This window comes from Paramormyrops kingsleyae, chromosome 14 (genome assembly GCF_048594095.1).
Source record: "Paramormyrops kingsleyae isolate MSU_618 chromosome 14, PKINGS_0.4, whole genome shotgun sequence".
Taxonomy (NCBI): domain Eukaryota; kingdom Metazoa; phylum Chordata; class Actinopteri; order Osteoglossiformes; family Mormyridae; genus Paramormyrops; species Paramormyrops kingsleyae.
The window spans coordinates 29650188-29794366 of NC_132810.1; the positions used below are offsets into that span (position 1 = coordinate 29650188).

Here is a 144179-nt window from a genome sequence, read left to right on the forward strand (position 1 = left end):
GCTGACTGGACTCCATGTCCAAGCGTTATGTAGAATGCAAGCAGAGAAAAATAAAGCTGCATAAATACTTAAAGCTCCATTGGTCATTACCATCATTACACAAGATGATTGCCTTTTTCCTAAATACATCATGCAAAAAATATTATAGTACTGTTAAAGATTGAGGGATTACAAACTCAATGTGCATGGTGTTCAAAAAACTTTATTTGTATGCAAATATATTAGGTGTTTGTGTAAGCCAGAAGAACTCAGGCACACACCATAGGACTAGCAGAACCCTCTGTTTAGCTTCAAAAGAAGCTGATTTTCAAAGTTCTTGGAATCAATGCATGCCCTTTTCGGTGTGAATATCAGTCTGGCTGTGCTGAACAGTCTCTCACATGCAGCTGAGGCTGGTAGTGGAGTGTTAAGCCTCAATGACAGGTTGAATACTGTCAGGAAAGACTAACACTCTCGCCAGTCTTATTAGACATTTCGTCAAGCTACTTTCTTTTCAAGCTTCTTTCTTCCACTGCAATCACGATATCTTTCCCCACTGAGTTGTTGCCTGGTTTTAGTCTCTCTCTCTCTCTCTCTCTCTCTCTCTCTCTCGCTTTATCGTGTCTATCGTGTTGTGTGTCTTTTTTGTGCGTGTTTACAAATGTTTTTAAGCCTCAAAACAATCAGTCAAGTTCTCTGAATGGTGCGCATTATTGATTCAGAATAGGTAAAATGCATGGCAAAATGCCCAAATAAACGTTATTTAAATTAAACGAAAAAAGAGTAATGAGCCTAATTTGAAAATGTAAGGAATAGAAAGTACAGATATTCATGCTAAAATGTACATAGTAAAAACTAAACATTTACACAAAAATAAAGTAAAATACAGATACTCGAAAATTTACTTAAGTACAGTAATGAAGTATTTGTACTTCATTACCTACCATCTCTCATTGGAGAGCATCCTCGGGATCCCTCAGGCAGTCCAGTCCCACACTCTGGAAATGGCCAAACATCTGCTGCAGCCAGGTGTCACGTGGCCATCGCCTCGGCCTGGTCCAGCCGCTTGGGTCCTCAGCCATGAGGATCCGGTGAACAGGGTACCGCGCGGTCATGGAAAACCTGGAAAAGTTTTGGAATTTTTAAATAATTTTTCCAGGCCCTGGATAAGTTTTGGAATTCTTGGATAGAGAGGAAAAGTTATGGAAAACTTTTGGAAACTAGCCTTGTTCATTTTTTTCCGCAATGCGCTAATAGAAATGTACGAGTGGAAGTCAATAGTTAACTACCTTGGTAAACATCCGTTTCTGCGCAGATTTCGCATATTTGAGATCCCTGCTTTTTTGCTTGTTATTCCAGTTTTTATGGTTTTATTTATTTTTTTTGCACGCTTTTGAATTTTATTGATCAGTTTCTTGTTTTTGACTCCGTTTGCCTCTACCAATCATAAGGTACATAGAATTTTAATATTGGGATTAATTTTCTTAATAATTGAACGCTATTGCAAAAGTTGTCCACCGTCTGTGTTTATTTGGTAAGCAAACACGCAGTGACATTACAATGACCGGACTGGGGAAACAACCTGAAATGCGGACTAAATACAGAGGATTAATGACAACAACCACAAAACAGCTGATCACACGGGGATTCCACACGAGGTTAACGAGGGGGCATGGCACACGGAAGGAGCAGACGATCGGGGCAGGACAATTACTATCTGAAACTGCATGATCATCAAATCAAAGCTAACTTGTGGGTTTTGGAAAATTTTCTTGTGGTACTGGAAAAGTTTTGGAAAAGTCATGGAAATTTATTCTGCCAGAACTGGGGGAACCCTGTGTGAGCCATATCACCCTCAGGGAAATGTGCCATATGGCTGTATTGCCGTAACTGATGCTCCCTCATAATGCAGTTAATGTGCCTGATTCGGGACTCCTCTAGCAACCACTCATTTGACGCAAAGTCAAACCAGCGGTACCCAAGGATTCTCCGAAGAGACACAGTACCGATGGAGTCCAGTTTTCATCTCTGCTCACTGGATAGTGTCCATGTCTCACATCCATACCGCAAGACAGGGAGCACCAAGATTCTAAAGACTTGGACCTATGTCCTGTTGGAAGGATATCAGGAGCGCCACACTCCCCTTTCCAGCAACCTAACCCTAACCCCCATGCTCCGCAAATCTGTCTGCTGACTTCATAGGAAGACATGAGACATGACACCAGAGACATGAATGTCGCTGTCGAGGTAAGTAAATCTCTCGACAAGGTCAACATTCTCCCCATAGACCAGGGATGGGCAACTTTAATGATGGAGAGGGCCACACATTTTTCAAGAGGACCTCATAAGACTGTGCACTTCCACTAATTGGATAGGAGAAGGCTACCATTATAAATAACACCAAAATATGTGTATATATACTGTATGTCCGTGTGTTTATTGAACCAACATACAGCACAGTAGCTCCATATATTTCATGTTCAAATGTATTTCAAAAGGATTGAAGAAACAAAAATGATCACATCCCTGAGGTTTTTTTTAGTGCAAAGGCTCTCATAAATCAAAATCATGAAGGCACAGAACTGCAAAACAGCACCCAAATATTAAATGCAACTAAGAAATTGATCATTTGCGTATGCTACCTCACCCACAGCTTTCAGTAGGACCTGGCTCTCTCAGTGAGATACTTGTGGCTTTGCCTGCTGGTGCACAATAGATTGAATGTCAGTGTCAAACTCTGTGCATCCAATCTGCATCAGATGAAAAAGCGTGTCATCCGTGAGCCTGTTTCTTTCTTTTGACTTGATGTGCTTCATTGTTGAAAAACTGCTTTCACAAATGTATGTGCTCCCAAACATACTGATCATTGAGAGAGCAAAATCTCTGAGGAGGGGAAAATGGGACTCTGGTAGCAGTTTCCAAAGTGAAATCCTCTTCAATTGCTCTTGCGCCTTGCTTGAAAAAACGGGTCTGACTGCAGATCGCAGAGTTCAAGCTGCAATTCTGAGGGTTGCTCACTAACAGCAGCAGAGAGAGGGTCCACGAAGAGAGCTATTCATGGCTGCATCACGTGAAAATCTTGGAAACGATGCTTGAACTCTTTCTGCAATTTCTCGATGTCAGCTTTATATTTTTGAAGTAATTCCTCGTACTTAGGGAGATTTTTTTGCATCTCCTCACAAGCGGGAAAGTGTGTCAAATTTAGACAACGGGAGGAAAATCCTTCTTTGAACAGGTCTAGTTTACTCAGTTTACGCTGAACTGAGGTCATGTGTGCATACAGGTCACACATAGTTTGGTGTTTCCCCTCCAAATTTGTGTTCAAGTGATTTAGATGTGAGGTAATGTCCGTAAGGAAGGCCATATCACAAAGAAACACAGTGTCTTTGAGTTTCCTGCAGTAGGCACTAGTATTACCAGTAACGCTGTCCTCCAAAAACACAGGTATTTCGGAGCTCAGCGCAAAAAAATGCTCAAGACATTTCCCTCGACTCATCCATCAGATATCGGTGTGCTATAATATGGGGTGTAAATCCCCATACTCGGCGGCCACTTCATCCAAAAAGGCTATAAATCTCCTGTAACTGAGGGCCCTGTTCCCACCACGGATGAGATTTGTTATTTTAGTCACTAAATCCATAACATGGCTAAAGTCCAGCATCATGGCACGAGGGCCTCCTGTGGAGATAAATGAAGATTGCATTTAACTTTTAAAATTAGCTTATGTTTGTCTTTCGTGTTAAATAATATCTCAAAATTAATACAGTCGGCCCTCGTTTGTTGCGGCTAATCAGTTCCAGACTCTACCGCAATAGTGAATTTCCGCAAAGTGGGAATCTTTATTTATAAATATAATATTTTCGTAGTTAGAGCATAGAAAACCTGTTTACGACCTTCTAAATATGGTTTTTTAACATTATTAGAGCCCTCTAGACATGAAATAACACCAAGCAAAGATGCTTCTGATGTGTAGCGATGTATCATTTTCACTGTCTCAATCAACTTTTTAATGAATATACAAAAAAACGCGATAAAGTGAAGCTGTGAAAGTCAAAGCGCGAAGTGGCGAGGGACGACTGTATTACTAACCTGGTGTATGATACAGTGCAGTATAGGGCAGTTCACTCCGCTCTGTTGGAGGAGCCCTGGAAAACCGGCGTATCTCCCCTGCATCGTGGGTGCGCCATCAATAACAACCACTGACAGCTTGTCAAAGCCACCATATGCACTTGCAACAGTATTAACGGCATTGAAAATGTCCGTGCCCCTAGTAGTGTCATGCAATGACACCAATTTTAGTTACTCCTCATGCACTTCAAATGAACTGTCAATAGTTCTTGTAAAAATCAGTAGCTGGCTAACGTCCATCACATCAGTACTCATCAGTACACACATCCAGGGCCAAGGAGAAGTACTTGCAGTCATGCATAACGTGGAGTACCAAGTCCAATGATGCAGCTCATGGCATTGGAACCAGGATCCAGCGACCCGCAGCCCCTGACCTTTTGTCAAGGAACATGGAGTCACTCTCACCCCAGTCTCCAGAACAATGGGGACTGACACAATCCTCATAGCCAGCTCTGTCAGTGCCAGTGGTCACATTGAAGTCATCCATGACCAGAGGAATGTCACGTCGTGGGCACCCATCAACCACCGAGGAAATTGCGAGTAAAATGTTTCCCTTAACAAGACATCACTCACCGCGGTCAGAGCATACACTGAGACAACACACAAGACATCCAAGGAGTGCCTTAGCCTGAGTCTCATAATACGCTTGTTGAAAGGAATGACATCAGACACCATCAGGAGGAGCCAATCCACTACAGCAACAAGTACTCCCTGAGTATGGCAGCCATCAGAGTGATCAGACCAAAATTAGGTATACCCACCTACAGAGATCTGGCCACTCTCCGGTCTGTGTACCTCAGATAGTGCCGCCACCGAAATGCGGAGTTTATAGAGCTCCCCAACAGCAGAGAAAGATGGTCATCTTGCTGGAGAGACAGGACATCCCACACGCCTACTCGGATGGGCCACCTCAAATTGGGACCCAAGTGCCACCATGCAGCAGGCAACACCTCAGCACCACCCCAGCCCCAATCCCCAACTGGCCTGACCCTATTAGCTCACTGACAATTTCGACTCATCCAGGGATGAGGCTCCCCCGCAGAGTGCAGAAGGGTATTGTGCCTGTTTATTTCGAGCTGTTGTGAGTTGTTTTACAGTGGCTGGAGTGCCAAACCCACCACCAACCCCCAAAATTTTATCATTGCAAGTTGGACGTCCACTTGCAGTTAAACGTTATACCCAGGACACGTGTGTAAGTGGTATGATTAAAATAATAAATCGAAAATAAACGTAATTACAGATAGAGCCGATGTCACTAAATTAATTGTAGCCTAATAGCTAATAATTCTTTTTTTCCTGTACGAGATGCATCGTGTATCATATTATTATGATGCTATTGCTATTTTTAATGGTTTTAATACTATTATTGCTGTTACATGACTAACACGCTAAATGTATTTATATTTTGATGCAATCTCTCTCAAAATTTGACCAGTTTCAGGTTGTCACCAATAAAATATGCCTGGAAAGTTTGAAAATGATCTGTCAAAAACATTTTGAGTTATCATGTTAGCAGTAAAGCATCTGTGCTGGAAGACTGGTCCCAAAACCATATGTATTTCCTGTGCGGGGAAAACAAGCAATTTGATTAGTTAAATAATTCAGTGAGGTATTGATTAGCAAAACAAGATGCGATAGTGGTCGAGGGAAAAAAGACATTAGTGTATTAGATAGTTGCTGCAAATATTAGGCTTATTTTAAGAGAGGCTTTGAAATGGCTAGTAACACACTTTGACAATCATAATATCACCAGCATGAAGATCACTTAAACATCATTTTCTTTCACTGCCAAAGATTTTTGGACAGTACTGTATGAAATCACAACTGCAATTGCATTACAAACCATAGTACTAGAAAAACTTGCATTGCTTTCTTTGTCTAAAATAAGTTCAATATTTATGGGTAAAGTGATAAATTGTGAAGTATACCCTGTCATATTTTCAGGTTAACCAAACACAAAAAAAACACTACCCGAAGTACACAAATACAGGTAAATATTTTGGGATTTGTAATAAAGTTGAGTGTTGTTGGCAATGCCACATATTATGGTCTGCATTCAGTAGAATAGAAGAAATTTATGTGGGAAATGATAAGATCTTCACTGTTGGCTGGAGCCAAAGTCGTTTTAAAGGGAAGACCATGTAATTCAACCTTTAATGCACACCCATTCCAGATACTTCACTGAAAAGTATGAATGAAAACAAGATAAGTGAAAGCCAGTCAGGCCCTATGCTTCCAGTACCTAGTTTGGACATATGGATAGCAATGATTTTTTTTCTTTACAACAACCAAAATCAACTGATCTATTCATATGTTTTTTTTTTTTCAAATGTGTGACTGGAGTTCCACCAGGATCAAAGAGACGCCAGGTTCGGAAGAGCTTCTGAGAAACAGCATCATGGCTGAAGAGTAGGTGAGTTGATAAGGTTGAGTAACAGGAAGCTAAAGAAAGATAGTGCTTCAGGGCACTAAGAAATAGGAGAATGGAGAAACCTCAGGGCACGTGCGTGGTTAGACAAAGGGAATGCAGACCGGCACAGAGGCTTATCTATCTGTTTGTAATTGTAACTTGAAAATTTATCCTAAAACAAGCCAGGACCAGGTGCCCTCAAATTCATGCAGTCCACTTACAAATAACAAGTGAAATTAGCATTAATCAGAAATAATTTAAAATAAACTTTGCAACAGTTTATGTTACAACTATGTAAAGTACACTTATTGTAATGTCTCTACTATTATATCAACTGAATGATACATCATTGTCTACAGTGCTTGAAGTGGGAAAAAATAAGTGCAGGAACTCTAATTTTCCGACATTTGACATTTGTGCGGTGAAAAAAAAATCAAGTCTTTAGGATGTGTTGGTTCAAAAACTATTTTAATTTAATCATTCTTCCAAGCAATAACCTATAGGCATAGGCTACTTTTTTCTAATTCACAAATGGAATACTGAAAAACCATTAAAACAACATGAACCAGACCAGTGTGATACTTGTAGGCCTAACAATAGACTAGGGCTAAAGCTGATGCGATTGGTTGGGACTCAGTGGATGCATATGATAGGGCACTGTCGTGGCTCGTGGGTAATGTAGTCTTTTATCGGTCTTGTGATATTGTCTATTCTCGGGCCACTGTCGCTGCGTCGGATCAGTTTCAGTAAGTACCGCAGAAAAAAGTGGCGGAACCCAAAAGATGAAAATACAGAAGTTCCGGAACTGCGTTCCGCTGCGTTCCGGCCCACTTCAAGCACTGATTGTCTATGTTTAAAGAGTTAATCCCTTAAACACTGATAAACCTGTCTTGGCACCAGAAACATATGGGCAAATATATTTAAAGTAAGCTTTACACTACAGTACAATGATACTAGTGGTATTTAGTTAATTGTGATGATGCAATTCTTCAGAAAACTCAGGGGTTAAGAGCTAATTTACTCAAAGGAAATTGTACTATATTTCGACACAGGTCTTGAGGCATGCCAACAACTGCCTGTAAAAGAGGTCAGTGAAGTACAGTACTGTGTCCCAAGACCCATCATTATTCTTTATAGTAGAAACAATATTAAATCGTACTGGGATATATTCTTTAATGCATAACCTTTAAATTAATGTTTAAAAATGCTGTGAAAAATGTCCATCTTGCCATTTTGTTATTGTACACTGTAGGTACATCACAAAAAGGCAAATATAGGTAAGAATATAAAATGAATTAAGTAAAATGAAGGTTTTATTAATCACTATATGTCTTCTAATATTATAATCCATTTGGCTCATAACGTATATGGTAAAATTATACTCTATTTACAGGATTTTTTTCCAGTTTTTTCCATAAACCATTCATTCACTGTATACCTTTTAAGCTATAATTTCAAAATTAAGAGAAACTTGTTGATTCCATGGTTCCCATGGGAAATTATACTGTGATGTAATTCTAATGCATCCGTACATAGTACAACTTTACATCTTTGACCCTATTAGTTCCATTATATCACTATGAAATCATGTAAAAATACAAAATAAAATATTGTAATATTATTAATATCATGTCATTTTATGGAAGCCTTTGGATTTTTTATTTTAGAGGAAGTGTTTGAATTTTTTTATTGGTGTGTATACTTTCAATTTCAGTTAACTTTATTGATTCAGATAAGTGCAATAAAAAGCTTAGAAAAGAATGTTTTACCACAAGCTGCTACAGTGTGTCCAGTATGTCAACTATTCTAACCTTCAAAACCTTGAATCATAGACTCAAACTGAATTTATTGATCCTCTTAAACAGCCTGTCTTTAATAAATACAGCATTAAAACAGCAGGGATCTGCAGTCATGTTAGCTGATCAGGGAATGCTATTCAGTGTGAGTAATCAGAGCAAGTTCAGGGTAAAGATCATCTTTCTCTCTTTGCATCCTCAGAGACATTGGCTAGGCAATCAAGGGCAACAGTAATTGCACCAGTTGCTCTTGTGAAATCATAACTCACAGGGCCTGCCACTGATGGAAATGTTAAAATCCACCCTCTTATGGCCAGCTTTTCAAGTGAACACTGATTGGGCTGTTATCAACCTGCAGCACCTTTCACATGAGGATATCCATTGCATACCCAAAGACCTGACTGCTGTGTATATTCAAGGAAAGAATAACATATTTATTATTAAAATGGTACATTGATAAAATGACCCAAACATGAACATGAAGATACATGAAAAGCGTACAATTTTAAAGTTAAGAATTTTTCATTTTAGGCAACCAAAAGGAATATTTAATAGATAGATAGATAGATAGATAGATAGATAGATAGATAGATATCAATAAATTAAAATGTTATCAATTTTGCTTTCACGCATGTCAGCACATCACACGTGCACACAAGACACAGATATTACATTAAAACCAAGCTCAAAATTAATTACAGAAGCATTTTTGTCAAATTTCTCAATAAATCTGGTATCCCCACATTTTAATCCACTGTTAGTGTATCAACAAAGGCCTGTTTCAGACATGTGATGTGTATGTTTCATTCTAACTTTAAAAACAATATGATTTTATCTAATAGCATTGTGCATTCCAAAAAATCTGGGGCAAGGAGTTGAGAGGGCAATTAGGTGACATCACAAAATGGAAAGAAACCCATTTTTAAAACACCAAAAGACAGCAGTCCAGAAATGACCAGAGCAAATTTCTCATTGTTAAATTTTAATGTGGCTTTTAAGGGTTGAGTTCTCGTATGAGAGAGATGGAGTCCCAAGGAAAATATTATTATTGATTCCATCATTTGGATGTAACCAATGCCTTAAGTAATTCTTCAGGTTTTCATTGTCAGTTTTTGAGCATCTGCTTGGACTGGGAGTATCATTAAGAACAATCTTCATTTAAAATTCTGGGCCTAAAGTACAAATTGTTCTCAATATACTCACAGGCACATCTGTTGAAAGCAAACATTAAAGATCAGTAAAAACAATGAGTTCAATACAAGCGCTGCCTGTTAAAAATTAAATGGCTTTATGAAACATTATAATTAATAGTCCTGCAATGGTCTATTTTAAAATATTGATCTATTACTGTGTGTAAAAAATATTTTTATGTACAGAGAAACACCCAGAATATAGATAACACTGGGCTATGGAATACTACATTATTACCAGGCACTCATATATCTAAAGAAAACTCACCGGCAGGTCTCTATACAGGTATATAGATATCTACAGGACCTGATGATATATTTACTTCTAACATCTGCTTAATACAGGTTTTTCTCTCTCAGGATATTTTGACAACATGTGTGTAAGCCCAAGTTTTGCTTTCTGTACATCTTAATTTTCCTGACTTCTTGCCTTGCACCTGGGTAATATGAAAAAAAAAATGCTTTTATGCCGGGAGGTACATATTTTTGGGATGGCTCAGCAAACCACACCAGTTGTCATTTTCTTTTTTTGTCAGAGATAAACATTACTATTACAGATAAATTAATAGCTTTTTTCTAGTCACAGTTCTAATTATATTTCTCAGCAGTTTGTCTTCAGAAATTGCTCCCCTGCATTTACATAAACATTTGTAAATGTCAAACACATTGCAGTTCCACAAATGATTTAGACAGGTGCTGAACAGAATTTAAAGGGAAATGAGATTAAGAAAATAATCTTAAATACAGCAATGACAAATCTGAAATCCACACTGCTCCTCTAGGGCTGTGAGAGGTCATTGATAAAATCTGCAAATCTGTGAATTCAGAATAATTAATTTCACAAATGAGACATGATGCTCCCACATAAAGTCTGTTGACGTTCTGGTACGCAAACAAACAGAGAAAAATGCTAGGGACTGTGGGAATGTTACTGCTGTGCTATGTAATTTCAATAAAAAATATAACAGCCCCTATAAAGGACTGAGTAGATTAAGTGCAATTTGATGAATTCTACATGGCATGCTTCTCAAAATAGTTGATCCATAGAATTTCATGTAACATTTATACATATTCATATGGTATATAGTTTTTACATCCATTTATCCAGTTTATACATCCATTGGAGAATACTTGTTAAACTGAGCAAGCAAAGTGAATTAAAATGTCATAATATTTTTTCTCATTTGTCTCCACATACTGTCTAAAATTAGGCCATTTCCATGAGCAACTTTTCACTCCTGTTATACATTAAAGAATAACACCTTCAGTTCTCAACTGGATTAGCAAAACCTAAAGAGCAGGATGTTTTAGGAATAGGAAGGTTTTGTTTCATTCATTTTCAGGTCAGATAAGATTTTGATTTGAAGAACAGCGGTTTTAATGCATATCAGTCAATTCAAATCAAATTTGAACTTTTCAGACACTGACTAACAAACCAGCAACAGTAACCCGAGCTAAAGTATTACATCTTTGGCACATTAAGAGAACTTCAAGAAAGCCAACCAAAGAGAAAGTATAGGTTCATGTTTCAACCCGCAATGAGTGCGAAAATACCCTCAATTTGATAAAAATATTATAATGCAACTTTTCTAGTCTTAAATTTCGTCCAAGTCCACTTGAAATGAGCACTTGTTTTCCCATTATGGCTTCTTTAATCTACTTACGTCTGAGTTGTCTCGCTTAAAGATCACTCCATGGTATTGAATGTTCATAGTCTGAGGTATGTGTTCCACTGCTGAGATGATGAAATAACACAACAGTTTACATATTTCTAAACTTGATCTGATAACTGATTTAAAAATCCATACCAACAATCAAATTTCCCTGAAAATATATACACACAAGTCACCGTTGAGGTGACTAAAATGGAGCAAATCTGGTTTCAGGAAACAGGAAGCAAGCCAAGACTAAAGAGCGTAGATCAGGCAGCAAATGGGCACTCGTCGTGACCGGGAAGGAAACCTATCCACCCCAGGGGACAATTAAGGGAGGGCATGGAAGGCAAGTGATGGGGAGAGGAGTGTGTGTGTCTCTCTTCCCTGTAGCTACATTAAAAATTCAACTAGGAGGAGGAATCCCCTTTCATTATCTTTCTTGTTTCTTGCGCCTCTAATGACAGTTGTTGTAAACATACATTGACAAACAACATTCAGTGCTTGTCCAGCTTTGGTTTTGTCAGATGGAACTATTAAAATAAAGAGAATTTCCTGCATTAAAGTTTGCATCTTCTGTTTAAAATCCTACTGTATATTTTTCCCTTCATGTAATATGGATTGTGCAATTGATTATTTTAAATCCGGAGTGAAAAACTAATTTCCAGGACTGGCATACACATTTGTGCTTCTTCAAAACATTCAGCACTGATATTAAAAAAAAGGAAAAAGTTAACCCACTAGCCAGGTTAATAGCACTGTAATTCTGTTAAATAGAATAGTACTGTAAAGCTTCTCATGTATGATTTGGCAAATCAGAAAAAATGAAATAAATTTCATAAACAAATTAAAATGCTATGTACTCAAGTATGATCTATGAATGTGGGTGTTGTAAACTTCAAAATGTTGCTGCGTAACTTAACAATTGGTGATTACCAATTTCAGGGAAGTAATGTATACAACAGCAGCAAAATTAGCTCCACGACAATATAGTTGTTCACTGTTAGAAGCAAGTACTCAGTGGTCTGCATTTCAGAACAAGGTGCATCCACTAGTCAATATTATCTACTGGGTAGCCCTTTCTCATGCCCTGCTTGTCCGATCCTCCTGTGTGCCATGCCCCCTTGTTAACCTCGTGTGGAATCCCCGCATTTACCAGCTGTTTCGTTTTATTTCCGATTAGTCCTGTGTATTTCAGTCCGCGTTCAAGTACATTTCCTAAGGTCTGTCATTGAAGTCTGATTGTCTATTCTGATGAGGTGTTGCATGTTCTCAGCTTGCTTCCATGTTCCTGCTCCTATTCCCCATTAAATCTCGCACTACCCAGTCCAACTGTCACGTCTCGGCGGGCAGGTGAGCAGGGAAGCAGACGAGAGCAGCCAGGAAGTCCGGTAAAGGGGTTTTATTACACGAACGACGAACAGGCACGGACATCCACGGACAATACAATGACGGATCTGGGGTAACGTACTCAGACGCGGACTAAATACAGAAGACAAGCTAGACATAACAGGACTCAGGTGATCACAATCAGGGCTGAACACGAGGTAACGAGGTGGGCGTGGCACACATCAGGAGCGGACGGAGCGGATCATGACACCAACGTTTTCCTCTCCTGCTTCCCCGCTCCGTGCACCCAGCCTGGTCACGACATCTTTAGCCTGTGACCTTTGCATCACACAAGTGTGATTTGTCAAGTGTGGTGAATAGTTTGTTTAGTAGTTTGTTCAGTAAAACCCAAGTTTGGTGTTCCACCCCATGGAGTTCTTAAGCCATTTTTCAATATAATACCTGTTTACTCAAAATCACATTCAGCTGATGCTTGCCTATGTATTTTTCACTTTCAACACACCTGGAGTATGCTTTGTAACTCACCTTTGACCTTTAATGATAGGTCATTCTCCTGAAGTTCTATGCTGACACAATTGTTTCAAAAGCATCTGTAGGTCATATTAGTCACTTGGTCTCCTTCTAAACAAGTCCCAAAAATCACACCTCTTTCAAAGTCGCTACACTCTTCTGCAGTAATCAGAATCATTTATACCCATGCATTGTGGTAGTATTAATAGATGTACAGAAGACATTGTTTTCAATATATTTAGTGACATTCCATTTACCCAATTGCTTTTTATCTCAGTTCAATAGCTGTATTTTACTGCAGGCCATTAGCTGTAGTCTATAAATTTTAGGATATATAAGTAGCCCTGGTGTGGCATGGTGGTGCCGTGGTTAGGACTGTTGCCTCCATGCCTGTCAAGTTTTGGATTTGAAAATAAGGGAAATTTTCCGGCACCCACCACAAGCCACCCCACCACCCCAACCAAGCTCCAGTATCCCTTACATTTTAAGACAGATGTACAAGAAATCTAAAATAACCACTTGTCATTTACATTTTATTTTCATTACAAATTTTCTTTTAATATCTCATGTTCACTCATGTGGCACTTTGGCATTCACTAATGACTTATTATATAGATTTGTTGCAGACTTTGTATCCTTGTTGAAGTCGTCACAGAAGGTGAAAGTAACGTTGTTTTTGGCACACAGCATTGCCATTTTAACCTCCGCATTTATGACCTGGTTAATGTTGTAAATGACCTGCAGACTACTGCAGGTGGCAGTTCTCGCAAGGCTACTGACAGTTCAGTTTGGAGAGGCAGAGGAATTTTTTTTTAATGATATTATAATACGGGAGATTTACGGGAAAATACTAATACGGGAGGGCGGCGGGAAAGAGGGGTAAAATACGGTAGTTTCCCGGCCAAAACGGGAGACTTGACAGCTGTGGTTGCCTCACACTTCTGGGACTCAGGTTCGAGTCTCCACCTGGGTTACATGTGTGTGGAGTTTGCATGTTCTCCCTGTGTCGTCGTAGGGTTTCCTCTGGGTACTCCGGTTTCCCTCCCGCTGCAGTCCAAAGACATGCTGAGGCTAATTGGAGTTGCTAAATTGGTGTGTGTGTGCCCTGGAATAGGCTGGACACCCATCCTGGGTTGTTCCCCACCTCATGCCCATAGATTCCAGGATAGGTTCCAGACCCCCCATGACCCAGAAGAATAAGCAGGTTTGAAAATGGATGGATGGATGGATGGATGGATGGAATTGAAATAGCCCTGTAAATAAATGTCTTCATTGTCATTCATATTTACAAACATCATTCCACTCATTTTGTGGGAATTAGACAAATACTTTGAAATCAATGATTTCCATTTAGTGAAATTTATTTTCTATATTTCAGTATGTTAAATAATTATGGCTAGGAAATTTATTACATTACTGCATAGCTTTAATTTTAGTCATAACGCATTATTATTTCTTTGATCGCCTTAATGCATGCAGTATTTTGAAACCCAAATGAGGGTTTAATTTAATATTTTATTTATTTTATGTTCATTTGTCTTTGCTCTAGGATGGTGTTTTTTTTTGTATGCCACTTGGATTGTAATTTGTATTGTAGTTGATGCTTGATTTGTGTGATTTGTAAAATAAAGGAGAGGAGAAAAAAATAATAATTCAAACTAAAATCAAAACATCCAGCTAACGTTTCACAAGGAAGCTGATACTACTTGTTTTGTTTTATTTCTAAAAATTTCCAGATGGAGACATACATAGGATAAAAATATTGTAATTTGCAGTATTTCTTTTATTTTATTAAAGGCTTGTGCCTTAAAATCTTAAGGTCTTTCTCCAAGTGCACTTTCAGTGGTTGTCAGGCTTCTGAATGTACAGCCATGTTTGCCAAATAGGTTTTAGATTTTACATGAATCATGTGGCTGGAATTAAATAGTGTGTCATTCTGCCTGTGAAAAATCTGCAAGTATATGTACATGTAGTTAATGACATTAATCGCTATGGTGTGCGATTAAAAACAATAGCTTAACATTGCTACTTTTAATACAATGACCTCTTTTGACTTATTTCCACTTGTGCATTTAGCCTTTAAAAAAGCATCAAAATTCAGCTTGTTTTTGCTTGCAAATAGTATTTTGGTTGGAAATTAATATCTGTACATCACAAGTTTAAATTAAACCATATAATTTGAGTATTTTTTCCAACTAATTGTCACATGGTGAGAGACGAAAGACTTGTAGGCAGATGTTTGGGTGAACAAAGGCAGTTTATTGAACTACCTGAGAGCAGGGAAACAAACAAGACCATGAGGGAACAAAACAAGAAGGCGAGTACGGGGAAGGACACGGACATACAGGAGGAGAGACGTTAATGACCAAACTGGGGCTGATGACACAAACAGGTACTGAAATACTAAGTCTAACAAGGGGTAACGAGCAACAGGTGTGGCTCATCAGGGATACATTAGGGAGGAAACAGGAGGGTCAGGCGGACATGATGTAACACTAATTTTGAAAATCAGAGAAAATTGATAAGTTACAGTAACACATTTGTGAGAATGACCAATGTTCTCCCATTTGTGGTAATTCTACATTAATTTAGCGATTCAATATGTAGGTATTCATGATTGTAAGGTTTAATGTTTAGTGTGATTAATTGCAATTAATCGCTGAAAACTGTGATTCATTCGTTTTTTTTCCCACAGTGCTAATAATCATGCATTTAGTACATACATATATAACTGGTCTTATTTTGTATTTCCTTGTCAACTGAGTTCTGGGCTAAAGCCCTGCAAGGAATCAAAGGTAAGACCAGTTACAAATGCATGTATTATCTATATATTGTACACACTCAAGACTTGTAGCAATATAACAATTAAATCATGTGACCGTACAAGCATTCATGTTTCTGAATGCATTCCTACATCTGGATTTTTCAAGTAGAAATAAAAAAGTAATAATTCAGCAAAGAAAAAAAAGTTATAGTTTAAAAGTTAATAAACTGATACTTTTTCAAAGTACTCGATATAAAAATTTTAAGACAATCTGTACAAATACTATTCCAATATTTTTACATTCTTGGAATGTTATATTGTATTATAGATGTAAATGGACTGCATTTGTATAGGGCTTTACTATGAGTACTCAAAGTTCTTTATAATACATGCCTCACATTCACCCATCCATACCACACATTCATACACCGGTGGCGAAGGCTGCCATGCAAGGCACCAACCTGCACACCGGGAGCAATTTGGGGTTCAGTGTCTTGCTCAAGGACACTTTAACAGGATGAGGAGGAACCAGGGCTCAAACATGCAACCCTCTGGTTGCCAAACAATAGCACGACCTCCTGCGCCACCATCTTCCCCAATATAGAACTGGTAACATTACTGTTTGCTGAGATGTAATGTATTTACACACGCAATATCATTATTATAAGCACACAAATACACACACAATGTCATTCTTATAAGCTTAAGGCCAATTTAGAGTCACAAATGTGCTTTAAGAACATGTCTTTAGATAGTAGAAAGAAACCAGGCAACCTGAAGAAAACCCACATGAAGCCCCATACCACCCTTGATGCACTTCCTTGCAGTACAACATGAGCTGAACAGATAGCTAATCAAAAGAGATTATGAAACAAGGAGCACACTTCTTTGCCCCCCCGCTTGGCTCAAATAGCTTGCTTCATTTCATAAATTCCAGCATTTGGTACTCCAAGTGAGAGACTTTTCAGCTGCTTGATTTATTTTACAAGGAATGAGAAGCCAGGCACAGTAGATGATGGCAATTTGGTTGCAATCTGTGGAAGACTTGAGGAAACAAAACGAGAAAGATGGGGAACTTGGGAAATGAGATATACTTTGCTATCAAGGTTATCCAACCACTAATTAGCCTAGCTAGGAAGATGAATAAAATGTCTTCTTTTTACATGTGTTATATGTACTTGTATTTTGTAACATATAAATAAAGGAAATTAAAATTAAATAATTGTATCCTATAAACTTACACTCCTTTCTAATTAACTCTACTATGGGTAAAGTAAAACTGTAATATGTTAAGAATCATGATGGCTTCCAAGCATGGATTTCATATAGTCCAGTAAACACTTGAGTCAGAATTTTTGAATCGCACATAAGTGTAGAAAACTTAAGCTGAGAACAAGGTGGACATTTTCCTTTATTTGTTTGCAGGGTATTACATGACCTAGTAGCATTCTTGCCTCACCCGTTAAATTAAATACTTTCCAAAGTTAAGGCCTAATTAATGTAAATGTATTTTACTGTTATTCATTTACTTGTATTTGCTATTCTCATATTAGCGAGGCCAGGCATGTGGGTGTTTTTCTCAAATCCGTGGATGTCTTTTTACCTGGAGATTTTTGTTGTCTACCACTTCTCTTTCAGATTATCTCGAAGAATCTAATTTCATTTTCTCTTCATCTATAAGCCAGTTTCCCTTGACTGACTGGCTTCAGTTGCGGTGTTCTTCGTTGTATTTTGTTGTTTGATATATCTTCTTGAATCAGAATGGGGAATAAAGGTATCTATATTAAGCACAATCCTTTTAATGAAATGTTTGTTTATGCAATATGACATGAGGGGCCATGCTGTATTTCATCAATAAAGTCACAACAAAAGCTTATTGTTAGGTAATAGGGGTAATCTAGGGTGACCAGACGTCCTCCAAAAAGAGGGCATGTCCTCTTTTTTAACATAGTTTCCTCCGTCCTCCAGGCATTCCAAAAATTCGTTAAAATGTCCACCTTTCAAAGAATCACGAAAAGAGTTGACCGTTTTTGCCTAATTACATATGATATATACCAAGAATGAGCAGCCTTCAGCCATCCTCCGTTCATCCGCGTCACATTACGTTACGTTATCAATAATTGTAACATCAAGTAGCAGCAACACTGTTTTATATTCTATTTCCGCCCGACAGCACAATGGACAGTGGTTAGTCTAAAAATGATTGTCTAAAAAAAGTGATAACTAAGAAGTTTTTGTAAAAATTAAATGTCAACAAAAATAGAAAAGTCTAAAACCGAAAACGCAAGTTTTCTGATCGTCACAAGTCGAAATATCTGTTTTTTGAAGTAGGACGAAATGAAACCAAAGCGAAATGCAGGGTGTGCGATTCCTACATGTCCGTCGCTAATAAAGGAACGCTTGATTTACAATGACATATTGAAAGCGAGAGACATTGAAAGACTGTACGAACGTACGATTCAAATGCCAAGATGACAACATTTTTTGAGCCGAAACATTCAAACTGCTGACAAAAAGGCGCGTGCAGCTGAAGCTACATTAGTGTTTTATACTGTTGCTCATCATCAGTCTTATAGGTCTATGGACTGTACTGCTGGCTTAATGCACACATTGTTTGCAGACTCTGACACTGCAAAAATATTTCGTGTGGTAGGACGAACTGTTTATGTTATCTAATGATAATATTCGAGTTTCAGTTTTTTAGGTTGCTCACTAAATTGTAACCGCTATATGTCACGTATGGTAACTGTGAAGTTGGAAAATATATTTGGTCATTTTTGTCCTCCTTTTTGACTGTCGGTGTCCTCCTTTATAGCCGAACCCATCTGGTCACCTTAGGTAATCACTTGCAATGCACTGGCAACTCCATGCTCAGGATCTACTTTGAAACAGAAATGTTGCAACTTGGGGTACAGGTAAACAACAAATGATAAGCATTGGATTCCTTCTAAGTGAAGCAACAATATATTTCATGCAACAAAACATCTGCCCCACAACATCTCAGAATAACCATAGCATCCTGCAGGCAAGAATTTATAGAAGCCGTACAGTGTTTTTTGTAGAACTGCACATCCACATCACACTTATCAACGATTAGGTGTATACTGAATCATATGACCATGTGACAGTTCTCCATTGTTTGTGTGTCCTCAGCCTGTGGCCCTTGACTCCGCAATTGTGAATTGTTAAGGTAAGGTAAACCTATTCTGTGCAGGCCTACATAAGAGAAGCATAACGTAACAATGACTTAAGTGACAAATAAACTTGTTGATTTTTAGAAAATTATATATAATGCCATATGATCGAAGAGCTCCTTCATAAAGAGGTCTTTGACTAGGGGCAACAGTGAACAGCAAAACACATTAATTCACCAATTCAAAATACAAAACAAACTGACACCTGGGGTATGTTTCCAAAAAGCATAGTTGCTAACAAAGTTGGAACTGAGTGTTTCCAACTATGTAAGTTGCTCATGGGAGCTTTTGGGACAAGTAGCCCTGGCCTGCAAAGAACTAATTAAATCAAAAATGGTCTGTCAGAAACAAAACCTTCTTGCCATGCTGGAATGTTATTATGGTCTCCATATTTACAAACTAAATCAATTTATGTATATTTATTGTATATAATTTTAAAAAGATGTCATCTTGACAGAATCTTTGGATAAACTAAATATTTGTGTTCTTTCAGAAATGAGCCTTTAACTTAATGAGTTTCTGTGTATAATGGGTGAAATTAGTACTATTTTAAGTTATAAGTAAATAGGGTAATTTTTCAAATATGAGCCTAATTTAATGACTAGAAATAGCTGAGCATGGGGGAAATTTTATCATTTCAGCAGTTTTGATTAGTTTTAATTAGTTTACTAGTTGTACTAGCATCCATTTTTGTCTACAGTTACGATCTCCCCATATGGGTTTCAAGTTGTGTTTCTTGTGTGCAATCTTGTGTTCAGCACTTTTCCCCATTGGAATGCATGCCAATTACATCCCCTACCTACAGTATAACGTTTCAACTTATAAGCCATTTTGCAGAAATGCATTCATGCTCATAGATAAAGGTACACCTGTCTATAGTTTCTTTACTATTTACAGTGCAGGCCAGATACAGATGGGTGTCTTTATAAACTAGAAGCTCTACAAATAATTATATTGTTTTTGTTTGTAGTTTGGTGTTGGCTCTGCAAGAAACTGGCATACCATACACTTTATCCCAGCTTTGAGCCCTGCTGGAAAAGCAAGATGGATGGATAGGTGGATTTTTGGTGCTACAATAAAAAAATATTATATTCTGTACAAAGATTTAAAGTTCAGAATTAGTATTTTATATTCAGCTCTAGATTTCAGAGGAAGTCAGTGTTCATGAATTTCAGTACTAGTACGAATTCTTGCAGCTGCATTCTCTAGCAGGTGGAGTCACTTCAAGGAAGCATTTCAACAGCCAGATAGCAGAGTTATACAATAATCTAATCTTGAATTAATTAATGCCATCAATTCTGCAAAAAGTAGAGGCAGCATTGCCTTGGATTAGACTATATTTAACTGTAGAAACAAAAGAAAGCCACATTTATTATATATTAAATGTTGGACTTTGTCCATTTAATCATCATAAACAAAGAGTTAGTTTAAAGTTTGAGAATATATATTTGGGAGAATTTGGCCCTCTAGGTTTTTATTATCTGAGTTCTGCAAATGAGAATTTTATATCACCCAAACTGTACCAGTTACTCATCCCATGTCTTGTGCATGGACTCAGAAGTTAGCAAATTGCGTATATTTTCCATATTAATTGTATTTAAAACCATGGGGCAGAATACAGTATGCAAGCAGAAGACCAGAGGAAGTTATGTCAGTTCCATTGGCACTGTGCCAAGACACTAAGTATTAATAAAACAAAATCTGATGTAGTGTGCCTGTTTCTTGAAAACACAGGTGGGGCTTGAACCCCAAATTACTAGAAAGGAAATTAGAAGAATTGTTTTTTTGGAAAGAGTCAATTTGAATTAGTTTCATTATATGGATTTGACAAAATTGATAATTATTTTATATATCATTGTAAATGTTATAAGTACAGAATGTATAACTTTTGAAATAATTAATTTCTTCTAATTTAGAATAATTTGCAAATAATATTGGTGAAATAATAGTATTGGTGATCAGTATGTATAGGGCCAACATTGACAGTACAGCTTAATGAAAAAAATACTTGGATCATTATGTTAAAATTTTGCCATCAAAGAAATTGAGGCATTATGGTGTTGCAGTGATTGGCACTGCTGTGTCACACCTCTGGGAGCAGGGTTTGAGCCTGCAATGGGTTGGTGCCTTATCCTGAGTTGTTCCCTGCCTTGTGCCTGTATCCTCTGGGATAGGCCCTGGACCCCCTGGACCCTAAATAGGACCAGCAGTTACAGAAAATGGATGGATGGATCAAAGAACTTGACTGTTGCTGCTATATAATAGGCTGGTTAGTTGATTAGTGTTATGATTAATCAGCAAATAAACTGTAAGGCAGCAAATTTTCCATAAGCCTTCTAAGTCTACACTGTAAAAAATGTCCGTGAAATTAACTGAGAAATTCTGTAAAATAGCGACATAAAAAAACTGTAAAAGGAAAAACAATAGAGCAGCGTATATTTGACATTAAGATTTTGTAAAATACTTAACAAAAAACAACTGTTAATTTTTCAGTAAAAATATGTTTTTTAAAAAAAATTTTTGGTAGAGTTAACAAATTACTGTAGTTTAAACGCAAACAAACTGTAATATAAAAACCAGTACAATACAGTTAAAATTACACCATAACGGTGTGAAAATAATATTTTTTTTAATCAGGTCAACTTTGTTTATACTGAAAGAAACCGTGTTACATTTTACAAATTAATATTCTGTGCTTTACAGATGAGAAACAGTAAAACTTTAAAAAACACTTGCTTTTTGCTACGTGCGTTACGAACCAACAAGAAATAGTCCACACAACTCAGGATTTCTGGTTTGTCAGACAGCTTTTGACGGTACATTTGGGGCTACCGTCAGAACTTCGCCTCATGGCAACACCTCTGGTCCGTTGATAAGAAGGTATTTTTCTACTGAGGTGATAAAAAATAATGCAGCACCGGCGGGGCTCATGTCCCAGCATGCCCCGCGTGCATTTGTAAATAGCCCTTGTATTGTTGTTGTTATTGCTAATGGTTATATTTCCTTATTGTCGCGTGTGTTTACCTGTGTCTTATGTGTACCCTGTCCGATCCTCATGTGTAATTAGCGTCCGTAAATCTCCCACCGTGTATGCGTCGCACAGTTGAGCATCTGACAACCTCGTGTTTCCTGTATATAAGTGGTTCGGTGCTCTTTGGGTGCCTGGTGTAGTTCTTTTCTGGATTACTAATAAAGAGCGTGTTACCTCGGCAAGAGAGTGTTGGCAGCTGGGGTTACCAGAACAATTCCGTAAAATATACAGCAAAACAATAATTGCTTTTACCGAATAACATGTATTTTCTACGGAAAAAAACTGGCAGCTGTGGTTACCAGAATAATTCTGTAAAATATATAACAAAACAGTAATTGCTTTTATCGAATAACATGTACATTTTACAGTTTAAACCAGCATATAACACACTGGACTTCTGTTATATTTACTGGTTTATACTGTAAAATTGACATGTTATTCGGTAAAAGCAATTACTGTTTTGTTGTATATTTTACGGAATTATTCTGGTAACCCCAGCTGCCAGTTTTTTTCCGTAAAAACTACGGGATTTTTTTTACAGTGTAGGTTTGGCCTTACTGTCATCACTATGAAGTATTGTATGTCGACAGATAGTGCTTTCTTTTAGGTCATTTTATTTCCAGACAAGATGAAATATGTTCAATTCGCATCATTTATGTTTCAACCTTTGGGAAGTCTGCTTGAAGATATGTGTGGTCATTATACGAGGGGGCATTTATTTTAAGTTGGACATTTTTATTTATAATGGGTGCCACTAAATTAAGCTTAAGGTGTTTGTTTAACTGTAGCATCAAATCAGACAATCTTTATTCTGATAATAATTTTGTGGTTGTGCTTAGAGATTTATTTTGGTGTAATAACCTACTTTAGAGAGAATATCAAGTAAGTCATCATTAAAAATAGGTTATGAGCCAGGAGTCCAGTTGGCAGTGCAAGCAGAAATGATTGACAGTAAAATCATTTACAGTGATCTGCAAAATAAAGCATGCACTGCAAAACTAAGACTCTTTTCATATTTTAATATGTTGTGTGGCTAGATTATTCTTAAAGATATGTTCCTTACACGTATTCTGTGGGGTTAAATTGCCCTCCAGAAAACTAAACTTATTCCAAAGACAAATCCAGATTTTTAATTAGGATTGAAGGGTTTTATTTGTAACATGCAAGGTATACAGTCAGACTATAACCTGCAGTGAAATTCAAGGTGGTGAACTCCACCAAAATAAAAAGAGTAAAAGCATTAAGACATAGAAAGTAAAAATATAATAAATATGTGATAATAAAAGAACAGAGAGTTACGCTGAAAACAAAAAAAGACCAAAGATGTGCAACACAGTTCAAATAAAGGGCAACAAGTATTAAATAGGGAGCAAATGTTAGATTATAGCTGTCGATTAAGTAATCTGTTTTCTTAAGGGTAGAAGCTCATCCTCAACTTACTGAGACTGCAGAAGCTTTTCAGACCAGGTTGTTATATGGGTGGGTTGTGTTCCTGCTGATTTTGGCAGTTCCTCTCCTGTGTTGTTTGAAGTAAATCTCCTGCAGGGAGGGCAGGTCAGTCTTGCAGATGTGTTCAGCTGAACATACCACCCTCTGCAGAGCTTCATGGACCAGGGCAGAGCAATTACCAAACCAGGCTGTGACTCCCATGGTGAGGATGCTCTCCAACCCTCAAGAGTAGAAGGTTCTGAGAATGACTGGTGAATACTTGAACTTCAGCAGCTGCCTAAGATGGCAGAGCCAATGCCTGGCTTTAGATGTCCCAGTATATGATTCAACCAGGTGAGGTCATCAGAGACACAGATTCCCAGATATCTAAAGGTATTCACCCTCTCAAATGGGACCCTTTCGATGATGAGAGGGCTATATGTGCAACTGTTTAAGCCTAAAGTCCACCACAATCTTCGTAGTCTTAAAGGTGCTGAGCGAGTGGCAGTTACTGTAGCCTGATAACACTGGGTCAAACAGTTCCCCTCTTCCAAGTAGGTCTTCTCATAGTTTGGAAATCAGGCCAATCACGATTATGTCACAAATTTGACTATTTCATTTGAGCTGTTTGGCTACACAGTTGTGCGTACAAAGGCTCAGAACACAGCCTTAAGGGTCACCAACATTGAGGGTTATGGGAGATGAAGTACAGGATCTCACCCTCACCACCTGGGGTCTGGGGTCTATCTATGAGAAAATCTAGGACCCACTCACATTCAGATCCAGTTTCTTGAGTTTGGAGAAGAGTTTAACTTTGGTATTGAAAGGTAAACTAAAATCTATGAACAACATGCACAACATTCACACATAGTTCCCCTGCCACTGTCAAAGTGGGCAAGAGTAGCATGCAAGATGTCAGAGATGGCATCATTAGTGAACCTATTTGGGCAAAATGGAAACTGAAGTGGGGTGGCACGGTGGTGCAGTGGTTAGCACTGTTGCTTCACATCTCTGGGACCTAGATTCAGGTCTCCGGGGTGTTCCATGTGTGTGGAGTTTGCATGTTCTCCTCATGTACTTGTAGGGATTCCTCCAGGTAATCCAGTTCCCGCCCCCCCCCCAGTCCAAAAATATGCTGTAGTTATATGCAGTTGCCAAATTGCCCGTAGGTGTGCATGTGTGACTGAATGTTGTGAATGGTGTGTGAATGGTGTGCCCTGGGATCGGTTAGTGCCTTATCATAGGTTGTACCCTGCCTTGCACCCATAGCCTCTGAGATGCTCCAGACCTCCTGAATAGGAGAAGTGATTGCAGAAGATGGATGGATGGGTAAACTGAACCGGATCAATGGTGGAACAGATATAATCTTTAACCAGCCTCTCTAAGCACTTCATGACAAGGGAGTTCAGGGCAACAGGGCAATAATCATTTGGAGAGGTGGGGTTGCATGTTTTTGTAACTGGGACAGTGGTGGATTTTTTTTTTAAAAAAAGGGGGAACAGCAGCACTGGCCTACAGTCGACACGACTACATATTTTTTGATTTTTTGATTCAGGGGCTGCTGAAAAATTTTTAGCCGTCTTCCAAACCAGCACAGTATTTATATTTTATGTATTTTTGAGTTACTAAACTTTTTGTGTGTCATCTGCTGGCCTTCATGTGTTCTCTGTGGTTTTCAGCAAACTCCCAAAAATTTCCATTTAATATTTTTATATGTATGGATATTATATATATGTTGACCCCTGCGATATTTCAAAACTCCGATGGAGAGAATCGACTGTTGCTTGAACATTTGTGTAAAAAAAAAAACCCCCAGCAAGTTGATCAGTGCAGAACCATAGAACATGTCCAGATATATTATCCGGGCCAGCTCCTTCACTGTCGCTCACTTGCTGCTGGGACATACGGACTTGTTGCTCAGTGACCATAACCGCATGGAAGAGATAGTCCAGAGACTCACTCTGGGCTTCACTGGCACACTCAACCACAATGTCACCAGCAGCATTCACAGCAAAGAGAATGAAAAAGGTGTTCATGTGTTCTGCCTGCGAGGAGTTGGCATATGTCACAGAGAGGGGTTTACCTCTGCAATCGATGATTGTACTGAGTCCTCACCACAGGCTTTGAGCATCCCCTGCATGAAAGTGAAAGTGGGACTCCACCCTCACCTTGTACCTCCTCTTCGCATCCTTCACAAGTTTCCCCACACTATAGGAAGCCGCTTTATAGTTGCTACTTACCTAAATTGAGTGTTACTTTATATTATAAGGCCTAATCTCGGTATAATCACTGTACATTTTGTTTTACTGTATTATTACATTGACAAAGTATTAAATGTTTTATCCTGTTTATAATGAAATACAGGACCAACAGCATGGTTAATTAAAACTGTATTAATAAAAATTAGTGATGTAAGACTTATATCTATAGGTTCACAGCAGCACATAATAATGCTGGTTTCTTTGACAAGCTAGCGTATCAACACTGGTGACCACCAGGGGAATGCATATTACACACCAGTATTAAACTCAGCTAAAAAAACCGAAACATATTAGTTACTCATAAGTTTTCAAGTGGCCCACGGATGAGAATGAGAAAATGCAGGTGAGGTGTTAGATGTTTTGATTTGTGAGGGGGGGTCCTGGAAGCATAATCTGCTATTTACTATTTTTGCCAGTAGATGGAGTGCTTGGTGTCACTGTATTGTAGTCAAAAACAAGAAGACTAAAATCTGAATGGTTCTTAAACACAATAAACAAGGAAAAAAGTATGTTGGTATGGACTCCTAGAGCAGATGACCTAGATCATTATAATTGTAGTTATCATGAATTATTATGAAGATCTTAATAAAGATACATTTTATACATATTTTGGTCATTTAATTACTGACCTATTATCCCAAGGTTCCTAGATTTTTCAAGAACATAATTGCCATTATTGTAACTAATTTTCTGTCTTAAGAACACTTCATACCAAAAACTTTTTTTCCTGTTATAGACCAAAATGTATATGGACAAGTTACCTAGCCTAGCACTTCCTTATCTTCCATAAAATGTAAATTTAAATTGTAATAAAAAATATTTTTGTCCCCTAGTGTAAAATGATTTATTTAATATAAGTTAGAAGTTATTTTTACTTGATTCAACTTGTAGCTTGTTGCAAATGATAAATGTTGTTGCCATTCTTTATGGAAATAGCATTTCCAATATGAAAAACTATGCAAAAAAGCTTATGAAATGTAAAACCAGTGAAAAATGAAAAAGTTCCATGAATCACTGTTCTGCAGTCTTCATTGAAATAATGAGAGATTATTTCAGCACTAAATTAAACACATTACTTACTCCTCACATAGCTCAGAATTTTGTACAGTGGCTTGGGATTAGTAAATTATTAAAATACATTTTATATATAGACTGGTTGCTATCTTATTACTGTTATTATATTATTTATTTCTTATATTTATGAGGTTATAAGTTTAAATACAATAAATGATCAAGTATCAATTGTGATTTTAAAAAGTAACAGTGAACTTTTTGTTAAATATAGTAATGGGAAAAGCAACTGGGTAAAGCAAAAGTCAAAGAGGGAGGTCCATGACACATAAGTAATTTGTCGATTAAGAAATTTGTTTTGCATTCTTCTGTTTTAGGCATAATTTTAACCTATCTGCATGACCATAATGTAATGCTCTGTGTGAGAGATGCTGTTTCCCTCTCACCAGTCAACAACAGTTTCCAGGGCTTCCTTGCCAGAAATCACACATCATCTCATCTTTGGGTTTTATAACCTTCAACTCACTGGAACAAGTCTTTTAATGTTAGGAAGTTTCTTACTGGAGAAAGCACATAAATAATATGTGTAAGCTATATGATTCAATTTGCTTGTTTTGTAATCTAATTTAAATAGGTCTGATATTTGTGAATTTAATTATAGCTACATTTGACAGTGTTTCTAGACAGTCATACAATAGTTTCAGTTATGTAAAAGTGCTATTAGAACTAAGCAATAAATACAATTTTAACAAGAGAAAACATCAACATCAGTCAGCTGTTTAATTGTTGTTACTGGCTGAAACAAAGAGGTAATTACAGAATTTAAAACTTTCATATTGTTCAATTGTTGTCTAGTAGAATGAAAAAGAAATCAGATGGATGAAATTTTAAACAAAAGGCAGAAATAGCCATGTCGCAGCATGTGTAGCTGTTTGTAACACTTTTTCTACAACATATTGAGTGTGATTCAGAGGACAAGAGGATCGATTGCTTTGAAGAACATAGCTTGTCCCTTGCTTGAGTATCAGCTGACATTTGTTTTCCAGCACACTAACTTTCTCTTTTTCCATCCATCTTGGTAATACTGCAGTAATTGTGTGACTGTGAAATATACACATACTGGCAATGTGCATCTTATTGCAAACAAGTGTGCTGACATGTTGTGGCTGGTGGTGTGTGGGGGTTGTTATCTACTTCTCTTAGATCAAGATGAAAATAACCCATAGACAGTTGGCTGTTGATAGATTTTGGTGAGGTGTTGATTTTAGGGGGAGGGTACTCTCTGTACACAAGCTTGGCAAAATATTTTGGTGGGAAGTCATTATTGGAAGAGGCAGATAGTGAACTGTGTTTTTTTGGAGATCAGCAGGAATCTTGATCTGCCTATACAAGCTACAAGCCCCTTGGTGCCCATCGAGCCATGCTGATATATTGCCAAGCAATGGGCAAATAAGCAGGACAAACAAAAACGCTGCTTTAACCCCCCACCACCCTATGAGTGCAAACCCGACCCCCACCACCAGACCAGAGACAGCCTCCTCTAGCTCTGTGCAATTAAACACTCCATCTGTCTGAGAAGCCTTCATAGTCATTCTAGTATATTCACACGCTTCTCTAATTTCAGTTCCTTAAAAAAAAAAAAAAAAACACTGAGGGCACAATGAGTCTTATTGCAGAGTAGCAGCTGAAAACAAAATTGCAAACAAGCTACAGATACATTTTTAAAGGAGTAATACAAAATAATCATATATATATATATATATATATATATATATATATATAGAGAGAGAGAGAGAGAGAGAGTATATTTATACACACACACACACACACACACACTTTGAGGATTATATAGTTGTTTTCACATATAGAGACAGATATGCAAGCACAGACGTAGCTTGCTACTTCAAAAAATAATGTTCTTTGCCTGATATCTATTCTTTAACAAAGTGTGAATTGAGGAGGGCTGGGAGCCAGATGGGGCAGACTTATCAGGTTACCTGTTATAGCAGCACATCTGCCAAGGCAGTCAATCACTGTGATGTCTATGACAGGTCGATGGAGCCTGAGCAAGAAGGGCTAATGCAAAGGGAAGAACGGCTGAGGTGGTTCTCCAATAATCACCCCACTCCTCTCTCTGGGGTTTCATCCAGTTCTAGTGTTGGACTTGAATTTGCTCAGACTCCCAATTCTGCCTGGCCCTAGACGCTCAAAACAGCTCAGTTGCAGAGGCTTGTGATGTACCACCAACACAATGCATATTTGCACTGTTTCTGCATATAGTTTTTACATATTTCATGCTGTGACGATAGATGCATATATACATCTGTTCATAAAATGCAGTTCAAGAATATTTACATTTTTGTACATTTGTTTTGGACAATGGAGAATGTGGGATTTAATTTTTAAAAATGCCTAACTTGGTAAATGTTTCTAGGTGAAACTGAATATTTTTATATGTATAGATAACCAGATCTCTTTATTTGTAGTACATAATATAGTTTCAGAAATGATAAAAACATAAAATGGGTATGCATGCCCATACGTGAAATATACTGTTTTAAATTCTGTTGCTGTTACTCTGTCTGGGCACCCACTATTCTCAATGCCAGTCAACATACATAACTTGACATTTTTAGCAGATAAGAGCTTTTTCCAGGAATACAAAAGATAGGAAGCAATGATATTTTTTCTCCACAACGTTTAAACTCAAACAGCAAAGTAGCCTAACCTGATATGAGCCCAGCAAACTATAGAGCAGGTATTTTTAATATTCGTATACTTGTAAGTGATTTGTAAGTGCATTGTGCCCAGACAGTATCTGAACTTTCCTGTCAGCTACTTTAACAGCAAATAGATAGCTTGATGAATTATTCATGGTTGGCAATTTTCTCCTCGTCACTGACTCATCAATCATAGGTGCCTTAAGACCTCCGAATTGGCCAGTTGAGTTGCATTTGCAGGCACTATTATAAGGGGAGAAATAGTTACCATTACGAATCTGACAGCTCAGGTGGTGGTAGTGCAAAAATTCCAATTGTAACTATAGGCTGTCTCCAGTTTACTTGCTGACCAATAAATGGCCTTACAATCTTGCGTTTTTTTCTTTATGTCTTTAATATGCTTGCTATTGAAAGGCATGTAAGCTGTAGCAATGAGGTGATTCTTTTTCCAAACAAAGGTGTATTTTCATAAAAAATCAATGCAAATATTTGCACTTTTTTGTCTTTTTTGGTACAGATAGAAATTCTTTGGTGAAAAGGCCCTCTTCAGAAGAGCGATTTGATACATGATTGCATGCATTTACCCATGTAATTGAAATAATGAGAGATGATTGCTTTGAGCTATTAGTCATAAGTTCCTGATCTTTTTGTTTAATCCTGGCATCAGCTGTCAGCCTGCTCACTGGAGCTTTGGGAAGATGCACTAAAGATATCATTTGCATCACCTCAGACTGTAATTTTGCTGTTGTTTTTTTTCCTTTCTTTTTCTTTTTTTTCCTTCAGCTGATACAAGCTTTATGTTCCATATAACTCTCCCTGGAGTGTAAGGCCTATTGTATTGTTTAAATAAGAAAGAAAGATGCATGAGTCTCACAGTTAAAATCCACAAAGAAAAATAAAAACCTTTTACAAGCGTTTAAAATTTCATTCTTTCATATGTACCTGTTGGACATTGTTAATGCTTTGTATTTTATATCATGAATTTTGTATTGTTGCTACAGATTACATTAGAAATCCCTGTTGCATGAACACCATCTATACCGATAAAAGTCAATAAAATACAGGTTAAAAAATAAATGGAAGTTCTCATTCAGATAACCTTATCAAATGATTTTAAAAATTTTAGCCAACATAAGACAAACATATAAATTAGGCTTAGGTCTAATAGTTAAGATTTTTTTTTATTATTTTATTTTATTTTTAGTATCTGTACCTCAAGCAATAACACCTGACCATTTAATAGTTGTTTGCACAAATAAATTGTACTTGGACAATTTTGTGTTTGAATAGTGTTAATGGTTCATGGTTTCAAGAATGATTTTCATCACTGAAGAATTTATGCAAATTTTTTCCATTATTATTATTATTATTATTATTACAGCTGGACATAGTAAAAGTGTAATACATTTTGGAGACCCTACACATATTGCTGATTCAAGGTCTTGATCTATTTTAAACATAACAGTCATCTCTTGCGTGTTCTCTGTAGCAGTTGGTCTGTAGTTCGCCGACACTGCAAGAAATCTGAAACCGGGTGGTCTCATTTGCTGTGTGTCATGCTGAAGTCTACAACTTGTCAATTTGTACTCTTCAGGTGGTAGGAAAATCATATTGTGACTCTGAAACATTGGGAATCATTACTTTGATTTTAGCTTTTAATGTCCTTTATTCTAGGGGAGAGATCCATAATGTGGTACGGTATCTGGTCTAAAAGTATTGTTATCGGGAACCTTTGCATTTTAGAGAAAAGAAAAAAATGCCCCTGTGTGCTATTGTTCAGCGATACAGGGATTTCTCAAAGCATCTGGCAGCCTCAGGCAGAATTTTAATGCTCAAAGCTCCACAGAGGAAACCTGAAAGGTATCTTGCTGTTATCATGTAACACTCTTCTAGCTGTAATTAAATAGAAGTGCTGGGCACAAAGCAATTTTGGGCAGAGTAAATGCAGGATTTTTCAAAACCAGTTACAATTTAATTGAGCCATATCAATTTATTTTCCATTTGAAAATGTCATGTCTTTTATAGGAGCTAACCAAATTTGCATCAAGTCACAAAATGTTTTAGAACGGAACAGAACATATGGAAAATAAATATATAAGTCTAAATGGCTAGTATTTATAAAGCATCAAACCATGACTTGTAAATGCATGATGCCCTTACTGCTATCACTGTAGCTATATTTGCTGAATATATTCAACTCAACCAGTGTCACTCAGTAAAAAGGATCATTAGTTCTGTCAAGTCATTATTAGTTTTAACATGTGAGATGGACTGGTTTCAAGTACAGAAATTTTTTTATCTTCCTAACATTAACCTATAATTCTGATACTCAGGCGAATAGTTGGCCTCAGGTGATTTGCTCCTCACAAAACAAGGTATTAACAATACACAATGTGTATCCATAGTTAATCGTGTCTTTTCTATGAATATATGTACAAAATTTGGCATGACATCAAGAAATTGTTCATGTCATTTACGGCAAAGCCAGTTCTTTGAGTAATTAATTTCAGCAAAATACTGCAGACTAACAATATACAGCAGCAACACTGCACACAGATGATGGAAAGTAAGCCTAAGTGACAAAGTTTTGAACTATGACCTACAAAATCCAGTTTACTCTTGGTAAAAAAAAAAATCATAATTTCATCAGTTTGTCTTTATATTGCTGGAGGAAATCATATTCCTGTAATAATGCTAGACAGGGTAAAGCAAAGCAAGATTAAAGGAGTACATGAGGCATGGATTTATTTTTTGCATATATAACATAATTCTCTATCAAACACCAACACATAACCATCCTTTAATTATTAGCATTTATAAGCCTGATTAATGACTAACCTGAAAGCCAGAGGACCACTCATTTTTAATTTGAATTGTTCTGCATGCATCTGTTATTACTGTTCAGTGGCTATGGAATGATGGTCACTACAGGCTCAGATCTGAACACATCATTGAAAACTGTGCTGAAAAAGAAGTCCAGGAAGTCCAGTGTCCTCCAAGCAGGAGCGAGGACAAGGAATTGGGGGCTCTGCATCATCAGAAATAAGGAACCTGAAAAAGGACACAAATGCACTCTGAGAAAGGGCAACAGCGCTATTACAGTGACATGAGAAAAGTAGATACTATATGCAGTTTATAACAAATTGCTTAAATAAAAAATGGCAGATAATGTAATTGATGAATATGGAAATAGAGTTACCAGCAAGGGCCCTGCCATTTCACATTAAGGTACTTATATTGAATTTCAGTAAATAAAATGAGTTACTGACAATAGAATCATCTTTAATAACAGAAATCTAAATTTAATTAAGACAATTATGAAAAAAATGCTTAGAACTTGCCTCAGTCTAACTTTAATAGTGATAGTCACTGTAACAAAGGAATATGTAACCCTATGACATGGACAAGAAGAGGAAATGTGACAGCTGGGCAAGTGCAATTTAAACCAGTTTCATTTTCTTATCATTTCAGTGTACTATGCTCATTTACTTAGCAATATTAAGAAGTACCACAAGAGGGCTAGGACTCAAACTATTAAAGTGCATGTTACTAGTGTATGACTGTAATGCTATGAGTCACTAGTGAGATTTAAACACAGACTCTCCTGTTTACTACATAACAAGAGAAGGAGGAAGTGACTAAGTGAATATAACCAACCAAAGTAACCTGCATAGACCTTTAATACAATTATTATGGAGCTGGTGATAATTTACAGTGCAGTCATATGGCTCTACCACTCAATCTTAATATGGAATTAATATGTGTCATTCCCATTCTTAATTAATATTCTTTGAACAGATTGATTAGATATGACCACAGCATTCTTAATGAACACGCCTGGATGAATTGCACTAAAATATTAATTGTCTGATGCATGTGATTTAAAATGCATCCCAAACGTCTAATTCTTAATATAAAGCATGATCTTTGTCACAGATTGGCCTGATTCCACATTGCTGGCTACCTCCAAATGGTAATCATTTACACCTAAAGGCTATCTATCTATCTATCTATCTATCTTAGCTCACTCTGGCCACTTTGCTCAGTCTTGAGTTTAACGCTGTCTTCAGTGATTGTCATTTGTTTGTTTGTTTGTTTGTTTAATCTGCTAATAAATTGACTTAGCAGGGCAGGAAGAAGACCTGGTACTCTGTATGCAGTTTGAGGTCTATTTGCCCCAATACCTGTTCCCTGCTATATGATTTTTATGTTATGTGCTATATGAGATTTTTTTTTTATATTCTGTCCCATGGCTGTAACATAGTTTTCTATCTCAATATACTGCTGTAATAATTTTACCATTGTAACTATATTAATAAACCTTTATGCAGCTAGACTTTACAATGAAACAGGTAAGATTCTGTTTTTTAATCTTTGTGTATTTACGATTGATACCTTAGGATTTTGAACACTTCTTTTGTTTTGCATCTTGTACAACCAAGCAGTCAATGAACCTGAAGCCTAGAGGGCACACACAATACAAGCAATTTAGAGAGAGCAATCTTCTCAAACCATATGTTTCTAGACTGAGGGAAGGTAAAAGGCAAACACTCAGAGACAGAGTGGAAATCAAACTTATGACCTGAGAAGAATGAGGCCACGGTGCTAAGTACATAACATTTGGAATGTTCTGAATGCTGCTTATCGAGGGGATAGAAATCCAAAAGAGAAATTACTGATGGTGTTAGTCTCAATGTTTGTCCAAAATTGACTTTTAAAAAGAATTGCAATTTCCTTACTTGAAAAATTTTCAGTGCCCTGATATCAGTATCACTTCCCATCAAATCTACATGCAGAATATGACCAGGACATCGATGAATGCTGTAATTTCAGGAAAATGTAGTTTGATCTTAGACACTAAAGATTTATTTGTTTTTTATTCAAAATATTGTTTTCATGACATGCAAAATAAAGTACATTAGTTGTGATTAATGACAAGTATATTTGCATATCCTATAGAAAAAAATAAAAGATCACTAAATTCTGTTTTAGACATTTAAACATCTTTTTTTTGTTCATGTTTACATCTTATGAAGGTCAGACATTCTCAAGCACTTTCCATTTAGTGTATTTGGTTGATACTTTAAACTGTAATATGCAATAAAATAAATAATAATAATAATAATCACTCTTTCATTATATATATAAACAATTGTCTGGTTGGATTCAATGTGTCCAGTATTATTATAAATAAATGAATAAATAGATACATTTAATATAAATTAAAATGTATTAATTTAAACATAAAGGCAACTCCCTTTCAAGTTATAATTGTAATTTATGATTGTTTGGCTACCACAACCTTATTTACTTTTGACTAAAAATCTCTTTAGTTTGCATCTGTTTTGGACCATAGCCATGTCACCAAGACCTTAAGTTTCAAAATTATGAGATGTAGCAGATAAAACTGGACTCCATGTAATTTAATGCAAGATCAGCCTTGTCACAGTCACAAGTGCAAGGCATGGACTGAGAGGTGCAATAATCCCAGTGACAGCTCTGGCCCCCAAGCAACTCTCCAACTCTAGCTAGAAAAAATTGATGTTGTTGTGAAACTGTTATCTGCCTCACAAGTATTTAAAGTCATTATCACACACTATTTACAAAACATTCATAAAGAAGAGCTTGACATTTGACCAGCTATTTTGCTGATTGTGTTCAATGGAGATGTCACTATTTTAAAAGGCGCTTCGGAATGTGTGCAAACTTTGCCAAGGTTTCAGTTATCATGTAGCACTTACCAAAGTGTGAGTAGCACAAGGAATAAAGGGAGATGAGTCACTTTCAAATCCTTACTTGCTGTCATTGTGTGAAAAGGGCACATTTCTATTAAGTTTTAGCTTTTAGAAATTAAAAATGTTATATACCTATAATACTGCAAGAATTTGGGAAACACTCAGACTCTTTTTCCTTTTTGACCCTCATGATAAATAACTAAATCCTTACAGATATTGTTAGGGTTGCATTTGATATATAAATATCTCCCACAAAATTGCAGATCTGATTATCTTTCGGATAAGGAATTCATATTCAGTTGGTTCAAATTTGTTTCACTCTTCAGGGGAGCGTTTCTCGAACAACGACGGAAGTTAGCATTAACGATGCATCGTACTATGGTAGTTCAAACTAACCAACATCCGACCAACGACTGTTTCTCGAAACCGTCGTACCACAGTTGTTCGAACCACGTTAGTTAGTTAGGACTTATGTAGTTGGAACTACAGTGGTTCCAGCGCTGATTGGTCAGACTCACGGCAAGTCATGCGCAACAAATAACAACGCACTTTCACAGCCGGTCGCGTACAAACACTCGCGAACTGTGTAAAATATATAATAATCACACACACACACACATATATATTTATTTGTGACATCAATTTCTGTCAGTCACACAACGGCAATAAAATCAAAATTAGCAATCGCGGAAAAATAATGCGACGCTCCTTGGAGTGATAAACAGAATAACTTTTATTCCGACGTTGTCGCTTACAGAATATTGTTATACTGGCTGACTGGAATACACAGGTGTGTGTAATAAAAGCTGTGTGCCTGTAATCACAAGGTCGCCGGTTCAAGCCCAGCCTCAGCACGTCTGCGGGTCCTTGAGCAAGACCCTCAACCCCCAGCTCCCTGGGCACCGCTACAGGTGGCTGCCCTTCGCGGACAACTTGCTCTACAAAAAGAGCAAGTTGAGGGAGGCGTAAAAACAATTTCCCCAAGGGGATCAATAAAGTATCAATTATTATTATAACCAAACATTACAGACGACATTTCCCGAGTACAAAGGCATGGATTCGTATCTGACCACTGTAGTGTCATTCTACTGTTCCATTATGGAAAGGGCCGGTGTGTTGGCATGTTTTTTTTGGGATAACCATTGGATCAGTTGCTCAAACCCAGTTGTGCGACCTCTTCAGTCGATCGGTCCTCTACGTTTTGCTCTAAGCATGGAGTTGCAGTGAAAAGCTGCATGCTCTTTCTGGATAAAATTAGCCACCCCTGTGCTAATGAATACTTTGCAGTCTGAGATTTGTCCCTATCGGTCTTTGACAGTTGACGTCACACTCGCTATAGTCGCAGTGTATTGTGGGTCGAATCGTCATTTTGGAGGTATATAACTCAAGAGCAAGCGTTTGCGTCCGCCTTTATCCTTCGAAAGATGGGATACTCGTGCTGTGTGAAAGGCTGTCATACTAAATCACATTTTGAATACCTTCAAAATGGTGAATGGAGGCGTGTCAGACAGTGCAGACACGTGACTGACAAAGACCGATTGCTCACTACAGACAGTTACCGTACTTATGACCAGAGACCCACACAACAATTACGTTTCAAACTACATTTTCAGACACCTTCACATTATATGTGATCGTAGAGCTAAATTATTTCTTATTAGGTATTAAAGATTATTAAATTTCTTACTTACACGGTGACTATACCCTTATTAAACTGCATTTTCCACCATCGCTGATGAATTTACATATAACTACGCTTCTAACTACAGCTCGCGAGCTGTAGTTCGAGCTACACAACTTAACGACAGTGTTTGCGAACGTTCGTTCGAACTATGGTTTCGAGAAACACCTGCGTCGTTTAACGATGCATCGTACCACGTAAGTCCGCAGTATCGTTACCTATGTAGTTTGAACTATGGTTTCGAGAAACACCTGCGTCGTACTTACATAGTTTGAACCACGCAAGTTGCTAACGTAGGTAGCAACGATGGTTTTGAGAAACGCACCACAGAATAGTCAATAAAATAATTTAGAGCTAGAGGAATATATGCATATTCATGTTACTGCCAATTTGTGCACCTGAAAAGAAAACACATCATGCCTGGACAACCCGATCTCACGAATTTTCGTGCAGCCATCACGACTTAAAATCTATTTAAACGTGCTGTGATCACGTTTTCGGCTTTTTTTACGTGCTGGGGTAACGTTTCCTCTCCCTATGTGTTTTAATGGGCAGTGCCTAACACCGCCACTATGAGCGCTAACTGGTGAAGTTAAGGTAAGTAAAATCCAAGCGCTGTTTTGCAAGGTCGCGTCACACGTTATGGAAAGCGTTATCATATCACAAAAAACACAATATGATTCTGGGCATGCATGACTTTCCCGTCACTTAGTCACCAGTTAGCGCTCATAGTGGCGGTGTTAGGCACTGCCCATTAAAACACATAGGGAGAGGAAACGTTACCCCAGCACGTAAAAAAAGCCGAAAACGTGATCACAGCACGTTTAAATAGATTTTAAGTCGTGATGGCTGCACGAAAATTCGTGAGATCGGGTTGGCCTGGAATAAGGGATAAGCAATGGGCATCCTTAATATTTAACAAAGCATACAGCATGAACTCAAAATTTAGTACAGAACCAGGTTAGGATGATGCCTCTCAACACTGTTACTGAGTGCCTGAGGCATGGAAGCAGAGCTAACCTGCATGCTGATCTATTTTAGTCAGTGCTGCATTCTTTGGCATTAGGTAGTGCAAAGGGTGACAGGTAGGGAGAAGAAATATTTGGGTTAACTTTGGTCTCAACTAACAGCAAGCTCTCATACTTTTTAACTGTCAGGAACTGTATTATGGCATTTCCAATATCATTCTAACATCATTAAGCACATCTGGGAAGGGCTGTTGCCAATTCTTCTGCTTAGGGCTGTTATTCCAGGTCTGTTGGAGAGACCTGGAGTAGGATATTCTTTCATTGTTAATAGGTCCAGGCAAGGAAATATGGGGACAGAGAGGGCAGCAATTCTGCCTACTGCTTGGGGTATGTAGCTAACATTGCAGATGGAGATGTAATGTGGGCCCTCATGTGGATGGACAACCTAAGAATGTCTAATCTGAGGATTGTGAAAGGGACAGAAAAAATGATTCATCTGTAATCCCACCCGATTCCCTGTACATTTGCCCTGCCAGAGACACTTGAGTCCTGTGTTTGTCTGTTCAATTTTGGAATCATATGATGTTGTAAAAGAGCTTAGTATAAGGTCAGTTTAATGTTGGTCCAGTAGACAATAAGGCAGAGGTTAATGACTGTTCAACAGTAGAGGTTGTGACCTTGGTGGAGCTGTTTGTGTAGACAGAGGAAGATCACTTCCAGTACCAAAACATTATAGACTACTGTGCCCTAGCCTGCATGGAAGGTGATATCTGAGAAAAAAGTCTACAGGCTGCCCTAATAAAGAAGCAGACTCCTGGAGATGTTGTGTTAATAAGTGAAGCTTAATGTGGCTAATCAAAGACTACTTTAGAAGGCCTAGGATTAAGACCTCATTGAAAGGTTTATAAAGGGCAGACTCATCATTGATCATGGGCTTAGACAATGCTAGTCTGCTGACTATTGAATGTGAAACAATGTATTGTAGCTGGGACTATAATCCCCCCACACCTCAGTATCATGTACAACCATGCCCAAGAGAGAGGGTTAATTTAATTTAAATTAAAATTTTATTTATTCTCTAGAAGAACCGGGACATCACTTATCAAAGTTACACAAAAAATGATGCTTGAAATGTGCTCATGCAACTTTTTATGCAAAATCCTAGATTTAGCATACAAAACTTAAGGGGAAAAACTCAGGAGCAGGTGTACGCAACATTTTGGGGAAAAGGCGACACCCCTTGGAAAGCAGGGAACTGCAAGTAAACCATCTAATTCAGGGTAGACACCTGCACTCCAGCGGGACAAGATTTGATGGGTGAATGCGGGTGCGGGCGATAAGGTCCTCATGTATGTGCGGGTTGCGGGAGAATAGAATTAATCGCGGGACTCTCGCAAAATGTAATTATCTTAAAATTAATTTATTAAAAACAAATTCTCATTTATCTACTGCACAAAAGCAACAAGAACGACTAAATTAAAATAATAACAATTTACAGGCTAATTGTCTACAGAAACTACAATTGCCGCGCTCTGAGTGCCGGGGGATGTAACCAGACACCCCAAGAAGGAATCAGCCTGGTGCTTGGACGGGATGGCATGTTCTGAAAAGCTCCTCGTTCGTGTCCATGTTCATCATTCCATTTAATTAAACTAAAATAAAACGAAACATATTTGTTTATTTTCCGTTTCTTTTTTATATATACTGAAAAGGGAAGCAAGTGAAACAAATAACAGAGTAGCGGGAAGAAGCGGTAAAAATAAAACTACTTATATGTTTACCTGCGGGATTTTGTGGGCGGGAGCGGGACAAAACTTGAATACTGCGGGCGGGAGCGGGAAAAAATAATATATATTTTTTGCGGGAGTGGGCGGTAGCGGGACAGAATCTTGCGGGAGTGGGCAGGAGCGGGACTGAAAAATCCGTCCCGCGCAGGTTTAATTCAGGGGTCCCCTACCACCGGGCCGTAGAGCATTTTGTGCTGGGCCAAAGGTGAATGGATAACAAAGGCTGTTTTATTTTGGAAAACACTTCCATCTGTGGCTCATAGGGTGGTGATAAGGCAACGCACTTAGTGATTACAGTGAAATCCTGTTATAGTGGACTCCGCTTATAACGGAATATCATCTATAACGGACGAGGTCCACTGCAGATAAATCATCGGATATAGTGGACTCGCATATAACGGAATGTCACTTGTAACGGACAAACAATTAATTTGGTTCCCAGGGCTGCTTTTAGCTGTAGTTTTGTTCAGCTATAACGGACATGCAGGCTCCGCCTACAAGGCACGTGGCGTGCAGGTGATATCCAGCGCAGATACGTAGTCGGGATTACTAATAGTCACGCATCTGGTCAGGTAAAGTTGGATTGCTACATGTACAATTTAATAATCTATACCACAAGTGTGTCTGCTGGGGTGTGGCATGAGTAAATGGTGTCCTGCAGTTGTGTTCTGGGTTGATGTGAATCTAAAATCTAAAAATGTTAAGTGGGATTCAATATTTTTCCATTTATTTGTGTAAACCAAAGACTACCTATTAGCCATGGAGAATTAAATTTGCTATTTCAAATACTACACCCTGTCACGTCTTCCCATGAATTGAAAATATATGTAATTGTCATTAGTTGCACTAGTGTGAATTAGGTATCAACCATTCACATGCATAGATTCACATTTATACATAGCCAACAGTCATGAAATGCAATATGGCATAAAGGTGTTTCTGGTAGCAACTATCTAAACTGAAGGATTAGAAGGGAACGAGTTTTCATGGACCACCAAGATCATTTTTAATTATTTATTTACTCTTTACACTATGTGTAATGTCTTTGCACTTTGTTTTGCATGAAATGTATTGCTCTACATATTCTGCTGCTCTATGCACAATAATTTCCCCTGGGAACAGTAAAGTTTATCTTATTTTGTTAAAGATGATGACTGGCTTGTGTGCATATTAGATTTTCAATATTTTACGTTTATGTACTGACATGGCTGGACTGGCCATCAAGAGTACTGGGAGATTTCCTAGTGGCCTGGCCTGCCAATCAAAGTAGACCTTTAAATAATCAGATAGTGAATCACATGTAGCGGGATCACATGTAACTTATTTTGAAATTTACCCAAAAACAAGAAAAAGTAAAACAAAATTGGATTGGCTGGTAGGTAGATAATATTAACTCTGTATAACTCAGGACAGCTATGAACTCAGCAGAAAACTCTGGTGCGTATGCTTGTGCCTCATCCATGAATTCTCTATAACGGGAACCTTGGTGGGTGTTATCCCTTACTTCTCAGCATGAGAAATGCAAGGTGTGGCGTGTGAGCATGTGAACTGGTTGAAATGCGTGAAAGCCCTGAAAGCCCGGAACTAGATGTTTTAGTGCAAAATGCACAGACATGGTCCTGCTCTGTGCCTCTCAGTTCATGGTATAATCTGCCTTTCATGATCCCATAGCACTATGCCACCTACGTATTGATATTGCATCGCAGCATGTATTGATAAATAACATACCAGGTATAGTTCAGCTAAATAGCTAATTTGCACAAATGAAAGGCATGTAGAGGAAGCTCCTATGGCAAGTCGTTTTAGCATTTAATCGCTAGACTGGATATGTATTGCAGATATCCGTAATTCAATTCTTCCTAGTCAAAAAGAGCATTTCAGATATCCCATCCACAATTGTCATTTCAGATATCCACATCATTATTCTTCCTAGGAGAAATTACGTCACTTTTGCCATTCATGTCTATTGGGCTTAGAATTTCAGATATCCACAATAACATTTCAGATATCTTGAATTAACATTCTGGATATCCGAAATTGAATCCTTACTAGGAAAAACTCCTATTTCAGATATATACAATGCAATTGTTACTAGTCATAATATTAATTATGAAGAGGCTTTGGAAGAGGCACCCTAGAACATCTCCTCAGCAGCTGCCCAAAGGCCCTGGCCGATGGTCGGTATCGCTGGCGTCATGACCAGGTGCTTAGAGTAGTTGCCGAAAGGATTGCCTCAGCAATCAGCTCCAGCAATCACCATCACGCTCGGAAGAAAGTAATCTCTTTTATTAAGGCTGGAGAGAAACTCCAGGTGCGGCCACAGTTAACAACTGGCCTCCTCAACACAGCCTCCGATTGGCAGCTACAGGCTGACCTGGGTAAACAACTGAAGTTCCCCCAGCACATTGCAAAAACATCCCTCCAGCCAGACATGATCATCACATCTGAGGCTTCAAAACATCTGATCGTGCTGGAACTCACAGTGCCCTGGGAAGAGCGGATTGAGGAGGCCAATGAGAGGAAACGCGCTAAGTACCAGGAACTAGAGCAGGAGTGCAGGGGAAGGGGCTGGAGGACATTCTTTGAGCCCATAGAAGTGGGATGCAGGGGCTTTGCAGGTCGTTCATTCTGCAAAGTCCTCGGCCGGCTGGGGGGTGACTGGGGCAGCCAAGAAGAGGGCTATCCAGGCTGTGAGCGAAGCTGCAGAGAAAGCCACAAGGTGGCTGTGGCTCAAGAGGGCTGATCTGTGGGTAGCTACTGGTACACAAGTCGGGGCCTGATCACCCCAGGCTGGGTCGCCTGGGCGAGGGTGTCTGATGTTGCGAGACCCGAAACACCTGTTGACCCCAGGATACATCACTGATGATGCGTATCAGGGCATCCAGGAGATGTTTCTTGCATAGTTGTACCCTGGCTGAGCCAGTGACTCCTAGGAAGAGACTAGATGACAACCAAGAACAGGTTGGTGACTACTGGAGAGACAGTTGACGGCTCGGAAAGACGGCTCCCGGGGCAGGGTGGGTTAGCACCCCAGCCTGCAGCTTTCGTGAGAAAGCACCCTAACAAGCTACGGAAAACCCTAAAGAGAGATACCCCCAGGAGATCCCAAAAGGGGGGGAGGATGAGATCTCCAATCGGACGGACCCTACGTTATCGATCAACGCAACGGAAAGGACTATGAGTAAGACATGCATCTGCGGCAAGCTGTGCAAGAACCAGCGTGGCCTAAAGATCCATCAGGTCAAAATGAAATGTTTGGAACAGGAGAGTGAGGTGCAACGCACAGGTCTTGAACCTGGTGAGACGCAGGAGGAGCCCGGCCAGGAGGCACCCCACAGAGCCCAGTCCCTCCACGCACCGGAGTCTACCAATCCAAACAGAGTAGCTACACAGCAGCCGATTAAGTGGCCCCCAGCCAGCAGACGGAGTGAGTGGCAGAAGTTCGATGAGGATGTGGCTAACATACAAGCCGGTAGCCAAAAGAGATGCTGACAGCAGGCTCCAAGCAATGACCACCATCATTGTCAGATATGCCTCAGAAAGGTTTGGCCTGACCAAGAAGGGTAACAGCAAGACCCCCTCCTACACTAGGAACCGCAGGGCTATGAAGATTCATCAACTGCATCAGGAGCTTCGAAGCCTCAAGAGGAATTTCAAGAGGGCTGATGTGGAGGAGAAGCAAGCTTTAAAGGAACTGCACGACATCTTGTGGAAGAAGCTGATGACCCTCCGCAGAGCAGAGTGGCACAGGAGACGGGGAAGAGAGAGAGCCAGGAAATGTGCAGCTTTTATCACTAATCCCTTTCGCTTTTCCAAACAACTGCTCGGGGACAAGCGCAGTGGCCGGCTGGAGTGCTCAGTAGAGGAGGTGAATCACTTCCTTCAGGTCAACATGAGTGACCCACTGAGGGAACAAGACTTGGGACTTAATGAAGCTCTCATCTACCCTGCCCCACCGTCAGCAGAGTTTAAGTTAACAGAGCCGAGCTTGAAGGAGGTGAGTGAGGTCATCAAGGCAGCCTCTCCAGGCCCCAGTGGCGTACCATACCTTGTTTACAAGTGCTGCCCAGAGCTACTTCGTCACCTGTGGAAGATCTTAAAGGTGATATGGCGAAGAGGGAGAGTTGCTGACCAATGGAGGTGCGCAGAGGGAGTCTGGATTCCAAAAGAGGAGGACTCGAGAAACATCGACCAGTTTCGGAGCATCTCGCTATTGAGCGTGGAGGGGAAGGTGTTTTTCAGCATCATTTCCCGGAGACTGACTGAGTTTCTCCTCAGAAACAACTACATCGATCCATCAGTTCAGAAGGGGGGGATCCCAGGAATTCCTGGCTGCCTAGAGCACACTGGCATAGTCACACTGCTCATCAGAGAAGCCCATGAAAACAGAGGTGACCTATCTGTAGTGTGGTTAGACCTAACCAATGCCTACGGGGCTATCCCACACAAACTGGTTGAGTTTGCCCTACACTACCACCGTGTCCTCAGTAAGATCAAGGACCTGATCCTGGATTATTATAGCAAGTTCAGGCTCAGGGTAACTTCCGGGTCAGTTACTTCAGACTGGCATCGCCTTGAGAAAGGAATAATAACAGGCTGTACCATCTCAGTTACGCTCTTCGCGCTCGCGATGAACATGGTGGTTAAGGCCGCTGAGGTGGAGTGTAGAGGGCCACTAACTAGGTCAGGTATTCGACTGCCCCCGACAAGAGCTTATATGGATGATCTTACCATCACGACAACATCAGTCCCAGGGTGCAGGTGGATCTTATGAGGACTTGAGAGGCTCATCTTATGGGCAAGGATGAGTTTCAAACCTTCCAAGTCAAGGTCCATGGTGCTGAAGAAGGGGAAGGTGACGGACAAGTTCCGGTTTTCAATCTCAGGAACCACAATTCCATCCATAACGGAACAACCAGTTAAGAGCTTGGGGAAGCTCTTTGACTCCAGTCTAAAAGACTCTGGTGCCATCCAGAAGGCAAATGAGGAGCTGGGAGCTTGGCTCACCAAGGTGGATAAGTCCGGCCTGCCTGGCAGGTTTAAAGCCTGGATCTATCAGCATTCCATCCTGCCACGAATCTTGTGGCCCCTGCTTGTCTACACAGTCCCAATAACAACTGTGGAATCCCTCGAAAGGAAGATCAGTGGCTTTCTTCGTAAGTGGCTGGGTCTTCCCCGCAGCCTTATCAGCGCTGCCTTGTATGGGACAAGCAACACCTTGCAGCTACCCTTCAGTGGTTTCACAGAAGAGTTCAAGGTGGCGCATGCAAGAGAAGCCCTACAGTACAGGGATTCCAAGGACTGTAAGGTGGCATTAGCAGGCATCGAGGTAAGGACGGGAAGGAAATGGAAGGCTGAGAAGGCAGTGGAGGTGGCAGAGTCACGCCTAAGGCAGAAGTCACTGGTGGGGGTCTTGGCAACAGGGAGAGCAGGCTTGGGGTATTTCCCAAAAGCCAAGGTCAGCAGGGCACAGGGAAAGGAGAGACACAAGCTACTCCAGGAAGAGGTCCGTGCAGGTGAGGAGGAGGAGCGAGTAAGTAGGGCCGTAGGGCTCAGGCAGCAGGGAGATCCCAACAAGGACAAGGTGGGAGAGTACCTTGCAGCACAAGGTCACCTGGGCAAACATCATGCAGGCAGACTTCCACCGCGTCCGATTCCTTGTGCAGGCAGTATACCACACCTTGCCAAGTCCAGCAAACCTCCACGTGTGGGGGAAGAGTGAGACACCTTCCTGTCCTCTGTGCTTTGGAAGAGGCACCCTAGAACATCTCCTCAGCAGCTGCCCAAAGGCCCTGGCCTGGGGGAAGGGGCTGGAGGACATTCTTTGAGCCCATAGAAGTGGGATGCAGGGGCTTTGCAGGTCGTTCATTCTGCAAAGTCCTCGGCCGGCTGGGGGTGACTGGGGCAGCCAAGAAGAGGGGTATCCAGGCTGTGAGCGAAGCTGCAGAGAAAGCCACAAGGTGGCTGTGGCTCAAGAGGGCTGATCCGTGGGTAGCTACTGGTACGCAAGTCGGGGCCTGATCACCCCCGGCTGGGTCGCCTGGGCGAGGGTGTTTGATGTTGCGAGACCCGAAACACCTGTTGACCCCAGGATACATCACTGATGATGCGTACCAGGGCATCCAGGAGATGTTTCTTGCATAGTCAGATATCCGAAAGGATACCACCATTTTAGATATTCATAATGTCATTTCGAATATCCGAAATACATTGTGACTAGCAAAAATGTCTTTACGGATATCCACAATTCATATTATGACTAGTAAAAATGCAATTTCAGATATCTACAATTAGAATTATGACTAGGAACAATGCAATTGCAGATATCTACAATTGTATTGTGGTTATCTGTTGAAGAGTAGATAAGACGCCGTTTTAACATAAAAACGATCCATTTACTATGTACAATTACATTTTAGATATACAGAATATCATTTCTCCTAGTCAAAATTATATTCTTACTAGGCAGAATGGCAATTGCAGATATCCACAATGACATTCTCCCTATCCACAATTGCCATTTCAGATATCCACAATGTCATTCTTCCTAGGAGAAATTACATCACTTTTGCCATTCATGTTTATTGGGCTTTCAATTTCAGATATCCACAATTACATTTCAGATATCCAGAATTAACATTCTGGATATCCGAAATTGAATTCTTGATAGGAAAAATGACGCGTCTTCCGCCAGTATGTTTCCCTGTCGTCATTTCAGATATCTAGAATAGCGGTGCGACGTACATCCGGTAAAAATATATAAAAATATAAGCCAGCTAAATTATTGATGCCATCCATACTGTTGCTATGACAGTTCTCTATAAATTCCTTATTACAAATAAATTAATAACTTAATAGAAAGCTAATAACTTGCACGGTAAAATATAAAACGTTCTTTGTTTCGTCTGCCTCACGTTGCTGAATATACAGTTTTTGCTGTTAATGCTGCAGAACAGAACATGATACGTTTAGCTCATCTGCACTGTTCAGCACAAATACAGACTCCAGTGCAATTAAATCAGTATTAGCCGGGTTTACTAGTTTTGCTCTAGTTTCATTTTTGATTAGGTCACCCAGAGGGTCTGCTGACACAGACAGCTAGCGCAGGTGGCATGTTGAGGGGCTGTCAGCTGTTCGCAGTCAGTACATGGGACGGTCATTCATTCACAAAATGCATAATTTTGACCAGAGCATGTAAGTGGAGCTCATCGCTCACGGACCGCCAGCTCCCCCCACTCACAGCCACTTCGCTCATTATCGCCCGCCCCCTCTCGGGTCAATTTTAATCCCGCTCCAAGGAAATCGCTCACCGCTGTCTCCAAGAACGAAAGTTTTAGCCTTAACTTTAGCCTGGCATCAAAATAAATGAGCAGTCAAATCCACATTCAAGTAGAAATGGTTTATTTCTGGGTCAGTCATGCTTCAGACACAGGGTGTGAGCTGGTCTGGTACAGCTCCGGTATACTAAAGTGGAGCGAGGTGACGCTAATTGTGGATAGTCAATGGACCCATTTAATGTTAAAACGGTGTCCTATCTACTCGTCAACAGATATCCACAATACAATTGTAGATATCTGCAATTGCATTGTTCCTAGGCGTAATTCTAATTGTAGATATCTAAAATTGCATTTTTACTAGTCATAATATGAATTGTGGATATCTGTAACGACATTTTTACTATTCACAATGTATTTTTGGATATTCAAAATTACATTATATATATCTGGAATGTTTTTTTTTTCCTTTCGGATATCTGAAATTAAAATTATGACTAGTAACAATTGAATTGTAGATATCTGTAATGGGAGTTTTTCCTAGTAAGAATTCAATTTCGGATATCCAGAATGTTAATTATAGATATCTGAAATGTAATTGTGGATATCTGAAATTGAAAGCCCAATAGACATGAATGGCAAAAAGTGACGTAATTTCTTCTAGGAAGAATGACGTTGTGGATATCTGAAATGACAATTGTGAATAGGAAGAATGTCATTGTGGATATCTGAAAGCTCTTTTTGACTAGGAAGAATTGAATTACGGATATCTGCAATACATATCCAGTCTAGCGATTAAATGTCAAAACTGCCACTTATACTTTGTTAAGATTTAAAGATATCTTAAATAGAATTGTGACTAGGAGAAATAAAGTTTTAGATATCTTGAAATACATTTTCTACTAGTAAGAATGCAATTGTGGATATCTGTAATTGCCATTCTGACTAGTAAGAATATAATTTTGACTAGGAGAAATGATAATCTGTATATCTAAAACGTAATTACGGATAGGAGTGTGACTTGATTAAATGTTAAAACGGGTTGCCATAAGCTCCCTTGAAGAGGATGCATAAAAATGTTCTAAAATTACTGACTTTTTTATTCCTAATTTTTCAATTATATGGCATATTGTCTTCTTCCCCATTGACATAACTTGCAAGAGATAATATACAGATATAAATATCATGCACTACTTATTTTTATTAATTATAATAGCTAGAGATGCACCGATACCGATATTCGGATTGGTATCGGGGCTGATCCAAACCTATTTGACAGATCAGGTATCGGCCATGCGTGACCCATCCACGTCCTATACTGACTTTCCATCTGTATTTACTAGCTTAAAAAAATTTATATATAAAAGTATAACAAAGTAAAAAGAGCTCTTGTATCGGAATCTGTATCGGTATCGACAGTTGTGTATCAGAATCGGATCGGAACTGAAAAAACGTGGATCGCCCATCTCTAATAATAGCCCAGTTGCTGTTACATCGACAAAAATGAACAAAGACCCTTGGCCAATTTTTTATCAATTTTAGCAGCTGTAGAAGTCCTGTTATAGACTCTGTGACGCACCTGTCAAACAAATGATCTTCTTTGTGATGGCAGGGCATGACGAATGAGAGACAATTCACATAGTGGCTCTCAACAAACACAACACAAAGGGAGTACCAGAAAACAAATAGACTATGAGGGGTCAAAAACAAAAGAATCACCAACAACTAACCACAAACAAAACTAACAATAACAGTACAATTATGAAGACATGGGGGGACCAAGCAAGGAGCAAAACACTAATAACACAGGAACAAAACACACAGTAAGCACAAGGCAGCAGCCACAATTCCATCAGCAAAACCAGGAGCAGAAACACAGTGCTCTAAGCAATGGCAAACATACTGAGTGACTGAGGAACAAGAACAAAGGCAGGAATTTAAATAGACAGCTAACAAGGGTATGATGAGGGACAGGTGTAAGTCAATACTAATTACACAAATACTAGCAATTAGGGCAACAAGGAACAGGTGAGGGTAATTAATAGGAACTAAGGAGTTTAATGCTAGGAATATGAGTGAAACAAAACATTATTACAAAATTAAGTAGACACAGGCCAGAATGACCAGAACAAATACAAAACAAAAATCTATACTACAAGACATTGACAAAATAACCAAAGGGAAAAAATGGTAAATATCCAGTTTTGAGGCTGGTCTCCTGCCAGCTAAATGGGGGAAACAAGAGAAAACAGGACAAGGCAGGGATAGATCCCAACCACCACAAAAAAATGTTTCTCTGCTAACATTAATGGTTGAAGCCCCACAAAGATGATTTGCAGTGGATTTTCTCATTCAAAGTCCGTAAACAAAAACCTCTTACAAATAAAAGTTATCCAAAGAACACATGTTCATTTCATAGAATAGGAAAAATGAATTTCACACCTGTGCACCAACCATGTCTTCTGTGCACCAATGAGATGTGGATAAAAGCAACAATTGAAAGGGTTCAAACACCTCTAGCAGGCATGATTGCATGTTAATTTATGTTATACCGCGGCACTGTCACATTCTTTAATCTGACGGGTATTGATTAATTTTCTATAATCACACACCAGTAAGGTGAATTACAGTAGTAAATCACAACCTTTAAGTCTAACTAACACTACTGTTACGGAACCATGCAAGAGTTACCGTTTTTAGGAGGGTATGTTCAAAAACTCAGAGTGAGGGTTCCAAAGCATTGGTTATTTGTTCAGCCGTGAAATAGACCAAGCAAACCGATATAACAAAATAAATTAAAACCCAAACAAATTTTTATCAATAAGGGAAAATCAAAATTGGGAAGAAAGCAAAAATTAACAAATCCAGCAAACATGCAAAATATATCTAAAACCCGCAAGGCTAATATATAAAGCAGAGGACAATGATCAGCAGTTTCTAAGGTCTCAAGGTCTGACCCTGCTCTGACACCCCCCCCCCCCAAACAGGACAGACAAATATATAAACTGGCTTGGACTACAGCTAAGTGACCCAATTAAATTCCCCCACAATAATTTTGCTGAACAAAAGTATCGCAGTATAATGAAAATATTAATATTAAAAGCCTTCCTTACACAGTCTCCCCACAAAAGTGTCACACAATTGAATTCCCTCTTGATAAATTTCACTGGTTCCTCATGATACATTTTGCCAACTGTCTACCCTGCTAGGTTCTTCGCCTCCTCAGCCATGTATTTCAAAATGTGCAATGCATGACCCTTACATATCTGTCGGTTTATACACAATTTTCAGTTTAAATTTCAGCTGTGTAACACATATTACAGGATTGTCCCATAAAAATTAAACGCTGTGGCCCATTTTAAACCCACGTTGTTTTATACATCCATTCCACCCCCTTGACAAAATACATCATCCCCCATTGGATCCCCAGCCTCCCAGTCTAGCCCTATATGCTGATCTGAGCCTAGCATTAGAGAGACCAACCACTTAAACTTAGGTTATACCTGTACATATACAGCTATATACTGGGCCCACTATTTGTTTTCTGTCGACAGGGTGCTGTTATACTGACCGGGGACATCTCACCAACCTTCAGCTCCTACATTTCTTCCATAATGGATGCCATGACAAAACTGGCCAGGCACTACATCACATTTTCTTACACTATGAGGGAACAGACAAACGTAAAACCTATATTTATAGCAAAGTCCAGTTCTCCTAATATAATCAAGGCAATCGACTACACTCACAATGTTATAAGAGCACCTCATATCAAAGTTTATTCAGATGTACACCATTTGGTGTACCATACATCATTTGGGGCAGTGAAATTAATGCTAATGAAGCTGCTTTCACCAATAGAAAGCCGTCATTTTACTGTTACACAAGTCATCTGTAATGTCAACAAGACATTATCAAATATAGTAGCTTGATGGCCTGGGTCAGCTCATGATCCATTGATTTTGAATATCATGTACCACATCAGTATATCCCAAACACTCTGGAAGAACACTGCATAATAGGACATTGCCTATTACAGATGCCATACGCATGTTGAAGTTTGAAGGTGAAGCACACTATTTGCCCCTAACAGTCACAGCACTTTGGTCCTATACGAGCAAATTGTTTCTTTCTTTATATCTTAAAATCCTATATTTATATTTATATCTTAATATATATTTATTTTGGGTATAGTGCATTCTATAGAGCTCACGGGATGTACTGCAGCAGCGATGTGTTATCATTCAACATCTATTTTTAGATTAAACTTCGTTGTCATTGCACAAAGTACAAGTTCCCAGACAACACAAGTTGCAATTTGGCATGTAATCCGAAAGTGCAAAATAGTGCAAAAGTTCTAGAAACAGCTGATAAATAAATCATTAAAAATGTACATCTATACATTTTCTTGTTTGCTGTAAATGTGCTTAGCCTCCAAATATTTTGTTATGCCTCTACCTCTCACTGTTCAAAATTCCTTGTTTTGGTTTGTTATTTACAGCCATTATCATTGGACCTTGCAACCAGAACAGATTGATTTGCATATTATATGAGTGAGCAGTTTGTTTGCTTTGACCATTTATGGTTATTTGTGGGCGGCAACTGGGCAGAATCTCAGGCTTGTGCACATACATTTACAGGATACATCAGATTTATCAAGGGGAATTACAAATGTATGTGTGTACAACCAATTAGATAAATACGCTTTTTTGTGCCAGGCAGTGTTCTGTTTTTGTTCATACAAATTTTTATCAGGTTTCATAGATGAGGTCCCTGGAACAGGCGGTTGGCGACCAGTAACATCACAGATGTTAGTCTTTTTCATTGTGGGGCAGGTAGTTAGTCAGCAAGTTCACTATGTCCCCACATTAATTTCAAAGACAAAGTGATCTATCGCAATGATGGTGCAAATACTTTCCACTTTTGAGATTTCTTATGTATCACTAATACCTCGTCCCCAGGTTGGTTACTGTGGTGCACACAGCAGCTACAAAAGGCACAAGAGGAAAAGCTAAAGAATATCAGCTGAAGGACATCATACAAACAGGCCTTCCAGCCTTCCAGCAGGTGAAACAGGCCCTCCTGAAAATCATGCATGGCTTTCATTTCTGCTGGCTTTAACCTGTCCTTCTGTCTCTATAAAGGTGTCATCCAATTTTTGTGTAAGAGGAGAGAGTAGAAACCTTGTCTCAAAATTTTTCATCTGACATAGTAACTCAAACAACCAAAAACTACAGTTATTTTAAACTAGTGTGGTCGAATTGGGGAATTGCTTAAAAATGCATCTGCAACAGCAAAATTACTCACAACATGTTTCTCATAAATCGGCAGACAGTCAGATAGGTGTGACCTAACTGAGTTGTACATTTAGCGGTGGCACATGGCCAGCTCCAGCAGAGCAGAGGAATCTTGCGACAGCCAGTTGATGACTGTTTGGTGAGTGGGAGTGACTGGAAGTGCAGGTCAGAGTGATTGTTAGGTTGTGTATGTACTTCTGGTATCCAAAGAACCTGAGGAGAATGTGCTCCCTCTACCATCAAGCAATAGTCATTCTAAATTGTCCTTGGGGCAATTTGTGGGACCATATCCAAATAATCTTTTCTGCTGATCTTTTATTCTTTTTACTCTGTATTTTCCCCCATCAATACCCATGGACACTTTCAACTGTTTAGTAAGGCATTACATATTACTTGGATTACTTAAATAGCTTTCTGCATTATTAATAATATTGAATGAAAAAAATAAAATAATGCAAGAAGAAATTAATATTTGAAAGGTTTCATTCATTAAAAAAGCTTTCATCCTTTTTTCTTGGATATTTATTTTCTTCCATTAATGGGCAGCACAGTGTAGCCAGAATAGCATAAACAGTAACAAAAGCTTAAGTTTATATTTTCCAAGAGTTTGTAGTAGGCTATTTTGTCATGTATAGATGACCATTTGTAGATTCAGAATATTATATTAAAGAAAACCAATTCCTTTATATTATGAAATGTTATTGGTATAGTTTCAGCACTATATCTAGAAAAATGTTGAAAAATAAGATAATACTTTCTACATCACATTTCAAACAAAAAAAATTAAACAAATAGGTACTCATTTATTTCAATTACATTTCATTTCAACATATTTCAGGAACCTTTACCATTTGTGTTAAATATTACATAAGATCTTAAGGTTAAATATAACATCATATGACATTCTCCTTTTAATTTCCTCTCCCAAAGAAATATAAACAGGATTTCAGGTTCCTCCTGAGGCACTGCCAAAATACAGGCAACAACAATAAACATCTGTCTACAAATGACACAATTCCCTTTGAGGGCAAAGGTGGAGTCAAAGCCACAGTGTTTGATGAAATAGATATTGGTGTAATTCTTCTGAACAACAGACAATATGGGTTACTTTCAACACAGGCATCACTATTTGTTTATGGCTAATGCTCAAATATAAGCATATTGTTCTAGCTGTGCTGTGCCTGTCCCAAATTTTCAATAGTGCATGCACCAAAAATCCATTGTTGCAATTTCACAGACCTGTATGACATAATGTAGTAGAAGTTTTCGTGCAAGAACACCATTGAAGGGATGACATTATCCAGATTAAACATATACAGTAACTGACACATAATTGTCAATAAAAAAGAAGCAACTTTGAACAAATTTTCAGACAGCCAACATGTTGAGGTGTCTTCTGGGTTCATTTTTTAGATACATCATTCCATCTTCGGTTATTTCGGTCAGAGTCGGTGGGAGGCCTAGAGCCTGTCCCCACCAGCATAGGGCACAAGGCTGGGGTTCCCCATCACAGAGATGTACACACAGTTGCAGTCTGTTGAGGAAATATTATTGTATGCCATAAATGTTATTAGATGTATTATTTTTACAACTATCCTGACAAGCCTGTCCTTATGTAAATTTTAAAGAAGTACCAAGCAAAATAATTATTGCTTGATTTGACTCGACGGTACAATTTGTAAAGAAATAATAATTCATAAAAACAACTGAATGTCCCTCCAGTAGGTGAGTAGTATGAAAGAAAAGAATGAAAGGAAAAAACACTTCTGATGTTAGCAAAGCAGAAGACGTGTCTGCAAATATGGACTATACGCCTGTAATTCAAATGCTCTTTCATTTAGTTCAACTGTAGGGACCAAGCCACAAAAAGACAATACTGTCCATTAATCCAGCAACAATAGTGTGCCTTCCCTCTGGCAGCATAATACTATTAGCACCTTGGCTATAATTATAGTTATTGAAATGTCACATGATCTCAAGATCAAATGTATTTTTAAATCACTGTCATGTATATAAATGTAAAAGAGTGAGTCACTAAGTCCCAGAAAAGTCAACATGTTGACTCAGTGTGTCCCTAATTTTCACCTGAGTTTGACAGGAGAGTATGCTCTGAAAACCTGATCCTAAAATTTGTTACAGTCATTGTTGCATCAGCTATGAAGAAGTTGAAAATGTTTTTTTTCCCCCGGCCACATGAAGACAATGTAAACAAGTGACTGATGACTTGTAATATTGAATGTAAAGAGGCATTGTTCGTCGCCAAGTCATTCTTCGTGTAAAGATTTGGTGTCAGGCCCCAGGCTAGGTACCTAATGCTAGTCTCACCTTTCTTCATAAACATCAAAGCAAACTTGTTCACAAAGATCTCAATAAAGCACATTGAGACTCCCTCCACATTCTTAGAGCAGTTCATTCAACAGACACTAAGTCTTGTAGCACTAGAAGAGGCAGACATATAGACCCCGAAGAATTTTAGCTTGGCAACAGGACTGGTTCCAAAATATTTCCTTAATACACATTAAAAAGAAAAACTAAAAAAAAACATAGCTGGCATTTCTGGCTATGTAATTGTCAGTGGCAGTTTATATTTTAATAGGTGGGTAGACTGGGTTTCACATAGATGTCATGCTTCTTTTAATTTATTCACAAGATCATGACCTTATACTGTACATGCAATTTTGAATGATATATTCCAATATTCAGATACCATTTAAATACTCCAGTAAATCTGACCTCAGAAATACTGTCTCAAAATATAGCAATCTACCTAAATAAAATGAAAATCACTAAAATTACTAACACTTTAAAGAGTTAGTATATTGTACTTAATAGCAATTTTAATGGCTGGTAATGGGGACAGTGTATATCCGAAATTCCCAATAAAGCGCTGGCAGCAGTAGGTAGTCATCATGAAAGAGACTGAGAATCGTTAGCATTCCAAGTCAATGTATGTACGGAATGGTGTGTGTTCGTTTATAATGAAATATCTATAGTAAATAATTGGCGTCCCATCCAGGCTGCATCCTAGCTTTGTGCCATGTGCTGTCTGGAACAGGCTCGTAGCCCCAGGACCCTGATAAGAATAAAAGGTTGCAAGAGGGACTGAGTGGATATTAATCATAAAATACATTATACAACATAGAGCTAATAATATTTTTTAACAAACATACTATTATAGTATTATTATCAATAAATAAAAACAAAGAATTAGACTTGCCAGGCTTAGAATAATATCAAAAGAAAAGCTGCGATTTTGCATCTTGTTTCGCAGGATAAAGGCTTTTACACCTCCAACTATCATTGCATATCCGATTTCTCCAAGTGCCCCCTACCCCATTTGTAATGTCAAAGAGCACTAGCTTCTTAGGTTACTTTCCCCTGTACCATTCTTCAGACTTGTGAGAACCACACACACACACACACATATATAATAAAAATGTAATTATATAATAAAAACCGCAAGGAATTGGACATATTGCTCTGCTTGTTTTTGTTAAACATGTTTAGAAAAAGAATGGTGCATTTACTGCTGTGTCAGCCTGTCAGACAAATGTTGTTTGCATTATTTTTAAAATCACAGCCTTGAATACATGCAGGCAGCCAAGAAGTAACCTTCAGAATTGTTCATCAGTGATTAAGTTTATAAGGATAAGGCAAATATTTAGAACCTCATACTATTATAAATGTTAAGGATTTATAAATTAAATTGGGTATAATTCATGTTTGGAAAATCATGTAACACACACACACATACATATGCATATGACATGAATAGAATGAAAATGATTGGAACGTATTTCTATCCTTCCAACAAATTACAAATTGGAGAGTTAATCACAAACAGAGTCTCCCCAACAACTATGGCCAAATAGATATTGATATTGTGACTGCAATGAGCTTAGCTACTTTATGAATTTATTTGCCCAACAATCTATATTCAGCTGCTTAAGGAGCTCAACATGTATCCCATTTGGCATAGAGAACAATGCTTTTTTCCAGACAAATATATATTAAATGTGTAATTACATACAATTCAATTTAATTCAGTTTTACTTTGTATAGCATATTTTCACAACATTACATTGTTTCTTGCTCATTATCCCTGCCCAAAGCCCCCAGTGAGCAAGCCAGAGGCAACAGTGGCAAGGAAAAACTGACTAGAAGGAAGAAACCTTGGGAGGAACCAGACTCAAAGGGGGAGCCAATCCTCCAGGGACCAACAGAGAAGGTCAAATGAACAAGATGGCAAAATCCTAGTTTATACTGTCCAAATTTTAAGATTTGAGTCTCAATTTAGACAACAATGGTTGGAGTGACTCTTCTTGTGATTAACTCTCCAATTTATCGTCTGTTGGAAGGACATAAATACATTTATGTCTAATAAAATTTTTCAAATATGGAACAGTTAAAGTGGGAAAAGTTTTGTTTCTGGCTTTGTTTTTTTATTTGGCTGATATCATGAGCTGTTATTCTATTAGACTTATTAATAAAGTAATTTAATTGAAGTTCATGTAAGGTGGAAGTCCAAAAATAGCTTTCTATGACATAATTTGAAGTAAATTTATGAATTGTGTGCAAAGAGGGCATAATAATCTGAGCACATCAGAATATATCTGCAGTCATATTTCATTCATAATGTATTTGTTTGAAAAGTACATGGATACATTTAGCAAACTTCTATTATGTAGAATTTCAAAGTGCTGTGAACGTTAACACCTGTTGCAATGAATCTCAGCTTTCAGTTGTCTTTCCATCATAATTTTATTGCTGCAACATTTCAAAATGTATGAATGATTGTATAAATTCAGTTTTACAGCATAGCTGTTAACATGGGTGGCATGGTGACTCAGTGGGCATCGCTGCCACCTCACACCTCCTTGGTTGGAGATTCTAATCTTATCTTTGCTCTGTGTGTGTGTGCGTGTGTGTGTTGGTGGAGTTTGCATGTGTTGTACATGCAGTTCGACTTACTGGCATCTCTAATTGCCCATAATGTAAGATTCTGTGTGTTTGTACCCTATAAAGGACTTGCATCTTTCAAACAGCTATTTCAAAAAATGTCTAATAAGTTTAAGCATGCTGAGATGTACAAACATAGACCATAGCTAAATGAGGCAGAAAATTAAGAGATTATAATGAAGAGGCTACAGGTGAATCATTCTGGTTTAACTACAGTACTCATGACCCTGTATTGGTTAAGTGGATGGATGGATGGATGGTGTAAATTATTGACATAATCATTAAAGATACAGAGTATCCTGTGGCAGTAGATATTACACTATTTAAAAGCCCGAACAACTTCTTCTAATCCAAAATTATTGAATGTTATTCTCCAAATAATAACATATATCTTCCATAGAAATATATTATAACTAGCATATATCTTTTATTCTAAAATACATTAATTAAAACTACCTTTACCCTTTTGATAGCTGTCTTGCATTTGAATGATCCATTAAAGCATAATTACTGCGCTTTTATTACTACAACCCTGTACAAATTATAGCGTAATACCCAACCCAGTGGGCCTTTTGACTGAAAAAAATTGCAAAGTATGTCTGAGTAACTTTAGGTTTGGCATATTTGGCTTGTAAGTGTACTGTGTATCTGTACAGGTATGATAATACATAGCAAAATCATACTCAATGTGTATTATAAAAAATATTTAACATAGCTTAACAAAATATGGGGCAGCGCAATGGCGCTGTGGTGGCCTGCCTGACTTCCTGAGTTTACTAGGGTAAAGGATTTTTCAGAGGATGTTTGGGAGCAGTATGACATTCTCATGGGTAACTTGTCTGGTTGGATATGTTCACTTTAACAAATATTAGACAGCTAATCATTATCAGCAAAAGAACTACATCTACTAAAATAATGGAGATGAAAAAATATAAAAAATAGTAAATAAATACTTTGAAGTGTAATGTGCAGATGTCGAGAAATATTAACTGTGCAATTGTGCAAATTGAAGATGTGCAAAAGAGCTTAATGTTCAAACATTACAGTATGAGGTAGAATGTTGAGAAATATTAACTGCATTTGTGCAAATGAAGGAGATGTGCAAAGAGCTTAATTTACAAAAATTACAGTATGAGGTAGGTGATAATGTCCATTAATCATACTCCTGTTGGCTGTTGAGGAGTCTGATGGCAGTGGGGAAGAAGGAGTTGTGGAGTCGATGATCAGCCATTATCAGTACTGGAGGTTGAGGGATTTTGTCAGCTCATTATAAGAGGTCTCAAACTACTGACCTACGACATGTTTATAATTATTTATTAAATCTGGCCTGCAGATCAATCTTTTGTTTTCCACAGAATAATAAAAGGATCACTCTGGTAATCTTTGGCGGCAAGCTCAGCAAGTTGCATCACTGGCAACCCTCCACACTTGGCAACTGGCAATGAGGTTAGACAGTAATAGGTATTTGCAATATTAGGCAAAAATCTATCGTTTACCAGTATGTGTCAGAATTACCACGGCGATGCATCACTAACAATATGATCACCACCGAAATGGGACTGTGACACATTCCTGGTTTTTAACAAACAACTCATTTTTAAATGTAAGAAATGCTAAACATACACGCAAACCTTGTCTGCTATTTATTATAACACCTGTTTTTCTACCCCCTCTTTTCTATTACCTAATAAATTGAATATTAACATCCCTTGTTATAAACAACAGACATTATTTTTACTTGTGCACAGCCAGTGGTTCTTCACCATTTTAAGAGAAGGCTAACCTTTTCCGCTCCATGATGCAATGGGCCCCATTTGTCCATCACAATGCTGCTGCTACTTATTCTTCAGAGAGTGCTTCAACAGGAATTGAATTTATATTTCAATGCATTAATATATTAAGTTTTCCCTTCCCTTCAGAACTTGTAGATATATTTCAATTATACACAGCATTGCAAGGCTTGCATTTTTCTAAACGTAATTTCTTCCAGTACAAAGTTCATCCATCCATCTATTTTTTGTAACTGCTAGTTCTATTCAAGGTCCCAGATGCTATAGGCACAAGGCAAAGTACAAAGTTCACAATCTAGGTAATTTTATTTCAATGGATGAAGGTATTCCAGGTACAAAAAGAGCTGGCGACAAACATTGTATTTTGCTATAGATAGTGAGAAAATTATAGACTTTCCTGGGACTTGTGTACTAACAAATGGTTTTAAGGTATCTTGGGTAACACTTTACTTAAGGCCATCTTTTTAGTAATTTATAAACACATTCATAACAAATAATAATTCATTCATAAAGCATTATAAACATGGCTATAAATATTTATCAAAAGGAATAACACATTATAGCCATATGTATTATGCATTATGAATGCTTTATGCTCAATAATAATGCACTATAGGTACCTTTATAATGAATTATAATGGTTGGTATAAGCCAGGACTATTCAACTCACGGTCCTCAACGGCAGAGCCCTGCTGATTTTCCAGCCTTCCTTCACATGTGAGCCAGGTTTGAAGCCTCTGACCAATCAGAATCAGTAATTATTAAACTAACTACCTGGGAGAACTGAAGACAAGGCCTGGATTTGGAATCGAGGGCCTTAATTGAATACCCCTGGTATATGCATTAAGGATGCTTTGTACTGCATAAAGGTATATATAGTGCATTATAGATGAGAGCCTCAACAGGCAGTAATAATGCATAATAAACATGGCTATAATGTGTTGTGCTTTTTTATATTTATTGCCGTGTTTGTAATGCATTATGAAGGTGATTATAAATTATTAAAAATATGGCCTTAAGTAAAGTGTTACCAGATCTTGAAAGTAGTACTATGCTGTTTTATGGCCATTTCATATTGTACGTCATCAGACAGATGTAAGGCAGCCAATTACTAACTGCTTTTGGGGGCTGTTCCTCTGACTCTGACCATTCCTAAAACCATATCATGCTCTGATAAGTACCTCCCAGTCAGCATTCACCAATTTCTTCTAGCTTATTTCAACAAACAAACTCTAAAACTTATCATATAACATTGATTGGGCTTGTCATTGACTTGTTGCATATTGTTTGTGTACTGACTATACATGTTTCATTTACATTTTATTTATTTAACAGACACTTTCGTCCAAATTGCAAGTAAGGATTAGAGAGCAGGGTTAGCCAGCACCCCTGGAGCAACTGGGCATTATGGGGCTTACCCAAGGACCCAATGGTGACTTCACTCTGCCAGCTAGAGGATTTGAATTGGGGACTTATGAATCACAGACATAGAGTTCATGTTTGGTCTTGGACTCACAGGGGTTGCAACGCATACTATAATCTGAATTGCTGACTTCATATACATAGCCAGCAGCACAAATTGAACCCTCAACTCTGGAAGTGTGAAGTTCCAACACTAACCACTGAGACATGATTTATCATATTAATTTAATTTAGCAGGGATTTTTTTCTTTGTACTGTAGCAGTGCATGAAATACATACGGTATAATTATGCATACAATTTAAGCTAGCTTCATCTTCCAGATCCTGTGTATAGGTATTCCCCTATTTACTAGCATAATGTGTTCCTGGAAGTAATTTTTGTAAGGTGAAACCTTGTAACCTGGAGTTGAAACTGCCATTCATTTCAATGTGAAAAAAAAAATTACTAGATAAAGTGAGAGGAAATGAAAATATTGCATATGGAAATCACCAAGTACAACTTCAAATGAAGGTGGGGAGACTGTGAACCGGAGCGGATGTCGCTGCCGTTGCCAAATTAGCTACTGGGCTGAGATTCTCGTGTGCTCAGCACAAAACATCAGCCTCATATTTCCAATTGGCATTACTTTCTTAGTGCATTTATTTTTTATTAAAATTCTTGTTTGAATAAGCCATTACAATTTGTAGAGTACATAACTCCAGGTAGAATCTCATTTCTTAGCTCTCATTTATTAGCCCCACTTGAGGTTTATTTCATTATATTATCTTCTATCTTGCACCAAATACCTATATTCTTTCTGATCTTTCACGCCATACAGCCAGTATATCCCCTTGGTTGTTCTATTCCTAAGCCCAGAATATTTCATGCCTGGTTCATAGAGACTCAATACCTTTATTTTTTGTTTTTGCTTGTATATGCACAGGGCTGTGTGCGGTTGGGGGCAGCATGTGGCTCAGCAGGCTAAGCCTCTGTGCCTGAGAATGGAAAAGCACTGACTGGAGCACCACCCTCGACTGAATAGCCACATATCGATGGGCCGTTGAACAAGGCCCTTAACCCCCAGCTTCAGGGGCATGGCACACTGACTGACCCTGCACTGCGACCCGCCAGATCGCGCTCACCTCTATATGCATTTCTGTGTCTCATGGAGAGAAAGATAGGTTAGACAAAAAGATCATTTCCCCACAAGGATTAATAAAGTATTACTATTCTACTGTAATATTTTAAAGACGCTTTCAAAATATAACATAAACCTTCACTACTGTTTATTCTGTTCAAAGGTAGTGGGACTTCCTTCTTAATATCATAGAGGGGCGTAAAACACAGGGAGGAATAAAAGAATGTGGAATTGCCCTCAAGCTAATTTTGTCCTGGTGCATTTCTCACCCGAAGAAGGGGGATGTGTCTGTGAAGAGGGGCAGTAACATTAAGTGATTCCTCCACTGACAGTGCACAGCTTGCACGTCTCACCCCTCCACCAAAACAAACATTACTGATAGGAGACTGATTCAGTATTCTAACCTTTACTATGCTCAGCCCCAGCTTTTGTTTGCTACATATCTCACCACAGAAAGAACACAACAATGAAAAACACATCCCCTACAGTTGAAAATGTCTGATCATTGCTCCCCACCTATCCGAGTCCATTTGATTTCAGGAGGTGTGTTTTACCTCTGGTGCTGCTAACTTTGAATATTGTTAAAGTTCAAATATCAGCCAGCAATATCCATACATCTTTAATATGGCAGTAGCATCACAGTGGCACACATGAACGCAGATGCATAATGTGCAAGGATATAATCCTTTTTAATGTCCTTAAAAAGATGGTTTCACACTGCTACCTCTCTCAGATAGTGACTAAGCCCCTCATACTTTTCATATACCCTAGTCAGCTCATGGTGGGGGGCTTATCAGATGAGTGGTCACTACATAGGAGAATGGGAAGAGGGCTGGTTCAGACTTACCCACTCCCATAGCACCATCAATGTTTGGTACCTGCTTATCTGTTTTAGGGTTGAGGGTTCAGCACCTATCCCACAAGGCACGCTAACGCACCATTCACTCACAGATGCAATTTAGTAACTCCAGCTAACCTCAACATGTTTTTGGACTAGACAGGAAATAAAGGCAATATGTAATGCATAATAATAATAATAATAATAATAATAATAATAATAATAATAAAGAGAAATATATTGAACATCAATCATGATTTTCAATGAAAATAAAGAATCGCCTTTCAAATTACACAACGTAAACACAAAATACTGCCAATGAACTAAGAAATAATTCAGTTAAACAGAAAGAAATAAAATAAAAAATAAAACCGTAAAACATGGCTAAAATCATAGCTATCTTTAAATATTCTTTCTGTCCCCTTGGTTTTATTTTTGCTGCCTGTGGTTTCTTTTAGAGTTTTTCCTTAATGCTTAATCACTAGCAATGATCTCTGAAACCATTAACACTTACAGCCAATCTATTTACCAAGTGTGTCACACTGAATGCCTGTTCTCTGCTTTACACTAAGTTTGTAATTTTCCAACACTCTTTCTGGAAAAATATTAAAACAACTCACTGCTTTACACTCAGTTTGTAATTAAATAACACACTTCTAGAAAAATTGCAATCTTTGGTCTCGACTATTTTGCCAGTTGCCTTTCCACATCGGCACATATGAAAACACTTTTAAATAACAAGCTCACTTACAAATCAGAGCTTGAGCACTATAAATAGCCCACAGGTAAACGTTTGGTTTGGACAACAATGAGGCCAATATTAAACAGAGTAAGAGAGATGAGAACTGGAGAAAGACAAGAAGGAGGAAGAGGAGGACAAGGAGGTGGAGAAGTAAGATAGGCAGGAGGAGGAGAAGGAAGAGGTGAAGGAAGACAGGGCGAAAGACAGGACAGGGAAGGGAAGTCAGGATCACAATATGATGAAATGAGCTCGACTGTGGTTGACAATGTTGTGCATGGTGCTACACTATATTGAATGATCCCTGTCTTTTCATACTGAGCTACATTGTCTTGTCTTGTCCCATTCAGAGTGCCATGGAGCTAGAAGCAGATGCAAATGCATCATGAGCTAATGTATGTGGACGGGATTCAACTTTTCAGAAACAAGGGGCCACCGCAGATATATCATCGGACAACATGCCATTCTCAGCGTCCCGGGACAATGTGGTGGCAATGCGTGCATGTGGCTATTAATCAAAACAGCGTGCTTCACCATCCTGCAATCCTAGGTCCATACAACACTGCACACAATATCACATTTCTGGACACCCTTCACAACAAACTAATTCCTAATGACCAGTGGCCAGAGCAGGTCAAGTACGTTATCATCTGGGACAATTTTAGTTTCTACCTGACTCCTGTGGTCCACAATTGGTTCACCAGTCACTCACTTTTCATTGCACACAATCTCCTTCATATTCTCCATTCTTGAAACCTAGTGAAGAATTCTTCTCTGCATTGTGTTAGAAGGTATATGATCGCCAGCCCCACTGATGCATACCCCTTCTATAGGCAATGAACAAGGCTTGTGGAGACACTGATCAGGAGTCATGTTGGGCCTGGAAACAGCACTCCAGGTGATACTTTCCACATTGCTTAGCTCAAGATAATATTGCATGTGATGCAGATAAAGTCTTATGGCCAGACTCACAAAGGCACAATTTAGCCTAGTTTACTTCTGTTCTTATTTTTGTTTTGTTTTCTTCTACTGTACTTCTGTTGTTTGAGGATTGTTATAGTTTTTCCCAATTAGATATAGTTCCTCAGAATATGAAACCAGTGTCACACAACTATATACACAAACCCCATAATCTAATACCATATCCTCAAAATTATTTATACACAAGGAAGCCTTCTAATAGCCGAATAACTCCACACACAACCTTCAAAACCACACAACTGAGTAAGAATTGCATACTAACTCAAACCCAAATGGAGCACTGACTAAGACACTGTGCTGCAATACACAAAACACCATCATAATAATTAAACAATTTCTTGGGATATTAAAGAATTAAGCTACCTGTAATAAAGAAACACCTGATTATTTTAAATCAAAAATCATAATTTACTGTAATCATCTAGAGAAATTATAAATATTCGGGCTGAAAAATAATGCAAGTGTTGATACCAATTTTACATTTGATTACAACATATATGCTTTACAGTATTATATACAGTACTAGTGCCGAAAAACCTAAATACATACTGTAATATGTAACACAAAACTGAACACGCTATACATTATTCTGCCCATCATGTGGATTTAGCCACATGTTCTTATCAACATCATACAGGATATGCTCTATGGCCAAACAATGGGGAAAGTAGTGCCTAGTGACGGATATATCCTTGTGATACCTTCTCAGCTGCATCCATCGCCTCAAGAAGACTCACTCATTAGTGTGACTTCCAAACAGTGCCAACTGGAAAAAACAATTCCTCTGTGGGACTGAGGAATGAGGAATATGATGGAAGGAATATCATTTATACGTGCATGTGGTTTATGAACCGTTCTTGTGTTTGTGTTGAGTGTGGTTGTATGTTGTCTTTCTGGTTGTGGGAATATGCGATCATGAAGTGCACTGAGGAAATCCCATAGGAGTGCTGTGTTGGATGGCCCTATTGTAATATGGCGATAAACAACTCCTTGTAGACTTATAGTAGCAATGTCTTTGGGCCAAACTGAATCCAGCTTCATTTTTAAGAGGATATATTCAACCATATCAGCAAGTGCATCAAGCTCAAGCATACTCCAAATGGATAGAAGGTTTCAGCAAAATAGTAACCCAAAAAACAATGAATACTGTAAGCACACTGGGATATTCTGACCTGAACACATTGATATCACCTTTCTTTCACATGATCATGGTTCCTCTGAAAGAGGACTTTATACAATTGCCTCATGCCCGTCCTGTGCCTTCTCAACAACCGGTCAGTGAATATGGAAACCATGCACCCTGATGTTACAGAAGATACCATGGCACTCTATGACCATTGTTTGAATTTGTCTTAGTCTTGTTGAGTTTTTTGCTTATTTTGTTTTTTGACTATTTACCTCTCTTGTTCTTCACTGAATAGATGGTTTCTTCCACCATTGGATGGTATTCTATCAGTTCTACAAAACATGTTCCTTTACATAAGAACATAAGAAATTTACAAATGAGAGGAGGCCATTCGGCCCATCAAACTTGTTTGGGGAGAAGAGAATAGCTCAGAGTTGTTAAAATCTTATCTAGCCCTGATTTAAAGGAACCCAGGGTTTTAGCTTGTGCTACACTAGTAGGAAGACTATTCCATACTCTAACTACACACTGTGTAAAGAAGTGCTTCCTCAAATTAGTTTTAAAATGTTCTCCCGCTAATTTCCACTTATGGCCACAAGTTCTAGTATTTAAACTAATATTGAAGTAGCCATTTGGCTGAACAGCATCCAGACCTGTTAGAATCTTATATACCTGGATCATATCCCCCTTTAGTCTCCTTTGCTTGAGGCTAAACAGATTCAACTCAGCTAACCTCTCCTCATAAGACATTCCTCTAAGATCAGGAATCATTCTCGTAGCCCTATGTTGCACCTTTTCCAAGGCCGCAATGTCCTTCTTAAGGTATGGTGAGCAAACCTGCACACAATATTCTAGGTGGGGTCTTACAAAGGAATTATATAATTGTAGCATCACTTCCCTTGACTTAAACTCCACACACCTAGAGATGAAACCCAACATTCTATTGGCCTTTTTATTGCTTCCCCACACTGGTGGGAGTGGGACATGGAAGCATCAACATACACACTGAGATCTTTGATATACAATATAAGAAATATTGTGTAACTGCACAGTAATTGCACAAAGACTTACCTATTCTCATATATCATATCATTTGGGGCAGTGTGTGGCTCAGTGGGCTAATCCTGTGTGCTTGTAATCACAAGGGCACCGGTTCAAACCCAGCTTCAGCATATCTGTGGGTCCTTGAGCAAGGCCCTTAACCCCCAGCTCCCTAGGCACCCCAACAGGTGGCTGCCCTTTGCAGACAGCTTGTTCTACAAAGAGCAAGGTGATGGAGGCATAAAACAAATTTCCCCATGAGGGACAATAAAGGTTAAATTATTATTATATCTAAATATCCTAATGACCCCAGCAACAGTACAGTGGTTTAAATTTGGATGCACTCACTGACCAGCTTCTTTATTTGCTCATGCCAAGGTTGATAACATTAGAAACTAAATAGCTCTTATTTCACTGGAAATAACTTGCCTTCCTCATTCTCTGTCTCCCTCTGCCCCTTCCCTCTTTCTGCTCTTTCGTGTTCCATTGTTCTATTTTTCCTTGAGTTGTTTGGAGACTTTTACATGCATTTGGAAGCTGGGACCTCTGTGCATAATTTGGCTTAATTGTGCTCAAACAGGTGCTGGAAGTTTTTGGGGGTAAGCTAACTGAGTTCAGATTAGTGACCAAATGATGTCATGAAATAAAAGTGAGTTCATGGTGAGAAGTGGGCTGAAGCACTTAGAGATACAGTATGTGTGCATACTGTGTCTTGGCGAAGCGAGTACATCAGGATTGCAAACTGCGTTTAAGCCATGAGAATGTGTTTATAATTGTGATGAAACTATCTATGATTCTGTAAAGTTCGCTTAAGCTACTTGATGCATGCATTCAGTCTCAACAAGGAAAACCATTTTTAGAAAGAAAAAAACTTTATCCCTTTATTTGTATTGATAGTGTGTTCAGAATAAACATCCATAATTTGGATGCCTGCATTTATGTGTGTTTGCTACATGTATGACAGCACTTTTCTGCAAACTGCTATGCCCTGCACACAGATAAAGCCAAGAGTGCTTTTCATTTGTACTTGTCAGTGCATAATTAGTGCTTCATGTGCAAGGTTTGTGTATATTGTATTGATACAAAAACATTTTTTTTTTTTAAATGTGAAGCTAGAACTGCTATCGTTTTTCAAGATTAGTGTTCAAGTATAATAATTTGTTGGTTTGATGTAAGCCAAAATCCCCAATTTTGGTCCTGGAGGGCCAGAATCCAATACAGTTTGCAGATTTCTCTGTTCAGGCACACCTACTAAACCTGGTAATTAGCTGATTAAGATGAGTTTCAGCAAAGAAATCTGCAAACTGAGTTGGGATTCTGGCCCTCCAGGAACAGATTTGGAGAAACCTGCTATAAGGTTTTGTGGTGAGTGTGTAGCATTTTGCAATATAGCCTATAGTTTCAAGTGCCTAAGCAATCAGAAAACTGTGAAATATTCAGTACTTTACCACAGGCACTGCAAAAGTTTGGAAAACCTTAAGTACATTTACCACAATAAGGGTAAAACAAAAGATCAGACCTGCATGTGGTTAACTATACAATTTCTTTTAACTGTGCCTAACTACTGTTAGATTACAATTTCAGGATTTTCTTTGTGATAGATATATTCTGTGTCTAATCAGTGGAAAAGCCATGGGATTCAATAAGTTTCTACCTTTTCTGGTTTCAGTTAATGTTTTCTGAATTGTCGTTGTGTTTTCTGATTTGCCTGCTGCCCACTACTATGTCACAATGTCACATATGGGTTGTGTCACACCCCGATCGTGCCGATCCTCCTGTGCCATGCCCCCCTCGTTAACCTCATGTCGATTCCCAGTGTTTAACAGCTGTTTCCAATTGTCTGTATTAGTTTGGTGTATTTAAGTCCACGTCAGAGTTTGTTTCCCTAGTTCTGTCATTGGATTGTCGTTTAGTGTCATGCCGTGTTTCCCTTGTTATGCCCCTTCGTTCTCCCATTAAAGCCTTTTATTTGACCCCAATCCTGATCTCCTTCGCCTGCTTCCCTGGTCTGTGTCAGTCAACTGCTGACAGGTTGAAAGCAGAGGACACATTTCGTTGTTGTGCAATGTGTGTTGTGGTGTGTCAACAGTGACAACTAATCACTTTGATTCCATTTTATTGTTTTTTCTGATTTTCTGTTATGTGTTTTGGAGCCTGTATCGCAAAGCAGGATTTCCTGCTTAACCGGATCACTTGTCAGATTTAAAGTATCCCAGTTGAAATTACCTTCATTCATTCATATTTAACACAGATTACCTTTAGTCCCACATGTTATCTGCTAAATAAGATATCCGTGATACAGGCTCCTGAATTGCCATTGATTTTTTATTTCTGTTGAATTTTATGAATTGGCGTTATGTTTTTTGATTTGTTAATTTGTTTTGTACTTCAGGGTTTGCCATAGGATTTAATTAGTTATTCTTTCTGATGCCTCAGGACCTTTATTTTCATTGTTAAAACCAATACATTTTTTGCAAATATAGTGCTTAGTTTTTAGATTGCTTTATTCCTGCCTGGTGGTGAAATGGACCAGCATCTGCTTAAAAAGCCAAGTCTCCCCATGGTATATGTTTCCAGTTCCTGAAAGATTTAACCTAATAGAATTTCCATAATTTTAAAAAATCCATTATTTCGTACGATTCTTTTTTCAACCCATAGATATACTATACTAACAAATTTGTGTAATCTGAATATTTAACTAGGTTAAGCATGCCAGCATAGACATCCTTTTAACCAAATTCCAAAGAATATTGTAACACCTAATATTCTAATATTCCATTAATTATGGCAAATCAGAAGAGTAAGGGCATATCCTTTTTAACCATTAATCACTGCTTTTTCTAGGCTCTCTCTGTTTGACAAGCTGATGACCTTTCACTGCGGCCTCTAGGAACCTCCAGTGCAGATGTTTGGCCAGGAGTATATGGCAGGCATTAAAATAACAACTTGAAACCAGCAGTGACCTCCCTGCCCTGATTATGGGTCAATAGGAAGTCATGCCTTCACAGCTACAATAAATTTTGTTGATGAAAAGATTCAAAAGAATAACTGTCATTGGCTGTAAGGTTATACAGTCATTATTTAGTCAAATAAAGATAACCTCAAATGTTATCTTTTTAATTACAACAAAAATCCAACCATGATAAACAAAAGATGGTTATTTTGACAAAATTTTCTTTTGTGGGGAAATGATCTTATTCAGAAATGTGATATGACGTACATGCAACATTCCAATATTTTGATGTTTCTTAGCCTAATGTGTGCATCTAGCCGAAATATGGGAGTATACATTTGAATGAAAAAAGCACTTTTTTAACTAAAGGCCAGTTCATGCATGCAGACTATGTGGTTAGACATCTGCACATATAAAGGACATCGAGCTATTCATACTTCTGTGGTCATGTCCACATAAAATGCATACATTCACACATGCACAGAATGCATAGGAAGAACAGTGGTGGGAAAAGTACACAATTTTCATAATACAGATACCACCCAAAATGTTAAGTAAAAGTAAAAGTCATCCAGTATACCCCATCCATCCAACCATTTTCTGCCAGTTATCCAAGACACTGGGGCACCAGTCTGAGCAGGGATGCCCCGACTTCCCTCTCCCCAGCTTCTCCGGGTTCTCTATCACCTCCCCTAGCCTCTCCAGGAGGATACCAAGGCATTCCCATACCAGCTGAGAAATATAATCTCTCCTTTCAATGCGGAGGAACAATAGCTCTACTTTGAGCCCTTCCTGAATGTCCAAGCTGCTCACCCTATCTCTAAGGCTGAGCCTAGACACTTTGCAAAGGAAACTCATTATTGCTGCTTGTATACATGGGGCACCATTTTGCGTTACGCAAAGAGGTTTTGCTTGTTTTGTACCAGCGCATGCATGCCTTCAAAATAGCAAATGATTTTGCGGCCGCTTCGCACTTGTAGGAGTGGTGTTTTTTTAATGAGGCATGGCCTCATTAAACAGGCACATTGTCAGTGCGTTGCTATTTTAAGGAAGTGAAATCACATCAATCAACCACGTCAAAAGTCAGTGGCGCATTGTTAAATGGAATTTAAGTGGCGTGTTTTAGAAATGTGTGGGTGAACGATGCTCGTTATTGACAGATACGTGCTTAACGTGCAGTAATGGTATTTTGTTATTTTATTAGATTCATATGCATTTTATTATTATAGTACAACCCGTCCATCAATGTAATCATGAAACAACATATGAAAAAATATACTGTACATATTAAGTAAATAATAAACCATATCATTTAAAAAAATCATTCATATTAATTTTCAGAAATAAGCACATTCTGTAATTGAAAGGACATTCGGATTACTGAAAATGCGTTTCAGATGTTTACATGAGTTAGGTAGAACATATCAATACAGCCCTCAGAAAGTCGCAGCATTCTTTGTGGCATGTTGTATGTTGTGTAACATTGCCAAGCATAATGGACATAAATGAGGACACATTAGAGGACTTTAGAAGGCATGATACTGAACTGCATGTGCCAATGACAACAAAGGAGTGTACGGCAGCATCAGCACGGGCAAGGAGGGATCAGCTGACAGAATAGTTGAATCGTCTGTAGCCTGGTGAGGAATCTAAATTGTGAGTTGTAGAAAAAGAACAGCCCTATTGCATTTTATTTTAACATTTTAAAACACCTTAAAAACTGTAGGTTGTGTTTTGTTTGAACAAATATAGTAATTTTATTCACATTTTGCAAACTGCAGACCCAAAATAAAAAAAAACACACACAAGCATGATTAAGTCCCCATTCAAAGCCCCTGTGCTCAGTCAGCAGCTAGATTCTGTTTTCCCCGTCTTCTGGCATCATTATACTGCTTTTGGCATTGACCGGGTGATCTAATGATGAAAAAAAATGAGGACACACTTGCTGCTACCTCATCCCACACCTGCTTCACCTGGAAAGGCTTAGGTGGAACAGTCATGTTCCCATAGATGATGTGCTCGCACCTTTATGCCTCTCGCACGAGTACGTCTATTTCCTCGGGTGAAAATCGATCTGGCTTGCCGGGCAAATGCACCATTGTAATAGCAATCCGCCGTAGGTCATGTGCCACTGCCTTTCAAAGGTGGGGTGATATACCATGCCGATTGGTTCATTGCATGTGCCGTGCAAAATATGCCGCTGAATAATTAAGAAAGTTAGGACAACCCTTTTGCTCCTGCACTTGCGCGAAGTCTGTTTTTCCCACCATCAAAAGAAGGAAATGGATTTGGAGTGGTGCAGTGGTTATCGCTGCTGCCTCACAGCAAGAAGGTCCCCTGGTCAGGCATAGGACCTTTCTGTGTGGAGTTTGCATGCTCTCCTCGTGTTTGCGTGGTTTTCTGCCGGGGGCTCCAGTTTCCTCCCGCAGTCCAAAAGTGTGCACGATAGGTTAATTGGTGACTCTAAGTTGGCCTCGTGAATGTGTGCACCCTGTGAGTGTGTGCACCCTGTGGTGTGTTGGTGACTGGCCAGGGTTGGTTCCTGCCTACACCGATTGTTCCCGGGAAATGCTCCAGTCCTCCCTGTAACCCCAGTTGGGATTAAGCGGTTTCGGCGATGGATGGATTTGGACATACCGATAAATGTTAGTTGCTCTTTGCACCTTATGCTTTGTGTTAGATCATCAAAATAGAGCCAATGATCCCATTATCTCAGTCAATACCTAAAGCTTATGACCACAGGTGAGGGAAGGAACGCAGATTGACCAGTAAATTGATAGCTTCAGCCTTTCAGCTCAGCTCTCTCTACACCATGACAGAATGGTACAACTTCCACATAACTTCTGATGCTGCAACGCTTTGCCTGTCAATCTCCATCTCCCTTCTTCCCTTACTTGTTCCCAAGTTAAACACCTCAAAACATCATCCCTTATGCTTGCTTCATTATATCAAATTCAATAACAGAGCACCACTTGGGCATGGCATTCCTCCCAATCTCACCCTTTCAGGTTTTTTACTGTCGTTACCCATGTGATTGTTAAAGTCCCCCAGTAGAACAATGGAGTCCCCAGAGAGGCTCCTTCTAGCACCCTATCTAAGGTCTTCAAGAAGACTGGATACTCTGAACTAGTGTTCAGTGTTTACACACAGATAACAGTCAGAGCCCCTCCCCCAACTCGAAGTCAAAAATCTTCTTGGTCACCAGGGTGAATATGCTCTTGTCAATCCAGGGAGCTATGAGTAGACCCATACCTCTCACCTAGGGCAACTCCAGAATGAAAAAGAGTGCAGCCCTTCTCCAGCAATGTACTAGACCCCCACGGTCCCCTCTATAGGTGAAGTTGTTGGGCCCACAGGGGTGCAGACCCATGTAACTCTTAGGACTCTGCCCACTGTGAGCTACCTCCCAAGGAAGGCCTGGCTCCAGGGTGGGGTCCTGGTCTCCCTAATCCGGGGAAGGTTACCTGGTCCTTAACCTACATAATTCATAGGGATTTTCTGATGTCTGGCCACTCACCTAGGATGAATTTGCCTTGGGAGACCCTACCAGGGGCAACTGTCCCCGACAACAAAGCTCCTAGGATCAAAGTGCACAAATCCTCCATCATGATAAGGTGGTGTTATGTCCGCGTGCGTGTGGGTGTGTATCCATCTTTGTCTTCAGGTCCCATTCCGCAAGTCTGCTGATCAGGTTCCACGGTTTCCACTTCTCTCAACCAAAACTGTATGAACTGGTTTTCGTCACCTTGTTCCCGTTTCCCACGTCTCCACTGATGGACTATAAAAGAAGCCCCACGTGATTGTTGTATTTGACTGCCCGTTATGATCTGCTTTAAGTTTTCGGTACACTCTCATTTGGATTTCGATCTGGATTTGGTTGTTATACTCTTGTATTTGTGTATTCGCTATTTTGACCTACTGTCTGATTAACAAATATTCTTTGGATTACAGATTTGATTTGGTTGCCATGTGTAAATACTGTGTAAATACTTTGTATATAGAATGTATGTGTTAGGGTTATTGGGAGTGATTGCTGTATGTTTTTTACGTGTACGACATTTTGGTTTTTTTTTTGTGGTTAGAAAGGGTTAGGTTAGCGATTGTCTTTTGTTTTATTTTTCTTTTTGGTTATGGGACTTTTCATTAGTACGCGTGTAGGTAGTTCACTGGGTTTTGTTTTGCCTTTGTCACTCCCAAAGTTCACCCTGGTGTTCACATATCCCACATTTCCAAAAAATATACATACATCTCTGTTAATATCATTGCCCTGGGTGTTCATTATTTCTCGACCTCCATATCCTCTACCCCCCCCACTCCCTGTTCCCTACTCTTATTGCTAGACCAGGATGTAACAGTGGTGAATTGTGCAGTAAAATACCTGTTTTTGACAGTGCTTAAGTAAAAAGTATTGTACATTCAAATTTATTGATTTTACAAACAGCAACTTATCCTTTTAAATTTATTCAAGACAGGTGAGTATAGCATTGTAAATTACAGTGCAGCACAATAAGAAATACTCAGTGAACAGAAAAAAAAGAAAAATAACTTGCTGAGCTTGCTACCGCAGATTAGCAGAATGACTTTTCTGTTCTGTAGAAATCGAACAATTGATCTATAAAATAGATTATTAAATGAATTATAAAAATTTGGCTGGCCTGTACTTTGAGACCTCTTATAAATGGTGAATGAGCCAACAAAATCCCTTGTCCGTCACTATGAAAAATTGGCTGATCATCCCAAGCAATCATCTCCATGGTTTCAGTAGTAGCTGTAGTACTGCTAACTTTAAATATTGATCAAATTTAAATATCAGCTGGCAATTTTGGGTTGTATTAAGTCACACGCCTCTATGAGACCAAAAGTAATATTGCAATATTCAGAAAGCTGAACATGTAATAAAATAAAACTTTTAACTGTTTGTTATACTGTTTGTTAAGGTAAATTATTTAATAAATGATTTGACGAGAAATATATAACACAACAGTATATAGAAATATATTAGTATATACAAATATATTACTATTAGGCTAGATTCATGTGACATGACTAGCTGGCAAACCAATTAGACTAAATGACTTGCTGATAAAAAAAAAAAAACTTAAATAAGGAGTTAAAAAACATGTCCAATGGAATAGTCAACACTGGTACAGCATAGGTATGGTATAGTCTCACATGCACATCCCTAGAAATGCAACTACACGTCGTGGCGACACAGGCCACTAGAACTGTGATTGGTCTGCTTGGTTGTATCTCACTTCTTCCTATGCATTTCTGGCTGTTCTTTGGCAGTGTAACTGCAAAGTGATACAGACACACTAGCGCATGAATACAAATGCTTACAATGGTGTAGGGCATTTGCAAAGGTCACAGTGTAAGCTCAGTGTAGAGCCTACAAGAAACCATAAATCAGGCATAAATCGCAATGCCTGTACTTGTTCTCCTGTGATAGTGGAACAGACAGAGACAACCAAAGTTTTCCATCCTCATCTTGATGTACTTCAGCTGATACTGAATGCTTTGCATGTTTCCAGGTATATCATGAAACACTCCGTTTTGAACCAATACAAGACACAATTTGTCCCGTATTTTTGTTTACATACATGCATTTCATAAATGAGCTATATTAACTAGGTCAGGGGTCCCCAGGGGAACTACCTGAATTATATAGATATATTGTATAGATGTGTGGTTTTTAGTGGCAGTGACTTGGTTTTAAATAATACACGGTAGCCGATGACGTAGCGTATACGCTTGTTTGGACTATGCAGTTGATTGCTTGTTGACTATTATTTTATCAGCAATTCTAAACATTCAGTCCATGCTATTAACCAGGGTTGCATTTCCCGAAGGATTCGTAATGTTAAGTGGTCTGATATCTTGCACCTCAATCGTTAATTAATGTTTCTCAAATCCCTTCGTAACTATTGTAGGTAGTTCATAATCTCATTCATAAATTTACTAGTGCTACAACCCACTCCTTATTTCCTGCGTCGTTCTTAATTTCTTCGTCATTCTCTTTCTACGTCGTTCTATTACAACAACGTAGCAGTGATAATGAATGTGATTATGATGATAAGAAATGATAATAAAAATAGGTCAATATCGCATTATACAACTGTAAAGCTGTAGAAAACTGTAATAATAATTTTTACATTTGCATGTGTCTGATATGACAGTAATAAATCATATATTTCACCATTGAGATTGATGTTCCTGTTGTTATTATTCATTATTTTTTCTTCCCAGTTCTATATTTTAGAGTGCTTTTGCACTATTATAGAAAGTCTGTGCTTTTCTCACACGGAGGCTGCAGGGAAGCCAACGAAAAAACTAGTCAGTCCTGCTACAATGTGACTAATGCTTTTCTTTAAAACCTGACTAAATCTGACTAAAATCGCAGAGTAAAAGGCACATATCCAATGGGAAAATGGGGTTGGGGAATGTGACTCCAAAAGTTACTAACTTACGCCGAACAAAATTAATTACATTAAAACAGTGATGCCAGTGGCCAATAATGTAAATTTAGGCATTTAAGTAGGAAATAATAACAATACACCAATAAATCATTTCATAAACGTCTCCTATGGGTCTTATATATCTCACAAGGATTGCCTAGCAACCTCTTCAACCGAACATGCCGAATTCACTAACATTTGATTGCCGAGAGTCAGGAGTAGCATGCCACAGCCACCATGTTTTGGGCATGCACACATTGTAAATACAAAAAGTCTTTGGTATCTATAGCAAGAATTAATAGTGGGACCTGTTGTGGTTAAATACTTTTGCTTTACATAAAAAAGTGTAATGACTCAATGTAAATGTTAATTTTATACAGGAATGATTGAAGGTGCGATACACTTCATCCCTCCTCTTGTTGATATGAATGTGTATCCCCCACTGTAGCCTAAGACATTGATAAAAAATAAAAATAATTGGGCTTTGTTAAAAGTTCTAAATATGATAGCTAGGCTTCCATGGGTGTTTCAAGCAACAATTCTTTATAATTTGATGTAAATACGAGGAGTTGATTGATTTATTAGGCAGGACCATGATAACACATTTGAATTAGGCTATTTGAAAAATATATAAACGGAAAGTGAATTCATTGACTGAATACATTTTATGTCATTCTGTCACTTTGGGCAGGTAATAGTTATTTTATGGAATAGAATATATGCAAACATTTAAAAAACAATAACTGTGTAGATCAATTTTCTCAGATTCTTCAGGATACGCTAAGGTATGACCTACTACTCCAATGTCAATCCTTTCAGCTGTTAAAGAAGTCTAATTCTGCTGTGAGAAAAGAAAAAAGTAATTATTTATCTAGTCATTGTGTCTGTTGTCTTCATTCATCTGTTCCCTTTGCTGTCTTTGTTCAACCATTACGATTGCTGTCTGTTCTTTAAAAGGAAATTTGGTGTAGATTGTGAGAAAATAACAGGGGTAATTAGGAAACAATTAGTGGCTTCATTGAAACATGCCATGGATTGATATGGCTACAAACTACAAATTGAAAAAATGCTGCATCACTCTTTTTGGTGAAATACTTTTTAAAACTGATGCATCGAAAATGTTGGGAACATTTAACTTTTACAATTTGTTATATATTTGCTTGAATAACAGGCTATTTTAACCACAGTCATTGTACTCAGTGGTGCATGCTGGAACACTACTTGATGTTGCTGTTTTATGGTTGTGTGTACAAACTGGCAGGAAAATGATTTAGTAAAATCAGGGGTTAAACTGATGATGAATGCTAGAGCTACATGTCTTGGTTACAGCTTTAAAGTTCTGGCCTGTGGGAGAAATTTTTCTTAAATAAATAATGATCTTCCTGGACATTTAAAATCTACTGAAAATGAAAAAAAACAAGGTTCATTTTTTAGATGATTTCATAACAACTGTTAAATGTTTCATTATGTAAATTTAAAAAATAATTGTGTTTTTGATATATTACCTGTGGCCTGTTAACACAACAAAGAGGATTTATTTTTAATAAAGATAACAGTAGGTTTGTAAGATCTGTTCAGCTGCAAGTACACAGAAGAAAGTTTTGGGATTAATGCTGATTGCAGAATAAATTAGTTACAAGGCTTATTGTCACTAAAGTATATTAGGTACATTAAATAATAGCATTATTGGGTGTGAGCGACATGTTTAGTGGAGATGTTCTTATTCTTGGTAATAACACTATATTACATTCATTTTTGTGAGGAGTGAGCAGAAACAAGTCTAAACTCCTTTCAAATTATTTCGGTAACACTTTACTTAAGGTCATGAAAATTTTTTTTTTAATGCATTATAATGGTCAGCATTAAAGATGCTTTATAACTGCAGTATAACACAATGCACAATGCATAATAAACATGGTTATAATATTTTATGCCTTTTTATAAATGTTTACAGCCATGTTTATAATGCTTTTTGACTGCGATATAATGCATTATTAATGTTTTTATAAATTACTAAAAACATGGCCTTAGGTAAAGTGTTGCCATTATTCTTTTTAATACCTGGAAAGTCTGGGCTCCCTGATAAAATGTCACCTTGGGCCTCTCTCCCAGTAATTTTATGTATAATTTTACATATTCAAATGCTCCTTTCAAATGCTGGGCCCCCTGAATCTTTCAGGGTATCCATGTGCCTCCAACATTCTGATGTTATGAAAAAATGACATAATCTGCTGAGATCAGGATGCCCCTGCCACTGTGGAATACATGTCAAAGATTTAATCAGATTTTACAACAACCATATACCCTTCTTGATTGAGATGGATCCAGTGACTTCTTGTGACTGGATCCAGGTTGACTTGTAGATGCTTCCTCTGGATGTCTGAATGTCTGATTTAGTGGTTATGAGGTATGGCACAGTTGACCTATAAGCAGGGGAGTTTCTAGCTATTGAAAAGATCAGGGGTTAAGTCATGTTTACCTGGGGCTTGACTTTTTTTTAAGGAAGATAATGGCATCAGGGCTAAAATACTCTGGGCTAGGGTGAACATACTCGGGGCTATAGCCCTGAGTAATCGGACTTAACAGTGGCCCTAAGGATGAGCAAGATAGACACCTACATACATCCACAAATCATTGATCATGATTTGGATGGAATAACAGTACATATACATTTATAATCCTAAAAGTGGGATTATTTCAAGCCATACCAAGTATAACGGGACTGATGTCATGCACTCTTAAGGTGACAGCACAGACATATTTGGACAAAAGATAATAAAGATGTTATTTCAATGTTCTTCTTTTTGCAGTTTCTTTTTTTGATGTTCAAAGACATATATGTTTTAATGGGAAAACATGAGTGAGCTAGAGAGCAGTTTGCCAGCACCAGGAGGACTTCCAACATTTATACGTCTGTTGTTACACCAAGTCAGACACAAGAAATCAGCAGATGATACTGGCCAAGAAATACATATATTCAACTACAAAAAAGTAAGTACCTGGAATAGAAGAAACCCAGCATCCCAAGGCAGGTCACTGGCTATTTGTGCAACCGCTAGTGTTCATTAACGGCTGGTGCCTCCTGGTGCTGCCGATTTGCATTCTCATGCACCTGTTCCACCCATTTAGCAGGCACTGGCGAGATATCTGCTTTATATAGGAATGCACTAATTAATAGTGGACAACCTGGGCCCCTGATGGAACTAATTTTGGGAGCTCATGTTAATTGTTAGCAGTTCATGTTGATTAAAAGATTAATTTTAAGATTTGTTTGTAACAAAGACAAGGTTGCCCATATTTGGTTTCATAATATTTTGATTATTTGCTGAATATGGATTTGTAGTTTTCTGTGTTTAATACATTTTAATAATGTTTGAGTTGTGCTGTATTTTTAAAGTATTTTCTTAAAGGCACCAAGCTTTGTTCTTGTGTTTTATTTCTTTAATAATAATCACATTAAGGTCATGTTTCTGTAATAATGCAAAAGCTCTATAATGTATAGAACTGGAAAAAAGAAACAATGAAAAATAATAAGAAAAACATTCAGAAGACGGTGCCCACACATCTAGCGGTGGCAGAACCCCAAAACTTCATATTTCAGTGTTATTCTACTGTGTTACCTATCTAAACCGGCACCATTTGGGATCTGAGAGCAGGGAGAATCTGGGGCCAGAAATGGCCAGAAAGCTATAATCTAGTGATTTGTTGAGGAAGGTCATTGACCTTAGGCCATCAGGTGGTAGTACTACCTGGCCAGCTAAATAATACTGACAACTCAACATTGATGCACCCAGCCTGATGACAGTTCTGGTGCCTTTTTGCTAAGGCAGCTAACATGACATAACTCGAAGCTCCACCCACAGATTTGATCAGTCAGTTGTTGTTGTCCACCCCTTACAGATAGGGTGACCTACTCAGCCAGCCTGAAGGCAACTTCACTGACTTTGCCCTTGCTTGTTGATGAGATAGCTTTCTAGAGAAACACAAACCACAGACTTAATAGTTTAGTAAATGAGCATACCTGACACCTTCCATGCACCTGGAGCCAACTTCCAGAAAGACCACAGCTAGAAACCCTGAGGGAGCTTGGTTGTTGCTTATACGACAGCTGCCAATCAGTGTCCTCAAGGTGACTGCACCCCCTTTGGTGCCGCAGCTGCTGATGGAATGCTGCCCCTGTCTGTCTGCTTTATGCAGAAAAGTATTTATTAATTATGTGCTAATTAATTGTGTTAATTTTTCATAGTGCTTGATGTCTGTTACATTATTTGAATTAAGTCTCTTCTTAAAGCGCCAGAGCTCTGTTCTGTTTTCTGTTACTCCATTTTGTGTTGGTACTCCTTTTCTATCTATATAGAGACGACAACTTACAGCAGACTTTTATTGACAGAGCCCCTATGGCTGATATATTTGTCCTGATTCACCCCACACACATACACTCACACAGACTGACCCCAAATACACAAATAAAATTAAAAATAAATTATTGCTTAAATTTTTCATTTTAATTTGTTTATTAAGTTATTTCAATTCGTTCACATTATTTTTAATATTTCTTAAGGTTGCATTTTCGAAATAGCTCTGCCCCCACCTCAAACCTCATGCACAGTCCTCTATTTTATGTCTCCTCACCTGTGACCCCCTTGAAATTCCTTCACACCCCACAGTTTGAATGCCTGTCATACAGTATGCATGATACCAGACAACTTTAAAAATGAATATTCAGAATATATGTAACTAAAACATAGCAATTGACTTTATACATTTTCATTTAACATATAATTTTATCTTGGTTATTAAATTATTATTCAGTTTCTTAAGAGTGCCTGTAAGAAAACCTGTTAGAGTGTAGCATAACACCCTTATGATCATAGGTTCATGGGAGAAGCTGGACTCAGATTGACAAGCGAATGTAAACAATCCTGGAGCAGCCAGAGCAAACCTGAATGACTTGGGGGGGGATTATGTATGGGGGTGGGGGGGGGGGTTGAACTCCCAACCCTGAAGCAGCGTCACTAGCCACGGAGCCATACTGCAACTCCAACAGAACATGCAGACTGACGTATTTTATAGCCAGATTCACCTTTAAGATTTTCCTTTCTTTCACTTGAGGAATTTAGCCTATTCTACTAAAACATCTTGTCCATATTCCAGTACATGCAAGTTGAAAATTTAAGTTAAACAATTTAGTCTACTTTTTAATACACATTCTTTTTTTCTCTCAAAAAATACAATGAATCCTGATCTCAGCAGATTATGTCATTTTTTCATAACATCAGAATGCATTAACAGGCGTCCATCTTTCCAGTTTCACTAACTGCTTATTGTATGCAGGGTCATTGTGAGTCTGGAGCCTGACCAATGAAGCACATGGCATCAAGCTGGAGACACCCTGGATGGGAAACCAGTTCATCACAGGGCACAGTGTCACACACTATGGGCAATTCACAAACACTTTTTTTCGGAGGAAATCAAACACAAGTATAACAAACAAACTCCATACACACTCCACAACTCTGGCCAACACTGAACTACAATACTGCCCTATTAGAAAAGTATTGAAAATGACTAATGTACAGGCAGTTTGTTTGTATGTATTTTGAAGACATATTTAACTTTGTTAACTAGTCTGTATGTATATACATATAATGCTTTGCATTTATGTTATACAACTTCCATTTTTAATATCTACTATAAAAAGAACTATTCTAGACCTGTCAATAAAATTATAGGTTGTCATTCTTATGATAATGAATGTGCTAAAATGTGAAACACTGTAATCTGTTCCAGGAGCCATTATAGTGTGTAATTTGAGCAAGTTTAATTGTATTACTTCCAGCTGAATACAATATTTCCACATAAAAAATACATTGTTAATATATTGACACTACTGAGATGACACCACAAACATTGGATCTAGGGGTAGGTAATAATGAGGAACAAACAAGGAAAAGTCAACTGCATGAGTCTTTCCTTTGTTAGTGTTACCGACCAATCAATAACATTTTCATGTGCTTTCATGTGAGGCAAGTATAGGCAGCCATCTGGACCCCCAAAAAGTAGGGGACCCATGAAGATAATATGGATAATATGATCAATTAAATTAGAGCAAAATGTCTATTATTTGCATTTCTAGAGACAATTTTCAGGATAGACGAAGTTGCCGCCATCCCAGCTGTAATGGACTATGTAATGGAGTCTACTGGTTGTTTCACTGTCAATTGAACCGGCACAAAGTAGCCAAACAGAAGATAAAAACAGCGCAAAGATCCTATGTCTTTCATACTATTCTGTTAGAGCAGTTGACAAATTGTAAACAGACATAGAGAGAACACAATTAAACAAATGTATGCAAAAATTCAAGATTAACCTTAGCCTTGGGGGTGTGAGGCATAGGCTATCTTAGGCTACACCCAAGGGCCACGGCAAGAGGGAATGGTTCAACTTTTTAAATCTAATTGATTGATCCACCAGCATGATATCACCCTCGCCCAGGGGTGCGTTTCTCGAACAACGACGGAAGTTAGCATTAACGATGCATCGTACTATGGTAGTTCAAACTAACCAACATCCGACCAACGACTGTTTCTCGAAACCGTCGTACCACAGTTGTTCGAACCACGTTAGTTAGTTAGGACTTATGTAGTTGGAACTACAGTGGTTCCAGTGCTGATTGGTCAGACTCACGGCAAGTCATGCGCAACAAATAACAACGCACTTTCACAGCCGGTCGCGTACAAACACTCGCGAACTGTGTAAAATATATAATAATCACACACACACACATATATATTTATTTGTGACATCAATTTCTGTCAGTCACACAACGCCAATAAAATGAAAATTAGCAATCGCGGAAAAATAATGCGATGCTCCTTGGAGTGATAAACAGAATAACTTTTATTCCGACGTTGTCGTTTACAGAATATTGTTATACTGGCTGACTGGAATACACAGGTGTGTGTAATAACCAAACATTACAGACGACATTTCCCGAGTACAAAGGCATGGATTCGTATCTGACCGCTGTAGTGTCATTCCACTGTTCCATTATGGAAAGGGCCGGTGTGTTGGCATGTTTTTTTTTGGGATAACCGTTGGATCAGTTGCTCAAACCCAGTTGTGCGACCTCTTCAGTCGATCGGTCCTCTACGTTTTGCTCTAAGCACGGAGTTGCAGTGAAAAGCTGCATGCTCTTTCTGGATAAAATTAGCCACCCCTGTGCTAATTAATACTTTGCAGTCTGAGATTTGTCCCTATCGGTCTTTGACAGTTGACGTCACACTCGCTATAGTCGCAGTGTACAGTATTGTGGGTCGAATCGCCATTTTGGAGGTATATAACTCAAGAGCAAGCATTTGCGTCCGCCTTTATCCTTCGAAAGATGGGATACTCGTGCTGTGTGAAAGGCTGTCATACTAAATCACATTTTGAATACCTTCAAAATGGCGAATGGGGGCGTGTCAGACAGTGCAGACACATGACTGACAAAGACCGATTGCTCACTACAGACAGTTACCGTACTTATGACCAGAGACCCACACAACAATTACGTTTCAAACTACATTTTCAGACACCTTCACATTATATGTGATCGTAGAGCTAAATTATTTCTTATTAGGTATTAAAGATTATTAAATTTCTTACTTACACAGTGACTATACCTTATTAAACTGCATTTTCCACCATCGCTGACGAATTTACATATAACTACGCTTCTAACTACAGCTCGCGAGCTGTAGTTCGAACTACACAACTTAACGACAGTGTTTGCGAACGTTCGTTCGAACTATGGTTTCGAGAAACACCTGCGTCGTTTAACGATGCATCGTACCACGTAAGTCCGCAGTATCGTTACCTATGTAGTTTGAACTATGGTTTCGAGAAACACCTGCGTCGTACTTACATCGAACCACGCAACTTGCGTCGAACCACGCAAGTTGCTAACGTAGGTAGCAACGATGGTTTCGAGAAACGCACCCCAGGTTGGCAAATGTTACCGACAGCATTCCAACCCCCACACTGATTGGTAAGTTGTACCACTGGCACCCCACGCTTTGATTAGCATATTACTGACATTCTCTTGTTTTTAATTTTCTATCATTTCTCTTTAAACTCATTTTGCTAAGACTCTTTCAGCTTAGGGGCTCAATACCTATGTCAGCCTAGGGCCCCCAGAGAAGTTAGACCATTAGTCCAGTGTTTGCTAAAATTTTTATTTTTATGCCACCATAAAGAAATTCTAGCAAAGTCTGTTGTGTGGAATTTTTGAGGCCTTGAGTACTTTATCCATTAATTTCCAGAAAACATTCATCCTATTTCGATTATGCATTACATTTATTTAGCAGAAGCTTTTATATAAAGCAACATACAGTACAGCTGAGAAAGTATTGTCTGATAGTTCCTGAGGCAGTTCAGTTAAGGGAGTCAAGTAGGGGCCTGACCGTGGAATTGCTCTGCCAGCCTGGGTGGTGTATACCCTGACACATCACTCACTATATTTTGGGCTTTTATACACTGGCTGGCCAAAAGTTGCTGTTTTTAATTTCAATAAGCAAATACTTAAGAACCAATTACTGGATCATTATTGCAGTGATTAATATGTTCCAGCTGGTACTAATTGCTTTAATTTTAACTGATGCAGTGTGTAGCTTCTGATTTCTTAAACAACCATGTCTGAAGATGCGTCACGTGGTCGCAGAAAAGATGTTACTGCATTTCACAAAGGGCAAATTATTGGCCTGCATCAAGTAAAGAAGGCAACTAGGGAGATAGCTGAAAGTATTGGAATCAAGTTCATAACTGTTCAAAACATTACTGAATGTCTTTGGGATGTGCTGGACTTACAGAGTGGTTTTGTGTGTGCAAAATATTAATACAAATCTGGATTAAAATAAATGTTGAAGCATTGCATAGGCTCATTAAAACAATGCCACAATGAATAATCAAAGCTAAAGGAGGTCCATTGATATATTAAAGTGTATGACTTTTTATTTGGCCAGGCAGTGTACATACACATAGTCATAAAAACAAAATTAATAGTCAGCAGATTGTGTAAACAAACTGGAACAAGATTGCATCCATGAATCCATGGAAGAAGCATGCCCAGAAATAACTTGGACCTTAATTCAGCCATAAAGCTTTGAGGCACCTGAATTTGAATTCAACAAAAATCATAACATTACAACAAAAAAAATTCCTCTTTTTATTACAAGGGAGAATATGGTACTGAAACAAATATGACATTTTTAATATAATTTATGAAGAAATTGTTTATTGTAATATGTCTACCTTCTAATTGCTTTACGTGCTCAGGACTGATTATTAAGACATTATTATTATTTAGACAATATTATTATTAAGATAATATTTAACCTTGTTTTGCATCTGACTAAAATAACCCCATATGAATTTTGTATAGTGCTCTGATACTTGAAAAGTGTGCCAACACCTGAAAAACAGCCTGCTCTGCCTGTTGGATTCATTGTGATTGCGCGCTAGCCATCCTTTAATTTTGCACTTCATAGCAACTATTTATTTTTAACATTCATGTTCAATCTTAATAGCATGCTTAGTTAGCAAACTGAACTTTTTTTTTTGTTTTAATCCTCTGATACTACTAGTTAAGATCAATTGTGCTATTAGGTGACATTAGCTAGTATAATGGCTCAACCTGTAAATGAATAAGTTTCAGAAAAATGAATCACAGCACTTGAAATGTATAATATGACGGCCACTGTGAGATGGGGGACGTGAATGTCCCTGGGCAGGGTGAAATCAGGTGAGGATAATCATTCACATCACCTGTACCTTATTACAAGTCACATAAAAATTGCTTATGTTTTCCCCTAAGGCACAGAACGTGCAACCAGACCCTAATGCCAGAGCATGCACCCCCATTACAGCCATTACCAAGACCTGATGCCCATTTTGTTTCCTTGTATGTTTTTTTCATTCCACTGTTTTCTTAAGCCCATCTTCAATCCTGTAGTCAAGTTCCTACTTTGTCCTCCTACCCCTGTATCACATTGTTTTGTTCACCATCCAACCCTGAAGTATCCCTGAAAAAAAAATCTTTCTTTTTTATTATTACTGGGAGAAGGTGCTATCTTAAAAACAAATTCTTTACTTCTCTATCTGCAATAAGATCTTTGGACAAATATTATTATATTTTTTATAAATAATGTCAGAATTATTCACTGTCTGGGTATAATTCTGAATGAAATCATGTCACATGTAGTCATTTATTTTAATTTATGTATTTGGATTTTCTGATAAGGATTGTTTGTGCGTGAACTGTGCTTCCTTTTCAGCATTTTAAGCATGTATGCATATCTACTCTCTTTGGACCAACCTAAAAGCTATCAAACTATTTCAAAGATCCAAAGCTTTTAACAATATTCTTAAGTGCACACCAAACTTATATTTACAATTACTTGAGACATACTCAAATAAAATTTGGAAGAAACTTTCACAATTTTCTTTTTTCATGCTCATTACATTTTATTTTTATTTATTTATTATTATTTTTTTGTTTGGCACTCAGTGACACCTCTTGCTTTAACCAATGATATATAGGGATAGCTTATACCGTGAATTAATAGCAGCATATTTGGCCTGTAAAAGAAAAGAGACATCAATGAATCAGCTAGTCATTCATGGGAGGAGTAGAATCACTGGCCTCTGAAACAAATTTAAATTTATTAGTAAAAAAGAACAACAGCTATATTGTACACTGCCATCTTCATTTGCCAAAATATTTCCATGTACACAAAACCTTAAAAATGTGCTTTCTGTGCTATTTGGCAAGGAAAGCTTTTGCAGGATCTTTGACGAAAGTGTAATATAGCTAATTAGCAATAGTTATTACAGTAAGTTAGTTAGCTCAAGGTAACAAATAATTGACTCTTGCATTAGTTCCACTGAATATTAGAGAGCATGTTCGTTTTAGTGCTATTGAATCAACCTCCTCATCTTTCTGAATTAATCTGCAAGGTTAAAGTAATAGGTAGCTGGTATCAAGTGTTACTCATCTGTAAAGTGAAACACTTTCATTTCCCTACTTTCATTCCTTAAGTATAAAATGAAACACTCTGTGTGTGTGTGTGTGTGTGTGTGTGTGTCTGTGCGAGCGGGTTTACCTATCCTTATGGGGACATAATGTCCCCATAACGTGATAAATATCCGTTTTTTTTCCCTTATGGGGACCGGTTTCCTGGTCCCCATAAGGGAAAACTCTATTTTATAAAAATCAGTGACTGCTATGAAAAAACTAAAAATGCAAAAACTCTTGTATTTTGTTAGGTTACTTATGGTTATGGTTAGGGCAGGGTAGGGGTTAAGGTTATCATAGTTAGCATTAGCATTTTTCCCCATTGAAATGAATGAGTGGTCCCCATAAGGATATGTTTACCCTACATGTGCGTGTGTGTGTGTGTGTGTGTGTGTGTCTGTGTGTGATACAGAATATCTGTGCTCAGTGCTGGTTGAGTACATCTGCATAACAAATTTGTTCTGTTTAAAGACATGAAAATTAAACTTCTGAAACTGACTTCAGCTTTTATTTTTCCATATGTATTGCTTTTATATTTTTTTAATAATTACACAGCATTCAAATGCTGACATTGTTAAATGTGAATGTAGTATAGTGTTATTTAAATTTCTTTGTCTATTCATTTTTTAAGTCCTTTAAATATTTTATAGTTAGTCTAATGGTAGCATTGAATAGAACAGGTGTAACCTGTAACAGTTGTTTCTAAAGAGACAAGAAAATATCTCTGTTTTATATTATAGTGGGCATGGTATGCATACACACATATCAAAATCTGTAAGCAGAACACACTCCGCAGATTCACACACTTTTCTGTACACAGTTTGTGGAATCAAACTATCGTGGTGTTTTTCAGACTATTTTCATTTCTGCTGTCCAAGTTGAGTCACTGGAGGGCTGAAAGGCCATGAGTATTACGGAGGCCATTTTCCCTCATTTTAAGAGGCAGCAATCACAGAGGCGCACAACTCTATAAGCGGAGGGCCGCCAGCTGCCACGGCGGGTAAGAACAGGTTGCTATGGCAGCCACAGTTGGAAGAGAGCTGCAGATTGGCAGGAAAAAGCGTGTCGACAATTGCCCTGTTGCAGTGCGCAAGAGGAGCCGCCAAGCCGCCTGCTCTCCGTAAGGCCTCATCCCCTGTGTGAGCCACCCCATGCTGTTTAATAATATCCATTTACTGGTTGTGGATTGATCCAGAGCCATGTCAAAAAACCACATCCAGGGATGCTTTCCTGTCTCTCTGTCCAAAGTTCTCACAACAAATGTAACTACTACAATAATTCCACAAAAGCTTAGTCTCTCTGAAAATAAAAATGTTGAGAAACGATGTCATTGACAAAGCCCCACTAAGCCTACATGTGGGGGGAAAAGCAGCCACAGCAGGCAATGTGAAGTTAGTTAAAAAAAAGAACTTTAAGAACCAGGAAAAACAGCATTTTATGCACGAGGAGACAAAAAAAAAAAATCAGCATCTGAAAAATAATGCTAGGGCTTAATAAATGTATCCTATGCCAGTTTATAGAATTCAATCATGAAATGAGATCTTTAAATGAAACTCATCACAATTGGTATTTCTTTGTGTTAGAGTATAGTTTAGAGGTACGTTTAGAGGTACGTTTCACATGACATAAATTAGTAAATTTCAAAAATGTGACAAATTCAAAGGATTTGTATGTGTGTCTCTTCAAGTATATGTGTGTGCATGTGTGTATGTATAGACAAGAGAATTTATGTGTCATATACTTTGACAGGACTTTACGATTTAAACCGTGAATTACCTTCCATTAGTTTAGGGTAGTATTGATTTTCAACAGCTATTAACCAATCCTTTCAAAATAGCTTTGCTTGAGTAATTCAAGAGTGACCAACTGCAACAAAACAGTACTGCTGTTGTCTTTGTAGTCGTAAATCAAAGTAAAAGGGGAAAAAAATAAAAAATAAAAAAATAATAGGGCAGAAATTTTAGAATTGATGGAAAAATTTGGGAAACCAATTGCGCGCTCTCTCTCTCTCTCTCTCTATATATATATATATATATATATGTATATAGATATAGATATATAATTATATATGTATATATATGCACACACACTCACACTCGTGTAATCATATTTTTTGGGGACCGCTCATTCATTTTTATGGGAAAAATGCTAATGCTAACTATGACAACCTTAACCCCTACCCAGCCCTAACCATAACCATAAGTAACCAAACAAAATACGAGTTTTTGTATTTTTAGTTTTTTCATTGCAGTCACAGATTTTTATAAAAGACAGTATTCCCTTAAGGTAAAAAAATGGGTATTCATCATGGTGTGGGGACATTTGGTCCCCACAAGGTAAGGTATACCTGGACCACATATATGTTTGTGTGTGTGTGTGTGTATATATATATATATATATATATGTATATATATATATATATATATATATATATATATATATATATATAAGGAATGGATTTGTGAAAACAGACACCCAATAAATGAGGCACCCAATGAACAAAAGACCTGGAAGCCAGAGCAGCAGACCTTTGTGGGCACTGTTTGATGAAGAATTGATCCTTTTAAATGCCTCAGAGGCTTGCATGTCTCCCACTAGCCTGAGACCTGCAGTCGCGCAGTGGGGGCTGCTGTTTGTTTATTTAACTCCCATGATTCCAAGTAGATAATTGGTCTGTGAAATTGGTGGCAGGGGCAAACTTGGTTCCATGCTCTGCGCTGTTGGCAGGGGGAATGGATTTCTGCAGTCCTTTATTTTCACAAATTTCAAAGACCATCACAAGCACAAAAAAGGTGTTTCTCTGTTTTCAGGTGCTAGCACCAAGGGAGGGAAGAGAGGGCGGGGCTGTTCAGCACAAGCTCATTATGGATAGTGAAGTTACAATAAAGGTTTATTGGTGTCGTGGCAGACATGACAACAGTGACAGTGTTTAATATGTTGCATTGGGTATAATGGAAACTTCATATTCCTTTCTCTGTGAATTTGATCATCTGTCTTAATGCCTTCAGTTTCAGATAACTTATTAGCTTTTGGAGCTGTACTTGTAGAATCTGTAATATAAGAATGACAGATTTTCTGTCTAATTATGTAAGTTGAGTGTTCTTTTACATATTATAATGTGTGTGTGCGTGCGTGCGTGTGTGCATGCGTGTGTGTGTGTGTATGTGTGTGTATGATGGCGTAGTACTTTCAATTTGTAATCCTCATGCTAAATCAGTTATCCATCAAATCTCTGAAGTCTAATAAAAAAAATAAAATAAATCTACAAATCTACTTTTAAAGGGGGCAGGACAGAGATCTATTCACTCCTGCCTCACTTCTTCCAGGGCTGAGGGCTCGCAACCTGCCTGCACTCTTCATGTGCACAATGCTCATGTTCTTATCGTGTGTGTGTTTTCTTTGGGCTCTGCATTTTCTTACTGCAGTTCACAGACATGCAGTTGGACTAATTGGTGTCTCTGCAGTGTGTAACTGTGCGTGTGTTCTCATCCCATCCAGGGTGTACTCTGGCCTTGTGCCCTATGCTGCCTGGCCCCACTGGGACCCCATCCAAAACAAGAGGTTTGATGTTGGATGGATGCATTCAAATAGATATATGACAAATCTGTGTCCATGTGTGTGATTCACACCGTTCACATACAGAAAGCATTGGCAGTCTGTCAAGAAGCAAGAAGAACAAAGAGTTTAGCACTCTGTTTACAAGATGCAAATTTCATAAAAAGAAGGACTGCCTTCTTTGTGCATCTGTTACTTGTAAATCGTTATATTCTTCTGCTTGGCATGTTTTAGAGATTCTACCATTTCTTTGACAGATATTAAGAGTTTTCTTTGAGCTAAAATAAATTGCATATCTCCTTATGGCTGGTGTAATTATACATATATACATGTATGTGTGTGTTTTGCATAGATAGCGAGAGAGAGATAGAAAGAGACATTGTTTAGGCTCAGCTGTTTGTCGTTCATTGCACAACAGCATTTGTGTCTGCCAGAAGGCTGAGGGTAGCTGATGTGTGCTCCTCTAATTCACAACCTTGCCAATTCAGCCGTCTTTTCACAGTGCAAATCAGCTGGCACCATGTGGGAGGGCTAAGCACCGATTGGATGACTGGCACAATCTTCACCATTGGCAACCAGGAACTCACATACACCTCACCCACTATTGAAGCCTTGCAGTAAGCCTCCCAAGCCAAACCCTGCCAATTGACTCTCCCTAGTCAGCTGATCAATGCCAGCCACTAGAGGCTCCCAGTCACAATCCTTAATGGTCATATTTTACTCTTTGACAGGTGTTTTTGACCCACAAACACTGTATTTCAACATATTTTTACTTATGTTAAACAAATTGTATGTAGAAATGCAACATATTTTAATGGTCCCAACTTGCAATGACAGAGTTACACCTCCTGGCAAAATGTAAATATTGTTACTTTATTTAATATCACCACACATGACGTCATTGAACTTTTGGCAAATATTAAAACAATGGACCAATGGCACCACTTGTAATGTTCACTAAATCAGTATTCAATAGTTTTTAGCTACAGACTTCTTGAAATGTCCCTTACCATTTTGAGTTATGTCATATAAATGGTACTCTAACAGTGAAACTAATTTGACACATTTGCCAAATAACATAGAATATATACATTATCTGAAAATGTAGTTATGTAGAGGGGAAATTACCTTCAGTAAATGTACTTATTTGTTTTTTAATCATCTGCTTAACTGTTTTATTGGACTAAAATGAAAAAGCATGCCCAGGATCTGCTTTGGAAATATGAGAAAATTAATATGGTAACTGCATAAATATAAAATAAATGTTTAAAATAAGTTTTTTTTTAAGTTTTTTTTGTTGATTATATTTAGAAGATTAGTACATTTTGGTACGTGTCTGAAATGGTATCACTCTTTTGACTTTGTATTACATTATATCTTTTTTAAAAAGCATTTTGGTTTCAAGTTGCAGCTGTTAAATCTGATATAAGGAATCCAAAATGGAAATGGAAAAAGATTAATAAAAAAATCTGAATTCTAGAATTCTAAAATTCTAGTATTGTGTTATTTTTATCCAGCGCCTATAGTAGTTTAATCAAATACTAACTACATGCCTCTCTATTTACAAATAGTATAGCACCTCTAAACTATAAAGGCAAAACATTTCACAAACAAGTTGCACGGACCTTGATTACTACTGAAAACATTCCCAGCATGGGAGATCAACACATGAAGAAATAGATTCACATCTACAGCAATGAGCTCTGCCAGATACCTAGGAAAAGGGCAACAATGAAAATGCAATAAAAGCAAAAAGTATTTGTTAAATAGCTCATAAAAACCTTACAGTATGCAAGATTTAGGGTGGTATACAGCAGTACAACAAAAATTAACATGTTATACTACTATAAAAGAACAATTGAACCTCTTCTTAAAAATTCTAGCTTTATGTAATGTGACATGTTCTGAACAGTTTAGAAAAGTATTACAGTTTACATAGAGTGGTGTTTCTCAAAATACCCTAAATGTGGAAACGTGTCTCTATATTGATTGAAAAACTTTTGGTTTGAATTTTAGTGTTGTTTGATGTTCAGTGATATATTTTATTTATTACACCTGAATAATTCAGAGTACCTCAAAGGTTTACATATTCATCATCATTCATCAGCTCTTAATATTTTAATATTCTTCAATATTTTTCAGTTTCACTTGAATCCATATATTGAGCAGGTATGGCAAATGAAGCCATACACTTACCTGCATGTTTTATGATATAAGACCAATGATGCATTTTAGAAACCTTTAGACATAACAACAAAATCTGGGAGATTATAATGAAAGGGCAGGTCAACTGAAAGATTTTTATATCTAAATCCTTTATTGAGAGCCACCCATCCATCTTCTAAGCAGTTATCCTGGTCAGGCTCATGTGCAGACCTGGAGCCTCTCCCTGACAACACAGGGCATAAGGCACATGGGCGGGATGCCAGTTCACCACAGGGCATGTACACACTCACACCATTTGAAATTCATTGTTTGACTTTTTTTTTTTTGCTAAGAGAATTTAGTTATTGGTTGGTTATTTGTATTTAGCTTAGATATATTCCAGTTTATTATATCAGAATTTCAGAAATTTGTTTCAGAAATGAAAATTATACTGAAACAATGCCTCTATGATTATCTTTTGAAGTTATGTTTCACAAAACACACCAATGAAAAATCAGTGGTATTGCCCATATTGTTGTGCACAACTACTACAGTACATACACTCTACTGTAGTTCAAAATCTGTGAGCATGTCTGTAACAGTATTTTTTCCTGATTAAGCAGTGAAGTGCACCATGTGTTCATTTGTTTAAAGAAATTATGTCTTCCCTTTATGCAAACACGGTTTACTGAAAAGCATTGTAAACATTAAAAAAAGTCCTAATGTGATTTTGCTTTGCAGTATTTCCTGTTATCTTTTTAGTTAAACTAGTAAAATTTACATTTTTGGTAACTATTACATTGTAATCGGCTACTTGTAAACTGTTAATTTACTTATCCAGTAAAACTATTATTAAATAAAATATAAATGTGATTACGGTTATAGTTGCATCTCTTCTTTGTATATCTTGGGATGGTTGCAAATTTTTTTTAACCTTTACATTATTGTTCTGTGGGTCTTTTCTGTAAAGAAAAATTTTTTAACCAGTATCTTCTCATTAAGTTGCATTGATGAATATTTCCCTTGTTTAAAGATACACAGACTGTGAAAGCTAACATATTTTCTAACTTATCTGAATTACAGTGGTAATTCAGATTTGCTTACTATAGTCATTTTATGCCTATTATTCAAGCAAAGCATAAAGCTAATATCATTGTTAATATTTATGATAAAGAAATGTAAAATGGAACCAGAAATGTAACAATAATATTTAATTAAGGTATTAATATACAGCTTGTTTTTTTAGGAAAATGTGCAGATGAATACATTCTTCATAGAATTCCAATCCATTGCAGCTGTACATTATACAAAAAAAAAATCCAGCATATAAAATCTATTTGGGACCTTCTTTATAGATTCTAACTTCCTGTACAGATTACTTAGCATTGTTTCTCATATTTTTCAGAATCCAATGAATGTACAACCTAATTTTATAGCCCCAGCATCCACCACATTATAAGGTTTCTGTGGTATTTTATGGAAAAGTAATCTATAAAGCTGAAACTTGCATTAGAAAATATTTGAAATATTATTTTCTACTAAAAATAGAATAAAGTTTTGGATATTCCATTGTATACAGGTGCAAAGAGAATGCAAATAAGTATTTTAAAGGTCTGTAACATACATTTTCTTTTCATTGTGTTTTATATTACTTCTACGTTTAGTATGCTTAATATTTTTTTTTAAATAACAAGAAAGTCATACACTTAAAATTTATATTGTATTATTATAAATAAAATGATATTATATATGTTGCATTAGTTTCAGCAACACTGTTAGTACTGAAATGCATATTATTTATAAAAATTGGAAAATATTATTTAACCAATTGTTTGTTTTTTGTTGGACTTTTGCATTGCTTTGTTTGGCTTAAAAAAAAATTTTTCAATGGAGCCCTCACATTAAGAAGTCAAATGATGTAATAAAGTTAAAGGTATGCCAGTATAAATGCTTCTTTATCATTCTTCTTAAATATTTGAATCTATTTCCTTATTTATTTACTCGTTTTTTTAGCTAGTTAGTCAGTTTGTCATGCTCCAGGTCTCTTCTTATGTTTCTCCTGTGTGAGTAATTATATTGAAAAACAAATATTTAAGGACATGAATCAGCCTCAATACTGAACACCGAATTCTATAACATCATGCACTAGGAATCAATTTTGCCAGTATTTGGGGTTCCTGATCTCTTACATGCAAACTACATTCCTTGACATTTCTCATTATTTGGGTATTTTTCAAAAGCCTGTTTTTGCCAAAGATTTGGTCAGTCATCTATGTGTGCTAATCTGTCAATATAATGTGTCAACATTTGCAAGGAAACCTATATTCCCAGCATAAATATTACAAAAAATACACAAGGCACAAGTTTATGCTCCAGTGGCTCAAAAGAAAAACCCCAATAAGTTTCCTCAAAATCAGGAAGGATACAATCTTACAAGCACAGAAACAAATTCCAAGTATGTTTAACAAGCAGCTCAAAGAGATCTTTGATAAATAATACAAGACCTTTTAGTGGAACCAACTTATTAAACCTTAACTTGACATAAAGGAGTAATTAGTTGTATCTCATTCTTGATGTTACTGGACACTATTTCACAGAACAAAAACGTTTGTTCTTGACCTAATTGTTAAGACCGAGTATAGTATATTTCTGTTCTAGTGCACAGAAAAATAGGATGGTCTTAAGTACCAGGAGCTCAGGAAAAGACATAGATGGCCAAGTACAAGGTGTTTATATACTCCCCAAAGTGTATCAAAGCTCAAATCCACAGAAATAAAAGAAACGTCAAACAAAACAAGCATTAGACTGACTAATATAGAGGATGGACAAGGGAAACAGGTGAGGCTTTGTTTAGGTGGTTGAGGTAGATCAATATCTCAGCTCACAACCCTGGAATCTTGCTCGTTTTCCTCCAGCTCTCGAAAGATCAGTTTACTGCTAGTAGACAGACTGTCGCCTACACTCTAGTGACAGACAACCTGCCTCTCCCACAAGGAAAAAAATATGCTGAAAACAATTCTCATCTTCTTTCCATCCTATGTGATTGTTGGAGGAAAAATAGGATTCCTATACTTAAGTTTTTCTTGAAAATGGAACATATGACAAGGAAACATATGTTTCCGTCTTTAAAGTGACATCAAACACTATTTATTTAGTTATTTTACAACACTCTATTACACCAAAGAGTTCAGGGGGAAGTGATGTATAGTAATGTATTCATCTACCTGAATTCTGAATTTAATTAGCTCAAAATGTTTGAGAAATGTGTGATTGAATTCCTGCAGATTCGTATGACACATTGTAAAAATGCCCAACAATTCATGCGGGTGTCTAACGAATTACAATGAGTCTGTAAACACATGACACGAAGGAGGTAAATCTTACAAATGTCTTATAATATAGGTTTTAATAACTTACATGTACATTTGAATGCCATATTTTATTCTGTTTACAGTTTCCATTGTGAATTCTCATGATGGGTATTTTGCATTTTAGAAGGTACAATCCCCAAAATGTAATGATTACATAAGATTGATTCCACATATAAATGCATTTGAAAAGAATTTGAGGTTATGAACACAAACATTTAAAATCTCTCAGGACATGAAGATGCACTAAATAGTGTATGGTGTAGTAAAAATATTGTACAATGCAATGTTGGCGTTGTAGTAGATTAGTGGTTGCCACAGTTGTCATAATACAGACAGTATTAAGAGACTTAATTCATATACACTAGGACCTACATCAAACATTATGTGCACATTTTTAAATAAACGACCCACAAAAAATGGAGATTATTTAATAGAAATTATTTATAATTATTTTTTTCAATGAAATTCTGTCTATTTCATTTATGGAAAGCATATGGTCTTGTATTATAATTCAAACACAATTTAATATCTTGGATTTATGTTGAATTTGTTTGGACAGTTTGGAAATTATGGGTTAATTCTTCAAAATATACTAACAAAATGGTATGATTCCATATGCATTCATATTTTAAACTTTTAGTTTTGCGTACAATAGCATAAATTCAAAAAAATTCAAACAGGTTTAATGAAATATTGGTATTATTCTTTAATATTTGAACTCTAACAAAACACCAACAAAAAAATGTTAATGATATTGCTAAAATTGTTACCAAAAGTGACACAATTTTTCAAACAAATAAAAAAACCTAATGATTATTAGTTATTGTTTATATATGAGTTTTTACAAATGTAATTTGTAAAATTTAAAATTAAAAACACAATAAGGGTTATCATAGGCTGTATTAACAAATTTTGGTGTATATACACAGATATATCTTTCTAAATACAATCAAGCATGTCAGTGTGAAAACAGAACTGTAGATTAAAATGTATTAGGTATTAAGGTCAATCCGCATGTGTCAGTCCAGCTACTAACACTAGGAGTTCATATTTTAATGTCAATATATCATATGGATATATATTCACTATCATTTGCTTCTATTTTATAATAATAATAATAATAATCCATTTTCTGTAGCCACTTATCTATATTATTATTGTTGTTGTTGTTGATGATGATGATGATGATGATGATGATGATAGAAACTGAAACACTGAACTCAAAAAAGAATTACAGTTTTTTTTATTACCTTATTATCACTACTACTGCTACCTTATTATTTCTTTACTAATACTACTAATTTACTAAAACCAAAATTAATTAACACGCATCTAATTTTATTTTGCATTCGCCAGTCGGGAATGAATTTATTACTTAATAATGACCAAACAAGAACGCTGTATACTACACATTTATGTTGGTGTTTATATTACAAGTCCACAATTTTTTTCCGGCAGACCGGTCAGTGGATAAGAGAAGTGAGATAAATCTAACTGCATAACCCCAAAGACCAAGGTTTTACATACACAAGGTGGACAAATCTGGCAACAATAGAATAAAGGTAACAACAGTAACAACAATGGCAGCCGTTCATTTGGATTATTTGGAATTACAGTCCTTCAACCTTCTGATAATAGTGTAAAATTTCTGCTACCCTGTTCTCTTTTATTACACAGATCATGGTTTTGTAAAATGTACCATAGATGTTAGCACATATTCTATTGATATGCCTGCATTGTAAATTACATTTATAAGAGTATTACATTACTGCAGAAATTGAAAATATGTGCAAGGCAATACGGAAGTATGATTTTGACGTTTCTAAAGCAACCTCACAGCTAAGGCAGTCCCTAATTTCAAAGACGTGTATTGCATACATTTTCCATCGACATTTTAAAATTAAATTAATCTTGTTCTACAAACATTACGTTAGTTTTACACGTTACATATATGTTACTGCACGTTTCATATTATCTCAGTTTAAAGTTATATCCAACAGTCAGGTAAGTCTTATTAATAGTGAATTTCATGTTGAAATTAATGCTGAAATCTGCTGTCTCTCTCCATGATAATTCTTGTAGTAAACTATCTCAGAACTGCTCAGATTAAAACACATATTAGACAATGAAGCGCATTATTCCTTGAATTGTGTCAATATAAAGTTAACAACAGCAGTCTTACCCTTTAACTTATACAGCATGCCCGCAACTTGATTAAAAAAAATACCGTGGTGAGAACATCACAACAACTACGCGTGTTCGGTTTGGTGTGCAGCACTGGATTGCCTTGGTCATGGCATAGGCCTATTAACTCCGTCGATTATAGAAGTTACTGAACAGAATGAGAATTTGCTTTCCAAACACTGCGCACATACGAACAATTCTAGAACACACAGAGACATAGGCTAGAGCTTAAGCTTGAAAATAATCAGAAAACCATTCGCAAAAGGCAATAATATTTTAATACAAAGCTAATGAAACAAATTCGAAAAAACAGAAATATCGAAAAGTTTTATATTGTTTTTATTGAAAACCTGTCATCCTACGAATAAATTTCGAGTATTGAGTGTATAATGTGATTTTATGGTATCGTTAAAAGGTTTTTTTTTGCATAGTATTAAAACAATGCAAAATTGATTCAAATTGTGCAGCAGCAGCGTAGCAGTTGTAGTATTAGTAGTAGCAGGTGAAATTATAATACATTCCTCGTTTTGCTTATTACACCCATTACATCTATTTATTTTATAAACTGAGCAAAATTTATGAATGTCAAATATGTGTATTTTGTGCATGCGTTTGTCCGCGTTTTTAAATGTATTTTTAAATGTATTTTTAACATAAATATTTAGAAACGAGATATATATGCAATGAAAATACGCTAGCACTGACGATAATGATAATTAATAAACAGAAATAATGTACAGGCGATACGTGTTATTTCTTGTTTGTTTTGCGATTTCTCCAACTTTAACCATATTATCCATATATAATGTGTAAGAGGTAAAGCTGCCCGAAGGAATACATACTCCTGTAAAAATTAAATTGAGTCCATAACTATTTGTATTTATCGGTTATAAGATTTTTAAAATAAATGTTACCTTCGGTTAGCGCTGAAGAATCAGAGATCATCTATCTGTCGCGGTAGTGTTTGCTCCGGTACTACAAATAAAGATCAGATTCACTAAAAGAAAATGTTGTTATATTTGTTTAATTTGAACATTTGAACTCCCGGCTGTAAGATCTGTGGTTTTGCGGTAAGGGAAGGTAAATTGGAATGACACCACTTTGCACTTTAACAATCCGATTTTGTCAGGGTACAACTTGTTTGTTTAACCCGACAGCTCTGTGCACCCAGTCGCACGCTTTGCTTGGCTATTAAAACAATTATTCACGATCTGTCGAGTGTCTTCTAATTCATTCACACAAATCCCTCTGTTTCCGTCCGGCATGACGAGTTTAGAGTATAGAAAGGATTGGCCGTGGAAACATCATGGCAAATTGTTGCTTCAAGTAAACTTCAAACAAGCTAAAGATTTCCAGTTTAAACTTTAGTGTAAAAATCTCTGTTTTTAGAAACATTCCTCTACACAATCTATAAGGCTAACATCAAATTGTCAATTAATCCTAGTATTCGTACAGGTTTTGATAATATGTACTGGGTTTTATAAGCTTCCTGTTAAACTCCATTGTTCTTTAAAAATAATAATAAAACGTGAACAAATATGCGTTTTTCACAGCGTTTTCAATGAATCCTACTAAATATTAATGTTTTACTTTGCCAAAACATATCCACGTAATGGACAAAATATTTAAAATTTATCCGCAGTTTAGATTAAATCGTCATAATCTCAGTAGCCTACGTCCCCTCGTCTAAGAAAAAATAAAAAGGATAAATATGTTTTCTCAAAAACTAATCGCGAAATCTAATTACCGTATAAATATATTGATTATATGTTATTTACAATCAAACAAATGGATGTTTAAAATATGCTCCAGTAAATTAATAGTTTTATAAATCTTTCTAAGAAATTTACCTCACATTATTACTCTTTAAAAGTTGATCAAAATGGCTAATAATGATACTTTTCTTATACACAGAATGTTTTACATAAAGTTTGTACAAATAATCTGGGAACGGGTTTGCTACGGCTATACGCCGGCTTTCATTAATTTTGATAGGCCTATATTTCTCTTTTCAACATAATAAAAAAGTTTACTTTGCCTCTTAAATAACTTGATGTCATTGATAATTGCAATAATGCAGTCTCGGGTTATTTTAATTGGCTCGGTTTAATTACATCGTTAATTAAAAAAATATCCACTTTAATCAAAATTCTATCTCAATATATAAATGCACTTAAATGTTTGCAAAAAGGTCACTTTAAAGCTAATACTAAGTGTACATATTATGAAATTGTTACAAGTAATATTATTCTGGTTATTAACTGAAAAGCTATGCAGAAAAAAATGCTGATTAGACCGATATTTACGGTAGGATTCGAGCGCCCTCAATCTGCCGCTCTCAGATTTCTTTGAACCTAATCTTTTATTGTTTTTCGTCTTCCAGATCACCACCTCTTCGAGAATCATGTTAAACAACCAGTGTTTTTCTAAATATATAAAAACGTCATTACATTTTTAAATTGAGTGTAACAAAATAGATATGCGATGAAAAAGATTCCCCCTCTTTAAACCGCTTTCTGGTAAATTCATGTGCAGTAAAATTTGTTTTAGTGAAACTTAATATGTCTATGGTTAATCCGTTATCTTAATTTAAAAACACCACATCAATACAAATAGTTCTAACCTTACATATTTTGGCTGCAAGAAAGATATTTATGGACGAGCCATAACAAATACAGTGAACCATACGTTTCATGTAATATATTAACAAGGATAAAAGTCGAAATCTCACCAAAGAGAACAATGAATAGTACCGTTTCTGTTCTCTGTGCCTCTGCTCCTTTCGTTGGCACGCAAAGTCTGCACTGTAAAATAGCAATTACACAGTACATTAACCCCATAAATTGTTAAACTATACATTTAACCCATATTTTGGATTCAGCCAAGAAATACATGCAATATTCCTGAGTTACGCATACTTATTTTAATGCTAATTTTAACATGATTATACTACCTGAAACACTGCAGTGTCAACATATTCATAGCATCGGATGCGATCCAGATTTGCATAGATGTGCAATGATTTTAAAATGAAACATCTAAGTGTCGAAAATAAAACGCATATTATGAAAACTAAATCCCAGCGCATCACCTTCAATAATAAAAATATTCAAGTTAAACGCAGAGGCATAACATTCATATTTGCGAAAAGCGGGGGGCGGGATTGCTAATATATGAATTGAAATATAATTTGACTGTCCCGTGACTAACCAATAAAAAAAATCAATATTTAAAAAAGTATTTTATCAAGTACTCACGTATGGAAATTATATAGGCCTAAGGATGTGTTGCTTGTCTCCAATCTGGAAAAATTGCGATACAAAACATTATTTTCAAGTGGGAAAACGTAAGAACGTAAAATTCTAATAGAACAAATACTGTGAATGCTCCGTTGAGCTAAAGAGGTATGGACAGGAAAAAAATAACTACAGGAACGGGTGATGTCTGAACTGTTAACTGTTCATTATATATATATATATATATATATATATATATATATATATATATATATATATATATATATATATATATATATATATATATATATAAGGAACAGTGAATGTGTGTGTGTGTGTGTGTGTGTGTGTATTATCTGTACAATGCAGCTTAGACGAAGAACTTCTGGTTCAGAACCACGCCTTCGTGGTTCTTATCTCTCGGCCAAGAGACATCGATCCTAAAACACAAACATCGTCTTCCCTTACATAATAAATTCGCGCAATCGCTATTTGACGTCCATTTTGTACTGACTCCAAATAATTATCATCTTCTCTAATCGTAATGTTCATATACATATATATAAAACAGAAATTGTCCTTCTCTAGTTCTTATTTTCCGCTCGCTTGAAATACTAGTGTCTGCACCTAGAAATAGAAATACGGTAGTAATATTAATTGAATGATTAAATATTCATATATGTATTTATTAAGTAACTTAAATGAAATACGCCGTTTAATATTATTTTCGCGTACACGTTTAATTTACACAAAACGAAATTCGGATTACACTACGAACTACTTACTTTAGAATCTTAGTGTCCATAATCTATTTTTTCCGTAAACATAGAAAAATTCAGAACTTGAGAAATAATAGAATATTTGAATTGATGATATCATAAACGTTTTAATATCAGCCCTTGGTAAAAACAAATGTTTATTCATAATGTAATATGTTAAATTCTGTAATATTTAGGCTTTACACGGAGCAATGTGCAAAAATATAAAAGAAAATTACTCACTGTAATTGTGTGTGTTTATTAGTAATATACCACCATCGATTTGCCTGCATTCCTTTAAATACCTATATTTTAGCGGGGACAGCACGTACACTGTAAAAAGTACTGTGGTACCTTCATGGACCATATAGATTAAGCAAATTCTACGCAAACTGAAAAATGCTGTATGTATATATGTTTACTAAGTATGAGTTGAATATATGTTAACAACTTAAATAAATTAACCCAGATCACTGCATGTTTAAATTGATCTGTTGATTTTAAAGCATTTTAATAGGAAATGCATTGTTTAAAACACATTGGGGTTTCTGCCTGTTCAAAGCCAACTCGTTTAACATGTTAAGAATATCATTTTGAAAAAAGACTCCTTTCTGTTGAGAAAATCGGTGGTTATATTGCACATTATTACCTTAAAATTAAGCAAATTTATTATGATCCTTATTTATAAAATTAACTACATTGGATTTTATTTTTTATATCCTATTACCGTCTTTTGTCCCATCAAATTCAAGAGCATGTAAAAACTGTTTTCTAAAATTACAGGTAAAATATAGAGATGAAAAAGCTTGAATTATATAAAATTGCAATATATATTGGATTAAACCATTTTATTCTAAATTAATACTGCATTTTAGATGTAAGCGGGTTCGGATTAAAGAAAACTTTTCAGGTACGCTCCCGCGCCCAAACAACTGTGTTTTACAAATATCATGTACAAGAACAAACACTACAACAATGATATCCACCAAAATAACAATAAAAGACCGTAAACAATAATAAAAGGAACTTATGTACTGTATCTTGCAGGTAACTGATAAACTGTAAACATAAAATCTATTCAAGTCTACCTGTCTATATGCGGATAAGTATTTGCATATATGTGTATGTCCGTATGTGCGTGTCAATATTTAGCAGTAATTAAATTGTGGATAAACAGTAGAGAGCCATCAACCCTAAAAACTATATTTATCAACAATGAATTATATTTGAATTTTATTGCGCGGATATCAGTTATATGTTTACATTTAATCATATTACAGCTTTGGTATAAATCAATAATGTTCGTTATTATGTGATTTACGCAATTCTAAAATCCGATTTAGCGATATAGTTAATTAACACACTGTAACTATTTTATAGGATGACGAAACTAGCTTCAATCGCTTTTTACTTGGGAGACAGAAATAACCTAGGACCTGCCAATGCACGATACCGCTCAGAAGTACTTAAGTATTCGTGTAACACTTAAAAACGCGGACATTCCCCTCTTTCTTTCTATTCCAACTGCAAAAAAGACAAAGTGTTCATGATAAATGGACGTAACCTATTGTTTTATTTTGTTCGGTAAAGCGACAAACACGGGCATAAGACCACAATATCACAATCATGAAATTTAAAGACGACATTAACAATCACTCAGTACCTTATAAGGCATTTACTCAACACGAGTTACACGTTCGCAAAGTTAACCTATAATCACAATAGGCTTTAACATTTTTCTAATTACAAAAAGAAATGTGACCTGGTCGTGACCACATACATTAAAATATGCACAACACAAGCTAAAGGCATTCATTGATTTTGTCCCCTTCAGTAACGATTCGTCTAGGTGTTATTTAATACTCAAATAACTCGAGTATTTCTAAATCCAGTCTTTGGTCTAAAAAGTAACAATAATAAGAACAAAATTGTAAAGGAATGTTTCTTCATGTATTTATTTGATTATAGGAAAAGGACAAAATAACAAAAAGCCATGGTTTGAGTACGGGCGTTCTTACTGTACTTTCAAAACACATTTATTTGAAAATAACAATACAAATTAGTGTTTAATTTAGCAAAATCATAATCCACCAGAGCAATCATGATACGTGATAATACTGCAAACATGGACATCTGGCGGTTGAACTGATGGTAGTAGATATTTTATATTAAAATTAGATAAATCTGAAATCACAATTTAAATACACATTCTACGGTAATTATACTGCCTTCCAAAACCTACGTTTAATCTTCGCTTTTTTTCTTCTCACATTGCACGTTGCAGACAGTGGATAATAAACAACCCCCGACACTAGACGTATGTGTATAGAAAGAAATTGGAAATCTTAATAAAAAATACCTGGAATTCAGTTGCTTTCGTTTTTTTCTTTGTTTACTTTCCCCTTTATATATTTTACAATGTAAATGTGTGTAAAATGTTCACTTACAGTCTGATCCTGTGGATGTTTGTTAGTGTATAAGTGGGTTTGAAGTAGACCCTTGATTTTGATGTGTGAAGTAATCGGAAAGTCCTCCGGAAAGTCCCGAGGAGAAGCTTGGCAGAGATGGTCTTAAGGATTCACATGGGAGGGATGACTGTGCCTGCGGTGAGGAGGAAGAAGCGGCCCGGGCCGTCATTGATGTGCTGCTTTGAGAAGTCATTGATGGATGGGGGACGTGAGGAAAAAAGTAACTAGTCTGTCCGGCAAGCAGGTTAACGGAACATGGGTTTAAAGAGTATGTGCCAGAACAGGGCACAGACAGACCACATGGCACAGAGGCGGCCAAGGCTGCTGCCGTGAGGTGGTGAGTGGCGTAAGGAATTTCTCCATTCACAAGTCTATCGACACTTAAGCCATTAGAAGCAGGGAAAGAGTGGTTGTTCCCCAAACTATTTTGAGTCAACATTGTACTGTAAGACATAGGGTGACTTGGGTAAGCTGAAGTTGTTCCATTATAGCTTAACGCGCTGCTCGCCCTCGGATGATGTAGCGAAAGAAACGGTGACATTGGCCAGTATAAAGAGCCAGCCCTATCCATAAATGTCAGTCCAGTGGAAGTGAGGCGAGCGCCTCGTTTAAACGCCAACTTGGCCCTAGAGGTGGTCGATCTCCTGCGAAGTTTGCCTGTTGTCCCGCCGATGAATACGTCGTCGCTGGAGGGGTCAAGCATCCAGTAGTTCCCCTTACCAGGGTCATCGTAATGCCGCGGGACTTTAACGAAACATTTGTTTAGACTGAGGTTATGCCTGATGGAATTCTGCCAACCCTGCTTGTTCTCTCGATAATATGGAAAATTTTTCATGATGAACTCATAAATACCGTTCAGGGTGAGCCGCTTCTCCGGACTCTGCCTGATGGCCATCATTATTAAAGCATTGTAACTGAAAGGTGGTTTCTCATACTTGCCATTTTTCTTGTCTCCCTCCTTCCCACCATCCCCTTCTTTGCAATCCTTTTTCTCTTCCTGTTTTTCCTTCTCGTCTGTGCATGTTGATTCGGGTGAAGAATTATCATTTTTGCAGGAAAGACTTTCCGACTTCAAGTCCTGTCCTGGGTCAGGTAAAGGAATCTTTTCCTCTTCGTCAAGCGATCTATGGTGGTTATCACTCTGAGCGGCTTCTGGTACGAGGCTGTTTATACTGAACGATGATTTCGGAATCATTTTCACTTCTTTTCGTTCTCCCATATCCAACATCACACGCAAGGTAAAATGACAACAACAGCAGCACAGTTGGATCTCAATCTCGTACGCTGGCAGCTCCTATAATAAAAACAACAACTACTTCATGTTCTTTTAAAACACGTCGATAAGAGACTGCTAGCTACAATTAATTACGGAGCCACAGACAGTAAGCTGCAAAAAAATTGGTTGAACCTTTTTAGACCAGAACCAACCACAGCACCGTAAGTATTAACGCGTCTCTTCCCCTTCTAGCCAATCATTGAACAGATATTAGCAGCTGTTCAAGCGCGTAAGGATACACAAGGCTCACCAAAGAAACGCAAAATGTAGCTCAGTCCCATCAACAAAGGTATCCATTATCAACTCTAAATCATACATGAAAATAGTTAAAATCAGTTTCATCCATTCAACTGGTCTTAAATTTCTCTGTATTTTCTTTATTTTTCAATTTAAGAACAACGACATAGAAAAGTGATGGTACAGTAGAGGTACTACTTTATGTCTCTGTTGCACATGATATTGAAAACAACCATATGTGTAGCACATACATACATACATACATACATGTGTGTGTGTGTGTGTATGTATGTGTATATATATATATATATATATATATATATATATGTATATATATATATATATATAAAGACTAAATTTAATTGATTTCACACCCAGTAATAAGTTCTACATATGACATGCATACAGGTAAACAGGAGTAATTTAAATTCTTTTTATTTGTTTGCGAATATATTACAAAGGCCTAAGTGTTATCCAGAGAGAGCTTGTTTTTCACGTGTGTCATCTCTAGGGAAAATATACTTGAGTTTAGTCTTGTGTGTGACATTGAAATGCCTGGCATAGGTCACCAAGCGCATTAATTTCTGAGGATAATTCAGAGTGGTTTGTATAACACAATTATGCCACAATAGTGATCTGGAATAAGTCATAAGTAACAATTTTACGTGACCATGTAGGAGTGGATAAATAACTTGTTGATTTCTTGATGTATTATACAGGCCTACATTTCATAGTTTAAAACAAAGGATTTATAGACAACCAACACAGCATTAAAATAATAATGCAGCAATAGATAATATTTATATTTAATGTAGAAATCAGGATAGCGCAGTCTGGCCCTACATTACGAAATACATTATAGAACATTCCATATAATAGAATATTGAAACTATGGATACTGTAGAAGTGGAATAGAGGGCAGTTAACATTATTGATAGTGCCTTCAAAAGTACAGAAGTTTCAATGCTGAATGTGTAGAAGGAAATTTCATTGATGTGCCATCTACAACTGGTAAACGCTGAAGGTCACGTGGCGATATGATTACGCGAAAACGCACACATACGTATTTTACGATTTGGACCAGTCTCCCGCACATGTCCACATTCTGCCTTCCCAGAATACGATCTATGGCACGGCAAAGTTGAGTGAAATGTGAATCGTGTCCAGGGTCGTACGGACTGAGGCCGGCGGGGGGGGGGGGGGCTACGGGAGGACGTATAATCCACAACATTTAATTTGGATTCATACATTCCCCCAGTAAATAATATACCTTTGAGTTTAAATCATTACGTTATTATTACGTTGGGTTTTCCCCCAATATCAAACTCTCTCCTACGTCGTCTCCTACTGCCTCAATGTATCTGTGTGTGTCTATATATATATATATATATATATATATATATATATATATATATATATATATATATAGTCACAGATAAAATGAGGCAAATGCGACGTAGAAGACAGTTTGATATTACATATTATTTTTTATTTAACGGGTAGCCTAGGTGTGTGTGTATGTGCGCGCGCGCGTGTTGGATGTTTTTTCTTTCTTTATTTCATTATCTAAAACACGATGTTTTTTTTCTCGGCCAGCAATTAACTGATGAAATAAAGTATGTCGATCAGGCATACACAACTACTTATATGTGTGCGCGCACGTGCATGTTCGTGCGTGACGAATTGAAACCACACAGTTTAGTCTGATGACTCCTTTTTATTATATGACAAGGTTCACATATGATAACTGATGTAGATTATCTGTATGCAGCAAAAGTAAATATTTACTCATTTTCACCTGCTCTAAACTGACAGACAAATAAATAATTACAAATAAAGACAAAGACATAGTCAAAACAGTACTGAATTGTCCCTGGACTCAAACTGCTAATATTTTAAATCGCCCAGCATAACGAAAAGCAGATGAATTAATCCTTTAATGGTGTAAACTTTATCTGTAGTTACACGATTTTTTTCCATGTATAAATATGAACAGTAATTTCTTCCTTCTTAACTGACAGCTCAAAGATTTGATTTCATTGTGCTTTTATTCGTTTTTATTTATGCGATAACACTGATTCATGTTACACGTTATGGTTAGGGTTAGTAATCAATAACATGAATTATAAACAACTAAAATCATTTTAATGTTATATTTCATATGCTGGAGATTTCAAAAGAAAAAAATTATATAAGGAAAATATTGATGCATCGATAATTGGTGCATCGATAAGTAATTTTCGGCAGCTTTTTGTGATGGTTGCAGGTTGCATGATTACGTTTGCGAGAACAGTAGTGAACTAAACATCCCAGCGCGCGGTCTCGCAAGAAATGTGTTACTTTGAAGCAGCAGTCTCAACGCGTCACTCATTAAGAGTCGGCGGGTTGTCAGCGCTTTCTTAGCAGTGAGGAATCCAGAACAAAAATTAAATTAAGATCTTGATGCCCAAAATGAGCGTCTGCCATGCTTGTCACTTTAGCATCCCTCCATCATAACATTGTGGCATACCACAGCACCCGAAAAAAATGCCTTGTTGATGAAAACACTGGTAACCTAGAAGCCATTCGCATAGGTCAGAAGTAGTTACTGGAGATATCTTGTAACTGCATTTAAGACATCAAACAGTACTGCTTTTCACTTAAGGCATAATTTCAAAATTGATGTCTGCTCTGATGCACATCCCTGGTAAACGTTGTTCTATTTTATAGAGAACAAGTGCAGTTTTGAACCTTAATTTATGCTACTACCGCTGCACATAAAAATACTATACCCTACAGATCATATTTATTTGTAATATATCTAGCAAACCTAATAACATGCATCTTTAAATATAGGATACGGTATACATGCCTTAAATAAAACAGCCTTGCATAGATGATAGACACCACAGTGCCGATCTATTTTTTCGGCAGATTGCCGGCAAATTAGTCAGAATATTGAGGGAAACACACAGAACTACATCCTCGTAAGACTGATACATTTCTAAAAGAATTATATAAAATACCAGTAAAAATGACCCTTTAAACTCTCAGAATTACTCATTAAGGATATGTACCCTAATTTAGAGCAGCCTAATTTAAAAACATGCCATGTCTCAGTAAACATGTATATTGCATTAAATAAGTTCTTAAGATTTGTAACAAGCATAAACGTGTTCAAAATGACTTCACACATAAAAGTGTAATATGTAATATACTTAAGAACTTAATTACAGATTAAATATTACATTGCTAACTATATGCTGTCTCGATTAATGATTTGGCCTAGTCATAATAGTTGTGGTAGAGAACTATAGTACATGATACAAATATGATACAGCAGATCTTAACTAGCAGTTTTAATGAGTGATATTTTAAAACCACCACAATTAATATACCGTATTATTCTATAAATCAATCACAAATTTAATAGATACAATTGGTACTCTGGCTTTGGTTGTTCTGTAGTTTGTGTTTTATATTTATTTGTTTGTGTTTAAATATAAATATTTCTCTATCCTGACATAGAAGTGCATCAACATAACAAAAGCTATTTAAAGAAAACAACTATTACAAATTGACACATGAAGCAGAAAATTATGACCAGGTACCCTGAAGACCTTGTTTTGATTAATTGTAAACATGTGTCTTTAAGTATACATGCACAGAAAAAAATATATAATACAATAACTGCAGAACCACTGTAGAATGGTTTGAAAGTAGGCGTTACAGAAGCATATACCACATCTCTGTGAACTGCTTTTTGTAAATGTTGGGTACGTAGAGACCTCTAGAGGTAAGTGTGTATACACTTACTGCACATGACGTTTTGCAAACAGCATGATATTTACTACGGTCCAAAGAATGGTTTCGGACCACAATGCCTTTACGTTTACTAACAACTTCATTGATCGCTGACCTCCTAGAATGTTAATATTCTCTCGAACTCGTTAAATTCCCAGTTACAGTCTAGCGTATTTTCCCATAAAATATGGGAAACGCTTCTTATTGAAAAACAAATCGTCTTTCATGATCAGTATTCCCGCTCTGTAGATAACGTATGCTGCATTTAAAGTAGGTTGTTAAATAAATTTCTAATAACAACAGCAAAGACGTTAACGACAACTTGCTACGAATAATAACAACAAAACAACAACAACAATAATAATAATTATGGCAAATTAAGAGTGACCGTAGCTCAGCAGGTAGAGATAATCCGCTATTTCCTTTGACTTTACCTGAACATTACGAATATCACGCTAACAAACAATACGAAAGTAGTTTTACTCAGTGTTAGAATCAAAACCATTAAGAATACCTGTGAACGTGAAATATCAATATGAATTCGTCTGTTCCATAGTGTATATGTGAGTGTGCTGCAAAAAAAGTCTTTTTATTGTTGCGGTCTTGTTACTCCATGTAGGCTTAAAAAATAACATGCTTATTTTTTATTATACAAGATGTCAAAAATCCTTAATATGTTGACTTCACTTTTAATTTTGCACGTTTAATAGCTTTTTTTTTAAGAAACGCAAAGCTGTTGTTGTTGTTACAGTGACACTATACACATAGTCAGTAGGCTACTCACCAGCGCAAAATGCATATTTATAATCCTTTTACAAGTTTTAATGTCTAATTATTACCCGTTTAATACTTACATGTGTGCAGCTAAAACCATTACGCCAGTTTAGAAAGTAGAGCAGTCAAAAAGATGTCATGTAAATTTCCACGGACCAAAGGAATGGCTTGTTTTATCATTAAACAAATGTAGTGTAAATTACAAACACGGTTTTAAAATCCTACTTCATATGAACAACCTATAGTTCTTCTGAGGCAACGACAGCCACAGACTAATACTGCCTTCGAGTTATGTAGCAGATGCATAACCATTAACATTTCATACATTTCTTAGTACTTTAGCGCCACCACTTGTTGAGAATTCCGTGCTAAGCCCTTACTGTATGTGTAATACTTTTACCCTGGTTATACGCAGGCCAGGGCTACAGAATGGGGGATTTTTCTTATAATATTTGTATTTCAAGGTTTGAGAAAATTATATTGGGTGAAACTTTATATTTATATTTACTGGCATTCCTCTATATAAATTACCTTGAGCAAAGCAAAACTATTTACACATTATGATATATCAATTTCAAAGTCCCAGTATTTTTTTCCATTCACCCACAGGTTATGCATTGCATAGTTTATATATGGAATACCTTACCAATTACTGAGTAAATATACATTTATTGCATGGTGTTAATTTGAGACAAGCTCCCATCCTTGTGCTACTTTCAATGTAGATGAAGTTTTAACATCCAAATCAAAACTTGTGACACTTTTGACAAACACACCTCAGAAACTGTGAAATTGGCACTGTGATCCAGGTTCTGATTATCAAGCCAGCTGTTTCACGTGACAGACCCGGTGTGGTGCTTTGTTGCTAGTGGCAGCCAGGGCAGAGTAGAGCTATTGAAATAAATTATTTAAAAGTTTTTATTTTCTAGCACTTTAAAGCATCATTCATTAACAATCATTGATACATTACACTTGATGCAAATACATAATGCACACATTGAGCAATTAGACCTATAGCTGCAGCTACATATTTTGAAATACATCTGATTGGTACATCTAACTGTGTTTCATGCCGCCAGGACAATTTTGGCTCTAGGAGGCAATGTAAAATTTTACAAATATTATATAGATAAGAGTTTACCTGGGGCTTTTTTTATAAATCCAGACCAAGATTTTAAAAAGTATAAAGAGTACTCAACTGGTTGGTTGAAACAAAATCTTGGTCTGGATTTGTACTCTCTGGACCTAAAATGTCACGTTCAGGCATGGCGCATGGAACAGGGAAGCAGGAGAGGGATGCATAGGTCTGGGGAATACGGGATTTAATGGAAAAATGGTGGAGGGACATGGGACAGGCAACAGACTGAACGCGGACTTTACACAGGACAAATCAAAATAACAGGAAACAGCTGGCCACAATCGGGGATTGCACACATGGTAAATGAGGGGGCGTGGCACACAGGAGGATCAGACAAGCAGGGTATCTCATAAAATCTCCAAGATTAAGAATCTAAAAAAGGGAAAGAAAACCAAAATTTGGAAAAGTGGCCATTAGAGGGAGCCACAAAAATATAGTATTTTTCATGTGATTCAAAGGAAAAAAAAACTTAAGGTTTCACCAGATTGCTGCAGTGTTCCAGAACAAACTTGTACATTTAACTTTTCCTTTGCAATTTTTTTTTGTTTTGTTTTCATGCATGGGGTGGTACAGTGGTTGGCACTGTTGCCTCACACCTCTGGGATCACGGTTCGAATCTCTAATCTGGCTCTACATGTGTGGAGTTTGCATGTTCTCCCCGTGTCATCATCAGGTTTCCATCAGTTTCCCCCCACAGTCCAAGAACATGCTACGGTGAACTGGAGTAACCAAATTGTTTGAAGGTGGGAATGGTATGTGTGGGCCCTTACAGCTAGAGCTGCAGGATAGACTGCATTGGACAAGTGGGTATGGAAGATGGATGTATTTAATGCATGCTTATATACTGGGGGCAGCATGTGGCTCAATGAGTTTGGACACTGTACGTGTGATTCTATGGTCCCAAGATCAAATTCTGGCGTGAACACAGTGATGTCACACTGTGTACACGGTGGTCATAAAGGGATGGACATGGTCAGCAACAATACTCAGGTAGGCTGTGGCATTTAAATGATGCTAAGTTGGTAATAAAGGGTCTAAAGTGTGCCAAGAATATATTCTCTACACCATTACAGCACTACCAGCAGCCTTAATTGTTAGTAAAAGGCAGGATAGATTCATGCTTTCATGTTGTTTACACCAAACACCTTACCATCTAAATGTTGCAGCAGCGTAATATAACATGCTCAAATGTACAATACATATGATATTCAATCAAGCAACAATACATAGACAGCGTGCTTAAAACACAAATCAAAGGACATCTTTGTTATGCAAACAACAAAAATCAACAAAAGGCAACAGATGATAATAAACAGTTCATATAACAAAGTCCTTAAGCTTCATAGGTCAGATGGGACACAATCCTCCTCTCTAAGAGGTCCTCTATCTTGTCTGCGTATTGGAGGCAAAACATTTGATACATTTATGATTGATGGTGCTGATGGCTGATAGAGCAGGGCTCTTGACAAAGCCATGCAAGAAGCTGGAAATCAACTCATACATGATTGTGACATCTGGTGTTTGTGCTACCAAAGAATTTCCAGGTAACTCAGTCCAGGGACCTATATTTCTTTGCGTCTATAATATCATATGCCACTTTAGGTGTGGCATCTTTATCCATCCTCTTTAGGATCTTAAAGAGTCCCTTCCATTTTGAAGCTAACTTATTCAATCATTGAGCTGGGCCATCAAAAGAACTAGATCTGAAACACTGCTTTCTTGTCTTAATATTGTTTTTGGTGCAATTCTTATAGCACAATACTGGGTGGCTGAAGCAAAAGCATGAGATAACCAAACTATGAGGTCATTAAGATGGGTTGCTGGGGTGCCTGGAGTGGCCAGTGTCGGAATAGAGTTGCAGTTCATCTGAATATCCATAGGCAGATATGGCTCCCTGCTATGAGCAAGGAAGAATAGGGTGAACCATGTGCTTGCATGGACAATGGAGTTTTATGCTCCATTCTCCTCTGTACTGATCGATGTACTCTGCCAGCTGGTCATTTGGAGTTCTGTTCAGACATTACATCATGCCATTTGATTGAGCGTGATAGTGTTTACTCGATGTCAAGCATTTTGCACAGCAGTTTTGTGAGCTCTGCCAGACACGGTCTGCTAATTGGAGCACATCCGGAATGCAGTCATTGCGATTAAACCCCGCCTCTTGCTTATCTTAAACAGTAACAACAATGGCTGAGATGGAGGCAGAAACGAGTACGGCTATCAGCGATGATTTAGTGCCAAAAAAAGGTACAAATGTGACCTCCGTTGTTTGGAAATGGTTTGGCTTTAGACAAAATGATACAGAACAAAAGACTGTTATATGTAAATTTTGTAAGAGAGAAGTAGACACAAAGAGCGGCAACACCTCGAACCTCTTCAATCATTTGAAAACAAAACACATTACGAAGTACGAAGAATGTATTAAACTTCGCGAGAACTCTGCTCAAAACGCAATGAAACACATCCCTGCCGCAAAACAAATCACGCTGGCGGCAACGTTCTCTCGTTGCGTACCGTATGAAAAAACAAGCCCCAAATGGAAGGAAATAACAGCTGCCGTAACATACCACATTGCAAAAGATATGGTCCCTGTTGCCACTGTCGAAAAACACGGATTTCAGAAACTACTGAGAACGATTCATCCCAAATATGTAATTCCCAGTCGGAAATACTTTGCCGAAGAAGCGCTGCCCAAATTATACAACGAGGTAAAGGAGAAAATTCTGAATCAGCTTCAGAACGTTCGCCACTTCTCCACCACATCCGATCTGTGGACTAGTCGTACCATGCAACCATATGTAACGGGTCGTTCCTTCGCATCCTCTAGAAGGAGCTGGTACTTCGGATGTGAGCACCACGGGTGTTTCCCATTTTGGAAGGGTTATTAAGCCAGTGCGACGGTTTATTGAGTCGATGGGTCAGTTGGAAACGTTGGTGTAACGTGTGTACTGGATATAGGTATATCTATTTTTTTTTTCTCTTTCTTTTCTCTCCCTTTTTCTTTTTCTTTCGTTTATTCATGCTTCCTGTTTGGTGTGTTGTCCCTGTGGAGTAGTGCATCTAGCCAGAGTCTGTGTAGTGTATTGGGCACTACTGGTACCCTATAGGAGTTCTTTAAGGTTCTGCTTGGCGCCGGGCATACCTTACGGCTCCTTGACCCTGTTTCGTGGGTGGTTGGTTCGCTGGGCTGCTATGTTTTAGTATGGCTCGTGGCTGGTGCTGTTTTCCTTTCCGCCGTATGTGGAATTTTTGTGTAAATTCTAGAGGGGTGATTGTAACGGGTTGTATTTGGTATTTATATAATTTCACAAAAATTCTTTTATAGTTTATTTTGTGCTTAACTTACGGACTAATCAGATGGTTGGAACTACAATTCCCGTCAGGCTGTTTCTCCTATTTTAGCCGCTCGGGCCTTTTTACTCTCACTTCTGCTCTGTTCGAGGGAAGAGGTAAGAGCGTGGGCGCGAGCTTCCAAATAGCTCACAGATTAATTAAGGAATATTGGTGGAAATTAATGGAATGCACGTGTCTTGTGGATTTATATTGTAGGTGGGCAGGAGAGCTAAGTTGTCGGGGAATTTTAATTCTGATAAATCCATCAGGTAGGTCCAACTTTCTCTTGGTATGTTGATGTACATAAAGTTTTGGTTAGCCTCTCACTTCTGCTCTGTTCGAGGGAAGAGGTGGGTAGGAGAGCTAAGTTGTCCGGGAATTTTAATTCTGATAAATCCATCAAGTCGACCTATCAATAAAGGGACGGCAGACTTCCAGTACCTCCAGTTGAAGTGACTCATCTTTTCCTCCACACCTACACACTACCAAAGAACCAAGAAACACAACGCAAGGAAAGCACTAAAACTGGTTTAATGTTTATCTTTATGACCATTGACTGGTCCGTTTCACTGCACGGTAAGGAGCAGTAACTAGACCGGTTACACTTGGTGCCGTGACTCGGTCTTGTGTGTGGGCGCGCGCATTTTTTTTGTTTTCCCTTCTCTTCCCCTGCGCGGAGTGGAGGAAGTAGAACACAGCGGAGCCGGTCGAGTCGACGGATGGCAACTGCCTGATCTCCAGTTCACTCTCGTTTAAGGTGTTATTTTACTTTGCATATTTTGCAAATGACGATTGTGAATACTGTTATTTCTTATATTATTTTCTACTCCTTGTACTGTTAACTGGTATCTCCAATTATATGGTTACGTGGACTGTTGGTGATGAGCGAGTAGCCACAGTATCTCCTTGTATTATCTCTTAATGTTTTTGTATTTTATTTATTGTAAAGTACTGCCACTAAATTTTTCTTTCTTACATGAGCCATGGCAGTCGACGGTTCGTTTTCACGGGAAAGTTTAACATACCCAGGCGGGTTGATGGGCGTTGGTAGTCGCGGTAGAGGGCGAGGGCTGTACGTGTTCGATAATAGTGGGGATAGGTTAACGCCGGTCGTAGGGGACCGCAGCGAATGGTTTAGATTAGGGATGCTCCTTTTGACCGTTTAACCGTTAACCGAAATAATTAATTTTGACCGAATATTACTAGAAGTTAAACGGTTTAAAATGTTTTTATATATATTTTAATTATTAGTAGTAGTATGAAGTTTTGTGGCATCTCAGCTGAAGATCGCTTTTCACGTTCTAAATACACTGGGTTTGAATCGGCGACTGTGATTACAGGCACACAGGCTTAGCCCACTGAGCCATGAACACAGGTACGAGCTTTGCTGCTGAAAATGGAAACATTGGCGCAAAGCTTCAGCGGCAGAGACGTATCCGTGTGCTATATTGTAGCCGATCGGTGTAAACACTACCCAGACATGTGCTCTTGTTTTATTTCGGTTACAATGGGCGTATTCACATATTTCTTTATCCAATACTAACTGTTGGATTATCATGTTGTTATCATGCGAATAGCGCAATTTGCAAGTGGGAAGGCGATCAGAGCTGCTTCGAGACGCAGACGCTTAAGTCAGTCACTCTTGTTCTTTCTATTCGTATCACGAAGCTATAAAAATATATTTAGTTTCTACCTATATATATATTTGAAAAGTAGACCGTCCAAGGTTTCTGAGGGTGTTTTTTAAATGTGTATATGATAAAACCTCGCAGAGTTATTTAAATGGTTTGGCGAAATTTCTGTCAGATCCCGCCGGCGGGACCGCCGACCCCAGAGGAATTTAATATTCTAATCTAATCAGTTAACGGATGTTCGGTTAACGAACGGCAGTTGTCGGTTGGGAAAATTAATCGAAATGAGCATCCCTAGTTTAGACAGAGGGATTTGAGTTCACCGGCGGGACCTGTTAGTTCTACCCCAGCCTCTAGTCCTCAACCCAGCTTAGGTCCGACGATGTCTGTTAATGCGCTAGGTGGCATAATAGCTGACTTAGCGAAGCAAATTGGGGATAGCATCGCCGCTGGCCTTTCTGCCATACATCAGCCTAGTAGTGCTCAGACCCCTAGTCCCGCACCCCATCGACCTACTAGTGGCCTTGAAACTTCGCAGCTGAAGGTAGTGGTTCAGCCGAGCTCAGAGCTGCCGCCATTTTTCAGGGGTGATGGGCTGGATAAGTTTTCTATCCATGAATGGACGGACATGATGGAAGGCTATGCAGCTAAGAGGTCCTACAGCTCGCAGGATGAGTTCTTTGAATTTTTACTGAGCAGACTGTCTGGCAAAGCGAGAGATGTGGTTAAGGTTTCTCTCCGTAGCAATTCAGGGTTGCAGCCAGAGGACTGCCCCACGGTTGTTCTTGACATTCTGAGACGTCACTTTGGCGATATAGCTCATTCCAACATGCCCATGAGAGATTTCTATAGTACGGTTCCGAGACCTAGTGAATCCGCACTAGATTACTGGATCAGACTTAACAAGTCTATCGATGCAGTCGATGTATGTTTGCGTAGGTGTGGGAAGCCTGCTCTGAGGCTGTCATGATGTTTATTTCGTACTGCCCAGATCCTGACCTCGCTGTCTCTTTTAAGCTGAAGCCAGCGGAGAAGTGGACCACTGCCGAGGTTCAGGAGCAGTTAGACAATAACATTGGCTCTGTGAAACGCGTAGCAGCCAGGTCCTTCAATGCTCAGTCTGTTTCCGCTCATGAGCAGAGTGTGCAGCTGTCTCGAGCGAATGACTGGGCACAGCCTCCTCTCGTGTCTGAAGTCTCCCCAGCCAGTTTTTGCAACCGTGCCTGTGACTTAGTTCCTGCTAGTGTCACTCAGGCTGCTTCAGTGCCATCTACTCCGGTTAGCAGTCCTGTCCCTCAGTCTTCCAGTACACCCTCTCTTGACCCCAATTTGAATCAGTTAGTCACCAAACTTGATAGTGCCTTGTCCAAGTTCTCTGCTAACTTACCCGGAGCGATTTTGCCTAAACCACAGCAGTCTCAATACTCGCAGAGGCTGCCTAATGGGTCGTGCAGAGTGTGTGCTGCTCAAGACCACACTACGTATGCACACTGTAGGAGTGACAAATTATGTCGTCAATGTTTCAAGCCTGGTCACTTCAGGGTTCATTGCCCGCAGAATTCTCCCCTTTCTTCCACAGCAGTAGCCTATCACTCTCCGGGGACTCCTTTAAACTAGTGAGCCCATGTCAGGTGAGGGGTGGTATGGGCGAGGCAGTGGATCCCCTTGCAACAGTTAATTTACAGACAGCTTTCGAAGAGCTTCCCTGCAGGTCGGCTAAAGGGGAAACGGTTATTTTGGTTGGATCACAGCAGTTGGAAGGAGTTAGTGAGTTGTTTTATACCCCAGTGTCAGTTGGTGGCAGATCCACAGTTAGAGGTATGCTTGATTCAGGGAGTATGGCATGCACTCTTAGTGAACATGCAGAATCTAGCCTTTTATCAGCAGGACTGGTGTTACACCCTCAGCCGGTGCCTGACCATGTTGTCCTTATGGGCTGTGGTGGACGGACAACCAAACCAAAGTGCGTTTATGAGTTGGACATTGAAATTTATGGTCTGAAATTCTCAGTACCGACCCTAGTTGTACCTGGCCAGAAGGATGATTTCATCATTGGCAGCAATGTTATTAGGCCTATCCTTCAGGCAATTAAGTCTTCGGAGAAGTACTGGCAACTGATCTCGGCTAATGCGGATAATCAAGAGGGTGAGCAATTTCTGCAGCTCCGTAGTTGTGTTTCCCGCTGGTCGGGCCCTGAAACGCCTAACAAGGTTGGTACAGTGAAGCTGAAACGGGCAGTTACCTTACTCCCTCGGCAGGAGTACATAGTGTGGGGGAAATTGCCGCAGGATGCCCCTTTGTCAGTAGGGAGCACAGTGGTAGTAGAGCCGTCGTTTTCTAGGGCAGCACCCAGGAACATCATAGTGGGTCGCGTGATTACACCATTGTGGGGGGATCGCTGGATTCCGATTAAGGTTTTGAATGCTTCCCAGAACTCGGTTACTTTGCGCCGTAATGCTAAATTAGCAGACGTGTTTCCTTGTCTCGCTTTGGAAGATTTGACGATTACACAAGGTCTGTGTGAGCAGGCACCACTTTCTAAGGGTATCACCACATCTTATGCTGTCCCTGACCTAGTGCAGGCACTGAAAGATTCTGGGTTAGGTGACATAGACATTGAGGGGTGTGCTGTGACGGAGGAGTGGAGGCAGAACCTGGCCAACCTCATCCTTTCCTATGAGGATGTGTTTTCCAGAGGGAAGTTGGATTGTGGTGAGGCAAAGGGTTTTGTTAGGTTGCCCTACTCTCATATGCCGCCTGCTCATTACCACAAGCTGCGAGAAGTTTTATCAGAAATGGAGATGAAAAATATAATCTCAAAATCATTAAGTGAGTATGCTTCTCCCTTGGTGATGGTATGGAAGAAAGATGGGGGTTTACGCATCTGCACAGACTTCCGCATGCTGAATGCTCATCCATTGCCCCATCAGGCCGATTGTCTTGCGGCCCTTGGAGGTAATTGCTTCTTTAGCACTATGAATCTAACGTTGGGATTTTATAACATCCCTCTGCATGAGTCAGACAGACATTATACCGCCTTTACTACACCTTTGGGCTTATATGAGTATAATCGTTTGCCGCAAGGCCTTTGTAACAGTCCAGCCTCCTTTATGTGGGTGATGCTTAGTATCTTTGGAGATCTTAACTTCTCTAGTCTCCTTTGTTATTTGGACGACCTCCTTGTTTTTGCACCGTCAGAGCAGGTGGCTTTAGAGCGTTTGGAGATGGTGTTTTCTCGCTTACAGGCCCACAATTTAAAGCTGTCGCAAAAAAATGCCACTTTTTGCGGCGATCAGTGCGTTTCTTAGGCCATTTGGTGAGTGCAGATGGTGTGTTTGTTGATCAGGACAAAGTGCAGGTCATTGCAGACTTCCAAAAGGAGAATTTGATGGATACGGATGGTTGCACTCCTTCTCCACGAAAGGTTCGCTCCTTTTTGGGTATGGTCATGTTTTACCAGCATTTTATTCCTGGTTGCTCTTCCCTGGGCAGACCACTTTTCGACCTGACAGCTGGTCAGAAGCGTGTTACCAAAGGAGCCAGAGGACGGAAGCAGCCAGGTACCATCTGCGTGCTTACTCCTCAGGATTGGACACCAGCTTGTGATAAGGCCTTCCAGGACTTAAAGCAAGCTCTGATTCATAGTGTTGTATTGATGCACCCTGATTTCAGTCGTCCGTTCATCTTATCAACTGATGCTTCCCTTGATGGGTTAGGAGCTGTGCTGTCACAGGTGCTGGAAGGAGAGGAGAAGGCTAGACCGGTAGCTTTTGCAAGTAAGACCCTTACGCGTAGTCAAGCTAATTATCCAGCTCATCGCTTGGAATTTTTGGCATTGAAGTGGGCGGTATGTGACAAATTCAGCCATTGGCTTAAAGGTCACAAGTTCACAGTCTGGACTGACAATAATCCGTTGTCTTATATTTTGACAAAGCCGAGACTAGATGCCTGTGAGCAACGGTGGGTAGCGAAATTAGCCCCATACTCGTTTGACATCAAGTACATTCCTGGTAGACAGAATGTGGTGGTGGATGCCCTCAGTAGGGACCCGTTCGTGCGGCCCTTGTCCCAATGGTTGTTATTGGAGACTTATGGTAGGCTCCTTGATCGGTCGTGGAATATGCACACTGACCAGGTTCAGGACGCTTTTCGCCTCACATGCATGCCGCAGTCGTTATGCGCGTCAGGTACCCATGGGGGATTCCTGTCGGAGGAAGAGGTTTTGACAGTGCTGTCTGTGCACAGCAGTCTGGATGGAGTTTCCACCCAACGTGCCGTCGCAATAGCTGATCGTCTTGCGGACGTCATCCCCTCGGGGAGTGAGATGCCTTCTCCCTTGCCGCTGGCTGAGTTGCAGTCCCAGCAACGCAACGATCCAGTCCTGGGCAGGGTGATTCATTTTATAGCACGAAAACGGAGGCCCTCGAGGCGGGAACGCTCCAAAGAAGCTGTTCGGACGCTGCAGATCCTGAAACAGTGGGATAAGCTTAGGCTGCTTCAGGGGACATTGTACCGTATCAGTAGGGACCCAGTAACCAAGGATAAGCGGTTTCAGTTTCTGGTGCCAGCGGCATTGAGACCGGAGGTGTTGGCCAGTATTCATGACAATGCAGGCCACCAGGGGTTGCCGAGAACACTGGCCCTCGCCCGTCAACGGTTCTTTTGGAACAATATGGAGAGGACTATCAGTGACTACGTGAAGACGTGCAGTAGATATTTTTTGGTCAGCAAGACCCCTGAGCCTTGTGCAAGAGCTCCCCTGGAAAGCATTACGACCTCTGCTCCGCTCGAGCTGGTCTGTATCGACTTTTGGTCGGCAGAGCATAAGGACAGGTCAGTAGATGTGCTGGTGATCACGGATCACTTTACAAAGCTAGCACATGCTTTCCCTTGCCGGGACCAGACGGCTAAGACAGTAGCGAAGAAGCTGTGGGACAGCTTTTTCTGTGTATATGGCTTTCCCCTGCGGTTGCATTCCGATCAGGGTGCTAGTTTCGAGAGCGAGCTCCTTGCGGAACTTATGGAAATGGCTGGGATTACAAAGTCTCGGACCACTCCCTATCATCCCATGGGTAATGGTGGAATGGAGCAGTTCAACCGGACTTTGGGGAACATGTTGAGATCATTGGCCCCGGATGCGAAGCACAAATGGCCTCAGATGGTGCAGACTATGACATTTGTGTACAACTGTACCACACACGAGACGACAGGTTTTGCACCGTTTTATTTGATGTTCGGTCGGATCCCTAGACTGTCAATTGATCTCCTTTTCCAGAAGGTACTGTGTGATAAGACAGTGTGTGATTATGATTCGTATGTTAATTCTCTGAAGGAGGGTCTTCACTCAGCAATGTTTGTTGCCCAGAAGCATTCATCTACTGAGCAGAGACACCAGGCTGGCCAATATAATAAGAGGGCCAGGGGTTGTGCTCTGTCAGTGGGTGATACAGTGTTGGTGGCTAACAAGGGGGTACGTGGCAAACGTAAATTAGCTGACAGATGGGAGTCCACACTGTACACAGTGGTTGACTCAACAACAACAACAACAAATTTATTTTTGTATAGCGCATTATCACAACATTACATTGTCCCAAAGCGCTTTACAGCATCCCCACCCAAAGCCCCCAGTGAGTAAGCCATAGGCGACAGTGGCAAGGAAAAACTCCCTAGAAGGAAGAAACCTTGGGAGGGACCAGACTCAAAGGGGGAGCCCATCCTCCAGGGGCCGGCAGGGAGAGTCAAATACAGTGTAGTCAGAAACACAAACGCAGAGTAGGGGGGAGATGACAAGCCGGTGCCAACACTTCCTCCAATCGCCAGGCAGCCAGAAGGCAGGGAGCGGGTCGTACAAGGAAGATGACACTGGCAGAACGGCGAGCTGGATGCACGGTCGTCATTGGCAGTGGCGACGTCACATGTTGCAGGGTGTGCTGGACATCTTGATAGATTGAAGGCTCCAGGTAGCACCACCCAGGAGAAGGTGGTGGAAATAAATGCAATTAGTCAAAGTAAGGGAGACTATAGGCAGTGCTAAAAGTTAGATGAGTGCAATATGAAGTGCAATGCTCCGGCAGATATGGCTATGGCAGCATAAGTAGGAGGGAGAGGCAGGTGGGAATGCAGGCATGGGGAGTCCCTGAAATGTCAGCACTCCAATCCCACAAGCAATTGTGAAGCTAGAGTGACAGCACTGTCAATTCAGTTTATCCAAAGCCAATGGCACCGATCCCCACCCAGCTCTACACCTCACACTATAGGTTTAACTGGGAGTGAGAAGCTAGCTAGAACTAGTGTCCCTATAAGCTAAACTAAAAAGGTGTGTTTTTAGTCTAGACTTGAACATTGAAAGTGAGCCTGAAACCCGCACATCCGGTGGAAGACCGTTCCACAGCTGAGGAGCTCTATAGGAGAAAGCTCTGCAGCCTGCCGTAGATCTTTCTACCCTAGGTACTAACAGATATCCCGCACCTTGAGATCGAAGCAAGCGTGGGGGATTGTATGTGGTCAGCAGATTATTAAGGTAGTCTGGTGCAAGGCCATTCAGTGCTTTATAGGTTAACAGCAGTATTTTATAGTCAATCCGAGACTTAACTGGTAACCAATGAAGGGAGGATAAGACTGGTGTGATGTGATCAAATTTTTTAGTGTTAGTGAGAACCCTGGCTGCTGCATTTTGTACCAGCTGAAGTTTATTTAAGGAACCAGACGGGCAACCAGAAAGGAGGGCATTACAGTAGTCTAGTCTGGTAGTTACGAAGGCATGTATTAATTTTTCTGCATCACGAAGTGAGAGCATCTTACGAAGCTTGGCTATGTTTCGTAGATGATAAAACGCAGTTCTAGTTATACTTCTTATGTGAGCATCAAAACATAGATCTGAATCTACTAGAAGACCAAGATTTCTAACCACTGTGTTAGGTTGTGTAGGAAGGCCACTAATGCTGAGGTGGTGAAACTTATTTCTTGCAGCCTTGGGACCAATCACCAGTACTTCTGTTTTTTCTGTGTTTAACATTAGAAAATTTTTTGCCATCCAGCACCGAATATCTAACAGACAATCTTCTAACCGAGATAGGAGTGATGTATCATCAGGGTTAACAGATATATATAACTGTGTATCATCTGCATAACAATGAAACCCAACACCATGTTTTCTAATAATGTTACCAAGCGGTAGCATGTATAGTGTAAACAGTAGTGGGCCCAGTACTGATCCCTGTGGGACACCGTATGTGACTTTGGTGGCCTTGGATGATTCGTTGTTCACATGTGCATACTGATAGCGATCAGTTAAATATGAGCGGAACCAAGAGAGTGCTGTCCCTGTAATGCCAACTACACCTTCTAACCGGTCCAAGAGGATATTATGGTCCACAGTATCAAATGCTGCAGTTAAATCTAGTAATACCAACAGCGATATCAAGCCACGGTCAGAAGCCATAAGTAAATCATTCATTACTTTGACTAGAGCAGTTTCTGTGCTATGGTTTGGTCTAAAGCCAGACTGATATAATTCATTAGTATTATTTTTTTGTAGGAAAGTAATACTAATGAATTATATCAGTCTGGCTTTATATTAGTCTGACTCGAACCCGACACTGCACATTTACAGAGTCAGTGACAGACATGGCAATGTGAGGGTGGTCCATCGCAACCTGCTGCTTCAGGCTAACTTTTTGCCTTTGCCTGAGTATCACTCAGGGGTGGGGGCTGCCTTGAGCGGGAGGGTTGCGCATAGTGACTCACTTTCAGTTGCAGAGAGCGATGTTGCATCGGAGGCAGATAGCAATGTGCCAGTTCTGGGATCGATTTGTGCGGATTCTCTAACCGACCTAGCAATCTTCACTGATGACTACACTTCCGCAGGGGTCTCTGGCCTCCCCAATGTATCTAGTTTGCCTCCTACTGTAGACTCAGCTTCTATCGCTGACTCCATGGTGGTGAGTGCTGTTGACTCTCGGTTAAGGGAGAGAGTCGTTCCTTCGCATCCTCTAGAAGGAGCTGGTACTTCGGATGTGAGCACCATGGGTCGTGTTTCCCATTTTGGAAGGGTTATTAAGCCAGTGCGACGGTTTATTGAGTCGATGGGTCAGTTGGAAACGTTGGTGTAACGTGTGTACTGGATATAGGTATATCTATTTTTTTTTTCTCTTTCTTTTCTCTCCCTTTTTCTTTTTCTTTCGTTTATTCATGCTTCCTGTTTGGTGTGTTGTCCCTGTGGAGTAGTGCATCTAGCCAGAGTCTATGTAGTGTATTGGGCACTACTGGTATCCTATAGGAGTTCTTTAAGGTTCTGCTTGGCGCCGGGCATACCTTACGGCTCCATGACCCTGTTTCGTGGGTGGTTGGTTCGCTGGGCTGCTATGTTTTAGTATGGCTCGTGGCTGGTGCTGTTTTCCTTTCCGCCGTATGTGGAATTTTTGTGTAAATTCTAGAGGGGTGAATGTAACGTGTTGTATTTGGTATTTATATAATTTCACAAAAATTCTTTTATAGTTTATTTTGTGCTTAATTTACGGACTAATCAGATGGTTGGAACTACAATTCCAGTCAGGCTGTTTCTCCTATATTAGCCGCTCACGCCTTTTTACTCTCACTTCTGCTCTGTTCGAGGGAAGAGGTAAGAGCGTGGGCGCGAGCTTCCAAATAGCTCACAGATTAATTAAGGGATATTGGTGGAAATTAATGGAATGCACGTGTCTTGTGGATTTATATTGTAGGTGGGTAGGAGAGCTAAGTTGTCCGGGAATTTTAATTCTGATAAATCCATCAAGTCGACCTATCAATAAAGGGACGGCAGACTTCCAGTACCTCCAGTTGAAGTGACTCATCTTTTCCTCCACACCTACACACTACCAAAGAACCAAGAAACACAACGCAAGGAAAGCACTAAAACTGGTTTAATGTTTATCTTTATGACCATTGACTGGTCGGTTTCACTGCACGGTAAGGAGCAGTAACTAGACCGGTTACACATACATGAGCCTAACGGTTCATTTTATTGAAAACTGGGAGATAAGGAGCGTTTGTCTTCAGACAGGATTTGCACCAGATGACCATACCGGAGAAATGATTGCGCTGGGGCTCAAAGATGCGCTTAAATCGTGGAAATTAGACGACGCGCGACAAGTGTGCATTACCACAGATAACGCTGCAAATGTGATTAAAGCCGTTGATCTGAAAAAATGGAAGAGACTGCAGTGCTTTGGTCATCGGCTGAATCTGGCGATTGGTATGGCGTGCGTGTGCGTGCTAGTAATGTGTCTGTAACAAACGAAATGTTCTTTGAGCCGGCTCTTTTTAGTGAACGGCGGGAGCCGATTCCCATTTTTTGGAACCGATGTCTGTGTAGTGTGTGTAGCGAAACACTAAGTGCAAACATCTAATCATGGGTAAAAACACTGCTGAATTATAAAAGGCTGGAGTGGGAAAATGAAGAATTGGGAGCCGAAAGAGACGATTCTTAGTGAGCTGGGCAAAATTATCCGGCTCACTAAAAAGAGCCGAAATGCCCATCACTAGTGCGTGTGTGTATGAGAAATGTTTGAAAATAAATAATAACATGTAATAAATATAAGAAATTTGGGATAATAAATGTAAAGTGTGTGTGTGCACGTATGAGAAATAAAAATTTAATAATAAATATGCTAAGAAATAGTAAATAAACGTAAATAAGTATGAGAAATAGTATTAAATAATTAATAATAACGTAAATAATTAATAAGACTGTAATTTGTGTTTGGTTTTAGAGAGAAGCATGAGGGACCCCCACATTGAACGGGCAATTGGTGTATGCAAAAGAATTGTTGCATGTTTTTCTTTCAGCTGGAAAAAAAGAAGGGATTTGACTGCAACACAGAAAGAACTTAATCTGCCTTCCCATCAGCTCATAACAGAATCCCCTACAAGATGGGGGTCAAGGGCAGCAATGATACAGGGAGTGTTGGAACAATAGAGAGCCATCACCCAAGTTCTCTCATCTGACAAAAAAACCAGACATCTGGCACTTACCTGGCAGGACATAGATGTACTAGAGTCAACTGATAAAGCTATTCGACCCCTCCTGGAATTTACAGATGCACTCTCAGCTCAGTCCTATGTTACAGTCTCCTATGTTAAGCCAGTGCTACACCTTTTTCAAACCAGCATCTTGGCTCACCAGCCAGAAGACACAGAGCTCACTATGTCAATTAAGACCAAGATTCTTGATTATCTGAGAGAGAAATTTGTAAATTATTATTACAGTAAATTATTGCATAAGAACTATATATACACGCGTGTTTATTCAGCATCGACACCCTTTCTGCTTTTTATATAATGAAAGTGAAAACGAAAGTTCAAACAAGGAGACCTTATGGACGTCGTCATGTCCAATCACAGCGGTCCAAGTTCTATATAAAGAATAAGTCTAACCCACTTCTTTGCCGTTACAGCTATTCGGTTCGCTGATTTGCTCCGTGTTCCGCTGTCTAGGCTCCTCCCTGTCTGGGTCATGTCTGACTCCGACGGTCGGCCCCCTTTTGGGGATTTCGTTTCTCCTTCACCTGCTCTCGGTGAAGGTTTTGGCGCCTCCCATCCCTTGCGGAGAAGCGTGCGGCTATCTCAACTGTCTCCGAGTCGGGACATCTGTCTATGGTCCGACCAGCATCTCCGGAGTTTTGTGGAGGACGAGGGGATTCCTGTCGCTCCCGATCTCTCCCGCTCGGAGATCTTGCAAATAGCCCTTCACCTCCCAGGGGTGCCCGGATCCTCCTCGGCCGTGCTCGCACCGGCCGTCTCCTCTCCGCCGGCGCCCGCTGTCCCTTCGCCGTCTGCGTCCTCTTCGCCCGCTAGGCTGCCCGCTCCTCTGGACCCCCCTGCTCGACAGTCTTGTGGATGCAAGAGGTCTGCCGCCCGGATTCGCTCCTCTTGCCCGAAGCGCTCCCGTCCTGCTGACTCCGACGCCTTGGCTTCGCAAGTGCATTCTGCGATCTCTTCTCTGACCCGCACCATGGAGTCCTTCGGTGATCGCCTGCGCGCCTTGGAAACCTTATTGCATGTGCCTGCCCGTCCGGTGCCCATTCCGCCTGTCGGCTCCGCCATTCCAGTGGCCCCTCCGGCGTCTGTGAGGTTCTCCCTGGCCACCGCTGTCCCGGCTGCACCCTCTGGTAGACCATTCATATCATCCTCCGCCGCCGTCCCGTCCCGTATGCAATCTCGCATCCTCCAAGGTAAAGACGTTAATTTGGTTTCTTTGCTTTTACCTTCGCCCGAGTGCGACAGGCGTGTTGTGGATTGCGGCGACGTTTCCGTGTTACTTAAAGCTTCGGATCCCCGGCTTCACCGTAATCTGTCCATCTCCGAATTCGTCGTCGCCTTCGGCATCTATAGAGATGTTATTTGCTCTGTGTTCCCGGATCGACGAAAGGAACTGGACACTTATCTGTCTTTGATTTGTGACTTGAATTTGCGATATGGGGGCTCCCTATTTTACGAATATCACAAATCGTTTTCAGCTAAAGCGGCTTTGCTTATTCAATTGTCGAACACTCGTATTGACTGGTCGTGCCTAGACTCCGACCTTCTTGTCCAACATTTTGGTGGACATAAAGCTATCCTGTGTTCGCTTTGCCGTAATCAGGGTCATTCACCGGAACTTTGCCCAAAATCTGCCCTCACCTCCGCGACTGCCGCCACGAGTTCTGGTCTTCTCCAACCCACGACATTCCCTTCATCCACCTCATACGCAAATTTAGCTACCGACAAGAAAGGGCGTGAGGTCATTTATTTCAAGGACATGCCTATTTGTAATAATTTTAATGAAGGAGTGTGTTCATGGGGTAACTGTCATTTTTTGCATGTTTGTAGTTTGTGCCAGGACCCTCATCCAAAAATGGTCTGCCCTCGCCGCCCATCGCGTTTCCGTCCTTCGCGGGGAGGGAAGAGCAATTCAAATTCAAAGACCTTCTAAAAATTCATCCTTCTACTCCTGTCCACGTCCAAGCTCTTTCCTCTGCTCTGTCCTCTCACCCTGATTTTGTTTTTGTGGATTATTTACTCACAGGTTTAACTCAAGGCTTTAAGGTGGGCGTTATTGCTGATCTGTCCAAAATTGTCGTTGCGCGAAATCTTCAGTCTGCCATGCAAGACCCTGAAACAGTTTCCTCTCTTCTTAATAGGGAAGTTAATAAAGGTTATTTGATCGGCCCCTTCGTTTCTCCCCCTTTTTCTACTTTTCGCACAAGCCCTATCGGTGTAGCCACTCGGAAATACTCAGGGAAAAAGCGCTTGATTTTTGACATGTCTAGCCCTCGCTCCGGTTCATGCGCAAGTGTTAATAGCCTCATTCCTCCTCTCCCCTTTTCGCTTTATTATGCTTCGGTTGACGACGCAATAGACTTGATTATGTTAGCGGGTAAAGGCTTTTCGCTCGCTAAGGCCGATATTTCGGATGCTTTTAAAATAATTCCAATCCATCCTTCCCAATGGCCCTTGTTTGGTGTTAAATGGCAATCTCGTTTCTATTTTGCGGTCCGGCTCGTTTTCGGTTGTCGAAGCAGCCCGTCTATATTTAATTGTCTGGCTTCTGCCTTATCCTGGATCTTGCTGAATAAAGCACAGATCACGTTTGTCCTGCATCTCCTCGATGATTTTCTTGTGATCGATCCACCTTCCTCAAAACCCGGCACCTCACTGTCCAAATTAAAACTTACGTTTTCCGAATTAGGCATCCCCTTATCGGAGGAAAAAACCATCGGTCCGCTCACTTCCCTGGAATTTTTGGGTATCGTGCTTGACAGCATTGAAATGAAAGCTTCTCTACCGCTAGACAAATTGAACCGCATTCGCGAAATCTGCCACTCATTCCTGCACTCTTCCTCGGTCTCCAAGCGCGAATTGCTTTCCCTTTTGGGGCATTTAAACTTCGCCATGCGCATCATCCCGCAGGGTCGCTCGTTTATATCGCGTCTGCTCGATCTGGCTAAATCGGTTTCCGAGTTGCACGACATACGTATTTTAAACGACGGTTGTCTTTCTGACCTTAAATTCTGGATCGCGTTTCTCGATCACTGGAATGGCATTTCGTTTTTTTACAACAAAATTACAGATACATCTCACTCTCTATGTTTTTACACGGACGCCGCACCCTCTGTCGGTTTCGGCTGTTATTATCGAGGCTCCTGGTTCGCGTCACGTTGGCCCGCAGATTTTGTAACTTTATATCCCATGCCCGCGTCCTCTGCCATCCATGAACTGTATCCCATTGTAGTCGCTTGTGCTATATGGGGAAAAGAATGGTCCCGTAGGAGGATAAAAGTGTTGTGCGATAATGAAGCTGTTGTTTACATAATTAATAAGGGTTGCTCTAAGGTCATCTCCTTTATGCCCCTTGTACGACGCCTTACTTGGCTCTCACTCTCGCATAACTTTATTCTTACGGCCGAATACATTCCGGGTTTTAAGAATCAAATAGCTGACTCCCTGTCACGTTTCCGTTTTCAGGAATTCCGTCGGTTGTGCCCAGGCGCCAACACCCTTCCAGATTCATGCCCCTCTCTTTCAGACCTCATACTACTTTAACTCTTTCATTGTCGCCGCCTAGTGGTTCGGACGCATACGTCCAAATTTTCAATAACAAAAAAAAATGACGTTCAATAAAAGAAACAAATGTATCAAATCAACCAAAAATGGCTTGTTACACTACAAAAAACCTTTCAGATAATATCTGTAGAAAGTTGCGCAATTTTTGTGCCATGGTTTTTTTGTAACAAGTAAAAATAAAATGACCATGGTAGCCATCTTTAAACGGGTCGAGTGTCAGGAAGTAAAATATAAGTGTTAATAAAATGAAAACTAAGCACTTCAAACTATTTCTTTCACGGCCAATAATTCATAAACCGTCACAGTATTAAGACAAAACACGCATTTTTCCATAAATATGACTGTAATGCTCTGAAATAGCTTGCTCACTCATCGCGGAAAAATGTCAGTCGGCATTCTGTACATTCGTGCAATGTTTATTATCTTCGGAGTTTTAGAAGAAAACCAATGAATAAAATGACAAAGTTACCCTCGTTTGAAAGCTTGATCTCTTATGTACATAAATCAATCACTGTAATCCTTCATTGTCAAGTATTTTTTCAGATATATGCTCTGCTTCCCTGCTAGCACATTATTTTTTACGCACTGAACCTTTGCCCATGGTTATGTTTCACCATAATAAACTTTTTACATGAACATCAAATTACAGTGTCATTTGCTTCATCCAATAGAGGTGTGTCTAAGGTTTGCAAAATGGTATGGGATGTGCTGATTGGGCATTGTTTTTCGCGCTGGGGACATGAATGCGCAACTTATTATCTGCAGGTGCAGTATTTGTGGGAGTGTCTCGATTACGCATTACGCACGTAGTCTCCGTGAGTTTACCCAGTTATTTTCGGACAACAACTTTTTTGACTGAAGAAAAATGGCTCGGATGACTTTCACTGTTGAGAAAGCACAGAAGATGATTTTGAAGAGTGGTTCGGGGGAAGAAAGTGTCGCTTTTATCCATTGATTCGATGGAGGAGGACGCTTTTTTGCGCGGAGAGAACATAAGAACATAAGAACATAAGAAATTTACAAACGAGAGGAGGCCATTCGGCCCATCAAGCTCGTTTGGGGAGAACTTAGCTAATATCTCAGAGTTGTTAAAATCTTATCTAGCTCTGATTTAAAGGAACCCATGGTTTTAGCTTCCACTACAATAGCAGGAAGACTATTCCATACTCTGACTACACGCTGTGTAAAGAAGTGCTTCCTCAAATTTGTTTTAAAATGTTCTCCCGCTAATTTCCACTTATGGCCACGAGTTCTAGTATTTAGACTAATATTGAAATAGTCATTTGGCTGAACAGCATCCAGACCCGTTAGAATCTTATAGACCTGAATCATATCCCCCCTTAGTCTCCTTTGCTCAAGGCTGAACAGATTCAGTTCCGCTAACCTCTCCTCGTAAGACATTCCTCTAAGACCTGGAATCATTCTTGTAGCTCTTCGTTGCACCTTTTCTAAGGCAGCAATGTCCTTCTTGAGGTATGGTGACCAAACCTGCACACAGTATTCTAGGTGGGGTCTTACCAAGGAATTATATAAGTGTAACATCACCTCCCTTGACTTAAACTCCACACATCTAGAGATATAACCCAACATTCTGTTCGCCTTTTTTATTGCTTCCCCACATTGGCGAGAGTGGGACATGGAAGCATCAACATACATACCGAGATCTTTCTCGTAATCAGCTACCTTTATTTCAGTGGAACCCATAAAATATCTGTACTGTATATTTCTGCTCCCTGCATGGATTACCTTACATTTATCTGTGTTAAATTTCATCTGCCAAGTATCAGCCCATTCGCTAATTAAATCCAGATCCCGTTGAAGCCTCTCTGCTGCTAGATTAGTATCTGCTACCCCGCCCACCTTAGTGTCGTCTGCAAATTTAACCAGTTTACTATATGTATTCGTGTCAATATCATTAATGTAAATTAGGAACAATAGTGGTCCTAAAATTGAACCCTGCGGTACCCCACTATAAACGGAGGCCCACTGTGACATAGTGCCTCTAATAACTACTCTCTGCTTCCTATCAGTTAGCCAGTTTTTGATCCAAGCTGCCACAGTTCCTAAAATTCCTGCAGCTTTAAGCTTTAACAAGAGCCGTTTGTGGGGGACACAACGCTCGACATAAGTACATTTATTTACAGTTTACTCTTTTATTCTATAGATTTTTATAATTCCGTGATTCAGTAAATTACAATTAACATTTGCTTTGGTAACACTTGTATTGTGGTACATTGGGAAAAGTTCCGCATCGCCTTTGTCAAGCTTTGAAGTGTGCAAAGTAATGCAGCGCTTTTGGCTTTCACTTGGGCAAAGTTACGCGGGGCTTTGTTTGGGCAAAGTTATGCGGGGCACTTGTCGGGCTTTGTTTGGGCAAAGTTATGCGGGGCACTTGTCGGGCTTTGTTTGGGCACAGTTATGCGGGGCACTTGTCGGGCTTTGTTTGGGCACAGTTATGCAGGGTTAGGGTTAGAAACAAAATGTTTCTTATGACCCATAAGTGGTAATGCATTTAGAAAGAAAGACGCTATCCCAAAACACTGCTAGTTACACTGCGGCCATTTTGGATAGGTTTTGGATAGGTTTGGCACAAGTCGTGTGAATAAAATATAGATTTTCCTACAAATGTGTGGTGATTTTGTGTGACAAAATGTTACTTATGACCCATAAGTGGTAATGCATTTAGAAAGAAAGACGCTACCCCAAAAAACACTGCTAGTTACACTGTGGCCAGTTTGGATAGGTTTTGGATAAGTTTGGCACAAGTCGTGTGAATAAAATATAGATTTTCCTACAAATGTGTGGTGATGATGTGTGACAAATTGTTACTTATGACCTATAAGTGGTAATGCATTTAGAAAGAAAGTTGCTACCCCAAAAAACACTGCTAGTTACACTATTGCCATTTTGGATAAGTTTCAGATTAGTTTAGGTTAGGTTTTGGATAGGAAAGGCTCCCAGTTGCACCATTTGCTCTTTCCTCCGTAAAACCTGTTGGGCTGCATCAAATGATATGAAATTGGGCACACATGTAGAAAACAAGTTTGGGAACCAGATTTTTAAAATTGGACATATTCCATCATGTAGTTTTTGAAATATTTACAAAAATCCAAGACACAAAGACAGGTTTTTGTATTTTTCCAGCTGTTTTTGTTATATTCGCATGTCCATAAATTATACACAGGTTATTCATTTCGTTATTGAACTTCCTACAATCAATTGTAAAGGGATCAACTCTGATTTTAGGTATCAGGCATGTGTCTGTGACTTTTATATCTGAAGTTATAAGGTAATTATTCCAAAGAGGGAAGAAATGCCCCCCCATGCAAGGGGCCCCTGGTGCCCTCCATAGAGTTAAACCCGCAATACATTCACCTACTGAACTCAACCACTAGGTACATCAGATTAGGTCTTTCTGCTTCTACCCTAAAATCTTACGACTCCGCCTGGAAGGCTTTCACTTCTTTCTGCCGCACCTTTGGCCTACCCGCACTCCCTCTTTCCTCATCTGTTGTTTGCACCTTTCTTACTTACTCTTTTGAGCACAAATGCCTTAGTCCGGTGTCAATTCACGGTTTGGTGGCAGGTATTCAATTCCACGCCCGCTGCTCCAACCCTTCCTTACCCAGTCTGTTTTCGAACCCCTCTGTTCATCTCTTACTAAGAGGCTTTAAGAAATCTTCTCCCACTCCCATTGATAAAAGACTTCCTATCACTTTGGGTATTTTTAAATCTATGATCACCGTTCTTCGTCATGGATGTTTTTCACTCTTCACTGACACTCTGCTAGAAGCTGTTTTTCTTCTTGCTTTTTATGGTCTTATGCGACCCGGGGAATTCACCTACGTCAAATCTCTCCCTAATCGTACTCTTCGCATCTCTGATATTTCTTTTTCAGCCTCATTCTTTTCTGTCTTTCTAAGCAGTACTAAATCAAATTCGGGTGGTGCTGGCTCTACACTCTACATTGCATGCAACAAGACTTCATATTGTCCTTTTGACTCCATGATAAAGTATCTTCGTCTAAGACCTCGTTTAACTCCCTCAATCTCTCTCTTCATAACTCCTAACGGCACACCCATCACCTCTCATTTAAAGACCCTCTTATTTATTTGTGGACTCCCTCACTCTCATTATTCTGGGCACTCCTTTCGGATTGGAGCGGCATCTGCTGCATCACATCAAGGAGTTCCGGCATCAATATTGAAACTCCTAGGACGATGGTCCTCCTCTGCCTTTGCATCATATGTCCGTGCTGATACATCCATGATCCTCGAGGCTCAGCAAATCATCGCTGCAGCGGATGTAAGTATCTCTCAGATAGCCGTTGGTGGTGGTTTAAACAATACCCTTTCGGAAATGTTATGTCTTACCTATATTGTCATCGATCATCGTCGTCTCCTCGATGCTTGCCTCGTCATCTTAGCGGCTCCATACCGCTGGCAAAGCGCTAAAGCATATCCATAATGCTTCGTCGTACCAACAACGACCTCCCCTATAAAAGCACTTGGCGTCTCCATAACGCCCCTGCAGTAACATAGCGGCTCCATACCGCTGGCAAAGCGCTAAAGCATATCCATAATGCTTCGTCGTACCATCAACGACCTCCCCTATAAAAGCGCTTGGCGTCTCCATAACGCCCCTGCAGTAACATAGCGGCTCCATACCGCTGGCAAAGCGCTAAAGCATATCCATAATGCTTCGTCGTACCATCAACGACCTCCCCTATAAGAACATAAGAAATTTACAAACGAGAGGAGGCCATTCGGCCCATCAAGCTCGTTTGGGGAGAACTTAGCTAATAGCTCAGAGTTGTTAAAATCTTATCTAGCTCTGATTTAAAGGAACCCATGGTTTTAGCTTCCACTACAATAGCAGGAAGACTATTCCATACTCTGACTACACGCTGTGTAAAGAAGTGCTTCCTCAAATTTGTTTTAAAATGTTCTCCCGCTAATTTCCACTTATGGCCACGAGTTCTAGTATTTAGACTAATATTGAAATAGTCATTTGGCTGAACGGCATCCAGACCCGTTAGAATCTTATAGACCTGAATCATATCCCCCCTTAGTCTCCTTTGCTCAAGGCTGAACAGATTCAGTTCCGCTAACCTCTCCTCGTAAGACATTCCTCTAAGACCAGGAATCATTCTCGTAGCTCTTTGTTGCACCTTTTCTAAGGCAGCAATGTCCTTCTTGAGGTATGGTGACCAAACCTGCACACAGTATTCTAGGTGGGGTCTTACCAAGGAATTATATAAGTGTAACATCACCTCCCTTGACTTAAACTCCACACATCTAGAGATATAACCCAACATTCTGTTCGCCTTTTTTATTGCTTCCCCACATTGGCGAGAGTGGGACATGGAAGCATCAACATACATACCGAGATCTTTCTTGTAATCAGCTACCTTTATTTCAGTGGAACCCATAAAATATCTGTACTGTATATTTCTGCTCCCTGCATGGATTACCTTACATTTATCTGTGTTAAATTTCATCTGCCAAGTATCAGCCCATTCGCTAATTAAATCCAGATCCCGTTGGAGCCTCTCTGCTGCTAGATTAGTATCTGCTACCCCGCCCACCTTAGTGTCGTCTGCAAATTTAACCAGTTTACTGTATGTATTCGTGTCAATATCATTAATGTAAATTAGGAACAATAGTGGTCCTAAAATTGAACCCTGCGGTACCCCACTATAAACGGAGGCCCACTGTGACATAGTGTCACGACTGGCGGGCGGGCGAGCAGGAAAGCAGGCGAGCTGAGCCGAGAAGTCGGACAAACTGGGTTTAATGGGGATAGGGTGGCTGACAGGCACGGACATCGAGACAATACAATGACAAGTCTGGGGAAGACTGACTCAGACGAGGACTAAATACACAAGACAAGCTAGACTTAACAGATCACAGGCAATCACAATTAGGGCTGAACACGAGGTAATGAGGTGGGCGTGGCACACATCGGGAGCGGACAGAGCGGGGCGTGACATAACCCCCCCCCAAAGGCGCGCACACCGGGCGCGCCCGAGAGGAGGCGACGGACGGGACCGGGGAACAGGACCTGGAAGACAAGAACAAAACCATCAACGAGACCAGGGAAACAGGACAGAGACACAAAACAGGAACAAAGACGAGAAGAAAGACAGGACCTGACAAAGGACGGGGAACGCAGACAGACAAACCAAGAAGGGAGACACAGAAGGGGAGAAAGGCGGAACAAAAGGGCCAGGAGTGAACGGAGGAGGAACAAAGGGACGAGGAGCAGAAACAGGTGGGACCAAAGGAAAGGGAGGCGGAAAAAGGGGAGCCCGAGGGAGCCCAGGCGGGCGACGGGCAGCGGCCGGAGGGGCCGCAGGGGAGAGGGAGAAGGGAGCAGGAGGGGACCACCCAGGGGCCAAGGGAACGGGACGAGGGAGTGACGGAGGGGACACGGAGGGAGCAGGAGGGAACACCGGTGCAGGCAGGCAGAAGAGGGAAGCCGCGGCAGGCGGAGGCGCAGCCGGAGCCGGCGAAGGCGCCGTCCGACGCCCAGCCGGAGCAGGGGGGCCCAGAGGCGACCGACATGGAGCCGGAGGAGGGACCGAGGACCGGCACCGAGGATCCAGGGGGGGACCCGGCGGCGACCGCCGACCCCGAGCCGGAGGACCCGCAGGCAGCCACCGAGCTACAGCCAGGGGCCGAACTGGTGAGCCAGGGGGCAGGGAGGGCGGGACCCGGACCCGACGCCTGTGTCCTCTTCCCTTACGGGACACTGAAAGGCGGGGTCCCGGGTGGTGTTGGCCTTGTCGGGGCCAGGGCGAGGGAGTCAGGAAGGAGGTGCCCGAGGGTGTAGACTCGGGCAGAGCAGGGGGCGTGGCCGTAGGTGATGCAGCCGGAGCCGCGGGCGGGGCAGCCAGAGCCGCGGGCGTGGCCGCAGGTGGGGCAGCCAGGGCCGCGGGCGTGGCCGCAGGCGGGGCAGCCAGGGCCGCGGGCGTGGCCGCAGGCGGGGCAGCCAGGGCCGCGGGCGTGGCCGCAGGCGGGGCAGCCAGGGCCGCGGGCGTGGCCGCAGGCGGGGCAGCCAGGGCCGCGGGCAGGACTGGAGAGGCGGCCTCAGGCAGGGCCGCGGGCAGAACGGGAGAGGCGGCCTCAAGCAGGGCTGCGGGCAGGACAGGCGAGACAAGCAGTTCAGGTGCCGGCAGGACAGGCGAGACAGGCAGTTCAGGTGCCGGCAGGACAGGCGAGACGGGCAGGTCAGGTGCCGGCAGGACAGGCGAGACAGAGCAGGCAGGACAGGCGGGTCAGGTGGGTCAAGCCGGACAGGCTGGTCAAGCAGGACAGGCGATGCTGCGGGCAGAGCGGCGGCATCAGCAGCAGGCGGTGCCGCGGGCACATCGGCGGCGACGGCAGCAGCGGGCGGTGCCGCGGGCAGAGCGGCGGCGGCAGCAGCGGGCGTTGCCTCGGGCAGAGCGGCGGCGGCGGCAGCAGCGGGCGTTGCCTCGGGCAGAGCGGCGGCGGCGGCAGCAGCGGGCGTTGCCTCGGGCAGATCGGTGGCGGCAGCAGCAGGCGGTGCCGCGGGCAGAGCGGCGGCGGCAGGCGGTGCCGCGGGCAGAGCGGCGACAGCAGCAGTAGCAGCAGGCGGTGCCGCGGGCAGAGCGGCGACAGCAGCAGCAGCAGGCGGTGCCGCGGGCAGAGCGGCGACAGCAGCTGCAGGCAGTGCTGCTGGCAAATCCGGATCAGGCAGTTCCGGAGCAGGCAGGAGGGGTGCCGAGTGCGTTGGCGCTGCCCCTTTAAGGGCTGTAGGGACCCGGGGAATAGCGTCCCTTACGGCGCGTATCCCGCCTAGACCCAGGCGCTCCGGCCGATAAAAACAAGCCTCCAGCGGAGGTGGCTTCTCCGCAAGCCGAGGCTTACCGGCAGGGCTGAGCGGGTAGGCGGCAGCGGTGTCTTCCCAGGCGGGGAAAAGCGAGCAGGCGCCCAGGTAAAGCGACGAGGTCTCCTCCGCGTCGTCCGCGGTGGACGGCAGAGCTGCCTCCTGCCCGTCGCCCTGGTTCCAGGCAACGCGTCCTGCTTTTCCCTCCGCGAGCCGGAGCTGCAAGCGGCGGAGGCATTTCCTGGCTCTGGTAAGCGGGTATTCCTGCCCGGGCGGGCGCTCCTTCGTGAGGAGCTCCGCGCCCCGGGTGGCCAGCTACAGGGCTGTCGGGTCCTCCTGGACCTCGGGCTGGGCTTGCCAATACACAAAGGTTTGCTGGAGACCGAGCCGGTGGTGCTCGGTCTCCCGCGTTGTGTCGTTTTGGAGACTTGTCATTCTGTCACGACTGGCGGGCGGGCGAGCAGGAAAGCAGGCGAGCTGAGCCGAGAAGTCGGACAAACTGGGTTTAATGGGGATAGGGTGGCTGACAGGCACGGACATCGAGACAATACAATGACAAGTCTGGGGAAGACTGACTCAGAGGAGGACTAAATACACAAGACAAGCTAGACTTAACAGATCACAGGCAATCACAATTAGGGCTGAACACGAGGTAATGAGGTGGGCGTGGCACACATCGGGAGCGGACGGAGCGGGGCGTGACACATAGTGCCTCTAATAACTACTCGCTGCTTCCTATCAGTTAGCCAGTTTTTGATCCAAGCTGCCACAGTTCCTAAAATTCCTGCAGCTTTAAGCTTTAACAAGAGCCGTTTGTGGGGGACAACATCAAAGGCTTTCTGGAAATCTAAGTAAATCACATCATAGGCCTTTTTGTGATCAATTTCACTTGTAGCTTCCTCAAAGAACTCAAGCAGATTCGTTAAGCAGGATCTACCTCTCCTAAATCCATGTTGGCTATCCTTTATAATGTTATTTGCATCTAGGTAATCTACCATTTTCACTTGAATTATAGCTTCCATTATTTTTCCAGTAATGCTAGTTAAACTGATTGGCCTATAGTTTGCCGGATTACTTCTATCCCCTTTTTTGAATATGGGTGTTATATTAGCATGCTTCCAATCTGATGGTACCACACCCGCAGATAACGATTTCTGGAATATTAAAGTCAAAGGTTGGCTAATAATATCCCTCATCTCTTTCAAGACTAAAGGTAAGTTGCCATCAGGCCCCTGTGATTTATTTATTTTGAGTTTAGCTAGGCTTAGTATCACATCAACCTCAGTTATACATATATTGGGTCATAGACGATGCTGTATTCATATTAATTGGTGGTAAGTTACTTGTGTTCTCTATTGTGAACACCCTTGAAAAATAATCATTAAACTCATTTACCATATCAATTTTGTTATCAATTATAAGGCCCTTACTATCCTGTAAATTAGTGATTTCAGCTTTTAGTGCTCTCTTGGAGTTAAAATATTGGAAGAAACCTTTACTGTCATGCTTAGCCTCCAATGCAATTTTTCTTTCTACATCCCTCTTTGATAGCCTAATGTCATTTTTTAACTCTGCCTGTAGACTTAGGTACTCCTGCTTGATTTTGAAATCATTAGTTATTTTCCAGTTGTGGAACAGAGCCCTTTTCCTCCTGACTTTATTCTTAATTTCCTTAGTAAACCACCTTGGTTGTCGTTTCCTAGATTTAGTTTTGCTGGAAACAGGTATGAAGTCCTCTTGCACTTGCAATAATGTGCTTTTGAAAAATTCCCATGCCTCTTCTACTGTTTTGCTATTTAACTCTGTCCAGTTTACAGTTTCTAATTTCCGTCTCATACCATTAAAGTTAGCCTTCCTAACATTGTATACTTTTAATTTAGACTTTGCTCTTTGGACACTAAAATTAACCTCGAATTTAACCATGTTATGATCACTACCGTACAATGGGTCTAAAACCTCTAATTTTCCAATCCTATCCTGGTTATTACAAAAAACGAGATCAAGAAGGGCTTCTCCCCTGGTAGGAGTATTAACAAACTGAGTAAAAAAACAATCCTGTACTAATTCCACCATCTCAAGTTCATTTACAGAAGAGCCAGAGACTGTGTCCCACTGTATCCCAGGTAAATTAAAATCACCCATAACCACCACATCATTTTTATTACTCATAATCCTGATATCATCATATAATATTCTGCTTTCCTCTACAGTTACATTAGGTGCCCTATAACAAACCCCGACAATTAGGCCATTTGAATCTTTAGCATCAAGTTTGATCCATACAGCTTCTGAATTTTTATTTTTATCAGTGAGATCCCTTGCCTGCAAGATTTCTTTTACGTATACTGCAACACCACCTCCCTTCTTGCCTATCCGGTCTCTACGGAACAATCCATCGTCGACATAAAAGTTTCTCTCAATAAATGCCGAAGCAGATGGGTATTCATTCCTATGCTGTCTTGCTAAGTACTTAAGGCCAAAATTTGCGCATCCTGGTGAGGAGGCTGCACCGAAAAGGTGCACCGCCATCCTGTATTCCCTAGGTTCACTTTCCAAATCTCCTCGCTCCCACCATAAGAACCTTAGAAAGTTCCTTTCTTCAGGAGAAACCAAGAACTGATGGAACATTCTTTCAATGTCGCAAACAACTGCGACATTTTCCTTTCTAAATCGGCAGAGCACACCTACCAATGAATTAATTAAATCTGGACCAGTAAGAAGAGTGTCATTTAAGGACACACCTCTGAACTTTGCAGAGCAATCAAAAACGACCCTTAATTTTCCAGGTTTTTTAGCATGGTAAACTCCATGATGAGGAATGTACCATGCTGTTTCTCCTTCGGAGGTTTCAGGGGCTGGCTCTGCATCACCAGCATGTATTATGTTTTCCATAAATTCGGTGTATTGGGCATGATATTGTGGGTCGGCCTTTAATTTTCTCTTTAGGTACTGCAGGCGGGTGGTGGCAATTTTTCTATTATTTGGAAGATTATGAGGGACATCACCTTTAAAGGGAAGAGCCATCTCATAATGTCCGTCAAGTTTTTGTTTGATTCCGTCATTGAGGATCTGCAGAAAGAGAACATCATCTTGGGATACATACTTGTCCTCATAACTCCTCTCATTGAAGTCTGACTCTAGCACTTTCAAGATATCACCAGCAGTTGGTGCTGTAAACTCCTTCACCGTTACTCGATGCACAAAACTCTGACTACCCTGTCTGTCGAGATGGGGATTTGATAAACCTATTATGCTCCATCCAAGTGCGGTTTTTTGAGCATACGGTTCATTTTTCTCACCTATAATGACTTCTAAGGGGGCTAAAGCTGCTGGGCAGTCATATCCAATTAACAAACCTATCTCACAATCTTGGAGTGGAGAAAAATCACTTGCTAAGTGTCTAAGGTGAGGCCACTGCTCTGCAGTCTTAGTGGTGGGGATGTAAGACTTATCTGCCGGTATGAAACTGCGCGTATAAGATTGACTTAGTGGGATAAAATTTCGTGAACTGAGCCCTCTAACTTGTAAACCGTTCACCCTTTGACTTGCTACAACTGTGTCAACCGCCGTCATAGTGCTGAGCTTCAGCTTCACCGGATAAAGGTCAACACTCAACTCATTAAGAAGGTCTTCTAAGATAAATGTGGAGTCGCTCTGTGTGTCCAGAAGGGCGTAGGTCAAAACTTCCTTGTGTGGGTGTTTGATAGTAGACAGAAGGACAGGAACAATGCTAGAAGTAGCTGAAGCACTTCTTACTAAGGTATTCGACATGGCTTTATGAACCTCCTGACTGACATGACTCTCTGAAGCAGTAGAACTTTCTCTTGCTACTTCAGAAGGCTCCCTTTCCATTATGTGTAAGCAGGTAGGGTGGCGCCTGCCACATCTGCCACAAGTGTGTCTTGTTTTGCAGTCTTTAATTGTGTGACCCCTTTTCAGGCAACCATAGCAAAGGCGATTTTCCATAATAAAGGTTTTCTTGGCTTCCATACTCTTAGCAGCGAATGTAGGACATTTGGCAATACTGTGATTTCCATTGTCACACACAATGCAGCGTTTCAACTTTAAATGGGAAGGCTCTTGCATTTTTAAGAGAGGATTTCTTATTTGAACATTTGTGCTAAATGCTTTCGCTTTCATTGAAAACCTCTCATCTGTGGGTCTAGGGTTTATCAGTAGGGGAGACGCAACAGGATTGCAAGCTATTCGGGCTTCCTTTTGCATAAATGCTGTGAATTTCATGAAGCTAGGATAGTCTTCTGAACCATCTAGTTCTTCTACCACAACTCTACTCCATCTGCGTACGATCCATTCTGGTAGCTTTTTCAGTAATTTGTGATTTTCCTCACAGTCATTTAAAATGGTTAGTCCTCTGACATGGGGCATGACCTCGACACATCCTTGAAGAAAGTCTGCAAACTCTCTGAGTGCAAATGGATCATTTGCGCCAACCCTCGGCCACTTACTTAGTTTGTCTCGAAAGGCTTTCTGTACAATGAATGAGTTTCCATACCTCTCCTGAAGTATTGCCCAGGCAGCATTATAAGCATCATCCGAGTCACGATAGAAGAATCCTTCCACTGACTTCCGTGCTTCTCCAGCTAGATAATTTTTCAAATACAGCATCTTTTCACTTGATGGAAGAGGTTTGCTGTCAATGAGAGCTGTGAAGGATGCTTTCCAGTCTATAAACTTTAAGGGGTCTCCACTGAATATGGGTGGTTCAGGAACAGATAACCTGCTTATGCTTAAGGAGCTGGTGATTGCTTGGGCTAGATCGACTGATTCCTGAGGGATGACCCTTTCTTGGAATGCTGGTTTGCCTTTTGAATGAAATGTTGGGGCTTGAGGATTATGTTTAGATTTAGCCTCAGTCTCAGAACAGACAGAATGTGCACTAGATATGGTTCCATCTTCATTGCTCCCAATAGCACTATATGCTCTTAAACGTGCTGCTGCTACTTTAACCTCTTTATCTGCATGTAGTTGCTGCAGTTTTAGGTTTTCCCTTTCAAGCAACAGTTGCGCTTCCGCTTCTTTTAATTTTAGTTCTGCCAGCATCTTAGTTTCCTTACAATTCCATTCATTTTTGAGTTTAGAAAGTAATGCTTCCTGGGTTTGGATTTCTTGAATGGCCTTTACCTGTTCAAGCTTGGCAGCAAGTTCAACTTGTGCTTCTGCTCGTTTACTAGAAAATTTGGAAGCGGTGGTGCAGTCATCTGACATTTGGGAGTGCTTTGTGACTACTGTTTCGGTGTGTGATTTACCAAAAATAGACCCATATTCATCTTTACTTAGAACAATTCTCACCCTTTCCTTTTCAAGACGATCATTAAAAGTTTCATCAATGGTTGCTAATCTTTTATTCACTATTTCCCAAATCTCTGCACTTAACACGAGGCAGGCATCCATTTTATTAACAATGTCAGGAATGGTGCTATTGTTTCGCTTGAGAGATTCATAGGACTGTGCTACTGCCTCGTGTCTAATCTTTTATTCACTATTTCCCAAATCTCTGCACTTAACACGAGGCAGGCATCCATTTTATTAACAATGTCAGGAATGGTGCTATTGTTTCGCTTGAGAGATTCATAGGACTGTGCTACTGCCTCGTGTTTAATTTGTATTTCCCCTTGGATTTCCACAAGATCTTCTTGTGCACAGAACACTTTTAGTTTTGATCTTGCTTCTTTGGCTGCTTGTTTCCAGGACTCATAAGACTTATGAAAGGTTTTCTCATTCATTTTGATCCCCTGTTCATACATCTCTTTCCCTTTCTCAGTTAGTCTTTTTTCACGAGAGCTTGACCTAACCTGTTTGATTGTGGAACTGTCATTTCCTCTTTCATGTGACGACATTTAAGCTAACTGGTCAGTTATAGACTGTACATTCAGTGACTGCTCTTTGAGTCGCATATCTTAAGCCGAGAATTAAATGAACGTCCCTACACACATTCACAAATGTAAACACTTTTAAACGTTTCACACAATTAACAGATTCCTGGCACTGTAAGATTTGGAGATTATTCATCTATAGAAACATCCTCTAAATATACGTTAACGTAGATTATGAATGTCAAGTAAGCATACAGCGTCGTTATTTTTACGGCTCCTTTATCAGTAGCGTCTGCAAAAGAAGTGCCGTCTGCATTGGATCTTGCCTGTCTGCAATCGAATGAAGTGCGTTGGAGTCCAGTAAGGTTAGGCTGGCTGTTCAG

At 39.3% G+C, this 144179-nt stretch overlaps 1 protein-coding gene across 2 annotated transcripts; it reads right to left on the reverse strand.

Annotated features, from left to right (window-relative positions):
* Positions 1 to 31621: 31621 nt before the first annotated feature.
* Positions 31622 to 105804, reverse strand: foxg1a (forkhead box G1a). Of its 2 annotated transcripts, XM_072698945.1 has the most exons (5): positions 104338 to 105804; positions 101154 to 101198; positions 100628 to 100700; positions 33820 to 33885; positions 31622 to 32475 (listed from the first exon to the last, which is right to left on the reverse strand). In XM_072698945.1, exon 1 carries the CDS (start codon positions 105584 to 105586, stop codon positions 104360 to 104362), a length of 1227 nt encoding a protein of 408 aa, XP_072555046.1. In that variant the 5' UTR covers positions 105587 to 105804; the 3' UTR covers positions 31622 to 32475; positions 33820 to 33885; positions 100628 to 100700; positions 101154 to 101198; positions 104338 to 104359. The 2 variants fall into 2 exon arrangements, with proteins under 2 accessions (XP_072555046.1, XP_072555047.1); XM_072698946.1 differs by lacking the exon at positions 33820 to 33885.
* Positions 105805 to 144179: the final 38375 nt, after the last annotated feature.

What these genes read in the sequence shown, in the direction of transcription:
- foxg1a (XM_072698946.1), bottom strand. Translation starts at nt 105,586, where the DNA reads ATGTTGGATATGGGAGAACGAAAAGAAGTGAAAATGATTCCGAAATCA.